The 138,443-nt window shown below is 43.2% G+C and overlaps 2 protein-coding genes across 8 annotated transcripts in view; both read left to right on the forward strand.

The window, feature by feature from the left end:
- Window positions 1-2,377, forward strand: part of LOC124027970 (protein bassoon-like) — a 170,991-nt gene extending 168,614 nt beyond the window's left edge. The window contains 1 exon segment of the mRNA XM_046340159.1: window positions 1-2,377. This exon segment is cut by the window's left edge and continues 1,063 nt beyond it. The gene's annotated coding sequence lies outside the window, so the exon portion shown is untranslated.
- Window positions 2,378-15,188: 12,811 nt separating this feature from the next.
- Window positions 15,189-121,682, forward strand: erc2 (ELKS/RAB6-interacting/CAST family member 2). 7 transcript variants are annotated; one of them, XM_046340160.1, is made up of 22 exons: window positions 15,189-15,287; window positions 25,351-26,187; window positions 67,546-67,707; window positions 68,001-68,267; window positions 70,876-70,962; window positions 73,445-73,600; window positions 75,355-75,522; window positions 79,306-79,473; window positions 83,530-83,667; window positions 85,181-85,321; window positions 86,571-86,711; window positions 92,404-92,439; window positions 95,160-95,380; window positions 98,092-98,244; window positions 108,072-108,083; window positions 115,071-115,203; window positions 115,284-115,444; window positions 115,735-115,906; window positions 116,319-116,939; window positions 118,294-118,364; window positions 118,717-118,916; window positions 119,318-121,682. In XM_046340160.1, the coding sequence occupies exons 2-20, from the start codon at window positions 25,510-25,512 to the stop codon at window positions 118,318-118,320; spliced, it is 3,642 nt and encodes a 1,213-aa protein (XP_046196116.1). In that variant the 5' UTR covers window positions 15,189-15,287; window positions 25,351-25,509; the 3' UTR covers window positions 118,321-118,364; window positions 118,717-118,916; window positions 119,318-121,682. The 7 variants fall into 7 exon arrangements, with proteins under 7 accessions (XP_046196116.1, XP_046196122.1, XP_046196119.1 ...); XM_046340166.1 differs by having other exon boundaries at window positions 115,735-115,882; XM_046340163.1 differs by having other exon boundaries at window positions 70,888-70,962.
- Window positions 121,683-138,443: the final 16,761 nt, after the last annotated feature.

Genomic DNA, 138,443 nt, shown 5'->3' on the forward strand with positions numbered 1-138,443 from the left:
TTCTTATCATTTTTGCCTGATATTATTCTGAAAAGAAGAGCCTTATTCGGTACATATTTTTTACTTGTATACCTCATATGTTTTGAAAAGTCCATGTCATACCTTTCTTAATTTCGTTTTGCACAACTATACTTTTGTATGTACATAAATCTATCAAGACCACTGATAATGTAAATTAATTATTAATTTGTGTTTTTATTCATTTATATTCATGTGACTTCTGTTTTATGTTTTTGTTTGGTAAATCTATTTATATTTGATGGTCTATTGTTTTCTTATTTATTATCTTAAATTTTTTAATAATCTTCTGGTTGATTTAAAGCAATAGCATGCATAAAATGATATACAGCACATTGGTGTTAATGTTGTTTAAATTCATGGATGGGAATATCTGAAACATGTTGATAAACATCAGCAATATGTCAGAGAGAGTTGCACAACTACACATACACACCTAAATCTCTATGTTTACACTTACTCACACAGAGACATACATGCAAACACACACACATGCAGGAGTGGCTGGAAGCAATCATAATTAATGTTCTATGCAATGATTCATTTTGAAACTGGAACAGACAAAAAACAAAGTTTAATACCATAATGACCGATGTTACTCACTAGAATCCAACAACATTGTGAACTGAAAGACATCAAAAACCGTTATGAACATATTTGTACTTTGCTAATTGTATTTATGGATCTGAATATTTAACTATTGAATGTAGACTTTTATTTTCATGGCATGTTTTATAGTACCCCATTACTCCCCATATGGGGGGGACTTGTTGCCAAAGGGTTGACTGTGTAGACTGTCAGTCATGAATGTCCATCTTAATGCTTGAAGCATGATTTGCTTGGCTTTGTCCGGCTGTTTGTATGCTCTCATTCAGTCCTGGTGTGTGTGTGGCTTGACCAGGGCCCCACTGTGCCATGGCATGTTCAGCTGTCCAGTCTGTGCTGCTTTACAAACCTGTGAGGCGGTTGGTCAGGAATTCTCATTATAAAATGTCATTCAGTGTGCGCATCGGCTGTCAGTATATAACCTGAAGGGTGGAGGAGTCATTTCAGGTATCTGATTGGTTGATCAGACTGTACAACAAATAGAATGGTTCCTTATGTCTCTGCATTAGGAATGGCATCATGTAGTAATAGATTATGAGGGAAACAACTTGATTTGCTTTGAAGCCACTAAAAGTTGCATACAAAGAACAACATCAAGGTATCATTAGTAGTTGGGGGAACAAATGGGAGAAATCCTAACCTCCACTTAGTCATGCATTGCATTTTAAGTCGAAGTTAGGATTCACCCTTAAATGAACAGTCTAGAACTCAATCAGTGGACCACTGAACCTTCCATATCCAAGGCTAGTCTAGAGGGAATCTAAAGGGTACCACAGTACTGTCAATCAGGTCAGAGAAACACAAGTCAATCATTCATCCAATCAGGGCATGTTATAATTAAAGCACAAGCCTGACTGGTATGTAAAGACAGAAATATAACACCAATAGAATTTGTGTTATTGATTTCAAGGAGATGTAAAACAAATGTGTTATCTCGCGGTAATAATATAAATGAGAGTGCAGGATGAATCCAAAGAGGGACCTTGGTATAGATAGCTGCGAGCTCACCATCTTTACGGAGACGTTGTGGTTGATAAGAGAAGCATGAGACCAGACAGCCTTCACTGACTGTAGCTGTCTAAATGGACAGACAGACACACAAACACACATTCTCACTGTAAATACAGATGGATTCTTCTGTACAGCGTTTGAGTTCATAGTATGGTCGTCTTGTGCATTCCCACACCGTACTTGCTGCCAACTTTTGTGCTTTTGTCTATAAAATAATATTTATTGTAATTAAAATATGATTATGAATATAATGATGAAATAAGCATAGTGTATCTGGCTGGCTCGTATTGACTGTTGGCAACATTGGAATAAACTTGTATTCAGATACATATTCGGTCTGTGTAGAGTTTCTATACATATTGTGTTTGTAAAACAAGGAGAAATACCTACATGGTAAAAGTTTATCCAGGTTGTCATTCTATTGTCATTCTATCGGGAGGTTTCAAAGTTGATGAGAAATTATCAATTTTTTAAAAAGAGATTGAAATAAGAGGAAAAAGCTAATTGAAAATGCAACAAAAAAAATCCATAAAAAGTCTAACTCAAGTCATTCACTGTTGTAAGTGCAATGGGCGAAACATCAGTTGTGTATCCATTGTGAAATCTTGTGTTCTATTCAGTGTATTCCTGTAAACAGATAGAGTAACATTTTGGTGCATCATGTCATGTAATGTGATTAATGAAAATATTGACCCTGCAATTTCTTTCCAATCAGGAAAAATAATAAAGAGAAAATCAAGAATCTCTCGTAGTTATTTATTTGTCATCCACTGTACTGTATTTCCTTGCTCTCTGCCTGCCTGACTGACTGTGTGAGGACAGGCGCCGGGAGACGAGAAGCAAGTACAGGGAGTGAACATTTAATAAACCAGAAACAAACAAAGGCAGCTTCTGGACACAACGATAATAATGCTGACACGGGGAACAAGCTGAGGAACAGACAGATATAGAAGGGGCAATCAACAATGTGAAGGAGTCCAGGTGAGTCCAATGAGTGCCGATGCGCGTAATTATGATGACAGGTGTGCGTAATGATGGGCAGCTTGGCACCCTTGAGTGCCAGAGAGGGAGCAGGTGTGACTGCCTGCCAGACTGACTGATTGCCTGACTGACTGCCTGAATGACTGACTGACTGCCTGAATGACTCCCTGACTGCCTACCTGACTGAAATGGTTGCCAACAACAACCACTCACTGTTCACCAGTGTCTTCAAAGAAAGAAACACAAAGCACTGCTAAGCTCTTTAGAGCATTAAATGAACATTGCAGTGGTTAAGAGCTATCCATAGTGCTGAATGATTTTAGGCTGCTGCTGCAGTGTGCTAACATGGCGGGAGGGTTGCGATGGGAGGGTATAGAGTATTACTGGAAACTTTCAAAGTTCCAGTAAACTAACAGAATTTTGGTAACTTTTACGTTATGTGAAGGGGGATTTTGTCAGATGACATCTAGTTGTCTTTTTGGTTACTTCAGATTACCACTGTCACGTTTAATCCCGCTCGAAGTCGCCAGTTGTGTCATCATTACTCACACCTGCCACCATAGTCACGCTATATCTGTCACTCCCTTTGGTTCTTTCCTCAGGCATTATTGGTTCTGTTTGTATGTTTCATGTCTGTACGCTACTTGTTCCATGCTTGTTTATTTATTAAATTCACTCCCTGTACTTGCTTCCCGATTATTAGCGTAAATGTTACAGAACAACGCCTCACCAAGGGGAAGCAACAGGGATCTTTTACATTTTTTTTTTACTGGTGACTTCAGTTCCATGTGCAGCTGCATCTCAGGCTTCCAGGCCACAAACAGCTGGCCACGCGCCACAACCGGCTGGCCAGGCTCCCCGCTCGGTGTCAGGGAGGGGGTACTGTCATACACCTGCCACCATCGTTTTACTCCAGTTGTGTCATCATTACACACACCTGCCACCATCATTATGCGCACCTGCGCCTCATGACAATCACCTGGACTCCACCATCTTCCTGATTAACTCCCCTATATCTGTCAATCCCCTTAGCATTATTGACTCTGGTTCTCTTTATATGTTTGTACACTACTTGTGTTTCTTGTTTTGTTCCATGTTTGTTTATTCATTAAATTCACTCCCTGTACTTGCTTCCTGATTATTAGTGTACTCTTTACAACCACAGGGTCTGTAATTATATCTGTCCCTCTGTGTATCCTTACCACATGTAGAATATATTAGATAATCAAATAAGATTATTTTAAAAAATAACATTGCAATGACAAAACTGTAACGTTATCCAAAATATATCCCATTAACTTAATGAATGCCATTAGTGTTTAAGAGGGTTTCAGCATGAAATATCCTTTATATATTTTTTGACAGACTTGTTTATTTTACTGTGTCAATGTCTATGTTGTAAAATTTGTGGTGCCAAACTGGTGGCAGTTGTGAAAAAAGTCAATAGTTGGAAGAGTTGCAGAGTTCAATGAAAATAATGCCATGTTGATTAGATGCTTTTCCCCCATTATTTTGTCTATTTTCTCTTAAACCATATTTTCCACAAGAAACAAATGGACAATATGGACACAGATATAAAAAGGAATACTATATATATGAATACACATTTTTGTTATGTTATTCAAATCTAAATGACCAACAATTCCGGTAAATTTGCTAAATTAAAGGTAGCTTTGCAACTCTACTTGGCTGTAAGTTCAATTGACTTTACAACAGCCTTCACTTGGTAGTTTCCATCTGCCTGTGCTTTAGGTGAACAGAGACAGAAGGATTAGGAGAGAGGCTCAGTGAGTTAAGAGAAATTCACAGATCCCAGACATTTTTAAGAGACTGTTCTGATAAGACAGGGCTTTACTCATAGAGGCTGTGTTGGCTTGTCACTATCTAGGCAGTACAGTCAAGACAGCCAGTGGAAAGATCTCTGTTTGTCTGCTGAGGATGGAGGTGTGTTCGATGTGTTTTCTTTCATTCTACAGTTCAAAAGCCAGTGTTGATAAACATTGTCATTTTGAAATGAAAGAAAGTCGGTTTCCAACTGTGGTTTCTCAACTGCAACTGAGCTACATTTTCCTGGTTACTGATTATTTTACAGTACAGTAAATCCAATACAAAACCTAAGTTTGGGTTGGATCAATTCTCCCTTAGCTCAAACAAACCTGTTTTCTGACTGTTAATGCCACAGGGCCCTGTGTTTGTGCAGCAACCATATCTAGGGAGAGAGCAAGTGTTCTTTTGTCTTTCACTAATCTAGTGATAGTTGTGAATACAACATACTGCTGATATCAGAGAAATGGAGATCAAGAGATAAAGCGCCTGCATTAGTCATGGCAATCTCTCATAATTTTATTTGACCTTTATTTAACTAGGCAAGTCAATGATGGCCTACTGGGGAACAGTGGGTTAACTGCCTTGTTCAGGGCCAGAACAACAGATCTTTACCTTGTCAGCTGGAGGATTCGATCTTGCAACCTTTCGGTTATTAGTCCAACACCCTAACCACTAGGCTACCTGCCGGCCCCAATTAATCTCTCATTCCATTGCTGCCTCCCGATTCCCCCATCTTCTTTCCTTCTAGGAAGCAATACCAGTTCGTTTCTATCCAGGAGAATAGTTGGCCATTCGCTTTGGTCACAAGTGTTCATGTTGTGTCAAATGTCTGTGCTGACATACGACTACATAGTCCTTCCAACTACACCTCAGGCTTTACCATCAACCAGAGGAACAACCTCACTTCTGTCCACGCGTGATGTTACTGAGTGAAATAAGGTAAGCATGTCCTATCCCTCCTTTTTATTCATCATTTAATCCTGTGCAATGTGGCCACTCTATAACAGTACAGAATATCAACATTAAGAACACATCATGCAGGGTCAACAACATCAAATCCAGTTGTAATTTGAACTATACTTTCCATTGAGTGTTGATAGTCAGGGTCATGTAGTTTGCATAAGTTCAATCAGGAAGGCTGGTCTGAATGGCTCGTCACAGTAAGCATATCACACCCCCTAGAGTGGATATTTTGAATATTGAATAGCTCCCCGTGAGTTAAGGCTAGAGATTGACATAACTTTATCTTGTAATGCTCAATCCTATTTCTCCGCCGATATAAAGTTTGCGCCTATTCCAATAACATGAGATTTGTGAAAGCATCCTTTTTCAACACATGAGAGCATCAGGACAGGAAAATTGTCATGAAATTGTCATGAAATTGTCTTTAAAACATGAAAAGTGTGAGCTACATTCTAATATGTCACCAATATTGAAAGGGGAGACTCTCTCAAACACGACAGTGTCGATTGTTTAGCTCTATGACATCCACAAGCTTTGTCTGAACTCTCTTTCGCGGACGTCCTCATTTCAAAGAGGTCTTCCACAAAACAGACTGTCCAGACTGAACCGTTGGAGCTACAAACTAATATGTCACCAATATCGAAAGGGTAGACTCTCAGGAACATGAATAATTATCTGCTCTAATTTGTCTAACGGTAACCAGTACTAGGCTGTAAAATATGGGGTAAAATGTGCTAAAAATAAAGTGGCCAAACAAAAAACAAATATTTTTCTTATATCTCTCAGATATAGGACAGACACCTTTTTCCTTATTGTACATTTTCTGACTGTCTGTTTATGAATGTGTTATTCAAAGCGTTTCTATGGGCTATAGCAGTAAAAACCTAATTCAATGTTTCATTAAATCATTTTTTTTCGATGCCAGCTGTAAGAGGTGCGTAACTGTCTGCAGGAAAGTCAGGCGCAGGAGAGCAGAAATGGGTAACTCCCGGAGCAGTTTAATGAGGAAATACAAACTGCACGCAGAACAACAAAATACGGGTTGAAATAACCCGTCGCAAACCAGTCTGAAGTTCACAAACACATTACAATAAACAATTCCACACACAGACTTAGGGGGAAAAAGGGTTATATGCACATCAAGTAATGAGGGAATGTAAACCATGTGTGCGTGAAAACAGGACAAAACAAATGGAAAATGAAAGGTGGATCAGCGATTGCTAGAATATTGGTGACGTCGACCGTCGAACACAGCCCGAAAAAGGAGAGGAACCGACTTCGACGGAAGTAGTGACACCAGCTGCCCAGCAACCTGTCATCCACATCTGGCTCTGATGAGCATTCCTCGGAGATGAGGCCATACATACCCCAAACTATTCAATCAAATTCCATGTTACATTTTGTCTCTGTTGTCATTCAGTTAAGCCTGTACTGGATTGAACTAGATTCTGTGAATCCAGGGACCGGGACCTCATCAAAACCACCTATAATGTGGTCATGGAGTCCTGCCCCTCTTTGAGTCAGACCTGTCTATTGGCGGTGACCTGCAACCCCGTCGTCCACATGGTCAGTTCCAAGGCAATCATCACAGTCTCTGTTCTGGACGTCAATGACATCGGTCTGAGTGGCAGCAGCCTCTTATAGTGTCTTCAGTACAGTCCTACTGTCCCCTGTGTCTCAACTGTTCTCTCTTCTCTACTATTTTCTTCTCTTCTCTTTCATACTCCTTTGTGTGTGTCCACTCCCCTCCTTTACCATTTTCCACAACACCATTTTGCCCAGCTACCATGCCCATCCCAGCTACTCTGAAGTGACTCAGGTGAATGAACATGACCCAGTCTACAGATCCTGCGTAGCTGTGGGTGTGAATGAAAACGCTGCGCTGGGAACTATGTTAACCACAATCACAAGCCACAGACCAAGACTGTCCCCGTCTGGTCGGTTACAGGATTACAAGTGGAGCCAGAAACAACCCAGTTCTATGTTGACCTCGATGTAGGTGAGCTCATTATGTAAAGTATTTTTTTGCATCTAAAATACACTGCTCAAAAAATAAAGGGAACACTTAAACAACACAATGTAACTCCAAGTCAATCACACTTCTGTGAAATCAAGCTGTCCACTTAGGAAGCAACACTGATTGACAATACATTTCACATGCTGTTGTGCAAATGGAATAGACAACAGGTGGAAATTCTAGGCAATTAGCAAGATACCCCCAAAAATTGAGTGGTTCTGCAGGTGGTGACCACAGACCACTTCTCAGTTCCTATGCTTCCTGGCTGATGTTTTGGTCACTTTTGAATGCTGGCGGTGCTTTCACTCTAGTGGTAGCATGAGACGGAGTCTACAACCCACACACGTGGCACAGGTAGTGCAGCTCATCCAGGATGGCACATCAACGCGAGATGTGGCAAGAAGGTTTGCTGTGTCTGTCAGCGTAGTGTCCAGAGCATGGAGGCGCTACCAGGAGTCAGACCAGTACATCAGGAGACGTGGAGGAGGCCGTAGGAGGGCAACAACCCAGCAGCAGGCCTGCAAAATGACCTCCAGCAGGCCACAAATGTGCATGTGTCTGCTCAAACAGTCAGAAACAGACTCCATGAGGGTGGTATGAGGGCCCGATGTCCACAGGTGGGGAATGTGCTTACAGCCCAACACCGTGCAGGACGTTTGGCAGTTGCCAGAGAACACCAAGATTGGTAAATTCACCACTGGCGCCCTGTGCCCTTCACAGATGAAAGCAGGTTCACACTGAGCACATGTGACAGACGTGACGAGTCTGGAGACGCCGTGGAGAACGTTCTGCTGCCTGCAACATCCTCCAGCATGACCGGTTTGGCGGTGGATCAGTCATGGTGTGGGGTGGCATTTCTTTGGGAGGGCTGCACAGCCCTCCATGTGCTCGACAGAGGTAGCCTGGCTGCCATTAGGTACCGAGATGAGATCCTCAGACCCCTTGTGAGACCATATGCTGGTGCGGTTGGCCCTGGGTTCCTCCTAATGCAAGACAATGCTAGACCTCATCTGGAGTGTGTCAGCAGTTCCTGCAAGAGGAAGGCATTGATGCTATGGACTGGCCCGCCCGTTCCCCAGACCTGAATCCAATTGAGCACATCTGGGACATCATGTCTCGCTCCATCCACCAACGCCACGTTGCACCACAGACTGTCCAGGAGTTGGCGGATGCTTTAGTCCAGGTCTGGGAGGAGATCCCTCAGGAGACCATCCGCCACCTCATCAGGAATATGCCCAGGTGTTGTAGGGAGGTCATACAAGCACGTGGAGGCCACACACACTACTGAGCCTCATTTTGACTTGTTTTAAGGACATTACATCAAAGTTGGATCAGCCTGTAGTGTGGTTTTCCACTTTAATTTTGAGTGTGACTTCAAATCCAGACCTCCATGGGTTGATACATTTTTGTATGATTTTGTTGTCAGCACATTCAACTATGTAAAGAAAAAAGTATTTAATAAGAATATTTCATTCATTCAGATCTAGGATGTGTTATTTTAGTGTTCCCTTTATTTTTTTGAGCAGTGTATAATCACCCACAACTCAAGGGTGAAAACAGGCTGCCTAAGTATGGTTCTCAATCAGGGACAACGATTGACAGCTGCCTCTGATTGAGAACCATACCAGGACAAACACAGAAATACCAAATCTTAGAAAAAATAACATAGACTACCCACCCAACTCATGCCCTGACCATACTAAAACAAAGACATAACAAAAGAACTAAGGTCAGAACGTGACAATAGATGACATAAAACACAATGGAAAAATATGTTTGAGTAGCTTAAATGATATGAGTCAGTTGATGGGTCATTTATAATGAAACCTTTCGATATTGCCAATCATGTCAATTACTATTTCAGTGAACCATCATATTTAAAAAAATTGTTTATCTAATAATGAAATACAAAAATGGCTGTTTTGAAATTGGTCAAGTTAGGGGGGGAGATGTGGAAAAACTATTGTTATCCATTAATAATGATAAGCCACCAGGTATAGACAACATTGATGGGAAACTATTGAGAATGGTTGCAGACTGTATTGCCACCCCTATTTGCTTTATCATCAAGCATAAATGAGTGTGTGTCCACAGGCATGGAAGGATGTTAACTACTGACTTTAAACATGGATAAAGACAAGGGCACTCAACTTGTACTGCACTGACTCAGATGACAGATGATTGGTTAAAATACATGGATAATAAGATGATAGTTGGATCTGTATTGTTAGATTTAAGTGCAGCCTTTGATGTTACTGATCGTAAATTGTTATTGAAGAAACTCACTTGCTATGGCTTTACATCACCTACCATCAAATGGTTGGAGAATGATTTATGCAATAGAACCCAGGGTTTGTTCTCTAACATCAGATACTGTATGTACAGTGTGGTGTCTCTCATGGCAGCTGCCTTGGGCTGTTACTCTTCTATATTTTTACAAATGATTTGCCACTGGTCTTACTGGAGTTGTGCATAAAGGGTGGTGTGATATTAATATGTGTAAACATACTGAATTGTAATTGGATGCATTTTACTGCCTATGATTGGTTAAGACCACCCAGGTGTTGAGGCTATGGTCAGTTAATCATGGTGTGAGACACGTTGAACATGACAGTTATATCTAGCTAATAAAGAGCTACGTTAAGAAATATCCTGTCGTAGTGCATTTTATTATTTTGTACAAAGCGTTCAAAACAAGACAGGTGTGACCATTGAAAACCTTGAGGAAGCTCAACTCCTATAACATCTGTATGACATTGGATGTACAATTATCATGGTCAAGTTATATTGACAAAGTTGTTGTAAATATAGGGAGGGGTGTGTCTGTTATAAAAGTATGTTCTGTGTTTTTGACACAAAAATCAACCGTATTAGTTGGTCAGGCCTTGTCCCTTCTTAATTACTGTGCAGCAAAGAAAAGTGTAGTAAAAAAAGAATTCAGCAAAGCTGCAGCTGGCTCAGAACAGAGCAGCACAGCTTGCCCTTAACTGCACATACAGAACTAACATCCACAACATGCATGACCATTTTTCCTGGTTTCCAGTGGTCTCTTTACAGTGCCCAAGTCCACAATAAATTCACAGCAACGCACAGATTTATACAAAGCCATGATCACATAGAACTCCCTTCCATTTCCAATTACTCAGCAAACAGTAACATTAAAAAAGATGAAACATTTCATGTACGGCAGCGACTGTAAGGGGAGACACAGACACCAACACACACATCATTGTTTTATTGTATTGTTTATATTTGTTTTTAGTTGTAATGTTTTTATATCGTTGTATTTCAAATGTGTGTGAATGTCCTTGTCTATCAGTGGATCAATGTTTTGTTACTTGTTATGTTTTGTGTTTTTTTTGTGGACCCCAGGAACAGTAGCTGCTGCTTCTGCAAAAGCTAATGGGAACCCAAATAAACAATTCAGACAGTGGGAGAGCACACCTCTTCAACAGTGAGATAGGGGATGACAACAGCTTGCTTCAGATGCAGAAGAGAAACCAGGAAGTTGAGTTTTCAGATGTGTGATTAGTTGAGTGTTTATCCCCTCATTATCACTGATTACTGAAAATAATTATAAGATCATTTCTACCCAAGAGAACCTGCTGAGAATTGCTCTGTGAAAAATGTATTCAGAATAACCTGTCATTGATGTTCTGGTGCGTGACCCAGTCAACAAGCAGAGGCCAACAGAGAGCAGATTGAATCAGCCACAGACTGTGAATCAGCCAGCAGCATTATGTCTAAATGAATTACAGTTACACTAACATTAGTAAGTAAAAAAGGAAGGGATGACAAATGAAAAAGGAGGGTGAAGAGAGAAATGAATGAATGCACACTCTGGTTTTGCTCTCCAACCTGCCAGTCACAGACCCCGGCCCTTCCAATGTGCATGGCATGCATGAGATTCTTCAAGACTGCATAATCAATACCCCCCTCCCTTCTCCACTTTCCTCCACACTTTCTTAAGAGGGAAGAGGGAAATGGGAATCATTGCTGTCTGGACTGCAAGAGGGATCAATGGCTCTCTGTAATGTGTTGATAGTTATCTCTGGCAAGAGAAAAATAACTGAATATTATCAGGGGTACACTGCAAAATCTCACTGTCTGCGTACCAAATTGAACACTTTTTCCTATATAGTGCCCTATGGTCCTGGTCAAAAGTAGTGCACTATATAGGGAATAGGGTGCCATCTGGGATGCACACACTGCATAGAGGGGAGCTAAAGAAAATTCTGACCTGACTATATAGAAACAGGACAATGAATTAATGAATGTGTAATTAATGAACAGGTATCTCTCCATGTGTGTGTACATGCATGTGTGTGTGCGCATTCCTGTGTGCATAATGGTTCTGATGATCTTCTCTCTTGAGCCTGTCACCCACATTCATCATCAGTGTTTGCAGCACAGTTGCGAGCATGTGCATGTCTATAACAGAGGGGTGGGCTGTACTGAGGGGAATTTTTTTTCTTTCAACATTAACATCACTCACATCCACAGAAGAGCCTGTAAGGTTTAGTGATGCTATTCTTCTCTGGGTGGAATGCACACCTCATAGTGATGTCATGATGTGTGATGTAAATGTAATCCACTCAGATCGATTTACAGTGTGCTGGGTCGCCGTGGCGATGGCCACTTAATTTACGAGTCAGAGCTGGCTGTTCACAGGAAGGAAGGAACCTGGGCTGCCATTACCATGACGATGGGAGAATCCATCATGTGATTAATGATTCCAAGGCACTGAAAGCAGGGCTCTAAGGCTCTTTGATTCTAAGAGAGAGAGTCGTTGGCTGATTCACTGGGTTATAGAACGGAGACCCCCACAGCCAGGTAACACACCCAACACCGACCCATAGAGGAACCACCTATTTCACCATTCTATAGCTACACCTCGTATACACACACGTTAACAACCACCTATGCCACATAAACAAACAACCAGATTGTATTGTGTGTTGATTGTGATTCATCGGTGTCATAATGGCACCAATGGTTCTGGTCAAAAGTAGTGCAAAGTAATGCACTATATAGGTAATACGGTGCCTCCTCAAGGAACCACACAAAAAACTATAGACCTGTGTCCCTACTTTCTTTTTCTTCCAAAACACTTGAGTGTGCTGTCTGATCAACTTTCTCGTTATCTCTCTCAAAATGATCTTCTTGAACCTAACCTAGCTTCAAGACGGGTCACTCAACCGAAACTGCTCTTCTTTGTGTCACAGCGGCTCTCTGCACTGCCAAAGCTGACTCTATCTCCTCTGTTCTAATCCTCCTAGATCTATCCACTGCCTTTGACACCGTGAACTTGGATTGCATCCTACCTGGCACGCCGCTCCTACCAGGTGATGTGGAGAGGATCTGTGTCTGCACCACATACTCTCACTACTGGTGTCCCCCTTGGCTCGGTTCTAGGCCCTCTCCTCTTCTTTCTATACACCAAGTCACTCGGCTCAGTTATATCCTCACATGGTCTCTCCTATAATTGCTGTGCGGATGACACTCAACTACTTTTCTTCTTTCCCCTTCTGACACCCAGTTGGTGACATGCATCTCTATGTGACTGGCAGATATCTTAACTTGGATGTAGACCCACCTCAAGCTCAACCTCGACAAGACAGAACTGCTGTTCCTCCCGGGGAAGGCGTGCCTGCTCAAAGACCTCGCCATCACGGTTGTCAACTGTACAGTGTCGCCCTCCCAGAGTGCAAAGAACCGTGACCCTGGACAACACTCTGTCATTCTATGCAAACATCAAAGCAGTGACGCTCCTGCAGGTTCATGAACTACAACGTCCGTAGAGTACGAACCTACCTCACACAGGAAGCTGCGCAGGTCCTAATCCAGACACTTGTCATCTCCCATCTGGACTATGGCAATTTGCTGTTGGCTGAACTCCCCGCTTGTGCCATCAAACCCCTGCAATTTATCCAGAACGCAGCAGCACACCTGGTTTTCAACCTTCCCAAGTTCTCTCATGTCACCTCGCTCCTCTGCACCCTCCACTAGCTTCCAGTTGAAGCTCGCATTCACTACAAGACCAGGGTACTTACTTATGGATGAGCAAGAGGAACTGCCCCTCTCTACCTTCAGGCTATGCTCAAACCCTACATCCCAACCCGAGCACTCCGTTCTGCCACCTCAGGTCTCTTGGCCGTCCCACCCCTACGGGAGGGCAGGTCCCGCTCAACCCAATCCCCCCAAATAATAATAAATAATAAAAGAACACTTAACCAGCACCACACATGTGAGATGTGGTTGTCCCACCTAGCTATCTGGAGATGTGGTTGTCCCACCTAGCTATCTGGAGATGTGGTTGTCCCACCTAGCTATCTGAAGATGTGGCTGTCCCTCCTAGCTATCTGGAGATGTGGTTGTCCCACTATCTGAAGATGTGGTTGTAGCTATCTGAAGAGGTGTGGTTGTCCCAGCTATCTGAAGCTATCTGGAGATGTGGTTTTCTGAAGGTGTGGTTGTCACTATCTGGAGAGCTATCTGAAGATGTGGTTGTCCCACCTAGCTATCTGAAGATGTGGTTGTCCCACCTAGCTATCTGAAGGTGTGGTTGTCCCACCTAGCTATCTGAAGGTGTGGTTTCTCACCTAGCTATCTGAAGGTGTGGTTGTCCCACCTAGCTATCTGAAGATGTGGTTGTCCCACCTAGCTATCTGAAGGTGTGGTTGTCCCACCTAGCTATCTGAAGGTGTGGTTGTCCCACCTAGCTATCTGAAGGTGTGGCTGTCCCACCTAGCTATCTGAAGGTGTGGTTGTCCCACCTAGCTATCTGGAGATGTGGTTGTCCCACCTAGCTATCTGAAGGTGTGGTTGTCCCACCTAGCTATCTGAAGGTGTGGTTGTCCCACCTAGCTATCTGAAGGTGTGGTTGTCCCACCTAGCTATCTGAAGGTGTGGTTGTCCCACCTAGCTATCTGAAGAGGAATGCACTAACTGTAAGTCATTCTGGATAAGATCGTCTGCTAAATGACCAAAATGAAAAATGTAAATACAATAAAAAGATAATCCTATCCGAACAATTCTATCTGCTTCAGGCATGGCTTGCTTTGAGAAGATTCCTGTTCTTCACTGCATCACTCTCTTCTGTTCTATTTTCTCTCCCAAATGGTCTCCCTGCTACAGTGGGTGGTAAACATCTGTCTTCATCCAAACTCCATCCATTCCCAGAACAACTGAAAAGTTTCCCCCCAAGGGACATGGGTTTATTCCATTCAAGAACAAAAGATTCTCCTACGTCCAGAGGCATGTTCCTGAAATGAGGATACTCCCGATACCTACACCTCCCCACTGTGCCCCACTATTCCCTATATAGTGCACTAAAAAAAGGTCATAAAATCAGCACACAAATGATAAGAGTTATAGGGGATGACAAGCCTGGATGAACTGTAATCTCTGGATAAACACAGTAGTTAATGGTGCATAATGGTGATTGATGGCACAGTGGCTGTGAAATTAGACTAGATAATATTGGGGATGGTGGGGGTTGGCAAACTACATCAGCCAGTTACCAAACAATTCCTCAACTAACTAAATAAGTTGTTAAACCTACACACCCCATATTATACCTGTGAGGATGGTGACCATAAAAAGCAGGGAGGTTAATGATTAAGTCTGATGAATTTGTGAGTTGAAAAATTAGATTTCTATATTGGAATTACACAGTCACGTTTTGATGGTTCAATACTCTGCTCTCTTTTGACTGTCCCTTTAAATCAGACTGTGCTGCTCTGTAGTAGGTAGCGAGAGAGAGCGCGTGTCCGCTGCCCAATGACAGCGCAGGATGTTTGACTGGTGTGAATGGAGTTGCTGTCTCTGAAAGGTGATGGAGAGGAATTAACTGTAGGAAAAGGTACATTTCTATTTGATATATTCAAGATCAATGCTGATATGTATGGTATACAGCAGTACTGACTTAGTAAATGTGTAAATAGTGAAGTTTTTTCGATGTGTGCGTAAAAAATCACTCCCAATCCTTTCGTTGGATGGTATTGTAGATGCATGCATGGGAAAAACGTACGGTAAAACGCAAGGTAATTTGTAGTCACTCTGTTTTTATCACGTATAGGCCCATTTCACTCATTCAATCCGGGTGAAAATCTCATTTGTTTTTGTCGGCTCATTTCGAGTAGAATCGGTGTCCAGGAAAAGTGAAAGAATTGCATATAAGTCTATTTAATTTGCAATATAAAGGATTTCGAGGGCGTTGGAATCGTATTTTATCTTAATAGGGCCCAGTGCTCTGTAATGTATACGGTTTTATACATCTAGTGGCTAATTGTCATACATTATCACATTGCATTTAGATAAAATGTATACAGTCCCGAGAAACACGAAATATCACATATTAAACACTGACAATTCGACATATTAAACGTCTGTAATGCCCCAGGGTTTCATTATGTCATATATGTCCTTATTAGAATAATTCAGGGTGAAGCATTTTACAGATGCTGTCATTATGAATTAGAAATATTTTTCAATATTGACACCAGGATCTTATTGATACTGTATATCATTTAGGATATTAGGCTACAAAACATTATCGTTTTATGTTCCAACAATTTTTAAAAAGCGATATGAGAAGAACCCTACAGCTACATGTCCCCCGTCAAACTAATGAGCCCCCTTCAGAAATCGACGTTTCATGTTTGCTAACTGACAAAGGTGACAGCCATTAGGAAAAACGTTTTTGTGCTATCTGATCCTCTCAACCAATAATGAAAGGCAAGGGGAGTGGTTTCAATTGTGGGGTTGGGTGTCTTGTCAATGGTAACGCTTGATGATGATCATTCGATATTATGTAGCCTACTTAGTGGACCATATACATAATTTGCCCCACCTAATTATTCTGCACAGTTGTAGCCTATGCAGCTGACCTCGTGCGGCACGTGTTGTGCCGATGTTGAGTAAATTTTAAATGATGTCCTGGTGTGAATGTTTGTATTCAAACTCTAGCCTAAGGTACAGTATGCATGATGGCTGAAACATTGACCATTTACATACATTTGTGACTGGAACAATGATGCCACATTGGCGTGTAATTATGTGATTTATAATGATATTTAGAGAGACACTGCTGTGGTCTTATGTGGATTTCGATGCCTTCATGGCAAGAGTAAAGGCCACCAAAATAAAGCTTTTCTAAGGTTGCGCGTGGTTGATGAAAGGAAAATGACATGGCCTTATAGAAGTGTAGACAGCCCCAAAACCAAAAGCAGCATTATTTATTTACACAGAAACACCCAGGGCCTATATGTGCGACCGATTCCGTGCCACATCTCTGAATCTCGGACGACAATTTATTCTGCACAGTCCTTCGCTTGTAGTTATTTTGGCCCTTGCAAACACAGCTGCTTACGCTTTTCTGCCACATAACACCTGCCTTTATTAGGCTAAGAGTATTATCTGCTAAATGGCATATATATATATATATATTATTAGGCTAAGAGTATTATAATCGTCTGGCTTGTTGATTGCATATGCAAATATATGCAATGTGTTTGACTCTTGGTTCAGCACCATGGACAGCACCGAAGTTAGCGCTAACGCTGTTTGTGGATTCAGCACTGATGTTGGGTCGATTCAGCATCACAACCCCGGACCGCTTTAATGGGAGAGGATTGTAGGCTCCTGTGTTGATGTGGCTTCACAGACAGAAGACATAGGCGTTTAGCTCAGTGGGATAGCAAAGTCTTGTTGCACCCAGGAGACCTGGGGTTTGAACCCAGCTGGCCACATGCAGTTCTTGATGCTTTTCCAACATTTCCACTACAGACTTCACAAACACTTTGTAGCCATTGGAAGCCAATTGAAGATAAGAATTGGCAGCCTCCTGATATGCATGCTGTATAACTTGTTTGAACTTAATTAGCTACAGCCTCTGAGGGACTGGCTGCTGAAAAAGCAACTTGTTTAGCTAATACAACTGCTTCAGTCCTCTCAGCTAATGTAGGCTGACATATTACACCATTTCCAATGGATTTAATTTGATTCGCTCTGCCATTTTGTATTTGTAACACTCGCATCCCATTTTAAAGCTTCTTGTTGCAGAAAACGTCTGTCATCGTGTTGTTGTAATTGCCTACTTATGTATTTTCTCACAGGTATTTCTTCAATATTTCTATCTTGTCCGCAAAATGCTTAGCCTGGACCCATATCTGTTTCTGCTGTCTTGCCAAGTCCTATGGTCATTGTAATTTCCAAACACCAGGCTGTAAAATACTTTCATTGCCTCCAATATCCTTGTGGGACTTCATAGACAGACAAACAGCCATATCACATCACTATCTGATTCTGAAAGGGAGAGGTGGTGCTATAGGCAAAGTCAGGTCTGGCTGTAGGGCAGGCACATAATGGTTCCGGTAAAGATAGTGGCCATCTTGTCCTCACCCTTACCCTGGCATGGAGGGAGGAGTGAATGGTACAGGTGACCAGACCATCTGTAGTCACTCTCACATTTCCTTTCTCCTTCCTCTATCCACCCACACTGGAATCAGAGCAATACTATTTTTTCTTGCCTTTTCAAACTTAAGTTAGCGTGATGTAAGAGGACTGCCAACCCAGGTGCTTTATCGCTGTACGCCCAGACAATGCAGTCACCATGGAAACCATGTCTTCTGAGAAGATGATGCAAGTGTGGCCCGGAAGGAAGGAAGAATACAGCCCAGTTATCATCACAGAGAGACAACACTATCTCTTAAAACAACACAGTTATTCTGATAATACATTTAGATTTGAGTAATTAAATGCAGACACACTTATCCAGAGGAACTTACAGTTCATCTTAAGTTCACAGTTCATCTTAAGATAGTTTGGTGGGACAACCACATCTCAGTCATCTCCGTCATAAGGGACCATGAAGAACAGCTACAACCAATTAAATGTTTGACTTGATAATAGAATCGTATTAGAAATAAATGGAAAGAAAGGAGGGAGGGAGGGAGGGAGGGAGGGAGGGAGGGAGGGAGGGAAAATGGAAAATGCTCTTAGACATATTGCACTTTTTTACACTGGAGCCTAACAAAATGAGTCTGGTCCCAGATATGTTTGTGCTCTTGCCAACTCCATTAAGTTGGCATGATAGCACAAAAAGACTGGCACTGGGACAAAAGTACAAATAAATACAATGTTAGATTGACACTGAAGAGCCTGAGTATAACACACAGCCTCCTAACATTAGGTAAAATGAGTGGTCTAACAATAACACATCTAAAATCTAAAAACATTGCATTACATAACACTTACATACAACCACAATGTGGCTCAAAGATGATTGGCTAGAGTCTGAGAGTGCTACTGGGAGTGGCTAAGTGTTGCAAAATTCCAGTAACTTTCCCAAAATTTCCAGAAACCCTGCATTTTTGGAAAACCAGAGAATTTTGGGAAAGTTGCTGGAAATGTGCGACACTAAAGTGTTTAGAAGACTACTGATGGTGCTAGAACCTGATGATGCTGCTTGATTGTTGTAAAATTGTATTTTAGGATACATCCCAAATGCCTAACCATTCCCATATAGGGCACCACCCCTGACCAGGGCTCTGGTCAAAAGTAGTGGACTACACAGGGAATAGGGTTCTACCCGGGACACAGATATTCTCATATTCAGTTGTAGAATCTGACTACATACAGACATAACTACCACTTTGGATACCTAAAACTTAATCAAATTCAAACATGTACACAAAATGTACATAATCATTACTTCCTCACAGAAGATCATCAAACTACACTGAAGAAAAATATAAACACAATATGCAATCATTTCAAAGGTTTTACCGAGTTACAGTTCATTTAAAGAAATCAGTCAATTAAAATACATTCATAAGGCCCTAATATAAGAATTTCACATGACTGGGAATACAGATATACACATACCTAATTTAAAAAATGGGCCTCACAAAGGGCCTCAGGATCTCATCACGGCATCTCTATGCGTTTAAATTGGCATTGATAAAATGCAATTGTGTTCGTTGTCCGTAGTTTATGCCTGCACATACCATAACCCACAGCCACCACTGGGCAGTCTGTTCACAACGTTGACATCAGCAAACCGCTGATCAACACGACGCCATACACCTGTTTTTTTTCAATATGCATACTACGGTGCTCCGCACTCTCATGCGCCAAATGCATTCTCCGAGGACGTTATTTTGAGTATGTTCTTGTCAGGACGAGTGTGGAGAACGGATAAAACATTGCATTTGAGAAGCACTTGCTTCTCCCCATTCACCAAACTTTCTTCCAGCTAAGACAATGGCAACAATAGAGACTAAACAAGATATACACAAAGCCAACATTTTGCTTCATAATTATCAGCTGGATTTATGCGAATCCTTGTAATCTAGGTAGGCAAACATAACCTAAAACGAATGTTATGCAAGGTACAGTAGATGTCAATTCTTCCTGGGTAGCTAGCTAACAATTCTTCGTGACTAGTCAGTTAGCCCTATTGACTTACTATGGATTTACCCATTTACTGAACCTTTACTGAACCTTTGTACATTTGTACAAACGGAACACGCATTCGAGATGTGCCCACTGTGCTCCGTTTCGCATATTTGGACTCATACTCCGACGGTCTCATGCTCCAATTTGAGTGCTCTGGAACACGATGGTATATGCATTTTGAGAAACACCCCTGGTCTGCGGTTGTGAGGACAGTTGGACATACTGTCAAATTCTCTAAAACAACATCGGAGGCAGTTTATGGTAGAGAAATTAACATTCAATTGTCTGGCAACAGCTCTGGTGGACATTCCTGCAGTCAGAATACCAATTTCACGCTCCCTCAAAACTTTAGACATATGTGTGATTTTGTGTGACAAAACTGCACATTTTAGAGTGGCATTTTATTTTCCCCAGCAGAAGGTGCACCTGTGTAATGATAATCCTGTTTAATCAGCTTCTTGATATGCCACACCTGTCAGGTGGATGGATTATCTTGGCAAAGAAGAAATGATAACTAACAGGGATCTGAACAAATTTGTGTACAACATTTGGGAGACCTTTTGAGCATATGGAACATTTCTACGATTTTTTTTTATTTCAGTTCATGAAACCTGAGACCAATACTTTACATGTTGCGTCTATATTTTGTTCAGTGTGAAACAAAAACAGTTGAATGGAATTGTAGAAATACTAAGTATAGAGAGGGAGATGTTTTGAGCCCATTTTACACATTCACACTCAGACCAACACACTGTAGTGTACACAGTATTACGCTACCCCCCCACCCACACACACACAGAACAGCCAAAAGACTAATTGCAATTACGTTGGTAAATCCTTCAGAGCTCAAATAAATGTATTGTTTCTGTACGAACAAGTTATCCCCACAGACAGACAGACAGCACCATCATCACTTAAAACAGCCCAGTTATCCCCACAGACAGACAGACAGCACCATCATCACTTAAAACAGCCCAGTTATCCCCATGACAGAGAAGCACCACCACCATCCCTTAAAACAGCCCAGTTATCCCCATGACAGAGAAGCACCACCACCATCCCTTAAAACAGCCCAGTTATCCCCATGACAGAGAAGCACCACCACCATCCCTTAAAACAGCCCAGTTATCCCCACAGACTGACAGAAGCACCACCATCATCACTTAAAACAGCCCAGTTATCCCCATGACAGAGAAGCACCACCACCATCCCTTAAAACAGCCCAGTTATCCCCATGACAGAGAAGCACCACCACCATCCCTTAAAACAGCCCAGTTTATCCCCATAAAACAGCCCAGTTATCCCCATGACAGAGAAGCACCACCACCATCCCTTAAAACAGCCCAGTTATCCCCATGACAGAGAAGCACCACCACCATCCCTTAAAACAGCCCAGTTATCCCCATGACAGAGAAGCACCACCACCATCCCTTAAAACAGCCCAGTTATCCCCATGACAGAGAAGCACCACCACCATCCCTTAAAACAGCCCAGTTATCCCCATGACAGACAGCACACCACCATCCCTTAAAACAGCCCAGTTATCCCCATGACAGAAGCACCACCATCATCCCTTAAAACAGCCCAGTTATCCCCATGCACCACCATCATCCCTTAAAACAGAGAAGCACCACCACCATCCCTTAAAACAGCCCAGTTATCCCCATGACAGAGAAGCACCACCACCATCCCTTAAAACAGCCCAGTTATCCCCATGAGAGAGAAGCACCACCACCATCCCTTAAAACAGCCCAGTTATCCCCATGACAGAGAAGCACCACCACCATCCCTTAAAACAGCCCAGTTATCCCCATGACAGAGAAGCACCACCACCATCCCTTAAAACAGCCCAGTTATCCCCATGACAGACAGCACCACCACCATCCCTTAAAACAGCCCAGTTATCCCCATGACAGACAGCACCACCATCATCCCTTAAAACAGCCCAGTTATCCCCATGACAGAGAAGCACCACCACCATCCCTTAAAACAGCCCAGTTATCCCCATGACAGAGAAGCACCACCACCATCCCTTAAAACAGCCCAGTTATCCCCATGACAGAGAAGCACCACCACCATCCCTTAAAACAGCCCAGTTATCCCCATGACAGAGAAGCACCACCACCATCCCTTAAAACAGCCCAGTTATCCCCATGACAGAGAAGCACCACCACCATCCCTTAAAACAGCCCAGTTATCCCCATGACAGAGAAGCACCACCACCATCCCTTAAAACAGCCCAGTTATCCCCATGACAGAGAAGCACCACCACCATCCCTTAAAACAGCCCAGTTATCCCCATGACAGACAGCACCACCACCATCCCTTAAAACAGCCCAGTTATCCCCATGACAGACAGCACCACCATCATCCCTTAAAACAGCCCAGTTATCCCCATGACAGAGAAGCACCACCACCATCCCTTAAAACAGCCCAGTTATCCCCATGACAGACAGCACCACCACCATCCCTTAAAACAGCCCAGTTATCCCCATGACAGAGAAGCACCACCACCATCCCTTAAAACAGCCATTCATCTTTGGGTTTCTCCTACCAGAACCCTATTTGCTTCCTGTACCTCCGGAGCCCTTTGATAACAATGAGGGAGCATTCCAAATGGCAACAATTCCCTGTATAGTGAACTACTTTTGACCAGGGCACATAGGGCTCTGGTCAAAAGTAGTGCACAATATAGGGAATACCATTTGGGACAAAGACCATATACTGGAGGCGGCAACCGCTCAGCTAAATGTGATGTCCAGAAACGTGGCTGCCATTTTGACGACTCTGGTGTATAATAACTCCACATGGAATTGAGCTCTGTGCATGCTAATGTGTGTCCAGCAAACACTAGCAGTAGCCTACAGTAGGAAGCATTACGTTCACACACCGCTCTGTACTCTGTTTTCTAGGTGGGAATTACAATGAATTTGAAACATAGATTTAAATGGCTGGATTAAATCCGTATCACCAAAGTATCGTGGAAGATCCGCCTAAAAATGTTTGAGCCGGCATATGCAGCGTTTACCGTGAACGCAGTCTCTGTGACCGTGGGAACATTGCCTTAAATTGTCAATCGTGCTATAAAGTGGATCTTCAGCGTTAGAGACTGAATAGAGCCCTTAGCTATACCATGACAGCACAGCTGTATAATGTAGGTCTATAGATGGACAATTACAATACATTTGTTTTACCCATTGATTATGTGCCATTAATACAACAGCAGAAGCTCCATTTGTCTTTATTTTTAGAACAAAAGATGAGGTACACTTGCAGGCATTCTGCCTTCCCCTGGTTTCTATTCATTAGTGCAAACCGTAGCAAAACAGTTTGCAACGGAAAATGAAAACCAGTGTTTATTATTCAACAAGATTAGGGTAGTCCCTCCCTGTTTCAGTCCATTTTCTTCCGTTTGGTGTCTAGTGAATGTGACCCTGGGGTGTGGAGGGATAAGAGTGATTACATACGGCTGAGTGCTCCAGAAGAGGACATGGAAGCGTGCGCAACTCTGGGGGATGTAGTCTCTAACTGATACCCAGTCACTCACTAAGGTGACTGCTTATTGACATGTATTATATATTACTATAAACTGAGTGGTTCGACCCCTGAATGCTGATTGGCTGAAAGCCATGGCATATCAGACCGTATACCATGGGCATGACAAAACATGTATTTTTACTGCTCTCATTATTTTGGTATCCAGGGTTTGTGATATATGGCCAATATACCACGGCTAATACCAATAAGGTATCTCAGGGTTTGTGATATATGGCCAATATACCACGGCTAAGACCTGTATCCTAGCACTCTGTGATGTGTCGAGCCGAAGAACAACCCTTAGCCGTGGTATATTGGCCATATACCACACCCCCTCAGGCCTTATTGCTTAATTATACCATGCCATTGTTGAGTACTTATTTCTGATTGGCATGAAGTGGGCATTCTATTCTAGAGTGTGCATTATTTCTCATATAACGCACAGTAGAATTCAATGCCTGCCTGTAGTTTATTCTTACATGTTCTATGTTTGAGTTGCTTTTGACAACAAAAGTCAAATTCATAACATTATTGGCATTGTTGAATTAGATTTTCATAATGGCAAGCTAGGACTGTTTGTTTGGTTACCACGGCAACTACTGTAGCTATCTAGTCAACTTGCTAGCTAGCTACTTCAGTGGATGTTGAACACATTTCTAGAGGCAAATGTGTTAAAGCTGCAACAAACACTCAAACTGGACAGTTTTATCTGAATCTCTTCATTCAAAGATTCAATCATTTACACTCTTACTGACAGTTGTGGCTGCTTTGCATGATGGGGCTCCCGAGTGGCGCAGCGGTCTATGGCACTGCATGTCAGTGCAAGAGGCGTCACTATAGTACCTGGTTTGAATCCAGGCTGTATCACATCTGGCCATGATTGGGAGTCCCGTAGGGGACAATTGGCTCAGCGTCGTCCAGATTTGGAGTAGGCTGTCATTGTAAATAAGAATATGTTCTTAACTGACTTTGCTAGTTAAATAAAGGTTACATTTAAAATAAAAATGTTTTGTTGTCTCTACCTTCTTGCCCTTTGTGCTGTTTGTGCCCAATAATGTTTGTACCATGTTTTGTGCTGCTACCGTGTTGTGCTACTGCCATGTTGTGTTGCTACCATGCTGTGTTGTCATGTGCTGCTGCCTTGCTATGTCGTTGTCTTTAGGTCTCTCTTATGTAGTGTTGTCTCCCTTGTCGTGATGTGTGTTTTGTCCTATATTTTTATATGAGAGGCCTTTTGGTAGGCCGTCATTGTAAATAAGAATTTGTTCTTAACTGACTTGCCTAGTTAAATAAAGGTTAAATAGCCATGGTATAAAAGGGATTATCAACTCGGGGCTCTATGCATTCTCTGGAAAATAATGCAACTCCACAGAAGGTCAGTTCCTTGAGGAACACACCTTCCACGTCGTTCATTATTTTCCATAGAACGCATAGCCCCTCTTTGAATATCATTTGACCCGGAGTGTTAGATGGGCATGGCACCTGGTTTTATGCCTTTATGATACTATAGTTGCTATACTATGTACTACTATGCACAGTAGGATAGGTGTTCTCTTCTTTCTGACTGGGTCAGCACTAATAGGACTGGGATGAGTGCCTGGGCCGGGGGAAACCAGGGTGATGCTGTGATTCCCAGTGGGTTCACTTAGAATTGGAATCCCTTCCTGTAAAATAAACCCACAGAGCCACAGGCTGGTGACTCACTCACCCAGCTGTCAATGTGAACAGGAGGAGAGCAGCTCTTTTCAACACCACACCCACCAAACCCTACAGGGGGGTTAGTGTGTGTGTGTGTGCGTGTGTGTAAGAGAGAGAGAGAGAGGAATGGTTTTTGTATATGCTTTTGAAGTTATTTTATTTTATCTAACACAAAATATGCAGCAGATTTCTTGTCATTATGATGACAAATTCTACTCCCATTTCCACAGATGTGTTGACGTTGAGGCCCTCCACCCACACAGGCATGCAGTGAGCCACCTGTGTGTCTCGCAGAGAGAGAGTACACTGTGATCGTTGCAGCGCGCCCCTGGTAAGGACCCTGTGGCGTGCGTCCGGCCAGCCCAGGCCACACCTCCCTCACCCAGGACATGTACGGCAGTGCCCGAGCAGTAGGCCACATCGAGAGCAGCCCTGCACGGTCCCCACGACTGCCTAGGTCCCCCAGGCTGGGTCACCGGAGGGCCAGTAGTGGGGGTGGGAGCAGTGGAGGGGGCAAGACGCTCTCCATGGAGAACATCCAGTCGCTGAACGCTGCCTACGCCACATCCGGGCCCATGTATCTGAGCGACCACGAGGGAGTGGGCTCCACCGCCACCTACCCCAAGGGCACCATGACGCTGGGGCGTGCCTCCAACCGGGCCATGTACGGGGGGCGTGTCACGGCCATGGGCAGCAGCCCCAACATTGCCACGGTGGGGCTGGGCCACCACACTGACCTGCTGTCCTACAGCGACCTAGGCTCCCTGTCCATGCTGCAGCACCACCACCACCACCAGGGGGTGCCGTCTGCCCTGCTGCGGCAGGCGGTACGGGGTGGTGGGGGGGAGTTGCTGGAGATGCAGGCCACACTCCGGGACATGCAGCGGGAGAATGACCTGCTGAAGAGAGAGCTGGACCTGAAGGACAGCAAGCTGGGCTCGTCCACCAACAGCATCAAGAGCTTCTGGAGCCCCGAGCTGAAGAAGGAGAGGATGATACGTAAGGAGGAGGCGGCGCGCACCTCCGTCCTCAAGGAGCAGATGAGGGTGACTCACGAGGAGAACCAGGTTAGAACACAACATACCTTCTCCCCTCCTCTCCCCTATGCTACTTCTTGGTAGTATACACTTGGTGGTGTGTAGTTGGAAGTGCACACTTGATAGTGTGTACTAGGATTAGTGTACACTTCTACAACTCAATCTCCCTTTGCATCTCACTCCGACATCTGTCCCCTCTCTCTATGTGTTTTTTCTGGATCTCTCTACCTTCTTGATGTCCAATAATTATCACACCATCATGTTTATTTAATACATGTGGAAACCTTTTTGGAAAGAGGTGTTGGTGGTCATAAATGTTTCATAACTCACTCATCCCCCCTTTAGAGGAGTCCTCAGAATGAATGGGAGGGATGGAGGTGGGGAGGGAGGTGGATACGCATGCAGTAAGAAGCTTCTAAAATAATCTCTCTAGATTTTACAGTATCTTACTGTGGTAAAATCATAATTAAGTACAACTTCTCAACTCTACGTTTCAGTGCAGCGCACCACACACTGTACAGTATATCAAATATTGTACTTTGTTAAAGCATCCTGGTTCTTCCTGGTTTGTTTTTCTGGAGGCTTTATCCAAATTGTACCCAAGAGATTGTTAGGCTGCAGTACGGCCACAGCTGATTTTAGGGATTTGGCCACAACAGTGGTGGCTGGTGGGTGGAGATATAGTAATATTAAATAGTAATATTGTAAGTCGCTCTGGATAAGAGCGTCTGCTAAATGACTTAAATGTAAATGTAAATATAGGAGGACTGGCTCATAATAATGGCTAGAATGTAGTGAATGGAATGGTATCCATGTGAATGGAATGGTTTCCATGTGTTTGTGGTGTTTGATATCTTTCCATTCATACCATTTCAGTCATTACAATGAGACATTCTTATACAGTCCGCACACCAGCCACCACTGAGCCACGGATGGATGATGTAAGGGCTATGTCCATAGCCAAATGTGATTTGATTGGTCTCTGTACCTTCCCCCTGTGTCTCTGTATGTTGGTTGTGACACTATCGAGTTCCAAACTGCCTCTGGAAGCAATGACAGCACAATAACTGTTTGTCGGGGCCTTCATGAAATGGATTTCCATGGCTGAGTAGCTGCACACAAGCCTAAGATCACCATGCAAAATTCCAAGCGTCGGCTGGCAGTTCGCCGCCATTGGATTCTGGAGCAGTGGAAACAGATTCTCTGGAGTGATGAATCACGCTTCACCCTCTGGCAGTCCGACAGACAATTCTGTGTTTGGCGGATGCCAGGAGAACACTACCTGCCCCAATGCATAGTGCCAACTGTAAAGTTTGGTGGAGGAGGAATAATGGTCTGTGGATGTTTTTCATGGTTCAGGCTCCTTAGTTACAGTGAAGGGAAATCTTAATGCTACAGCATACAATTACATTCTAGACAATTCTGTGCTTCCAACTTTGTGGCAACAGTTTGGGGAAGGCCCTTTCCTTTTTCAGCATGCACAAAGCGAGGTCCATACTGAAATGTTTTTTTGAGACCGGTGTGGAATAACTTGGCTGGCCTGCACAGAGCCCAGACCTCAATTCTATTGAACACCTTTGGGATGAATTGGAACGCCGACTGTGAGCCAGGCCTAATCGCCCAACATCAAAGCCTGACCTCAGTAATGCTCTTGTGGCTCAATGGAAGCAAGTACCCACAGCAATGTTCCAACATCTAGAGGAAAGCCTTTCCAGAAGAGTGGATGCTGTAATAGCAACAAACGCGTGACCAACTCCATATTAATATTCGACTTTTGGCCATGTAATGTATATCTAGCATCAAGGATGTCTTGTTTTCATACAGTGCATTGAGGGTGTGTGTGGTGACTTTGTCATTATCACATGAGAAGTAAAGTATATGAGTATACATGAGGGGATAAGACACGTATGATGTATAGATTTAGCTCATACAAGAGGCAGAGCCTACACACAGTGTATGAATTATAGATTTTGTGACATCTACAGTGACATCTACAATGTGTGTGTGTGTGTAGGTGGAGTAAATCCTCTCAATTTTTGTCTTCTCTGACACAGTGTTGCTCTTATTGCTGTGGATGATATCTCCCTCCCTGGAGACAGAGTTAGCCTACATTAATGAATTGCGTTTGGCTAAAAAAAAGCAGCTGTGTCTTGCCAATGTAATTGCTCACTTGTATCTTGATTCACAGGGTTACGGATGGGGCATTGTAAGGCAAACACATACTCACACACAGAACCCCCCCCCCCCCCCCACCCCCCCTCCAGTCCAGTCCAGTACAGTCCGATGGTTCTGGAGGGTGGAAGAATTCCTCGCCCAATAGACTTGTTGAGCTGCTGAGTGAAGAGAGTAAATTACATCCAGTCTGCTTTTAGCCCAGTCCGTCTATTCTAGCAGCCCACTATTAGCCAAAGTAAATATTATACATTATTTATATACTGAAAATACAGTGTGTTCTTTACATCATCGTTGTTGTCAGAGTCGATCTAAAAGATAGCGTCGGAGTCAGGCGCAGGACACAGATAAGAGTAACAATCACTGATTTACTCAATCCAAAACGTAACAAAATCCCTTTCCAAACAAGACAAAACAGGACTCAAACTAAAACACACCGGAATACACGAAAGACAATCACGCACAAAACAGAAAGGGAAACCAGAGGGTTAAATAAGGAACATAATCATGAGATGGGAACCAGGTGTGTAAACAGACAAAATAAAAGGAAAAATGAAACATGGATCGTTGGCAGCTAGAAAGCCGGTGATGTCGACCTGTAACGGATTTCCTCCTCTTCGCTGGAGGAGGAGTAAAGATCGGACCAAAGCGCAGCGTGGTAAGTGTTCAAACTGAATTGTTCCACCCACACAGACAGCATCGTGAAGAATGCGCAGCAGCGCCTCTTCAACCTCAGGAGGCTGAATAAATTCGGCTTGTCACCAAAAGCACTCACAAACTTCTACAGATGCACAATCGAGAGCACCCTGTCGGGCTGTATCACCGCCTGGTACGGCAACTGCTCCGCCCACAACCGTAAGGCTCTCCAGAGGGTAGTGAGGTCTGCACAACGCATCACCGGGGGCAAACTACCTGCCCTCCAGGACACCTACACCACCCGATGTCACAGGAAGGCCATAAAGATCATCAAGGACAACAACCACCGGAGCCACTGCCTGTTCACCCCACTATCATCCATTATTCATCTCATATGTATACGTATATACTGTACTCTATATCATCTACTGCATCCTTATGTAATACATGTATCACTAGCCACTTTAACTATGCCACTTTGCTTACATACTCATCTCATATGTATATCCTGCACTCAATACCATCTACTGTATCTTGCCTATGCCGCTCTGTACCATCACTCATTCATATATCTTTATGTACATATTCTTTATCCCCTTACACTTGTGTCTATAAGGTAGTAGTTTTGGAATTGTTAGCTAGATTACTTGTTGGTTATTACTGCATTGTCGGAACTAGAAGCACAAGCATTTCGCTACACTCGCACTAACATCTGCTAACCATGTGTATGTGACAAATAAAATTTGATTTGATGATTTTAAATAAAGAAAGCACTGAACACTGAATCAAAACAATAAACGATGACGTGAATTTACAAAACCGAAACAGTACCGTGTGGCCCAAACACTCACACGGAAACAAACACCCACAAACCAAAAGTGAAACCCAGGCTACCTAAGTATGATTCTCAATCAGAGACAACTAACAACGCCTGCCTCTGATTGAGAACCATACTAGGCCGAACACAAAAACCAACATAGAAAAACAAACAGACTGCCCACCCCAACTCACGCCCTGACCATACTAAAAAAAGAATAAAATAACAGAACTATGGTCAGAACATGACACGACCACCGAACGCCGCCCGAACAAGGAGAGGGAACAACTTCGGTGGAAGTCGTGAGTTGTAGCGGAGAAAACTCACTCATATGACTCAACGCACGATTCAAGCACACTCAAACGACTCACAATTAGCCTAGATCTGTTTGATTGAAATGGTAGTTTTCTACTAATGGTACCTTATCATCAAATCATGCAGCACCCTGTGGGTCTAAGCTGAGCTGAAGGTAATGATTACTGTAGATGCTATGACCACAGCATTATTTAACATCAACTCAGGGTCATTATTTAACATCAACTCAGGGTCATTATTTAACATCAACTCAGGGTCATTATTAACATCAACTCAGGGTCATTATTTAACATCAACTCAGGGTCATTATTTAACATCAACTCAGGGTCATTATTTAACATCAACTCAGGGTCATTATTTAACATCAACTCAGGGTCATTATTTAACATCAACTCAGGGTCATTATTTAACATCAACTCAGGGTCATTATTTAACATCAACTCAGGGTCATTATTTAACATCAACTCAGGGTCATTATTTAACATCAACTCAGGGTCATTATTTAACATCAACTCAGGGTCATTATTTAACATCAACTCAGGGTCATTATTTAACATCAACTCAGGGTCATTATTTAACATCAACTCAGGGTCATTATTTAACATCAACTCAGGGTCATTATTTAACATCAACTCAGGGTCATTATTTAACATCAACTCAGGGTCATTATTTAACATCAACTCAGGGTCATTATTTAACATCAACTCAGGGTCATTATTTAACATCAACTCAGGGTCATTATTTAACATCAACTCAGGGTCATTATTTAGCATCAGCTCAGGGTCATTATTTAACATCAACTCAGGGTCATTATTTAACATCAACGATAAACACTGCCATCCCAACTCATAATGGTGTATGTGTGTGTGTCTGTCCCTTTGTCTGTAACAACATGTGTTTCTGTTAATGCATGTGTGTGTGGTGCACGTGTGTGTGTAACAACGTGTGTGCAAATGTGTTGTTATAGCTGGGCCGGAGCTGCTGGAGCTCTGCTGCTGAGCCAGGCAGTCAGTAACTATCATCACAATCCCCAAAATGGAGGATATATCACTGCTGTGTTTATGCCCAGACACACCAGTGACACACAGTTTCCACAGATGAGATTGTTGGTTCCTGCTAAACTGCCATATTTCTCTGATCTGTAATCTTCTGTTAGTCGTCTCATCTCACACGTGAAGACACATGCACGCACGCACACACATACAGTGCCTTGCGAAAGTATTCGGCCCCCTTGAACTTTGCGACCTTTTGCCACATTTCAGGCTTCAAACATAAAGTTGTTTAAAATAAATAACTGTATTTTAAATAACTGTATTTTTAAATAACTGTATTTTTTTGTGAAGAATCAACAACAAGTGGGACACAATCATGAAGTGGAACGACATTTATTGGATATTTCAAACTTTTTTAACAAATCAAAAACTGAAAAATTGGGCGTGCAAAATTATTCAGCCCCCTTAAGTTAATACATTGTAGCGCCACCTTTTGCTGCGATTACAGCTGTAAGTCGCTTGGGGTATGTCTCTATCAGTTTTGCACATCGAGAGACTGAATTTTTTTCCCATTCCTCCTGGCAAAACAGCTCGAGCTCAGTGAGGTTGGATGGAGAGCATTTGTGAACAGCAGTTTTCAGTTCTTTCCACAGATTCTCGATTGGATTCAGGTCTGGACTTTGACTTGGCCATTCTAACACCTAGATATGTTTATTTTTGAACCATTCCATTGTAGATTTTGCTTTATGTTTTGGATCACTGTCTTGTTGGAAGACAAATCTCCTTCCCAGTCTCAGGTCTTTTGCAGACTCCATCAGGTTCTTCCAGAATGGTCCTGTATTTGGCTCCATCCATCTTCCCATCAATTTTAACCATCTTCCCTAACCCTGCTGAAGAAAAGCAGGCCCAAACCATGATGCTGCCACCACCATGTTTGACAGTGGGGATGGCGTGTTCAGGGTGATGGGCTGTGTTGCTTTTACGCCAAACATAACGTTTTGCATTGTTGCCAAAAAGTTAAATTTTGGTTTCATCTGACCAGAGCACCTTCTTCCACATGTTTGGTGTGTCTCCCAGGTGGCTTGTGGCAAACTCTAAACTACACTTTTTATGGATATCTTTAAGAAATGGCTTTCTTCTTGCCACTCTTCCATAAAGGCTAAATGGCATATATATATATATATATATAAAGGCCAGATTTGTGCAATATACGACTGATTGTTGTCCTATGGACAGTCTCCCACCTCAGCTGTAGATCTCTGCAGTTCATCCAGAGTGATCATGGGTCTCTTGGCTGCATCTCTGATCAGTCTTCTCCTTGTATGAGCTGAAAGTTTAGAGGGACGGCCAGGTCTTGGTAGATTTGCAGTGGTCTGATACTCCTTCCATTTCACTATTATCGCTTGCACAGTGGTCCTTGGGATGTTTAAAGCTTGGGAAATATTTTTGTATCCAAATCCGTCTTTAAACTTCTTCACAACAGTATCTCGGACCTGCCTGGTGTGTTCCTTGTTCTTCATGATGCTCCCTGCGCTTTTAACGGACCTCTGAGACTATCACAGTGCAGGTGCATTTATACGGAGACTTGATTACACACAGGTGGATTGTATTTATCATCATTAGTCATTTAGGTCAACATTGGATCATTCAGAGATCCTCACTGAACTTCTGGAGAGAGTTTGCTGCACTGAAAGTAAAGGGGCTGAATAATTTTGCACGCCCAATTTTTCAGTTTTTGATTTGTTAAAAAAGTTTGAAATATCCAATAAATGTCGTTCCACTTCATGATTGTGTCCCACTTGTTGTTGATTCTTCACAAAAAAATACAGTTTTATATCTTTATGTTTGAAGCCTGAAATGTGGCAAAAGTTCGCAAAGTTCAAGGGGGCACTGTATACATTCACACACACAGCCACACACACACACACACACACACACACACACACACACACACACATTTGTAGTGGCAGTGTTAGTCTCACCTCAGGGGAACAGTTCTCTTTCCTGACGGCAGTTCTGCATTATAATGGCCAGCAGGTCCTCAGCCTCAGTGCCTCAGATCCAACAAGGCTGTAACCAGCCTGTAGCCTCCTCCCAGGTTGTGAGAATGTGTGTTTGTGTATGTGTGTTTGTATGGAGCCCACTAATCTACTGTGTGGTTGTGGGATGGTTACAAATGTGTTGTTGTGCCCACTGTTCATGGGTGTGGTAGGCTTGTATTTATTTAATTGATTGATTTGTAGATTTTTTTGAATTTTTACCACGTTTTCTCCCCAATTTTGTGGTATCCAGTTGTTTTAGTAGCTACTATCTTGTCTCATCACTACAACTCCCGTACGGGCTCGGGAGAGACAAAGGTTGAAAGTCATGCGTCCCCCGATACACAACCCAACCAAGCCGCACTGCTTCTTAACACAGCGCACATCCAACCCGGAAGCCAGCCGCACCAATGTGTCGGAGGAAACACCATGCACCTGGCAACCTTGGTTAGCGCGCACTGTGCCCGGCCCGCCACAGGAGTCGCTGGTGCGCGATGAGACAAGGACATCCCTACCGGCTAAACCCTCCCTAACCCGGGTGACGGGTTAGGCCAATTGTGCGTCGCCCCGCGGACCTCCCGGTCACGGCCAGTTACGACAGAGCCTGGGCGCGAACCCAGAGTCTCTGGATGGCACAGCTGGCGCTGCGGTACAGCGCCCTTAACCACTGCGCCACCAGGGAGGCCGGCTTGTATTTATTTTAAACAAAGATTAACAGAATGTGTGGTAATCAAAGACGATTAGAGTATTGTGCAGTATAATATATCATTTAATAGTCATGGATGTGCAGTAATCATATGAATATGTATTATCCCAGACACCCTGGACCCACTCCAATGTGCATACCGCCCCAACAGATCTACAGATGATGCAATCTCTATTACACTCCACACTGCCCTCTCCCACCTGGATAAGAGGAGCACCTACGTGAGAATTCTGTTAATTGACTACAGCTCAGAGTTCAACACCATTGTGCCCTCCAAACTCATCACTAAACTAAGGACCCTGGGATTAAACACTCCTCCTGGATTGACAGACCGATATTCCTGTGACATCTAGTTTTAACCTGAGCTTTTAACATGACCGGTTTAAACCAGGGAGGATGGGAAGAGAGGAGGAGAGGAGAGGTGTAGAAAGGACATGAGAAGAGTGAGTTAGCTATGGGTGATATTTTGACGCTAAGGAAGAGGAAGAGGAAGAGAGAGAGGGAGAGAGAAAAGTGAGGAGATGAGAGGCCTCATTAGAGTGAGTAACATCTTGGCCCCATATCACAGACAGGGTTTAAGTCTAGATCAGAGAAGAGGAAGATGGATGGAGGAGTGAAAGGGATAAGTGGAGAGGAGGGGATGCATGGATAGGAGGGGATGAGTGGAGAGGAGAGGAGGGGATGAGTAGAGAAGAGAGGAGGGGATGAGTGGAAGGGGAGGGGATGAGTGGAGGTGAGAGGGGAGGAGATGCGGAGAGGGGATGAGTGAAGAGGAAGGGAGGGAAGGGGATGAGTGGAGAGGAGGGGATGAGTGGAGAGGAAGGAGGGGGAAAGACAGTTCAAGAAGGATGATTCATGAGAAGGAAGGAAATAATGGAAGAGAGAGAGCAAGGAAATATGAGAGATGAGTAGAGTAGAAATAAGGGTAGATTAGTCAAAGCATACCAAATCAGCTAGTGCTTCCTTGCCCGCCATCTATCCATTATGTACAGCAGAGGCATGAGACAGTTGGACTGAAAGGTAAATTCCTGGAGTCAGTGAGCAGGTCTGGGATTATCGATCCGGCTGGAGTAATGCTCTGCAGCGCTTGGCCTTCATAGAGCTCCTTGGTTTAACGAAGCGGAGTGGAGCTGTCAGAGTTTTCCAGATGGAAACTTTCCCCGGTGTCCGGTCTGATGCTCCTGGTCGGCTCCCAGGGAATGATCAGCCAGCCTTAGCCACAGCAAAAGAGTCACAATGCATTTCAGCCATTTGTGTGAATTTGTATTTGTCATCTCAGGTCAATATGACTGATTCTAGATTAGTTTTAGTCCGATGCTTTGAGCTGAACTGGAGCAGGGAAATGCCTTGTATTCCTCTGGTGAAGTTCATACTACTGTAGTAGTCAGTGGTATGAGTGAATAGTAATGTTGAAGCAGATGACTGTGTCTTTCACCTGAACCTCAAAGGCCTTCAGTGTGTGCGAGTGCGCGCGTTCATTCAGCATGACAATGTGTGTGTGTATGTGTGTGCGTGCATGTGTGTGCATTTGTGGTGGCTGAGAGTGTCTGTGTGTGTGTGTGTGTGTTCGTGTACATTCGTGGATATGTGTATGCGTGTGTGTGTGTGTGTGTGTGTGTGTGTGTGTGTGTGTGTGTGTGTGTGTGTGTGTGTGTGTGTGTGTGTGTGTGTGTGTGTGTGTGTGTGTGTGTGTGTGTGTGTGTGTGTGTGTGTGTGTGTGTGTGTGTGTGTACATTCGTGGATATGTGCATGTGTGTGTGTGTGTGTGTGTGTGTGTGTGTGTGTGTGTGTGTGTGTGTGTGTGTGTGTGTGTGTGTGTGTGTGTGTGTGTGTGTGTGTGTGTGTGTGTGTGTGTGTGTGTAATGAACATCTGTGGTGGAAGAAGGTGAGGACCAAAGCGCAGCGTGGTAAGTGTTCATGTTTTTTAATCAAGTAATGAACACCGAACAAAAACAATAAACGTGAAGTAATCAAACCGAAACAGTCTCGTGTGGCACAAACACTAACACGGAAAATAAACACCCACAACTCAAAAGTGAAACCAGGCTCCCAAAGTATGATTCTCAATCAGGGACAACGATTAACAGCTGCCTCTGATTGAGACCCATACCAGGCCGAACACAGAAAATCACAAATTATAGAAAAAAGAACATAGACAACCCACCCAACTCATGCCCTGACCATACTAAAACAAAGACATAATAAAAGAACTAAGGTCAGAACGTGACAGTGTGAGCTAGAGGTCTTCATGGGTCTGACAGACCTGAATTCTGATATCTGACCCGAGTCCCGAGCAGGTCCTGGTCCCATATTCAGATTTTTGTCTCAGATCTGGGTCTGGTCTGATATATTTTACATTTTTAATACGTTTGCAAAAATGTCTAAAAACCTGTTTTCACTCTGTTATTATGGGGTATTGTGTGTAGATTGATAAAGAAAAATAACAATTTAATCCATTTCAGAATAAGGCTGTAATGTAACAAAATGTGAAAAAGTCAAGAGGTCTGAATACTTTCCGAATGCAGTGTAATTGTCAAGGGTCTCGGGCATGTGCAATTAAAATGGATTTACCAACTGGACCTGGAATTGGACACGTCCTCTGTTAATTTAATGTGTGTGAATTGATGAGACCTGCACGAGCTTGTAATCTGTGTCAGTTTATTGCAAGTCGATAAAACAGGTAATTTACAGTGTCTTCAGAAAGTATTCATACTCCTTGACTTATTCCACATTTTATTGTTTTACAGCCTGAATTCAAAATGGATTAAATAAATAAAAAATCTCACCCATTGACACATAATAACCTATAATGACAAAGTGAAACATGTTTTTAGAAATGTAGCAAATTGATTGAATTGTAAATACATAAATATAGGTTAGAATCATCTTTGGAAACTGTGTGTCTTTATGGGTAAGTCTCTAAGAGCTTTGCACACCTGGAATATACAACATTTACACATTATTCTTTAAATAAATATTCAAGCTCTGTCAAGTTGGTTGTTGATCATTGTCTTTCAAGTCCTGCCATAGATTTTCAAGCCCATTTAGGTCAGAACTCTAACTAGGCCACTCAGGAACATTCAATGTCACCTTGGTTAGCAACGCCTTGTGTTTTAGGTTATTGTCCAGCTGAAATGTTAATTTGTGTCCAAGTGTCTGTTGGAAAGCAGACTGAACCAGGTTTTCCTCTAGGATTTTGCCTGTGCTTAGCTTTATTCCATTTCTTTTTATCCTAAAAAACTCCCTAGTCCTTGCTGATGACAAGCATATCCATAACATGATGCAGCCACCACCATTCTTGAACAGTGGTAATCAGTGATGTGTTGTGTTGGATTTGCCCCAAACACAAAACTTTCTATTCAGGACATAAAGTAAATTTCTTTGCCACATTTTAAAAATGTTACTTTAGTGCCTTACTGCAAACAGGATTCATGTTTTGGAATATTTTATATATCACAGGGTTCCTTCTTTTCACTCTGTCAATTAGTTTATTATTGTGAAGTAACTACAATTTTGTTTATCTATCCTCAGTTTTCTTCTATCACAGCCATTGCACCCTGTAACTGTTTTAAAGTCACCATCAGCCTCATGGTGAAATCCCTGAGTTTCCTTCCTCTCTGGCAACTGAGTTAGGAAGGAAGCCTGTATCTTTGTAGTGACTGGGTGTATTGATACACCACCCAAAGTGTAATTCATAACTTCACCCTTCTTCGCGAGGCTTTGGAAAACCTCCCTGGTCTTTGTGGTTCAATCTGTGTTTGAAATTCACTACTCGACTGAGGGACCTTCCAGATAATTGTATGTGTGGGGAACAGAGATGAGGTAGTCATTAAAAAAATCATGTTAAACACTATTACTGTGAGTGAGTCCATGCAACTTATTATGTGACTTGTTAGGCACATTTCTACTCCGGAACTTATTTAGGCTTACAATAACAAAGGGGTTTAATACTTATTGACTCAAAATATTTCAGCTTTTAATATTTTATTAGTTTGTTTAAAATAAATATAATTCCAGTTTGACATTTTGGGGAGTTGATTGTAGGCTAGTGACACAACACAACAAACTGTGGTAAAAGTCAAGAGTCATGAATACTTTTTGAAGGCACTGACTATCTGTTTTGCAGTAGTAGCTTATCTGGCAAATTTAAAGAAATGTATGCTGGTGTTGGGAACATGGCATCTTTCTCTCGGTCTCTCTAGGGTTTAGGACACAACTGTGGATCATTTAGCCAATATCACTCGTTTATTGATGGCGCTGGTTTATTTCTCTCTCTCTTTCTACTCTCGGATCTGAACGGGTCTCTCGGATCTCAACCAGCATAAGTATTTTTGGGTCTGTTTTTCCATAGGCCTTTTCGGAACGGGTCTGACTGTCCTCTGGTCCGTTCAGAATGGGTATCCATTTCATTATCAGATCCATCTCTAGTGGAAACCTGTGCCAGTGTGTTCCTCTTGTTTGTTGTTTTGATCCTCACTGTGTGTGTGAGTAACAGGTTGTGCTACCCTCTATGAAGGTGAGACCTGTCACTGACGCATGCAGCCCCCGTCAGCAAACGGATGACTGGCCTGCCCAGAAATGAAGAATGAATGATGATATGTCATGTAGCATCATGTATCTGCTATATCCAGGACATCTAGGCAACCATCCCCTCAATGTGAGTCCTTACTGTGATGTCTAACAGTCTCCTACAGTAGTGTTTCTCAATCCTGGCCCTGGCACTAACCCATCTCATTCAAATTAAAGACTTGGTGAGGAGTTCATTAGTTGAATCAGGTATGTTAGTGCTAGGGCATGAGGGTCCACAGGACCAGGACTGAGAAATACTGTAGACCTACATTATGGTCTAGTAGTCCATTATGTTCTGACCACTACTTTCCATAGTCATAAGTACTTCACAAGGCATGTGGTTTAGAACATGCACCAGACAGAGAGTGAGAGGGAGAGGGGCAAAGGCAAAGAGAGAGGCAGAGGCAGAGGGAGAGGGAGAGGAAGAGGAAGAGGGAGAGGCAGGGAGAGGAAGAGGTATAGGCAGAGGGAGAGGAATAGGAAGAGGGAGAGGCAGGGAGAGGAAGAGGTAAAGGAAGAGGCAGGGAGAGGTATAGGCAGAGGGAGAGGGAGAGGGAGAGGGAGAGGGAGAGGGAGAGGGGGAGGGAGGGAGAGGGAGAGGGAGGGGAGGGAGGGAGAGGGAGAGGGAGAGGGAGAGGGAGAGGGAGGGAGAGAGAGAGGAAGAGGAAGAGGCAGGGAGAGGAAGAGGAAGAGGGAGAGGCAGGGAGATGAAGAGGCAGAGGCAAAGAGAGAGGCATAGGCAGAGGGAGAGGGAGAGGAAGAGGTAAAGGAAGAGGCAGGGAGAGGGAGAGGTATAGGCAGAGGGAGAGGAAGAGGAAGAGGGAGAGGCAGGAAGAGGAAGAGGGAGAGGCAGGGAGAGGAAGAGGCAGAGGCACAGAGAGAGGCATAGGCAGAGGGAGAGGCAGGGAGAGGAAGAGGTAAAGGAAGAGGCAGGGAGAGGGAGAGGTATAGGCAGAGGGAGAGGAAGAGGTAAAGGAAGAGGCAGGGAGAGGGAGAGGTATAGGCAGAGGGAGATGAAGAGGTAAAGGAAGAGGCAGGGAGAGGGAGAGGTATAGGCAGAGGGAGAGGAAGAGGTAAAGGAAGAGGCAGGGAGAGGGAGAGGTATAGGCAGAGGGAGAGGAAGAGGTAAAGGAAGAGGCAGGGAGAGGGAGAGGTATAGGCAGAGGGAGAGGTATAGGCAGAGGGAGAGTTATAGGCAGAGGGAGAGGGAGAGGGAGAGAGGCAGAGGCAAAGAGAGAGGCATAGGCAGAGGGAGAGGAAGAGGAAGAGGGAGAGGCAGGGAGAGGAAGAGGCAGAGGCAAAGAGAGAGGCAGAGGCAAAGAGAGAGGAAGAGGAAGAGGCAAAGAGAGAGGAAGAGGAAGAGAGAGAATCAGAGGAAGAGGGAGTGGCACAGGCAGGGAGTGGAAGAGGGAGAGGGTGAAGATGAGGCAGAGGAAGAAAGAGAGGGAGAGGAAGAGGAAGAGGGATATGCAGGGAGAGGAAGAGGAAGAGAGAGACTGAGAGGAAGAGGAAGAGGAAGAGGGAGAGGTAGAGGAAGAGGCAGAGGTAAAGGTAGAGGAAGAGGCAGAGGCACATCTATATAGAATAAAGTAGACAAAAGCACAATATAGGAAGTGGACACCAGTGGTCAAATGATTGGTTCACTCAGTCGACATACTAGTGATGATTACCAATAGGAACTGTCAAATGTAGAAAGCAAAAAAGGGCTTGTAATTATTATTTTTATTTGATATATCTAGTGGCATGAGATTACTATGTTATGTATCAAGATTTTGATTCATGGCCCTGTGTCCAGATGACGCGTACATGTCCAAATATGGGTATCCGGCCAGGACATCCTGTTCCTGTTGTCACGTGTTAGAGCGTGTGTTATTTTATATCTATATTGCATCTATTCCTTTGAAGCTGTCATGCTGATTGATGTCTAGGGACCTGGTTGAACTGGGGGGTTCTGTGTTTGAACATTTTGAAAGAGTATGGCCCCACACCCCTGTTTATTGCCCTTAGTGTTGCTATCTATGAAGCAGGAATGTCCGGGGTATTGGCTGTGGCAGACGCATTATAAATAAAGTCCAGAACAAGGCATGCGACCCCAGAACAGTAAACAAGATTTTTTTAATTAACATGGATTTTGTGATCAGTGGCCAAGCTGTGATGACCGTAACAACGGAAGCAGGACGGTGGCTGAAACATAGAGAAAGGGCCAAGTATAATACCACAATATATGATGCGCCAAAAAAGCGGTTTCTAAGTGTGTATAGAACCCAGATACCGCCCGCAACTGCACTGAAAGATGAAGTGCTGATGTCTAATGGACAGCAATGGGGGTATCAGTTTGATTACCCGGCTTGTAGAGTGAACCTCTATACGGTAGCCAAAGGAGAAGAATATACTGACCAGACATTATGAGTGGACTATGGGGTTGAAGACTGGACGGTTTTTCGCAAGATTTTGTGTCCCGAATTGAGACTTATCACCAAGGGGTATAGCTTGTTCACAGGCTACGAGACCCGTTGGTAAGGTGCCCCTGACTCCTCAGGAAGAGTATTTCACAGGGTGAAAATACAAGAAAGAATGGACTTCCATATGGGTGCGTGGAGTTCTATATCAGCAACCAGCAAACCCGCAACCAAAACATTTGTGATGAAGGCCTGACTGTGGATTTTAGGTTGCGCATGCTTATTCCCTTTAAAAGTTGGGATTTAATGGAAGTGAAAATGTTAGATTTGTTGGACGCTCTGTTTGTACAGAGCCAACAGCCACAGAGCATAATATATACAAATCCCGAGGATTATGATTGAAAGGAGCCCCAAGAAGGTACATCGTCAGAGGACTGGTTCAAAAATAAAAGGAGGGTCCTTTAAACCTACAGTTCTTCATTTACGCATATACCATGGATATTCCTACCACATACCAGGACTCCGAAACGTCATGGAGGCCCGACCCTAAGGACTCTATGCCTCGCAGCCCAACATTCTACTCCCCCCTGGCAAGACCCACGACACCCCCAACATGTACACAGCCTGAGGACGTGTTTGATGGGGTGGTCAGTACTACTTTTGTGGACACCATCAAGGCCTCTGTAGCCACACTTCTAGACGTGGTGATTGGAGAGTATATATGAGAAAAATGCATCGATTGTGAGATCAATCACCCCAGCCAGCGCAGGCATCCCTGCCTATACGACTGATAGAGGAATTCTAAATTCCTTTATGTTTTATTGCCAAAACCAATTAAATTCGCACTCATTTCTAATTCATGATAAGTTGTAAGTTTATCATTTGCATGAATTAGCAAGAGACCAGTCTTAAAAACAAGTTCAGCATTTATTCTTGATGAGTACTGACCCAAAATACAAAGAACATTACATTTTAAAGAAAGAGCATATAAAATGACGTCATCAGTTTCACACCCTCTTCCATCCAACACAATAGCGTAGTATTCAGTTCTGGAGATCTTTTACTCCCCTCATAAAACTACATTCCAACCTGTCTAAAAGATATACTTCTCTCCACTAATGGAATCCAACCAAAAACATTCTTATCTGTCTGAAAAGCTATCTCATCTCGCCCCCTTAAACTCTGCAAGGTACAGACAATTAATTTGTTTTTACTTACATTTTCAGTAACAGCTTAACCAAGAGCCCGCACATTTTCATAACATAACATATAGTATCAGAATAAATGGTTTTAATTGAAATGTATACATTATTAATCATTTCATCTATAATTTCCTTCAACAACGACCCCCCAAGATACTACTTCTTCAACCATTTTGAGGCGCTGGTAAAAAGACTTTGGTCCTGCAGGTTTATACCATCGCTGGTCAGAGCCCTGGAGTCTATGGGTCTTGTGCCTTCTATTCCCAGAGTTTACGGGGTAGCCGAGGCTTTCCTACATGAACTGAAGGAGGCAATCTACATCCACGAGAAACTCAAAGAAATCTGACACACCCTGGTGGACGACAACAAATACAGGGAAGCTGTGGTGGCTGATGTGATGACTTTCTGGCTCAATAAACCCCAAGAGACTGAATGACATTTTTGTTATTTAGATGTAAAGCAATGGGTAACTATGTGTATACGATGTTAGAGAGAATAAATACATGTTTTCTTTTGAGAGAACTTACAAATGTTATGCATCAAATTATTGAAAATAAAGTGAACAATGTATCATTCTACACAACCCACAATTCCTGGACTAATATAGAGCGTGTGCTGAAAATGGAACAAATCATGAATCATGTACGACATGCGGGCGAGAGTCTACAATGGACACAATTGGTATCCTGTCTTGGGGATGATTCTGAAGAACGAGAAACAACGTTGTCTAAGAATTTACTTCATTTGTTTGAAACACCATTTAATTGTAACATGTATCATATTTGTTGTTTATATACTTATATAGCGGATGTGTGTGTTTTAAAAATTCAGCGACACAAGCCTGTTAATCTAAACCAAATATACAGGGTGTTGCATGCTGTGATCGTTGAGAAAACGGGGACATGTATCCTGCAACGAATTCTGAATTGTCTGTATACGTAATACATAATGTTTTCTTGAAAATCTAAATCCAAAAATCTAAATGAAATGTTGTCGTTATTTGAAGGTCGCTCATTAACGTTATTGTACCTCAGAGAGGCAAGCAGGATGGCGGAGCAGATGTTGAAAAACATTTATTAGAATCCCTCTAACCCCGGGTCTTATGGGGGTAAGGAACGTTTACAGAGAGCTATAGCCGAAGAAACAGGTAGCCGGCTAAGCGATACTAAAGTGAATGGGTGGTTATCAGAGCAGGATGCACACACTCTGCATAAACCCGTAAGAAAACCATTTCCAAGAAATGTAGTTTTTTCTACCCAACCCTTGTCCCAATTTCAGGTGGATCTATGTGACATGCAGGCCCTTGCAGATAAAAAAATTATGGAAATCGCTACATGCTAACGGTTATAGATATTTTCTCTAAAAAAGCTTTTGTAAGGGTCTTAAAAAATAAGAGCGGGCAGAGGTGACCCGGACCTTTGACTCTCTATCTGGAGGCCCCAAGAAAGTGCAGACTGATGGCGGATTTTTTTTTTTATAATACTTTTCAGAAACTCATGAAGAAGCACAATATAGTACATTTTGCTACAGGCTCGGATTTGAAAGCTTCAGTTGTTGAATGCTTTAACAGAACTCTGAAGGAGTGGATGTGGCGCTATTTTACAGCTCACAACACGCATCGATATATCGATATAGTTCAAGATTTAGTAATGGGGTACAACAACAGCTACCATAAGAGTATACGTATGAAACCCTCCGAGGTCTCTTCTGAAAACTCTTTTCAAGTCTTTAAAAATCTGTATGGTTTGTTCCCCCTTCGCTGTAATAAAAAAATACATGTTAAATTCATTGTGGGGGACTTGGTGCGTATATCCAAGTTAAGGGGTGTTTTCGACAAAAAAAATATGAGCAAGGCTACAGCGATGAGTTGTTCACGGTTAACGAATGTCTGCCGCGCATACCCCCGGTCTACAAATGAAAAGATTATGACGGGGAACTTCTAGAGGGGATCTTTTTATTAGAAGGAATTACAGAAGGTACAGTTGGGTAAAGACAAAGTCTTTAACGTGGAGGAGATTCTAGATCAAAAGAGAGAAAAGGGTAAAAAATGAGTGCTGGTCCGCTGGAAAAATTGGCCCCAAAAGATCAACAGTTGGGTATTAGAGCACGATGTGGTGGAGGCATCGGGGGTTAACTTAAACCCTCATGCATGATCAAATACACCATCATTCACGTGTACACAGCAGTGCATCATGGAACACAGCGCCTTCTACCTGACTCTCCCCAGTAATGCGTCTGCGCATATATATCGTAATAATCAGAGTTCGAATTACCGTAATTTCTGGACTATTAAGCGCACCTGAATATAAACCGCACCCACTGAATTAAAAAAATATATGTATTTTGTACATAAATAAGCCGCACATGTCTATAAGCCGCAGGTGCCTACCTGTACATTGAAACAAATGAACTTTACACAGCCTTTAAACGAAACAGGGCTTGTGACAAAAATAAATAGGCTTTTAACCGAAACACGGCTTGTAACGAAAATAAAAAAAATAGCAGTAAACAGTAGCCTACCAAGAAAGTCATTGGTCACTATCTTCCTCCTCCTATGCACTGAAACCACTGAAGTCATCTCCTTCGCTGCCCTCTTCAACACGCAGCAGTCCAGCCTTTCGAAACCCGTTGATGATCGTGGATTTTTTGACAATGCTCCACGCTGTCAGCAGCTCTATTTCCTTTTCCAACAGCCAGATCGATCGCCTTCAACTTAAAAGCTGCATCATATGCATTTCTCTGTGTCTTTGCCATGATGAGGGTGACGAAATTACTACCGTAATCAGAATGATGGGAAGTTTGAGCGCGCTCGATTTACGACACATTATGTGACGGTGCTCAGTTTTTTGGCGGCATGAATCTTGTGAAAGCGGGAAAAATCCATAAATTAGCCGTGTCATTGTATAAGCCGCGAGGTTCAAAGCGTAGGAAAAAAGTAGCGACTTATAGTCCGGATAGTCGGATCGTCTCCGAGTTGAATGAACTCCTAACACTGAACAATATGTAAATATTCCTGATCTACAACCCTATACATAAACGTGTACAAATCTCAGGAGATGCTGCCAGGGGAATAAAGACCGGTGGTAATTTAGCCTACATGTTGGGGATGGGTCCCAATAAATGGACGTATGTGAAAGATAAATTATTCCCATTCCCTGCGGATATACATGCAGGATTTTACAACATATTTGTGTATACCGACATCATATCGTATCAAAGGGTCGGAGACAGCTGTGTGCCACTCCTGAGAACAGTTCATATAGATGGAAAGGATGGGGACATAGGCACTGTCACCTACAACAAGCCACACTACGTACCTGTAAGCAAGAAATATATTGAAAACATTCTTGTTGAGCTTAAAACGGATCAGAACGAAAACATTGAATTTACTTATGGTAAAATGATTGTAAAAATCCACTTTAGACCTACCAAAACCTCTACTATATAATATTAGTATTATATATTTTATATACATAATACAAATGAATTAAAAAGGGTTATGGAACACCGACATCTCGACCCTAACCGGTATGTCTCATACTATGTTGATCAAGTGGGTAATGGGTTACCCGGCTATTATGGATCGCCCACCATGTACGGTTCGGGGATAGGAGGTATATTTCACAACCTCTTTAGGATGGTTTTACCGTTTATGAAGAGAGGCCTCAGCATAGCCAAACCGCATTTAAAATCAGCAGCAAAAAATATAGTAAGTGAGGTTGTAGCCAATGCTATGACCAGAAGGGCGTCACCTGATGCCGAGCATCAAGAAGGCTCGGGGCTGATGATGTTGTCTCGAAGACCAAAAAAGAGACCTCCGTGCATAAGGCGCAGGCTTGCGCCTAGAAAACGGAGGTTAACAGTTCAAAGAAACTCAATAAGTCAAAGACCGGGTAAAGTGAGGAGGTCTGGACCAAAAACGGTAAAAAGAATACTCGGAAGTATTTTCTAAAAGAACAAGCACCATGGCTCTTTTACACCGCATGTCCTCTGAAGCTATAAAGACAGAGCTCGATCTTTTCACGGCCCCCTTAACCCAACATTCAGTAGAGAGGTCCAGTTATGTGGAGATAGCCCCACTTTCTGCCATTACATACAACGGTCTCAGAGTTTTTCATACCAGGCCACGGTGACAACTATCTGGACCTCAACAACACCTTGGTGCATTGGCGTCTAAAAGTGACCAAAAGAGATGGTACTAATATTGCAAATGATGCCAAAGTGAGCCTCATTAATTACCCAGTTCTCCCAAGTGGATGTGACTTTGGGTGAACGTCTAATCAGTCAAAGCAGTGCCACATACCCATATAGGGCCATCATGGAGTGTTTACTCAACTACTCTGAAGACACTCTGAAGACACAGTTCAGCCCCGGGCTGTTTAGCAAGGATACTGCAGGAGTCTCTATGGAATCGACAGACCCATCCACCAGTGCAATCAAAGGACTGGAGGTACGCTCTCGCTACTGTGCCGAATCTCGAGAGTTTCATCTGCTAGGCTCTATACACTCTGACAAGAACGTTTACTCTTAAATGCGGTTGATTTAAGACTAAAATTAACCAGGGCCAAGGATGAGTTTTGCCTAATGTCTGCCCAGGACGGGGACTTTAGTTTAAAAGTGTTGGGGGCTACGCTTTTTATTAAAAAAGTGTCTGTATCTCCGGCAGTTTGTCTGGGTCATTCACAGGCTTTGATGAAAGGAAATGCCCTTTACCCTCTCCAAAGAATTACCATGAAAACCTTTAGCATACCTGTGGGCAGTAGAATCTGCAGTCAAGAAAACCTGTTTCTAGGCCCTTTACCACGATACATGGTTATAGGTTTGGTTGATCACGCCTCTAATACGGGCAGCTTAAATAAAAATCCATTTAATTTCCAACACTTCAATGCAGAGTATGTAGCTCTCTGTCAGGACGGACTTCCGGTCCCTGCTAAGGCTTTCCAACCGCAATTTAATAACAACATATCTGTGCGAGAATTTTACAATCTATTCCTGGCTACCGGGAGGCATCTAAAAGATCTCTCTTTACCTATTGACAGAAATGATTTAGCAGAGGGGTATGATTGTATGATTTCAATTTATCACCTGATGATGACACCTCAGGAAATCTGTCAGTGGTGTCCCAAGGTAACCTCAGGCTGGAAATGCGTTTCCGTACACCTTTAGCCTGTACCGTTAGCATGATTGTTTATGCATGCTCTGATTCAATCTTGGAAGTGAATACCCGAAGACAGGTCTTAGTGGATTATTATTAAGGATCGTTGAGCAAAGACATGAATACCCAAGAGTTGGGAGGGCTCATGAGCCGACTGATTGGAAAACAATTTTGTGAAGTGTGGGCTTGTGATGACTTACCTATTGAGAAATGGCCGGAGCGGCCTGCCATGTTTATTGTCAATACCCATCCTAAACACATGCCAGGTGAACATTGGCTAGCTGTGACATTAGAAGAGGAAGGAGGAAGAAAAATCTCAACTTTTTTTGATTCCTATGGCTTTCCCTCCAGTTTTTCACATTTCCCCAAATCTATTAAAGAATTTTTGACCAACGGCTCAAAGATCTACTACAGCATCAAACAAGTGCAAGATAACCTTTCCACTACATGCGGTCACCACTGTGTATTCTACCTATTCCAAAGAGCCCAGGGAGTTTCTTTTGAAGATGTTATGTCTCTTTATAAGGATGATTTAAGAAGTAATGATAACGTTGTAGCTTGTTTTGTTAGAAAATATCAAAAGTGTTCAAATGTGTGTCCTTTAAGACCGTGTAATCAAGGCGTATGCTCACGTCAAATGTCAAATGTTTAATTGCTTAATTTTTCAAATAAAATGTATTGAATTTAATCATAGTCATTCAAAAGTCATTCAAAAGTCTAACCACCCAGAGAGATCGGGATTAGGAAAAGGTCCGGAGGCGTTCAGGGAGGTAAATGAGTTATCATCATTCATTTCATAGGGAGGCGGGGTTGTTGGGGCATCTTTAGGGGTGCTGTATCTTGTTGAAGGTTTTTGTTTTAAAGAGTGAATCTGTTGACGAAGCTTATATTTGGGTACACCCGAGAGGGGAATGTTGAGGATGGCCAGGGCCTTAAGAAACTGAAGCCAACCTGGAGGTCTTCTGTCATCAGCAACCTTGTGGACCGATGTGGTACTTTTAAGCAAGTCAAGCATATGTGAACCCTTGACAACAGAGCCCTGAAGGATAAACTCTCCTTTGTCGTTCCAAGTAGCGGCCCCATTTGAGTCTTTTATCTTGTTCATAATGTATCTAACATTTTTCCTGTTACGTGCCGGAACATGGGTTAACCAGTCATGCATAACTTTATTTTCAATAGGCATTTGATCTTCAGATTGTAAGCTCACAGGTACAGGCATTACAGGGGCTTGGCTCTCGCTAGGCTCGTCATCTTTTAAAGGGTCCGGTAGGGAAATAGTTAAACGGCCGGTCTCTCTCTCCCCTTGTTTCACCAAGGCCAAATACCCTTGCAAGAGGTTTGTGTATTTTTGGACCTTATCATAGGGGTTCAATCGTTTTCGATACAAAATATCCTTCATGGCCGTATCCAAATCATTTTCCGCTGTTTGTCTGATATTTTCAGGACCCTGCACTTGTTTTTTAAGTCTATCCAACTCTTGTTGTGGCACCAGATACATTTTATTGGCCATCACACTCTGTGTTCAACCCCCACGTCTGGCAGCAATAAGGTTGGTGATGAACGGCACAGCTATAGTTAGTAAAGGTAGAATAAAACCGCCAGACTGTTGTATGCTATGTCTTTTCTTTTGAAGACTGACCCTTTTATTGGCAAAGAGTTTGATCGCGGTCTTTTGTCTCTTAAATTTTTTCAATTGGGTGAGGGTGAGTGGAATGCGTCCTTTGAGAAGATTCAAAGCAATCTCACATAGGGATAATATGAGATCTGAAGAACAGTGACCCAAGATGGCCTTCCGTTCATTAGATGTAGCCCCAACTAGGCTTCTCAAGAGGGGCAGGTTTCTTTTTAAACGCAGAGACATAGCGGTTACTTTTTAGGAATGTACGCAGCTGGCCACTCCCACAGGAACAGACCTGTTCGTAGCCTCAGGTGTTCGGGAGTATTTGCTTTTAAATCCACGATTAAATTAGAAAATGGTGCTTTGGTAGCCTCCTCATAGCTTTCCATAAAGTAGGATTTCCTTCCCGGGTACATCTGCTGAGCTAGAGTGTTAATTTGTAGTTTGTCTCTAGGAGTTTTGAACAAACCATGTAATTGGCGTTCAAACTGATGGTGTGGCTATTTTTACCTTGGTGAAAGACATTCTGCACCAAGTAAAGCACGGACAGGTTTCTATGATGAGTATATTGGGTAAAAGCTCGGGCAATTTCGGGATGTACCTGCAAATAGCATATCGTCCAAAACCAGCAGGTTGTTTTTATGAGGAGGGAGAAGTTCATCATCATACAGGGATTCAGGTATTCCTTCAACAAACTTGATTTTTATTGTCTTCAACAATTCATCATACAGAGGTTGATAACAAGAATAACACCACACAACATTATCAGGCTTTTGAGAAAACACATGTTCAGAATTCTCCAAAATACTTTTTACAAAACAAGTTTTACCACTATTAGATGGCCCTGCGATTAAGCCCGAAAATGGTGGGGGTCAAAACCTTCTACAGCAGTCATTACATCCTAAGCTTTAAGACACACTGCGGCTTGTAGCATAAGTCAGTAGCCAAAGGGCAATGTGGTCCAGTCAGGCAAAAGCAGTCTCTTGTCATAGACTACCCTGAATCTTTTAGTAAGTGGGGCATTCCTTAGATGGAAGCCCTTTTTATTCCTATCAATTTTTTTGTAGGAGCTCAAAATCTCCAAGTCACTATTCCTGTCATTTATGAACCCCTCAACCAAGCGTGTGATTGATTCCAGGTTTACATGCGGGGCATTTTCATAGTTTTGAGTCACGCCTTTGGCTTTCAACACCAAGTGATTCTTTTTAGTCCTAAAAGCATAGCTTTTGGGACCACAGGAGGACCATTCTGTGATATGGTCATCCTCTTTGAGTTCACTCGTTAAACCACCCAGATAGTTGCTGAGTGGGGGGCTCCAATCCCCCTGTTTGCTTACATAGACCATAGAGTCTGTGTCGTGGTAAAGAACCAGCCTCTGAAGCTGCTCCATGAGCGTGTACAGTTCAAGTCGGCCATAGGCCGTGGTAAATGCTGCAAGAAACACATTTACATTACCCGGGGGTAGAACCCACTTCTTGTTATGTCGCCATTGCACCAGGGCAATGTCTTGACTCAAGAATGAAAAATGTGAAATTTCGTATTGATCCGAAAAAACAAATTCCAAAAATGATTCGGGGTCGGTCTTTAATAATCGATGTTGTTAGCATATTACATCTCTGCGATAATTTCCCCCAAAGTGAGTTCAAGTACAATTTCGACACATTTTGTTTGGTTTTGTTGACCTCTATTCTGTCAGGGTCAAGAAGTATGCCTTCTCTGTCGTGATAGTTTGGATGTACCTGTCTTTGCTCTCTTGATCTGTGACCGATGCAGGATAGCCTGAAGCCATTTGCTTGCATCTCAAGAAGGTCTTGATGTACTCTTTAAAAAGAGTGTCTGATTTCCTGGAAAAGTTCCACACTTCAAAGATTTTGGCCACACGATACCCCATCTCTAAAGCCTTTGAGAATTCAACTGACCCAAACCCCTGTCAGGGCTCTTTCTTGATCTGAGTGATCACATGGGGTTTGCTGGTTGTTTTCACTGCAGGTGCGACAAAGGGGAAAGAAAACTTTTCCTTGAGGGCCCCTGTAAGGCAACACCGGTATAAACAAACCCCTAGGAGGGTAGACAATTGCTTTGATCAGACCAAAATAGTTTTGAGGTAAGTCAAAATCGCGATTAATAATTTCCGGATGCCCCATAAGATAGCAGGAGGAACTCATTACATGAGGATAAAGGGACGTAAAATCTACATATCTTATTGTCTCGTCGGGTTGCGCTACATACCGCAAGGTCAAAGCATTGGTGCGGCCTCCATACAAGGCCTGTCGGGGTTCCAGGGGTTCTGGTGTGTCATAGCTGGAAAGGAAGGCTTGAACATGAGGATCAGACGTTTTGAGGGCGGCCCATTCGTGCTCCCAGAAAACCTCCACTTTTAGCCCGTAAGTAGCCTGTAAAGATTCCAATTTGTCTTGAAACTCTTGGTACATTTCCCCAAAAGTATTTTGGGTTAGGACGCATAGGGCCTGGGGCACCAAGCAAGATTTACAACTGTGGAAGAAACAACCATTGTACTCATACACGGTCTCAACCCCGTCAATCTGGGTGTATCCATCTACATGGTAAGAGCCAAACGCCTTCTCCCCCCGATTCAAAGCATGTTGAATAAAAATGTTTTTATCCTGGGCCAAGTACTCCAACCATTGAATGGACCCACTAGAGTATGACTTGAATTGGCATCGGTAGTTGTCAGGCGAGGGAATTGCTATAGATGATGTAGGCAGAAAGTGTGTACGATAGGTTTTCATGCATGCCGATGCAATAGTTGTACAACTCCAGGGGTCAATGCCTGCATCTTTGATTACCTCTTCTCTGAATCTGAAGCACATCATTGTCACAGTATGATTCCATCTCTTTATGGAAATCAAAGGTGCCATGTCTTACTGTCTCGTACCACGTCATGAATCTCTCACGCTCTTTGGGAGACATTTGATCACACCCGTACATTTCTGGGCTGGGATATGATCCGATATAATGTAGATTCTGCTCAGATGTGAAGAAGTGGGGGAACCAGCCTTTCACAGAGTTTTCAAAACCCAAGGCCTCTGGCATTTGAGCCAATCTCATGGGTAAGAAGCTTAAACTGTCAATGTATCTCTGGTTGAAGGCTGGGTCTACAAAACACAAGATTTTACTACCTTGAGCTATGACACTGGGTGCCACGCCTTTGCTGTATCAAGGGGTTTAGAAAGAGCAGTGCACAATTGGGCCCCTCTGCCGACAACTTTTCACCCTTGAAAGTCATGGCAGATACGAAAATAGGTAAATGAACCCCCGATTGCTGATTTGTCTCCAAATCATAGAACACATTTCTCTGAATGTTCATCTTTAGCCAAGGGCTGAATATAATACTCATGTGGCACTTCTTGAACCACTTCAGCGTCTCTGCTTTTCAAAGGCCCTTTACAAATTGGGCAATGTATGATTCCACACACATGCGGTTTAGGGCTGTCTATTTTAAGGTTGTAATTGCAATGGCATTTTGGGCATTTCTTGTTAATGTCACAACTGCTTACAGATTTACAGGCCTTGGGGTGCCATGTTTACATTTTGTGTTTTTCGTAACAGTAGGTCGAACGACATGTGCGGTGGCAATCCGCACAGGGTGTCAAGTTTAAGGGTTGCATTGGGCAATTTGCATCCTGACATACTGAACAGTTATAACGGCACGAGTGCCCCCCCTTTCGGGTGTAGCCGGTATGGCAGGATGGACACACATATGGTGCCCCTAAAAACGCAGTGATGTTAGTAATGGCATAGTAATGTTCGTTTTGCACATAAAAGTACAGAATCTGAGGATGCGGTTGGGTGTGGTTTTGGAACTTCAAGAGAGCTGCATTAGTTCTACTGTGGTACAAAACCACAATCTTGATATTCAGAAAGTTTTCAAATTTGACTATGTCAGAGAAAGCCACAGCATCCTGTATACCAAGACCCACGGCCGTTTGGAGCTCTCTAGCCTTTTGCAATGCCGTCAGATCAGTACATCCAGGGTTAAGTAAATGCGCTAGGCCTATTGCAAAACATAGCTTATTACCTGGATTGGGAACGTATATGAGGTAGGCCCTTTTATTGCTGATGATTTCTGACTGCATTAGGCTATCAAGCTTCCTTCTCTGACCCCCACCACCCTGGGGTTGACGTATTATTTGCACTACAAGCTCGAGGGTCCGATCTGCTATGACGGCTAAATTTGACTGAACAAGGCGTTCTAGCAGTGCGATAAATTGTTCAAGATCTGCTTCGCCATTGGGTAAAATAAGTGATGCCGTGTTATGCAGGCTAACTCCACAAATTTCCAACTGTAAGACATCACGTGGTTCGCCATAATCTCTTGCCCTTTCTAACCGATCGTTCAGAGTGTCCAATATCATTACGTAAAACACGGCATAGTCAAGATTCTGATTCACCCATATGAAATTGAAAAACTGTCGCATCTCTGTATTGTTGAATTTATTTCGGTACACAACCCGGACACTTCTATCAATACCATCTCCCTCCTGATTTATTAGGCAATTTTCCAATTCCCCCAAAACATCGTGTTGCGTTTCAGACTCTACGGACATGGGCGTTAACGGTTGGGATGTCGATGGTGGTGTGTGGGGCTCTCGTTCATCCGATTAATTAGGGTTATGAGGGCTTCGGGAATCTGTGATAACAGGTTTTCATCGGGTGTCCCTGACTCGTTCATCCGATTAATTAGGGTTATGAGGGCTTCGGGAATCTGTGATAACAGGTTTTCATCGGGTGTCCCTGACTCGTTCATCCGATTAATTAGGGTTATGAGGGCTTCGGGAATCTGTGATAACAGGTTTTCATCGGGTGTCCCTGACTCGTTCATACGAGCTGTGCTAACATAGTGTTAAAGTATATGCTCCACTAGACTCGCTCCGCGTTCGTGTCCCTAACTAGAGAAAGTACGGAATGAGTTTACAGGGCCGTGGTGGGCATTTTGTATGTAACACCCTGTATATTTGGTTTAGAGAACAAAGGCAGTGAATTCAAACAACAGGAGGGGATGTCGAGACATTTTGTCTACAACCGGGGTGGGGGGCACCGGGCTCTGCTTAGAAATATCAATGTTTAACCCCGAGGGGTCGGCAGATATCTGGACATGCCGTATGCATGATAGTGCACACCTTGGTTTCAAACGATCCCCTACATACCTTCAAACGATCCCCTACAGAGAGAAAGGGCCTTGAGTGCAGATGCCTGGGCATTGTTGAACACACACTCCTCCCCTTTGTTTTTGAAACACACACTCCTGCTGGCCCGTCACACGCACACTCACGCACCCTGATTTTCCGTGTCTTTTTTCTTCACGACAGACCGGGTGATGATGTAAAATACATTTTCCTATCGTTAAAGGGTGAGATACTGTTTTAAATTCCTTTTATTTAATTCCAAAATATTTAGTACAAACTTTTTTAAGACATGTTAGAATTAATTACCCAATTTTACTAATATTTAAACATGCATCACGAGTGTTTTATGTAAAAACATTGGAGGCCTACAGTTGTACATCATTACAAACTTTAATAACCAGTAATGTTTATAACATACCATTGTAGGAAAGACTATAAAATAATATGTTGTTTTTTTAAAGACATTGCATTTCTCTGCGACAGACCAGGGCCCTTTCGTTGAAGGGTGAGATACATTTTTAAAACCAATGATTTAATTCAAAATATTTAGTACATACATTTTAACGCACATTATAATTCAACATTTTGACTATTTCTTACAGATAAAAGGGCTGGTTAGTCCTGACCATTTCCAATTCACCATCGCAAAGACGCTTGCCCGCCCCATCCAAGCTAGGGACGTTTTCACTCCAGGGAAAGATCCTCCTTCTGGCTTGTGAGTCCTGTGTTTGTCTCAATGATAACCTCGGCCATCCCCGTAATTGTTCACGATTTTGGAAAAGACTGTCCAGCTTATTCATAAGTGTTCTGAATATATGATAATCACGCCATTTAAAACTGAACACAGGCATAAAAAAGTTTACATTCTTGCATGCTTTGGAAAATACCTATGAACTGACAGATTTTGTCGCGTTTGCACTGTCAAATTGTTCACATGCTAAAATTGTCACTTTGGAGTCAGGGGTATACGCCATTGAAGCGATTCTTAGGGCCATCAGATCACTTCATCGGCAGACCAGTTCTTCCAGTGCATATCCGGGTAAACTTGAAGCGCTCAAGGCTTGTTCAATTTGGAACAGAGTGAGTCTTATCTTAAGCCATTCTCTCATCCTTAGCGCAGGAGAAAACTCCCGGGTTCTGCCCGATAAAGGGGTTTGGGGCCGCTGTCTGTGAATATCTTAACCGTAGATTCCTCAGGTTGGAATATCTAAGACATATGTCCCTCACTCGTACCCAAAACTCCTTTAAAACATTCTGGGGCCTCACGCAAAACATCCTCCAGGCTTTTGTCATTGGCTTCATGACATGAGCTGCCATAGCACCCCGAGAATTGGCCTATTCTGGGCTTTATTTAAAAAAATCTTGTTTACTGTTCTGGGGTCGCATGCCTTGTTCTGGACTTTATTTATAATGCGTCTGCCACAGCCAATACCCCGGACATTCCTGCTTCATAGATAGCAACCCTAAGGGCAATAAACAGGGGTGTGGGGCCATACTCTTTCAAAATGTTCAAACACAGAACCCCCCAGTTCAACCAGGTCCCTTGACATCAATCAGCATGACAGCTTCAAATGAATAAATATAATATAGATATAAAATAACACACCCTCTAACACGTGGCAACAGGAACAGGATGTCCTGGCCGGATGCCCATATTTGGACATGTACGCGTCATCTGGACACAGGGCCATAAATCAAAATTTTGACCCGTGCCGTCTACTTTATTCTCTCTCTTATATACTATGAATATTCATAGGTAAAAAAAATCTGACGTTCTGCCCCTGAAGGCAGTTATATACTACTGTTCCCCGGTAGGCCCTCATTGTATATAATAATTTGTTCTTATTAACTGAATTTCCTAGTTAATAAAAGTTAAATAAAAAATAAATACACTGCAGGGTTGATAAAACACACACACACACACACACACACACACACACACACACACACACACACACACACACACACACACACACACACACACACACACACACACACACACACACACACACACACACACACACACACACACACACACACACACACACACACACACACACACACACACAGGGTTGATAAAACACACTCACACACACACTGCACACCCTGACCATAGTTTGCTTTGTATGTTCCTGTCTCTGTGTTTGCACCAGATAGGGCTGTTTTGTTTTTTCACATTTCTTGTTTTGTTAGTTTATTCATGTATAGTGTCTTTAGAAATTAAACATGAATAACCACCACGCTGCATTTTGGTCCACCTCTCCTTCAAGTAAAGAAAACCGTTACAGCATCACCCACCACAACAGGACCAAGCGGCGTGGTAACGGGCAGCAGCAGGAGCAACGCGATAAAGATTTCTGGACTTGGGAAGAAATCCTCGACAGGAGAGGACCCTGGGCAAAACCAGGGGAGTGTCGCCATCCCAAGGTGCAGCAGGAGAAGCTGCAGCAGGAGCAGCACGAGGAGGAATGGACATGGGAGGATGAGTTAGATGGTAAAGGACCCTGGGCACAGGCTGGAGAATATCTCCGCCCCAAAGAAGAGCTGGAGGCTGGGAAGGCGGAGAGGCACTGGTATGAGGAGGCAGCACGGCGGCGTGGATGGAAGCCCGAGAGTCAGCCCCAAAAATGTATTGGGGGGTGGCACAAAGGAAGTGTGGCGAAGGAGGAGACCTGCGCCAACTTCCTGTGCTTACCGGGGGCTGGAGAGACCGGCAGGCACCGTGTTATGCTGTGAAGTGCACGGTTCCCCCAGTGCATAGCCCGGTGCGGTACATTCCAGCTCCGTGTATCGGCCGTGCTAGAGTGGGCATCGTGCCATGAAGTGCCATGAAGCCGGCTCTACGCATCTACGCATCTGGTCTCCAGTGTGTCTCCTTGGTCCGGCTTACATGGCACCAGCCTTGCGCATGTTGTTCCCGGTTCGCCTGCATAGCCCAATGCGGGCTATTCCACCTCGCCGCACTGGCAGGGCGACCGGGAGCATGCAACCAGGTAGGGTTGGGCAGGCTCGGTGCTCAAGAGCTCCTGTGCGCCTGCACGGTCCGGTCTATCCGTCACCACCTCCACGCACCAGCCCTCCGGTGGCAGCCCCCCGCACCAAGCTGTCTCTCCGGCTCATCCTTACAGGTGCTCCCGCCTGTCCAGCGCTGCCAGAGCCTTCCTCCTCTCCAGCGCTGTCGGAGTCTCCCGCCTCTCCAGCGCTGCCAGAGCCTTCCTCCTCTCCAGCGCAGCCAGAGTCTCCCGCCTGTTTGGCGCTGCTCGAGCTCCCGCCCCTCAGTCCAGAGGCGCTAGAGCCCCTCATTCCAGAGGCGCCAGAGCGGACAAGGTGGCGGACTAAGACTATGGTGAAGTGGGGGCCACGTCCAGCACCAGAGCCGCCACCGCGGACAGATGCCCACCCAGACCCTCCCCAATAGGTTCAGGTTTTGCGGCCGGAGTCCGCACCTTGGGGGGGGGGGGGGGGTACTGTCACACCCTGACCATAGTTTGCTTTGTATGTTCCTGTCTCTGTTTGAACCAGATAGGGCTGTTTTGTTTTTTTCCACATTTCTTGTTTTGTTAGTTTATTCATGTAGTGTCTTTAGAAATTAAACATGAATAACCACCATGCTGCATTTTGGTCCACCTCTCCTTCAAGTAAAGAAAACCGTTACACACACAGGGTTGATAAAACACACTCACACACACACAGGGTTGATAAAACACACTCACACACACAGGGTTTGATAAAACACACTCACACACACACAGGGTTGATAAAACACACTCACACACACTCAAGGGGATGCAGCAGCTACCACCTCTGCTCTCTGGGACACAGATGTCAGGGTGTTTGTGTTTATCTGCCCCTTTGGTGTGTGTGTACACTAAAATCAATCATTTAAACTGCACTGACAATTATGTGCAAGTTTATCCATTTTCATATGGGTGGCCCCAGCGGGAATCGAACCCAGAATTGTGCCATTGCAAGCTCCACACTCTACCAACTGAGTCACACTAGTGATATGTCTCCTCCCTGTCCCTTGCTCCTTGGGATATTTAAGGTGGTATAAGGGAGGACAGCCAATATTACCCCGTACCTCTCCTTGAACCAAGGAGATGGAGTCCGTGTGTTGTCTTTATCAGGCCTCACAAGCTCGCTTACAGACTTATAGGATCTGCAGTGAAACAGAAGCCCACTCTGGAGACTGACAGCCTCCCCCTCAACCTCCCCCCTTCCCAATATCTGCTGCAATATCTGTCACGACTGAAAGGGGAGGATGAGGGCAGAGATAGGGGGAGGATGATGGGGTAGGAGAGGAGGGGAGGATGGGGAGAGGAGAGGATGGGAGGATGAGGAGAGAAGGGGAGGATGAGGAGAAGATGGGGAAGAGAGGAGGGGGTGATGAGGAGAGGAGAGGAGGGTAGGGGAGGTTGGAAGAGGAGGGGAGGATGCGGAAGAGAGGAGGGGAGGATGGGGAGAGGAGATAAGGGGTGTATAGGGGAGGATGGGAAGGAGAGGAGAGGATATGAGGGGACGATGGGGAGGAGAGGAGAGGAGAGGAAGGGGGATGGGGAGAGGAGGGGAGGTTGGGGAGAAGAGAGGAGAGGAAGGGAGGATGGGGAGGAGGAGAGGATGGGGAGAGGACAGGAGGGGAGGATGGGGGGGAGGAGGAGAGGATGGGGAGAGGACAGGAGGGAGGATGGGGGAGGAGGATGGGGGGAGGAGGAGAGGGGAATTGGTATTATTGGACCGCTTCCTCCAATTCAGTTCCAACATGACTGAATATTGATCAGGAAGGAAGGGCGGGAGAGAGCAAGACAAAATGTAAATGTAAATGTAAATGTAAATGTAAGAGCACGGATCTCAATCCCATTGAGCACGTCTGGGACCTGTTGGATCGGAGGGTGAGGGCTAGGGCCATTCCCCCCCCCCAGAAATGTAAGAGAACTTGCAGGTTTCTTAGTGGAAGAGTGGGGTAACATCTCACAGCAAGAACTGGAAAATCTAGTGCAGTCCATGAGGAGGAGATGAACTGCAGTACTTAATGCAGCTGGTGGCCACACCAGATACCGACTGAAACTTTTGATTGTGACTCCCCTTTTGTTCAGGGACACATTATTCCAGTTCTGTTAGTCATATGGCTGTGGAACTTGTTCAGTTTATGTCTCAGTTGTTGCATCTTGTTATGTTCATACAAATATTTACACATGTTAAGTTTGCTGAAAATAAACGCAGTTAACAGTGAGAGGACGTTTCTTTTTTTTGCTGAGTTTAGAATTGTTCCTAAGAAGGGCCTGAGATCAAAGTCAATATTCAGACCACTAGGGGTCAATGATTTTAAATATGATATCCAGTAAGCCTCCCTCTGTAGTAGTAAGATGTTGATGTTACCTCCTCTCCTTGGTAGAACAACATGCTCAATGCCTGTGTATTTGAGGGAGGAGATGGGATGGTTTGCTTTAAGTGAGCTGCTACTGGATAGTCAGTGTTCTTACACCTGATTGAGCTGCGGTGTTCAGGAATGCATTGTTTTAATTGTCTTTTCGTTTGTCCTACGTAGGCATTCACACATATACAGGTGATGAGATAGATTACTCCCTTTGTCTTGCATTAGATGATATCTCTAACATGAATTTGTCAACCTGTATGTGGGTGTCTGCAGAAGGTTATTTTTGAAGTGCTATTGCACTGTGAGCATGAGCCACAATTGTAGTGCCCATTTGAAATGGGAGTCAAGAGTGTCTCAGTGGGATCAGGGGCAGGTCAGATCTCACTAATGCATTCATACATAATGTTACTGACCACACTAATGCATTCATACTGTACATACTGTTACTGACTACACTAATACATTCACACTGTACATAATGTTACTGACTACACTAATACATTCACACTGTACATAATGTTACTGACTACACTAATACATTCATACTGTACTTAATGTTACTGACTAAACTAATACATTCACACTGTACATAATGTTACTGACTACACTAATACATTCATACTGTACATAATGTTACTGACTACACTAATACATTCACACTGTACATAATGTTACTGACTACACTTATACATTCTTACTGTACATAATGTTACTGACTACACAAATACATTCATACATAATGTTACTGACTACACTAATGCATTCATACATAATGTTACTGACTACACTAATGCATTCATACATAATGTTACTGACTACACTAATACATTCACACTGTACATAATGTTACTGACTACACTTATACATTCTTACTGTACATAATGTAACTGACTACACAAATACATTCATACATAATGTTACTGACTACATTAATGCATTCATACATAATGTTACTGACTACACTAATGCATTCATACATAATGTTACTGACTACACTAATGCATTCATACTGTACATACTGTTACTGACTACACTAATACATTCACACTGTACATAAAGTTACTGACTACACTAATACATTCATACTGTACATAATGTTACTGACTAAACTAATACATTCACACTGTACATAATGTTACTGACTACACTAATACATTCACACTGTACTTAATGTTACTGACTACACTAATACATTCACACTGTACATAATGTTACTGACTACACTAATACATTCACACTGTACATAATGTTACTGACTACACTAATACATTCACACTGTACATAATGTTACTGACTACACTAATACATTCACACTGTACATAATGTTACTGACTACACTAATACATTCATACTGTACATAATGTTACTGACTACACTAATACATTCATACTTAATGTTACTGACTACAGTAATACATTTATACTGTACATAATGTTACTGGCTACACTTATACATTCATACTGTACATAAAGTTACTGACTACACTAATACATTCATACTGTACATAATGTTACTGACTAAACTAATACATTCATACTGTACATAATGTTACTGACTACACTAATACATTCATACTGTACATAAAGTTACTGACTACAGTAATACATTTATACTGTACATACTGTTACCGGCTACACTTATATATTCAAACTGTACATAATGTTACTGACTACACAAATACATTCATACATTTACATTTACATTTAAGTCATTTAGCAGACGCTCTTATCCAGAGCGACTTACAAATTGATAATGTTACTGACCACACTAATACATTCATACTGTACATAATGTTACTGACTACACTAATACATTCATACTTAATGTTACTGACTACAGTAATTCATTTATACTGTACATACTGTTACCGGCTACACTTATATATTCAAACTGTACACAATGTTATTGACTACACTAATACATTCATAATGGACACAATGCTACTGACTACACTAATACATTCATATGTAATGTTACTGGCTACACTTATACATTCATACTGTACATAATGTTACTGACTACACTAATACATTCATACGTAATGTTACTGACTACACTAATACATTCATACTGTACATAATGTTACTGACTACACTAATACATTCATACTGTACATAATGTTACTGACTACACTAATACATTCATACGTACATAATGTTACTGACTACACTAATACATTCATACTGTACATAATGTTACTGACTACACTAATACATTCATACGTGATGTTACTGACTAAACTAATACATTCATACATAATGTTACTGACTACACTAATACATTCATACGTGATGTTACTGACTAAACTAATACATTCATACATAATGTTACTGACTACACTAATACAGTCATACTGTACATAATGTTACTGACTACACTAATACATTCATACGTGATGTTACTGACTAAACTAATACATTCATACATAATGTTACTGACTACACTAATACATTCATACGTGATGTTACTGACTAAACTAATACATTCATACATAATGTTACTGCCTACACTAATACATTCATACCGTACATAATGTTACTGCCTACACTAATACATTCATACCGTACATAATGTTACTGCCTACACTAATACATTCATATTGTACATAATGTTACTGCCTACACTAATACATTCATACTGTACATAATGTTACTGCCTACACTAATACATTCATACTGTACATAATGTTACTGCCTACACTAATACATTCATACTGTACATAATGTTACTGACTACACTAATACATTCATAATGTACACACTGTTACAGACTACACTAATACATTCATACTGTACATAATGTTACTGACTACACTACACTAATACATTCATATTCCTGTACATAATGTTACTGACTACACTAATACATTCATACTGTACATACTGTTACAGACTACACTAATACATTCATACTGTACATAATGTTACTGACTACACTACACTAATACATTCATATTCATACCGTACATAATGTTACTGACTACACTAATACATTCATACTGTACATAATGTTACTGTTACAGACTACACTAATACATTCATACTGTACATAAATGTTACTGCAGACTACACTAATACATTCATACTGTACATAATGTTACTGCCTACACTAATACATTCATACTGTACATAATGACTACACTAATACATTCATAATGTACATACTGTTACAGACTACACTAATACATTCATACTGTACATAATGTTACTGACTACACTAATACATTCATAATGTACACACTGTTACAGACTACACTAATACATTCATACTGTACATAATGTTACTGACTACACTAATACATTCATACTGTACATAATGTTACTGACTACACTAATACATTCATACTGTACATACTGTTACTGACTACACGTATACATTCATACTGTACATACTGTTACAGACTACACTAATACATTCATACATAATGTTACTGACACACTAATACATTCATACTCTACATAATGTTACTGACTACACTAATACATTCATAATGTACACAATGCTACTGACTACACTAATACATTCATATGTAATGTTACTGACTACACTAATACATACATACTGTTGCAGACTACACCAATACATTCATACATAATGTTACTGACTACACTAATACATACATACTGTTGCAGACTACACCAATACATTCATACATAATGTTACTGACTACACTAATACATACATACTGTTACTGACTACACTAATACATACATACTGTTACTGACTACACTAATACATACATACTGTTACTGACTACACTTATACATTCATACATAGTGTTACTGACCACACTAATACATTCATACTGTACATAATGTTACTGACTACACTTATACATGCATACATAATGTTACTAACTAAACTTATACATTCATACATAGTGTTACTAGCTGGGAATAATATAAACATGTTACAACTATTGTCAGGATAAATGAATTTCCTCTCATTTAGTGTTACTTAGTTTACATACAGCATTTTGATGAATAAATTATGATTATTCAGCATATGACTTATGTGTAAACATACATCTTATTTATCGCTCCCTCAACATATTTACTTTTAATGTCTCCTTTTCAAACACCTCTTATTTAGTCTCACAGTATTAATGGCATTTTATCGACAATATGGAATCCATATTTTGTCTATTTTATGGTGTGTCTGCTGTGTGTGTATGTCCCTCTATATTTGAGAGAGAGAAAAAAGAGAGAGAGAGAGAGAGAGAGAGAGAGAGAGAGAGAGAGAGAGAGAGAGAGAGAGAGAGAGAGAGAGAGAGAGAGAGAGAGAGAGAGAGAGAGATAGGAAAAGAGGGCAAGAGAGGTGGAGTGAGTGTGAGAGAGCGAGATAGAGGCAACAGTGATTAAGTGTGAGGAAGGGAGCAGATTGCAGAAGACTGGTTGAGCATGTGTGAATGTGGTTTTGTGAGTATGACTAAAGATTTGACAGGTTTTAAATGGTTTCAGTGTATTGGCCCAAGAAGGCTGGGATGCTTACATGAGGGAGTGTTGCCCAACGCAGTGGAAATATGAGATACTGGCAGTCCATTCGAGACAGCCGGAGAGACTGCACCCTGCTAAAGGGACCACTACCCTCTGCTGGTTGGAAGAACATACTACCACAGCACAGGCTTAACACAAATAGGGCAGGGTTCTCCAAACAAGTTTACACAGCAATGTTTTTTTTCTTCAATTGTTGTACATGAAACACTGTAAAAACACTAGCAAATCAGCTCCAAGTGATTTTAATTTAAGAAACCGGTTCCAAAGTAGAGATATATATGAGATAGAGTAGAGATATATATGAAATAGAGTAGAGATATATATGAGATAGAGTAGAGATATATATGAGATAGAGTAGAGATATATATGAGATAGAGTAGAGATATATATGAGATAGAGTAGAGATATATATGAGATAGAGTAGAGATATATATGAGATAGAGTAGAGATATATATGAGATAGAGTAGAGATATATATGAGATAGAGTAGAGATATATATGAGATAGAGTAGAGATATATATGAGATAGAGTAGAGATATATATGTAATCGTGTACAGTGCATTTGGAAAGTATTCAGCACCCTTGACTTTTTCCACGTTTTGTAACTTTACAGCCTTATTCTAAAATGGATTACATGTTTTTCCCATTAATCTACACACAATACCCCATAATGACAAAGTGAAAACAGATTTTTAGAAATGTTTGCAAATTTATATTTAAAAAAAAACAGAAATACCTTATTTACATAAGTATTCAGACCCTTTGCTATGAGACTCAAAATTGAGCTCAGGTGCATCCTGTTTCCATTGATCATCATTGAGATGTTTCTACAACTTGATTGTCTCGAGGCACAGATCTGGGGAATGGTACCAAAACATTTCAGCAGCATTGAAGATCCCCAAGAACACAGTGGCCTCCATCATTCTTAATTGGAAGAAGTTTGAAACCAACAAGAGCTGGCCACGCGGCCAAACTGAGCCATCGGGGGAGAAAGGCCCCGATTATGTTCCAGCCCCCTGACCATCCACTCAAGAAAAAATTGGCACGCAGGTGAATCTAGTTGATTATCCCTGATATAAGGGGCTGTTTTCCGGACCCAGATTAAACCTAGTTCTGGACTTAAAAGTACATGAATTAATCTTGCTTTTTAATCCAGGACGAGGCTTAATCTCTGTCTGGGAAACCGTCCCCACAATACCACACCTATTAGATGTACCCAGTGTATGGTTACTAGTATGAATTTGTTCTGCCTTGTATCAATTAACATAGTGAAACTTAATGCCGAAATGTATTCACCATCAAATAAGCTCACAATTTCACTCTTTCCATTAAGGTTTCCATTATGTTTTAGAGTGATTATAGTATGTGTTTGTGTGAGTTTGTGAGGTTCCTAACTGTATCATTTACATCAGAATGGATAGTGACACATGATTTGAGGGCTGGATGGATGAATAAATAAATGGCTAAAATTCTGAAATGTTTCTCACACATTCTTCACACGTTCTCATGTTCTTCACAACGTTTTTGTCACGTTTCTCATGGGAGCTTTTACAGTAGCTCATATGTTCTCCACATGCGCTTCATGCTACCGAGTGTTCTGATGCTGTGTTCTCCGTGCACTGTGTTCTCTCTGTTGGTTCCGCCCGTGCTACTACAGCTGCTGGATGCCAGGAGGACCAAGGTTTGTCCCTATGTCTGCCACCGCTGCCCTGGCTGCCGTGTGTGTACAACATAGAGTCACCACCAGTGTGATGTCGTCGTGTCTCCTCAGTGACCACCAGAGACCCTCTGCCCCCCAACCAAACACACCCCTAGGTCATATCTGAAATGGCACCCTCTTCCCTATATAGTGCACTACTTTTGACCAGAGCTTGTGGGATCTGGCTAAAAGTAGTCCACTAAGGCCTATATTGTGAACAGAGCGCCATTTTGGACATACTCCTAATTTGACTCTTATACACACCCAAAAGGAGTGTGATGGGTTTAGCCTGTTTTGTTCCCTACACCCTACCCTCTGACCCTCTCCCTTCCCCTACACACTCTGTTTAACAGAGTGTTGTTTGTTCAGCTATTCCTTATTACCTCCAAGCACACCTGGTCCTCCTCGTATGTTCCCCCTATACAGACCAACATACTGTGAGTGTGGTTCTCATATAGGGGTGTGGCTGCTCCTCTGCACTGTGTGTGCATCGCTTGTGATGCTATAGTATATAGTGTTTTGTTCTGTATTTATCTGCCCCCTAAACTCCAACACCCAGGCTAGGTTCCAATGTCCATACTAGATACCACTGAGAATGCGTGGCCCAATCAGTGCACAGTGGTATGCTAGTGTGTACATTGGGAGAGTCACAGAGCCTCAGCCTCCTTTTCCCTTGTCCTAAACACACTACACACACGACAATCGATGTGTGACTCATTTAGTTATCAGGTACTGTACCCCTTTACTTTTCCTGTGTGCTTCCTGAAGCAGTGTGTGCAGTCTAATGGAGGAGCATTGCTTTTCCCTAACACACACACATGCATGCATGCACACACATACACACACGCACGCATACACACACGCACACATACACACACACATACACACGCGCACGTACGCACGCATACACACACACATACACACACCACCCTAACACACAGCATATGGATGGGCATGAACCCAGAATTCCGCTGAGTCTACTGCTGTCGGTTAGCCTCCATCTCTCAGTGGGAACATTGTTTACTGTGCTCTACATGGACCTCTGCTGCTCTCGACTCAGGCCGTATGGACAGCACCCGCCCTACAGTAATGATAGATAATTAGCAATAATGCTACAACAATCATACATGATAGCAGCACAGCACAACCTCCTTTGAAAGTGCAAGCTGTTGAACACAACCTTTAAACAATGAACACTTGACATGATCGTCAAACTATTATCGAAGGATCATGGTCCTACAAGTTCTTCGCTTTCCTACTCGAATAGGGTGCCATTTCGGTTGCACAATCGGTTTCTCCCAGCAACACACATTCAGTCATTCACTGGATGGCTTTGTTTAAATGTCTCTTTTAGTATTCCTGCTGTCAAAACTTTGAGAGACATTCCTAAAGATTAGATGACTGATATACAGTCCTGTAAATAGATAGCCATTTACAGTACTCACTACACACCCTAAAAATGGTAACAGAAGATGGAAAGCAACAGGCCGTATAGTTGATTATGAACAGTATATAAAACAGTTGTATTTTCTCTTACCTCTTCAACCCATACTTTCTCGTGTTGCCATACTTTGTGTGTGTGCGTGTGTCTTTCATGCCATAGCCAGGTAAGGCCTCCGTTTTTTCAGCTGTAACTTCTCCAGAGGGTGAATAGATTACAATGTGTGTTTGTGAGTTTCTCTGTGTGTGTTCTTCCTAATGCACATCTGCTTTCCACAGGGCCATCAACATGTTCCTTGTCCCCCCTCTCTATAACATGTTTTTTTGTGTGTGAGTTTGCATGTGTGCCTGAATATGTCCTTCCATGAGTACGTATTCAGTGACCCATCATTGTCTGGTCTGTAGTTTATTTGAATCCATCTTAGGCTAAGTGCTGTGATCCTACCAGATTGAGACTCCTTGGTGTGTGTGTGTGTGTGTGTGTGTGTGTGTGTGTGTGTGTGTGTGTGTGTGTGTGTGTGTGTGTGTGTGTGTGTGTGTGTGTGCGTGCGTGCGTGCGTGCGTGCGTGCGTGTGCGTGCGTGCGTGTGTGTGTGTGCGTGACCCCCACAGCACCTGCAGCTGACCATCCAGGCCCTGCAGGATGAGCTGAGGACCCAGAGGGATCTGAACCACCTGCTGCAGGAGAGTGGCGGCCGCTCTGGGGAACACTACACCAACATCGAGCTGACCGAGGAGAACTTTAGACGACTGCAGGCCGAGCACGACCGCCAGGCAAGGAATCTTAATAGTTAATAATTCACAATAGATGACTGATTAAATAAATGAGTTAGTTATTAGTTCCAGGTTATTATGACCAGGGTTGAACATTATGGTAACAACATTTCCAAATTCCCATTTACTTCTTATTACCTGGAAGAATTCTGTGAATATTCCAACCGGAGGTTTCTGGATTTTCTTCCAACTTGGACATTTTGGGAAAGTTCCCAGAATTGCGCTGCCCTAATGATGACATAATTTATACTTCCTTAATTTAAAATTCCATACAATTCCTTGCTTTCCTGCAGGCCAAAGAGCTCTTCCTCCTGAGGAAGACCTTGGAGGAGATGGAGCTGCGGATGGAGACCCAGAAGCAGACGCTGGGGGCCAGGGACGAGTCTATCAAGAAGCTGCTGGAAATGCTCCAGAGTAAGGGTCTGCCTGGGGGGCCAGGCAGGGTCAATGAGGAGGAGGAGCAGGAGAGGGCCAGGCGCATCGCTGAGGCCGAGGCACAGCTGGGACACCTGGAGGTCATCTTGGATCAGAAGGAGAAGGAGAACATCCACCTCCGAGAGGTACAAGAGTATATGGCTTGCGTCCCAAATAGCACCCTATTCTCTATGTAGTGCACTACTTTTGAACAGAGCCTGGTCAAAAATGTAGCGCACTATGTAGGGAATAGGGTGCCATTGGTGATGTGACTTATGTAGAATAACACATCAACCCCATTACCCATAGATAGACAGGCTAGAATAACACACCAACCCTGTTACCCATAGATAGACAGGCTAGAATAACACATCAACCCTGTTACCCATAGATAGACAGGCTAGAATAACACATCAACCCTGTTACCCATAGATAGACAGGCTAGAATAACACATCAACCCTGTTACCCATAGATAGACAGGCTAGAATAACACATCAACCCTGTTACCCATAGATAGACAGGCTAGAATAACACATCAACCCTGTTACCCATAGATAGACAGGCTAGAATAACACATCAACCCTGTTACCCATAGATAGACAGGCTAGAATAACACATCAACTCTGTTACCCATAGATAGACAGGCTAGAATAAGACATCAACTCTGTTACCCATAGATAGACAGGCTAGAATAACACATCAACCCTGTTACCCATAGATAGACAGGCTAGAATAACACATCAACCCTGTTACCTATAGATAGACAGGCTAGAATAAGACATCAACTCTGTTACCCATAGATAGACAGGCTAGAATAACACATCAACCCTGTTACCCATAGATAGACAGGCTAGAATAACACATCAACCCTGTTACCCATAGATAGACAGGCTAGAATAACACATCAACCCTGTTACCCATAGATAGACAGGCTAGAATAACACATCAACCCTGTTACCCATAGATAGACAGGCTAGAATAACACATCAATCCTGTTACCTATAGATAGACAGGCTAGAATAACACATCAACCCTGTTACCCATAGATAGACAGGCTAGAATAACACATCAACTCTGTTATCCATATATAGACAGGCTAGAATAACACATCAACCATGTTACCCATAGATAGACAGGCTAGAATAACACATCAACTCTGTTACCCATAGATAGACAGGCTAGAATAACACATCAACCCTGTTACCCATAGATAGACAGGCTAGAATAACACATAAACTCTGTTACCCATAGATAGACAGGCTAGAATAACACATCAACCCTGTTATCCATATATAGACAGGCTAGAATAACACATCAACCCTGTTACCCATAGATAGACAGGCTAGAATAACACATAAACTCTGTTACCCATGATAGACAGGCTAGAATAACACATAAACTCTGTTACCCATAGATAGACAGGCTAGAATAACACATCAACTCTGTTATCCATAGATAGACAGGCTAGAATAACACATCAACCATGTTACCCATAGATAGACAGGCTAGAATAACACATCAACCCTGTTACCCATAGATAGACAGGCTAGAATAACACATCAACCCTGTTACCCATAGATAGACAGGCTAGAATAACACATCAACCCTGTTACCCATAGATAGACAGGCTAGAATAACACATCAACCCTGTTACCCATAGATAGACAGGCTAGAATAACACATCAACTCTGTTACCCATAGATAGACAGGATAGAATAACACATCAACTCTGTTACCCATAGATAGACGGGCTAGAAATGTTTTAACAATTTCAAATACTTTGTGAAGCTTGCATTCAATTGCCCCTCCCTGTAGCACACAACAAGCATTATTGATGATTTAAGATGAAGTCGTCAACTCTGTTATGGTCAACCTTGTTGCTTTACTTGGCACTTAATAGGCACTTACTATAGTAATTGATTTATTTAACCTTTTGAAATGGCAAAACATGTTTTTTAGGAAGTTGACCGCATGCTCTTTATTACAGAATGTAAAAATTAGGTGAAATCCAAAAACATTTTCCATTAAGTTACATTACTCAAAAGGTATCTAATTGGTTGAACCACCCTGCTATCTGCCTACAGTAGACCCAGTAGATTCCACCTGGTTAGGGTAGCCTCTGTAGGCACTGGTCTCACTTGTGTTTGAGGTGTTACTGATTGTGCCCGAGTCATATTATTTATTCGGTGCTGGTTTTAAAGCAGACATTATTTGCCAATTTCCACATTTTTCTTCTAAGGTAAAGTGTATACGTATCAACACTAGAGGGCAATACTGTATGTCTTTCTATCTGTTTACTGTGCTCTGACTGAAGTGATAGGAACAGTGTTCAATCGGTGTAAGAGGAGGCTGGTGGGAGGAGCTTTAGGAGGATGGCTGGAATGAAATAAATGGAAAGGAGTCAAACATATGTAAATGGTCGTGCAAATAAACGTAACTTATTTCAATGCTGTCTCCAGAGTGTTTTGCTAAGTCATTACCCATTGAAAACACTGAACAGTTGTGTTGTGGTATTTGCTAAGATGCTTTTGGAGAGATTCAGAGCCCACATTTATAAAGAGTCTCAGAGTAGGTGTGCTGATCTGGGATCAGGTCCCCCTTATCCATGAAATCTTATTCATGATGATCTAAAAGGTTCAACTGAATCTAGATCAGCACTCCTATTCTGAGATGTTTAATAAATACGGGCCAACTGCACTATGTCTTAAGAGAGGCGACATTTGATGCTTGTCTTGTCCATTTCATATCAACTGGTGTTCTCCCAGGAACTGCACAGGAGAAACCAGATGCACCAGGACCCTGGCAAAACCAAAGCCCTCCAGACCATCATAGAGATGAAGGTAAGAACCATGGGGCATTATGGGTACTATTGTACATCATGCTACACCTGACTAGCACCATCACTGAGACCAACCATGTGGTCAGATGAAGTACGTAAACATTAGTTCTAAGAAGAACGGTTTTGCTTAGTTTGATTGCACTTTGATTCTAGTCTGTGGATAGCCTCGAAAGCCAAGGCTTTGTTCAACAAGACGATATTTGGAAGTATGGCCTTGTGAGACTAGTCTGTGTGGATGATGTTACAAAGGTACTTAACATGCAAAAGCTATGAAAAATATATTCAAAGCAGTAACTGAACCACTATAGAGCCCACCAGTCTACTGTAGCTGCAGAGCTGTGATATCGCCTCCTAAATATAAAGCATGAGCTCACAGCCCTCCAGCACGCCACTCTCTCACACACCACACCACATCAGATGGAGATGGATTGGGGCTGAGCAAAACCCCAACATCTCCTACCACTGTCATGTGACTCTCCAATTGCATGGTCACATGACATGCTGGCTCCTGGAGGCTCTGGATTTGCATACAGAGCCAAGCCCCGCCCCTTCCATTCTCGGTAGAGGAACTCCCCGCTCCTCTCCACTCTCTTCACAGCCATGTTGATGCTGATGTTAGCATGAGTAATGCTTTCTCTCTCTCTCTCTCTGACTCTCTCTCTCTCTCCTCTCTCTCTCTCACTCTCTACCTTACTCCTCAAACACTAAGGAGAGCATGCAGCCAGCTTGCTGGTTCCATGGAAACAGGTGTGGTTGTTTATGACACTGAGGCCAGAAAACAGGGGAAGGAGGGAGGGATGGAGGAAGGAAGGAAGGAAGGAAGGAAGAAAGGAAGGGAGGGAGGGAGGGAGAGAGAGAGAGAGAGAGAGAGAGAGAGAGAGAGAGAGAGAGAGAGAGAGAGAGAGAGAGAGAGAGAGAGAGAAATAGAGAGAGAGAGAGAGAGAGAGAGGGAGAGAGAGAGAGAGGGAGAGAGAGAGAGAGAGAGAGAGAGAGAGAGAGAGAGAATTACATCCTCAGCTTTATCAGCATGATCTACTGTAGCAGTGAAGTCAATTGGATGACATAGCTTCTCTGACCCATTGAGCTACGGTATGTTGTTGTCTATACTATGTTCTAATGTACTACTATGTTCTCTCTATGGTAGCTTGCATCTGACTGCAATTGTAGGATAGTGATGCATTGACGAGGCACATGGCCATGATAACAACTTTCACACTTTCACATTAACTCCTTAGATCAGGACCGTCTGTTGTTTTTTCCGTCATCCTATAGCGAGAGCATCTCATGCAGCCGGTGTTCCTAGTTCTCCACTGGGTTCTGGATGACCCCTGCTAAAGTTCTAGTTCAATTTCACAAGTTCAGAACCTGTCGAGGGAAGGACAGGTCGGGAGAGAGGGAGAAGAAAAGGGGTTCTTTCTCAGTGCTCTGCAGGAGGAGTGCATGGGAGACGGACCACGGCTACTCTATATTATTTATTTGAAAACCCTGCGAAGTCAAAGCTACACTCGGAGACGCAGTCGCAATCCAGAGACTGGCTCCTGCATTGATGTGCGAGCGACTACAGAGCAGTACGGACCTTCTTCCTGCTTCTTCTCCAGGCGTTTCTTTCTGGGCTTGACATTCTCCCAGGCTGGATGTGATGTGTGCTGCTCAGTATTTCCAAATGGTGATTAATCCACTGAGAGGCTGTGAGGGAGCTAAAGCTGGATCTGCAGCAGGCAGAGAAGGAGGAGGAAGCTTTCAATTTTTCTCCAGATACTGCAGCGGCTCTCCTTATTACTTCATAGAGCTCTTTCTCTCTTTATCTCTTAATCTCTGACTCTCTCTGACTGTCTCTCTCTCTCTTCCTCGCTGACTCTCTGACTCCGACTCTCTCTGACTGTCTCTCTCTCTCTTCCTCGCTGACTCTCTGACTCCGACTCTCTCTGACTGTCTCTCTCTCTCTTCCTCGCTGACTCTCTGACTCCGACTCTCTCTGACTGTCTCTCTCTCTCTTCCTCGCTGACTCTCTGACTCCGACTCTCTCTGACTGTCTCTCTCTCTCTTCCTCGCTGACTCTCTGACTCCGACTCTCTCTGACTGTCTCTCTCTCTCTTCCTCGCTGACTCTCTGACTCCGACTCTCTCTGACTGTCTCTCTCTCTCTCTTCCTCGCTGACTCTCTGACTCCGACTCTCTCTGACTGTCTCTCTCTCTCTCTCTTGCTGCCCTCTCTCTCTCTCTCTCTCTCTGCCCTCTCTCTCTCTGTCTCTCTCTCTCTGTCTCTCTCTCTCTGTCTTGCTGCCCTCTCTCTCTCTCCCTCTCTTTCAAGTGTTTTGTGTTTTGTACACTGGTCAACCTTTGGAAATGTTCTACCACTGGATTTTAAGTGTGGATGTAGTGTACAACTAGTGTGTGTTTCTGCATGTGTGTGTGTGTGTGTGTATGTATGTTGTCCAAGACACCAAGATAGAGTCTTACAGCTGGTGTGTGTGTGTTGACCAGGACACCAAGATAGCGTCTCTGGAGCGCAACATCAGGGACCTGGAGGATGAGATCCAGATACTGAAGGCTAACGGCTTGCTGAACACCGAGGACAGAGAGGAGGAGATCAAACAGATGGAGGTCTACAAGAACCACTCCAAGTTTATGAAGGCCAAGGTACACACACATATAGAGGAAAAAACACAAACTCACACATGCACACATACACACACATGCACCCGCACGCACACACACACACACAAACACATTTACTGTGTGTATGATGTGCCAAACACAATCACTCACAATCTTGGTTTTGCTGTGCAGGTTCAAAGTGAACAGAACAGAGCTGACTGTAAATAAACTAGCTTTAGTATTAAATTAACTGATTTCATCAGGGAAGTGCTTCGCTGGAAGCTATCTGACTGGGAGATGCTTACTTGTTGATTTGTTACTGACTGTACATTTAGCAGAGAGACAGCAGAGAGAGCGGAGGAAGACAATAAAGAACATCATTCTTTTGTTATTAAAATCTCTCTTTTCTGATCTGAAGCCTTGTCAATATGGTTGTATCCATCTAGCATGACTGATAGTAGAGTATTACCATTGGAACCAACTGCACCAAACTGCACCAAACTGCTTACGTTTAATTTTCTCATTAACTCATTAACTTCTTATCACTTGTTATTCAGTTGGTCCAGCTTTGATTTGCTCAGTCATATTATACAATCTGTCGTCAGTTGTCGTCAGTTGTCTCACAGTTTCTAAGCCTCCCTGTCTGCATGTCTGTCACATTGTCTGTCTGTCCGTCCATCCCTCCATCCCGCCAGCCTGCCTGTCTGTATGTCTGTCACATTGTCTGTATGTCCGTCGTTCCCTCCGTCCGCCAGCCTGCCTGTCTGTATGTCTGTCACATTGTCTGTCTGTCCATCCCTCCGTCCGCCAGCCTGCCTGTCAAACAGATGTGTTTGTCTTTCGAGCCCTCTATCTGTGGCATGTCATCTCGCCTCTCGCCTATCTGTAGAATTGTGTCTGTGTGTTTACATCCAACTCCACATGCATATTACCCGTTTGTGGCTGAAACCAGCGGGGGGGTTTGTTGACACCACCAATTTCGTGGTATCCAATTGTCGCTACAAGACTCCCTTACGGAGTTGTAGCGATGAAGGTCGAAAGCCATGCGTCCTCCGAAACACAGCCCAACCAAGCCGCACTGCTTCTTAACACAGTGCGCATCCAACCCGGAAGCCAGCTGCACCAATGTGTCTGGCTTCCGGGTTGGATGCGACCTGGTTAGCGATCTGGTTAGCGTGCACTGTGCCTGGCCCGCCACAGGAGACGCTAGTGTGCAATGAGATAAGGATATTCCTACCAAACCCTCCCTAACCCATTTAACATTACATTTAAGTCATTTAGCAGACGCTCTTATCCAGAGCGACTTACAAATTGGTGCATTCACCTTATGACATCCAGTGGAACAGTCACTTTACGCTAGGCCAGTTGTGCTTTGCCCCACGGACCTCACACCTCTCTGGTGCCATAATGGTGGCCCTAGACCACTGCGCCACCCGGGAGGCCCCTTGTTGTTGTTTTTTTTAACCCATTATTCATCAATCATAGATAGGGCTGATGTATACCTCATGAATAATGCAGGAGAGTCAATCCAAAATGCATCTTTAGTGAGAGGAGATCCTGGCTGAAAGGAACACAGTGGATAAACTGTCAGCCCATTTCAGTGAGAGGCTGTTCTGTCCAATGTCCACTGCACAAAACACACTCAGTACAGTCATACACAGACACCTAATACAAACACACACACACACATACAGGCACACACCTGCCATAATCATACTAGTTAGCTGTCAACTTCATACAATAGCTAGTTGTGATACTCCCTGTTCTGTGTGTATATGTGTGTCTCTCCTCCACAGATTGACCAGCTGAAGCAGGAGCTGTCCAAGAAGGAGTCTGAGCTGCTGGCCCTGCAGACCAAGCTAGAGACCCTGAACAACCAGAACTCAGACTGCAAACAGCATATAGAGGTTCTCAAAGAGTCCCTCACTGCTAAGGAGCAGCGTGCTGCCATACTGCAGACAGAGGTAGCTACACCGTACACAGACACCGTACACACACACACACACACACACACACACACACACACACACACACACACACACACACACACACACACACACACACACACACACACACACACACACACACACACACACACACACACACACACACACACACACACACACACACACACACACACACACACACACACACACACACACATATGCAGACAAGCACACACATGCACCGGCACGTGCGTGCACACACACACACACAAAAACACACACATGCCTATGTACACCCTTGGATGATGTAAAATATTTACGTTTAAATGATGTGTGCAGAATCTCGTTGGGGTCATTAATAAAATGTTTTTTTCCCCTGCATGTATTTTGGTCCTTGTCCTGTTTTGGTCCACATCTAAGGGCACATTATATCACTCTATCCTGGTCCTCTGCATCACACACTTACATACAGTTGAAGTCGGACGTTTACATACACCTTAGCCAAATACATTTTAACTCAGTTTTTCACAATTCCTGACATTTAATCCTTGTAAAAAATCCCTGTCTCAGGTCAGTTAGGATCACCACGTTATTTTAAGAATGTTAAATAGTAGAGAGAATGATTTATTTCAGCTTTCATTTCTTTCATCACATTCCCAGTGGGTCAGAAGTTTACATACACTCAATTCGTATTTGGTAGCATTGCCTTTTAATTGTTTAACTTGGGTCAAATGTTTCGGTAGCCTTCCACAAGCTTCCCACAATAAGTTGGGTGAATATTGTCCCATTCCTCCTGACAGAGCTGGTGTAACTGAGTCAGGTTTGTCGGCCTCCTTTCTCGCACACGCCTTTTCAGTTCTGCCCACACATTTTCTATGCGATTGAGGTCAGGGCTTTGTGATGGCCACTCCAATACCTTGACTTTGTTGTCCTTAAACCATTTTGCCACAACTTTGGAAGTACGCTTGGGGTCATTGTCCAATTGGAAGACCCATTTGCGACCAAGCTTTAACATCCTGACTGATGTCTTGAGATGTTGCTTAAATATGTCCACATAATTGTTAATTCCTCATGATGCAATCTATTTTGTGACGTGCACCAGTCCCTCCTGCAGCAAAGCTCCCCCACAACATGATGCTGCCACCCCGTGCTTCACGGTTGGAATGGTGTTCTTCGGCTTGCAAGCATCCCCCTTTTTCCTTCAAACATAATGATGGTGGTTATGGCCAAACAGTTCTATTTTTGTTTCATCAGACCAGGAAACATTTCTCCAAAAAGTACGATCTTTGTCCCCATGTGCAGTTGCAAACCGTAGTCTGGCTTTTTTATGGCGGTTTTGGAGCAGTGGCTTCTTCCTTGCTCAGAGGCCTTTCAGGTTATATCGATATAGGACTCGTTTTACTGTGGATATAGATACTTTTGTACCTGGTTCCTCCAGCATCTTCACAAGGTCCTTTCCTGTGGTTCTGGGATTGATTTGCACTTTTCGTACCAAAGTACGTTCATCTCTAGGAGACAGAACGCGTCTACTTCCTGAGCGGTGTGACTGTATGGTCCCATGGTGTTTATACTTTCGTACTATTGTTTGTACAGATGAACGTGGTACCTTTGGGCCTTTTGAAATTGCTCCCAAGGATGAACCAGACTTGTGGAGGTCTACATTTTTCTTTCTGAGGTCTTGGCTGATTTCTTTTGATTTTCACATGATGTCAAGCAAAGAGGCACTAAAATTGAAGGTAGGCTTGGAAATACATCCACAGGTACACCTCCAGATGACTCAGATGATGTCAATTAGCCTATCAGGAGCTTCTAAAGCCATGACATAATTTTGGGGAAATTTCCAAGCTGTTTAATGGCACAGTCAGCTTAGTGTATGTAAACGTCTGACCCACTGGAATTGTGATACAGTGAAATAATCTGTTTGTAAATGTCACGACTTCTGTCGAAGTCGGTTCCTCTCGTTGTTCGGGCGGTGTTCGACGGTCAACGTCACCGGTCTTCTAGCCATCGCCGATCCATTTTCATGTTCCATTTGTTTTGTCTTGTTTTCACACTCACCTGGATTCAATTCCCTAATTACATGTTGTGTATATTTTCCCTCTGTTTCCCATGTTCTTGTCGGGAATTGTTTATTGTAAGTTCTTGTGCTATGTTACTGGTGCCCTAGGAACATGAAAAATGGATTGGCGATGGTGTCACGTCCTGACCATGGAAAACCTGTATTTTCTATGGTAGAGTAGGTCAGGTGCGTCCTTTCCTGCTCCTCGCACTCTCCCTCAAGTGCGTCTTCCCAGTCAGGTACATCCTGTGCCTGCTCCTCGCACTCTCCCTCAAGTGTGCTTTCCCAGTCAGTTGCGTCCTGTTCCTGCTCCTCGGACTCTCCCTCAAGTGCGTCTTCCCAGTCAGATACGTCCTGTGCCTCCTCCCTGCACTTGCCCTGAAGTGCGTGTCACTAGTCCGGTGCCACCTGTACCGGCCCCACGCATCAGGCCTCCAGTGCGCCTCCCCATTCCAGTACGTGCTGTGCCTGCTCCTCTCGCTCGCTGTGAGGTGCGTGTCACCAGCCCGGTACCACCAGTGCCGGCCCCACTCATCAGGCTTCCGGCGACAGTTCCCAGTCCAGAGCTTCCGGCCACGTTTCACAGTCCGGAACCTCCAACAACGGTCCACAGTCTGGAACCTCCAACGACGGTCCACAGTCCGGAACCTCCTAAGACGGTCAATGGTCCAGAACTTCAAGGTCCATGGCTGGATCCGCAGGATGAGCAGGTACTTCGTCCCGCACCAGAGCCACACCCAATGCTGGCGGATGAGCGGGTACTTCGACCAGCACCAGAGCCACCACCGCCACTAGATACCCACCATTTTTATTTCAGGTTTAGCGGTCGGAGTACGCACCTTTGGGGAGGGGGGGGGTGTACTGTCACGTAGACAGTGGTAGAGTAGGTCAGGGTGTGACTAGGGTTTTTGTTCTAGTTAGTTATAGTTGTCTCTAATTGGGGATCATACTTAAGTAGCATTTTTTCCCACCTGGGGGTTATGGGATGTTGTTCATTTTTAGTTGCCTGCTAGCACTGCATTGTCGTCACGGTTTGTTTATTCTTTATTGTTTTGTATTTGCTTAAGTTTCACTTTATTCATTAAAAGTATGTGGAACTCTACGTACGCTGCGCCTTGGTCCATCTATACAAACAAACGTGACAGATGGCTAGAAGACTGGTGATGTCGACGGCTGAACACCGCCCGAACAAGGAAAGGAACCGACTTCGGCAGAAGTCGTGACAGTAAACAATTGTTGGAAAAATTACTTGTGTCAGGCACAAAGTAGATAGTCCTAACCGACTTGCCAAAACTATAGTCTGTTAACAAGAAATTTGTTGAGTGGTTGAAAATGACTCCAACCTAACTGATTGTAAGCTTCTGACTTCAACTGTATCACCTCCCCTCTTGTCCGATACACTTTAGTGGGGAATGAACATTGTATTGTAAATGCCAAGTATTTCAGAGAGGATTCTCCTTCGTCAATTAGACAATAATAATACCGTTGAACTTCGAGCTTTGCCCTTCAATGTTAAATGCCCTTCAGCCGGGTTACTATGAAAGCACTTTGTGACAACTTGACTTAAACACTTTTGCTCTTTGGGGAGCATTCACAAACTTCCTCCAGTGGGCTGGGTGTTGGGGTGGTTTTCACCTTGTGACCACTGCTAATGTCAAAAGGGCTTTATGAAATCCATTTGATTGAATTTGACTTCGGAACTGTGAAATTTTACCTTTGACCTGTGACCACTCCCCTCCCAGGTGGACGCCCTGCGCCTGCGCCTGGAGGAGAAGGAGTCCTTCCTGAACAAGAAGACCAAGCAGCTGCAGGACCTGACGGAAGAAAAGGGTACACTGGCCGGAGAGATTCGAGACATGAAGGACATGCTGGAGGTCAAGGAGAGGAAGATCAACGTCCTGCAGAAGAAGGTTAGATGCAGGGGGCAGCAGTCAGGGATTTAGGGTCATGGTTAAGGATCAGGGATTGGTTAAGGTAGACTGCGATTGTTCACTAGTTTGTTTAAATGGACGGCATCAGTGAACAACATTGTTTTCTCCAACCATTGCTTACAGTACTGGAAGTGGGGGAGCCTAGCTCTGCTTTTAGGCATAACATGCTTTTCAGTAGAAATACGTGTAATGGATAGCGACTCGGAGGGCCTCAGCTACTCGCCTAAGAGAAATCTGAGGGAAACATTTGATACATTTGACTCAGACAGGTTTACAAGAAAGATTTCCCCCGAAATGAGAAAAATCTTGAGAATCAGACAGGTTTGCTCTGGACACCATTTGTGAATTGATCTCCCCCATCTAGCTTTAGAGTTTGTTCTGTTAGGTGACCTAAACTGGGATATGCTTAACACCCCGGCAGTTCTACAATCTAAGCTAAATGCCCTCAATCTCACACAAATCTTCAAGGAGCCCACCAGGTACAACCCTAAATCCGTAATCATGGGCACCCTCATAGACATTATCCTGACCAACATGACCTCCAAATACACCTCTTCTGTTTTCAATCAGGATCTCAACGATCACTGCCTCATTGCCTGTGTCCTCTATGGGCCCACGGTCAAACGACCACCCCTCATCACTGTCAAACGCTCCCTAAAACACTTCTGTTAGCAGGGCTTTCTAATCGACCTGGCCCAGGTATACTGGAAGGATATTGACCTCATCCCGTCAGTCGAGGATGCCTGGTCATTCTTTAAAAGTAATTACCTCACCATCTTAGATAAGCATGCCCTGTTCAAAAAAATGCAGAACTAAGAACAGAGCCCTTGGTTCACTCCAGACCTGACTGCCCTTGACCAACACAAAAACATCCTGTGGCGGACTGCCATAGCATCAAATATTCCCCACGATATGCAACTGTTCAGGGAAGTCAGAAACCAATACACCCAGTCAGTCAGGAAAGCAAAGGCTAGATTTTTCAAACAGAAATTCACATCCTATAGCTCTAACTCCAAAACGTTTTGGGACATTGTAAAGTCCATGGAGAACAAGAGCACCTCCTCTGAGCTGCCCACTGCACTGAGGCTAGGTAACACGGTCACCACTGATAAATCCATGATAATTGTACATTTCAATAAGTATTTCTTAACGGCTGGCCATGCCTTCCTCCTGGCTACTCCAACCTGGACCCGTACAGATCAGCTGGGCTAGACAATCTGGACCCTCTCTTTCTGAAACTATCCAAAGCTATTGTTGCAACCCCTATTACCAGCCTGTTCAACCTCTCTTTCGTATCGTCCAAGATCCCTAAAGATTGGAAATCTGCCGCGGTCATCCCCCTCTTCAAAGGGGGTGACACCATAGACCCCAACTGTTACAGACCTACAGTTGGGCAAAAAAGTATTTAGTCAGCCACCAACTGTAAAAGTTCTCCCACTTAAAAAGATGAGAGAGGCCTGTAATTTTCATCATAGGTACACTTCAACTATGACAGAAAAATAGGATTTTTAATGAATTGATTTGCAAATTATGGTGGAAAATAAGTATTTGGTCAATAACAAAAGTTTCTCTCAATACTTTGTTATATACCCTTTGTTGGCAATGACAGAGGTCAAACATTTTCTGTAAGTCTTCACAAGGTTTTCAGACACTGTTGCTGGTATTTTGGCCCATTTTGGCCCAACTACAGAGTTGTAGTTGGTGTCAAATTGGTGGGCATGTTGTCCGGACATCTGGCAGTCTCTATGGGGGTACCACAGGGTTCAATTCTCGGGCCGACTCTTTTCTCTGTATATATCAACGATGTCGCTCTTGCTGCGGGCGATTCCCCGATCCACCTCTACGCAGACGCAGACACTGTGCTAACTAATCTCCAAACGAGCTTCAATGCCATACAACACTCCTTCCATGGCCTCCAACTGCTCTTAAACGCTAGTAAAACCAAATGCATGCTTTTCAACCGTTCGTTGCTCACACCCGCCCGCCCGACTAGCATCACCACCCTGGACGGTTCTGACCTAGAATATGTGGGCAACTATAAATACCTAGGTGTCTGGCTAGACTATAAACTCTCCTTCCAGACTCATATTAAACATCTCCAATCCAAAATCAAATCTAGAATCGGCTTTCTATTTCGCAACAAACCTTCCTCCATTCACGCCGCCAAACGTACCCTAGTCAACCTGACTAACCTACCGATCCTCGACTTCGGCGATGTCATCTACAAAATAGTTTCCAAGACTCTACTCAGCAAGCTGGATACAGTCTATCACAGTGCTATCTGTTTTGTTACCAAATCACCTTATACCACCCACCACTGCGACCTCTATGCTCTAGTCGGCAGGCCCTTGCTACATATTCGTCGCCAGACCCACTGGCTCCAGGTCATCCATAAGTCTATGCTAGGTAAAGCTCTGCCTTATCTCAGTTCACTGGTCACAATAACAACACCCACCCGTAGCACACGTTCCAGCAGGTATATCTCACTGATCATCCCCAAAGCCAACACCTAATTTGGCTGCCTTTCCTTCCAGTTCTCTGCTGCCAATGACTGGAACGAATTGCAAAAATCGCTGAAGTTGGAGACTTTTATTTCCCTCACCAACTTTAAACATCAACTTTCTGAGCAGCTAACCAATTGCTGCAGCTGTACATAGTCCATCTGTAAATGGCCCACCCAATCTACCTACCTCATCCCCATACTGTTTTTGTTTTATTTACTTTTCTGCTCTTTTGCACACCCGTATCTCTACTTGCACATCATCATCAACTCATTTATCACTCGAGTGTTAATCTGTGTGTTAATCTACATTGTAATTTTTCGCTCCTATGGTCTATTTATTGCCTTCCTCCTCATGCCTTTTGCACACACTGTATATAGACTTTATTTTTTTCTACTGTGTCATTGACTTGTTTATTGTGTTATTGGCTTGTTTATTGTTTACTCCATGTGTAACTCTGTGTTGTTGTCTGTGTCATACTGCTTTGCTTTATCATGGCCAGGTCGCATTTGAAAATAAGAACTTGTTCTCAACTAGCCTACCTGGTTAAATAAAGATGCAATTTAAAATAAAACAAGAAAGCTCTCCCCCGAAATGAGAAAAATCTTGAGAATTGTTACATAGAACCTATTTGAGAGCTTGCTGTATATCAGTGCAGGTTGTTTGGTTGGATCCCTGTCTCCCTGAGACCTGGGTTGCCTCCCCTATTGGCCCTCGTCGAAAGAAATGCACTGAATAGGGAATAGGGTGCTATTTAGGACACATGCTTGGGCTAGTTGGTCTCTGAGGATACAAATGGATGGTTGTAGCTCTGTCCATCAAGTGTCTCTGTGCTGTTCTCAGGTTAAAAGTGTGTCTACACATGCACAGAAAAGGAGGATACGAGGGAGTTTCTGCCACACTGCCTCTAGTGTGTTCTAAAAATATACACTGAGGGTTATTCTCTCACCCTGACCTTCTCTCTTTCTCCTCCCTCTCACGTTCTTTCTCTCTCTTTTTCTGCTGTGGCTATACTCTCTGTTAGTACAATGTGTCTCTGTATTTTTGATTGGTTTCTTTCTCAGATATCCCTCTTTCTCTTTTTTTCTCTCTGGCTAGACTATCTTGTTTTATTTCTTACTATCTTTGAAAAACATCTCACTGTGAAAATGGAGATACCGTATATAGCCATTTACATCTAAACTCTGTCTCTCTCTCTTTCCTCTCCCTCAATTACCAGCAAATCTAAAAGAGCTTTAAATTCAGACATCCCAAAGTATTTGATGTCTTTGGCTAAAATAATAAAGACTTCCTCTCACAGGCTTAAAACGTCCATCACAATCATTTTTCCCAAATGGCACTGTATTCCCTATATAGTACACTACTTTTGACTTTGCACTATATATCAAATACAGTGCCTTTTGGGACACAACCACAGTCCCATCCAGTCTTTTAGCCTGCGAACATCACTCACACTAACTAACTTTTAATGCAGTTTCTCTATCTACAGTTATTTTGACCCCATGCTAATTTTCTCTCTATCCCCCCCACCCAGATTGAGAATCTGCAGGAGCAGCTGTGTGATAAGGACAAGCAGTTGGGGAACCTGAAGGACAGGGTGAAGTCTCTGCAGACTGACTCCAGTAACACTGACACTGCCCTGGCCACCCTGGAGGAGGCACTCTCTGAGAAGGTACAGGACTTTGAAATATAGGGTCCAGAGTTTTACAGTAGGAGAACTTAGAACCAGAGCTCACAATTTCAGATCACATGACCTGGATATGCATTACTGAGTTAAGATGGAAATGTGAGCAACACACAATAGATCAATAACTTGCTTTCAGTGTTGTTTTGTGGCTCGTCTTTCCTCTGAAGAGAGACTGTATGTTTTCAAAAGTATTAAGGATTTTGATATAGATCGCTTTGTTATGGTATACATAATGTGTTGATGGTGGACATAATGTGTTGTGCTAGACATAATGTGTTGTGCTAGACATAATGTGTTGTGCTAGACATAATTTGTTGATGGTAGACCTTATGTGTTGTGCTAGACATAATATGTTGATGGTAGACATAATGTGTTGTGCTAGACATAATGTGTTGATGGTAGACATAATGTGTTGATAGTGGACATAATGTGTTGTGTTAGACATAATGTGTTGATGGTAGACTTCATGTGTTGTGCGAGACATAATGTGTTGATGGTAGACATAATGTGTTGATGGTAGACAATGTGTTGATGGTAGACATAATGTGTTGTGTTAGACATAATGTGTTGTGCTAGACATAATGTGTTGATGGTGGACATAATGTGTTGTGCTAGACATAATGTGTTGATGGTAGACATAATGTATTGTGTTAGACATAATGTGTTGATGGTAGACATAATGTGTTGTGCTGGGCATAATGTGTTGTGCTAGACATAATATGTTGATGGTAGACATAATGTGTTGATGGTAGACATAATGTGTTGATGGTCGACATAATGTGTTGTTCTAGACACAATGTGTTGTGCTAGACATAATGTGTTGATGGTGGACATAATGTGTTGTGCTAGACATAATGTGTTGTGCTAGACATAATGTGTTGATGGTGGACATAATATGTTGTGCTAGACATAATGTGTTGTGCTAAACATAATATGTTGATGGTAGACATAATGTGTTGATGGTAGACATAATGTGTTGATGGTGGACATAATGTGTTGTGCTAGACATAATGTGTTGTGCTTGACATAATGTGTTGATGGTAGACATAATGTGTTGATGGTGGGCATAATGTGTTGATGGTAGACATAATATGTTGATGGTGGGCATAATGTGTTGTGCTAGACATAATGTGTTGTGCTTGACATAATGTGTTGATGGTAGACATAATGTGTTGATGGTAGACATAATGTGTTGATGGTAGACATAATGTGTTGTGTTAGACATAATCTGTTGATGGTACACATAATGTGTTGATGGTGGATATAATGTGTTGATGGTGGACATAATGTGTTGATGGTGGACATAATGTGTTGTGCTAGACATAATGTGTTGATGGTGGACATAATGTGTTGATGGTAGACATAATGTGTTGATGGTAGACATAATGTGTTGATGGTGGACATAATGTGTTGATGGTGGACATAATGTGTTGATGGTGGACATAATGTGTTGATGGTGGACATAATGTGTTGATGTGTGTATGTGTGTCTCTCTCAGGAGCGGATAATAGAGAGACTGAAGGAGCAGAGAGCGAGGGAGGACAATGAGAGGATTGACGAGGTGGAGTCCTATAAGAAGGAGAACAAGGACCTCAAGGAGAAAGTCAACACCCTCCATATGGAATTAACAGAGAAGGAGGTCAGTGTTTGTGCGTGTGTGCGTGTGGGTGTGCGTGTGTATTTGTTCGTGTGAATATACAGTACATGTGTATTGCATGAACAATTGGCAGTGAACAGTGAGCAAAATAACTGTACCCTTTCAAATACATGGATAAATCAAATCAAATCAAATTTTATTTGTCACATACACATAGTTAGCAGATGTTAGTGCGAGTGTAGCAAAATGCTTGTGCTTCTAGTTCCGACAATGCAGTAATAACCAGCAAGTAATCTAGCTAACAATTCCAAAACTACTACCTTATAGACACAAGTGTAAGGGGATAAAGAATATGTACATAAAGATATATGAATGAGTGATGGTACAGAGCGGCATGGGCAAGATACAGTAGATGGTATTGAGTGCAGTATATACATATGAGATGAGTATGTAAACAAAGTGGCATAGTTAAAGTGGCTAGTGATACATGTATTACATAAGGATGCAGTAGATGATATAGAGTACAGTATATACGTATACATATGAGATGAATAATGTAGGGTATGTAAACATTATATTAGGTAGCATTGTTTAAAGTGGCTAGTGATATATCATTTCCCATCAATTCCCATTATTAAAGTGGCTGGAGTTGAGTCAGTGTGTTGGCAGCAGCCACTCAATGTTAGTGGTGGCTGTTTAACAGTCTGATGGCCTTGAGATAGAAGCTGTTTTTCAGTCTCTCGGTCCCAGCTTTGATGCACCTGTACTGACCTGTACCTCGCCTTCTGGATGATAGCGGGGTGAACAGGCAGTGGCTCGGGTGGTTGCTGTCCTTGATGATCTTTATGGCCTTCCTGTGACATCGGGTGGTGTAGGTGTCCTGGAGGGCAGGTAGTTTGCCCCCAGTGATGCGTTGTGCAGACCTCACTACCCTCCGGAGAGCCTTACGGTTGTGGGCGGAGCAGTTGCTGTACCAGGCGGTGATACAGCCCGACAGGATGCTCTCGATTGTGCATATGTAGCAGTTTGTGAGTGCTTTAGGTGACAAGCTGAATTTCTTCAGCCTCCTGAGGTTGAAGAGGCGCTGCTGCGCCTTCTTCACGATGCTGTCTGTGTGGGTGGACCAATTCAGTTTGTCTGTGATGTGTATGCCGAGGAACTTAAAAACTTAAAACACTGCTCCCTCTGGTAGCGTGACCCTGTTAGGACTGTTCAGTGTTTTTACTGTGCTGTGCCACCTGGTCTGGACTGGTCCTAACTGTCAGTGCTGTCCCCATCTGTCCACATGAAGTCCTGTCTCATTGACCTGAAGGAGCATGCCTCCTCCCTGGCCTCCTCCAGCCTGAAGAAAGAATCCAAGCTCAAGTCTCTGGAGATGGCCATCGAGCAGAAGAAAGAGGAGTGTAGCAAGTTGGAGACACAGTTACAGAAGGTAGGTGTCCTAGCACTGCACAACTTAAAAGTGTAAATTATAGTGGGGAATGCATGGCTGGGACTCAAAAATACAGCATAGTCCCAGAGGCCTTTGCGGTTTCATTCTGATGTCTATTATGTAAACTAGCAATGACCACCTGAACAACTCATTTGGGACGGCCTCAATGATTTAGTCTGTCAGTTAAAATCACTGTTAGAATCCCTGATAAAGGGATGGCAAGGATTTATAGTAACATTGTATGGTACAGAGCTTACTTACAGTGTTTGGTAACGGTGAGAAACCTACAGTGCATTGTGCACAGTTCAGCAAGTATTAGGTTAAATGGTTCAAGGAAACAAGTGGAAGAGATCCCTTTTATACCATGATAATGTCTTATATTAATCTGCTTACCTTCAGTTGCATTTTTACAATTCAGTCTAAACCTGCAGTATGTAGACAGTGTTATACCTGTATGGCTGATGAAGACTTTTACTTTCCCCTGCATCAAGTCCAGCTGGCATGGATAGTCACATTAAAAGGGAAGTTCAGTATTGCTTGTTTGCCCCTATCACTTCCGTTGCTTTTTAGCTAGCTGTGGCTAAAATTAGCTGAAGTTTTTAGTGGCTGTTTAAAGAAAACCAAACCATGTATTACAGATTATCCTGGCCCGTAGACTACTTTCAGTACGAGGAACCATCTTACATTAGGTTGGAAAATACTGAACTTTCCTTTAAACCACTGTCACAAGAATTTTCAATCCAAAAGATCATAACAATCACTATAACTTTGACCAATCCCCCCTAGGTTGTAAAGCTAGGGTTAATAAGAATTAGGCAAAGTCCCAGATTTCTGCAAAAGGTTGGTTCTTTATTCAGAGAATGTTCTGAAGTCAAAAATGCAAAAACAGTCATTTTATAACTCCTGCACTATGACTCTTAACACATTTTATACAATTATATGATTTCACGGTGGAATCCTTTAGTCATTACTTTAAACATATAAATGACCTTATCAATCAACCCTTTAACTAAATATTACACACTGATATTTCAACCTTTATTGGAATTATAAATGTCACACAAAAGCAAACAAAACCAATACATGTATTTACATCATATACGCATCAACGACTGTTCTAGGCCTATATCCAATAATAACTCTTCTTTTTATGATTTTGATTTAAATTAAATAAACAGTCTGTCTAAACATTGAAGATCGTCTCATCCAGCATGGGCTCCTCATGGTTGAAGGAATCAGTGGCATCTACTAGGCTTGGAGGCATGTAGTTGTCACCTCATCACTTGTTGCGTCATCGATCTCGCTAGAGTCCTGGTAATTAAACCTCTCACACTAGGAATCAAACAACAACCACTCAACACCAACACACTCATACAGGTGAAAGCAGCTCATAACACAGTAATTATTTAAAAAATCAATTTTCCAAACATACTGTCAAACCACCCAGTCAGTGAAGTATCCACCCCAGAGTTCTCCGATAACTTATTTGACTCATATTCTGTAAGTCACTCATCCTTGATGGTCAGTGTATTATATAGTTTATCTTTTACTTCTTATCAATGACAACGGAATCATATAATTAGTACAGGAAGGTGGTGGATCTGAATGTATCAGAAAGATTACCAAGACTATGATGCAGCTCAGAGTCCCTAATATTCCCAAAAACCGCCAACACTCTCCTGCCCTTAGTCAGTCTGCTAGGTACCACCCCATACTCACACTTCTAAGAGCACACACAGCAATTAAAGGTCGGAATAGGGGATCTTCGTTAAGGAGGTAACCCCCGAACCCTGTTGGTACTCGGTTCTTCCCCTAACTCTGTGTGTGATCAGCGGTGCTTGTATGTGTTCCTACCTTTTTGTAGTGGGTAACGTGGACCCAAGTGGCTCTCTCAGCTATTCTAATGGCAAAGGCGGTGGTTAATAGAACCTGGTATGAGCCTTCCCAGCGGGGCTGCTTCCAGTCTTTCCCCTCAGGGACTGGATCCACACCCAGTCTCCTGGTTGGATTGAGTGAATCACCTTCTTCTGTAATTCACCTGTTGGACACAAAATCTTGGACATACGGGTATGGTTAACTTCTTGACGCTACCCATCCCTTTAGCGGGATAATTGTCATCAACAACCCCTGAATTGCATAGTGCCCCATTCAAATAATATTACTAAAAATATTTATATTCATGAAATCACAAGCGCAATATAGCAAAACACAGTTTAGCCTTTTGTTAATCCACCTGTCTGGCCAGATTTGGAAAATATGCTTTACAGCTAAAGCAAGACAAGCGTTTGTGTAAGTTTATCGATTGCTCGACAAAACATTATGAATGCCTAGCATCAAGTAGGTTGGTCACGAAAATCAGAAAATCAATCAAATTAATCGTTTACCTTTGATGATCTTCGGATGTTTTCACTCATGAGACTCCCAGTTACACAATAAATGTTCCTTTTGTTCCATAAAGATTATTTTTATATCCAAAATACCTCAGTTTGTTTGGCGCGTTATGTTCAGAAATCCACAGGAAAGAGCGGTCAAGACAACGCAGACAAATTCCAAATAGTATCCGTAATGTCCACAGAAACATACATTTCAAATGTCATTTTTTATAATCATGTCAAATGTTTTTTATAATCAATCCTCAGGTTGTTTTTAAAATATATAATCGATAATATATCAACCGCAACTGTCCATTTCAGTAGGATAGGGAAAGGCAATGGCTGCCCAAACTCTGTTACGCCAAGCAAAATGCTGTTGGCACCCGGCCATACAATGACGCGATGTTATCTTTCTCGCTCATTTTTCAAAATAAAAGCCTGAAACTATGTTTAAAGACTGTCGACACCTTTAGGAAGCAATAGGAAAAGGAATCTGGTTGATATCCCTTTAAATAGTGCAAAGGCAGGCTATGGAACACAGAGTTTTCAAAATAGTGGCCACTTCCTGGTTTGATTTTCCTCAGGGTTCCGCCTGCAAAATCAGTTCTGTTATACTCACAGACAATATTTTGACAGTTTTGGAAACTTTAGATTGTTTTCTTTCCTAATCTGTCAATTATATGCATATTCTAGTTTCTGGGCCTGAGAAATAGGCCATTTCATATGGGTAAATTATTTAGCCTAAAACGAAAATCCTGCCCCCTTCACTCAAGAAGTTAATAGCTTTTAGTTTATTGACAATGTATTGAAAATACAGTAGATGTTTTTTTGATCAATTATTGAATTGGAATTTAAGTTTACATCCTGAATTGACTGCCTTTGATTGAACTTGAATCAAACCCTGGTGGATAATTTTAGAGCATTCTCTACTATTAGCATGTCTAATATACACAACCTCATCAGTCCCTGCCAACACACATCCTTTATTCAATGCTGCTGCTGCTACTATTAGCACATGCATATACAACGCTGTAGCAACATTGTGAAAACGTCCAATCCTCCATAAATTCTCTGTTTGTTATAACCCTCTTATCAACACAATCAAATAATTTGGTTTTGACCAATCACCTATAGTGATTGAATGTAAAACCCGGATCAGAGTTTTCTGCATTTAATTAACTTACTAACGGGATACTATTGGACCAGTTATGTCTGGTCGTCACTAGTTACCACAATAGCAAAGTAATAAACCCTGCCTATTTCTACCGTTTTGCTTCTTAATATATTTTAAACCGAGCCCTAACCTCAACCCTAAACTTAAACCCAATGCTAACCTTAAGCCTAACCCTAACCTTAAATACATTTTTGTTTTCATACATTTTTACAATATGTGAGCGACCGGCTTGATTCGGTATTATGTAACAAAATGTTTAATTATGTTTTTTACATTGAATAAAAGCAGAGACACAGAGCTACAAAATAGTATATCATACAATGCATTTGAGGAACAATGGGAAAGTAATTCTGTTTCGAATGAACTTGTAGCATCACTTTTGAGAAAATGGCCTTTGAATATTTTGGTACCTACTGGAGAGCTCTTCTTTGTCTTCACTCGTTCAGCATCATTCACACCCTCTTAAGCTTGAGCTCTACCATTTTCTTTAAGGCTACATCTGAGCGTTCTGTCCTAAAAATAGCAGTCAAGCACCCAAGCTAACTGGCTAACAGTTGTCGCAGTGAAATTCTATTAAAATTGACACTTGCATAGTGGAGTCTTTTGTTAAGACATGTAGCTAGCTAAACAATGAACCATAATCACAACTCATGATATTACCCCTAAGGAATCTGTAGGTAGCTAACCTGGTTCAATGTTAGCTAAAGGTAGACTATAACAAGCAAAGCAAATGGCTCTGAGATACGAATAATAAGATCATACACGTAATGTTAGCTAGCGAGCTAGCCAACTAATGTTAGCTAGCAAGCCAGCCAGCTAACGTTAGCTAGCTAGAAAACAGTACACTTTTAACTTCTTGCGACTAGCAAACCCGTATCCGGGAGCGTAATCATAGCCTCAAATGCATTAGCATAACGCAACTTTTCAAAACTCTGTCCTCCAGAAAGTGGAGAGCAACACTTATGCAGTTCTACTAAGCAATATATATATATTTTTAAAGCCACGTTAGACAGGATTACCTACACATACTAACCAGCTCAAATAGACAGAAGCGTACTATGTGGCAGACCAATCCGAACTCGTGTCCAGCCCACGGATTATCTCAGCCAATCATGTGGGAAGTGGGAAGGTTGCCGGTGTAACAGTATAGCTTCCGTCCCTCTCCTCGCCCCAACCTGGGCTCGAACCAGGGACCCTCTGCACAGAAGGGAACCACTACTTCAAGGTCTCAGAGCAAGTGACGTCACTGATTGAAACGCTATTAGCGCGCACCACCGCTAACTAGCTAGCCATTTCACATCTGTTACACCGGCTTTTCTGTGGCTAAACCAACTAGGCTCGTAATTTAACAATTTTATTTGTATTTACAGATGGCATACATGTTTGTTATTAAGGCACATGAAAGTTCATGTGTTCCAGAAGGCATTTTAAAGATGACATTTAAATGTCTCTCGTGTGAGGTAGTGACCCGGAACATACGCCTTGTTTCCTGAAACGGGTGACATACAGCCAATTTTGACTTTGTTGCTGTGGTAACTAGTGGAAATCGTTATGTCTGGATAACGTTCAGATAATGTTCCTACAACACCGTAGAACCCCTGAGATGGGGAGCAAAGATGTCCATCAGATCTCCTCCTTGTGTCTTTCTGTCCCATAACCACCCATTCTGTATACTCCTCACTCCTCACTCCTCATCCCCCTACTCCTTCTTCGGTTCCTGTCCAGTGGTCCTAGCTGTCTCAACCATAGAAATCCAATTACAAAATCAATTCAATGTTCAGTGATGGATGGAACGGCTTCCAAATTGGGTGTAATTTTATTTCTATGGTCTCAACATACTGTTCAACATGTACATTAAACATGTTCTCTATATTGACACTCCTTTAACATGTAACATGTAGGCTAACATGTAACATAATTTTTCTTAGCCTGGTCCCAGAACTGTTCGTGCTGTCTTGCCAACTCCTTTGGTCATTGTCTGTTTGGGATGAACAGATCTGGTACCAGGCTAGTCTGTTCTCCCCGGATCCTGCTGTTCCTACTCTCCTCTGGCTAACGGAGCTACATGCTAATGCTATCTTCCCCGATCTCACCCCTCCCCCTCCCTCCTCGTCTCCCCCCTTCACCACCTTCCTTTGCAATGTAGCAAGCAGAGCAGCTGTTCACTCAGATGAACAACCCTGTAAGTCCTTTGCTCCATCTGGAGCTCTCTGTGGTAGCACATATTGAAAGCATGAGGACACCCACCAAAAGCTACTCTAAAACCCTGGAACATGCTAGCTAGCTAGTGCGTAATCGTGTCATGGCCACATGGTCTCAGTCCCACTGTCCCTGGTATCTCTTTCAGATAATGTAGATGCATGTTGATCTTTACACTGTATAAGTATGATTTAGCTCTCCAACTGCACGCACATTAGCCTCTGTTCTGGGTGAACAGAGTGTGAAGTGAGCATTTAGCTTAGCATTTAGCTGAGCGTTTATCTTAGCATAGCTTTAATCTGTATGACCACACAGTTGCGGTTCTATTTATTTACATCTTGATAGCCTAACCTACTGTTGTTGCTCAACCATTGGTCTCTGTTAGAAAGAATTGTACAAAGACCTGTACAATGGTGATATAATGTGTTTTTTACTGTGGTCGAATGTTTCTTACAAAAAAGCTTCATAGCAAAAAAAGCTGAGTTAACTGAAAGTTATGGATAGTTTCTTCTTCTATAGTGTTCTCACATCCGGCATCATGACTGATAGTAAGATACCAAGATATCAGTCAGCTCTGTACCATTATTTTAACAAACTCAGAATTAATAATCAACACATTTTTTATCTAACTGTAGGCCTTGCATACCTGTATAGGGCCTATAGAGCTGTGTCCCAAACAGCAGCCTACTCCCTACATAGTGCGTTACTTTTGAGCAGGGCCCACAGGCAAGTCCTAGAGGTACACGCCACACACTTCTGAGACCTTTAGATTCCCCCCAAACTGTTGGTGCTCACTTTACTCCTCATGCTTGAAATATGTCACTGGTTGTCACTGCTGGATTGACCTAAATCTGTTCATGTGGAAAGCATTGCAAAGATTGTCTTCCCAGCTGTGTTGGTTTGCATGCTATGATTTGTCCTCCTTATTATCGCATGCTTTGTTTGCTCGTCACTGTTTGGCTCCCTTCACTGTCTCCATGTTAATAAGTGGTCAATAGAACAGAGGCCTAATATTAACCTTCTAACACTGGTAATGGTTGATGTGGCTCACTGTGGGGGTCTATATTTATCTAGTCATGCTCTGTGTTGTGTTGCTCTGTTGTGTTGGTCTGTTGTATTGGTCTGTTGTGTTGCTCTGTTGGGTCTATTGTGTTGCTTTGTTGTGTTGCTCTGTTGGGTCTGTTGTGTTGCTCTGTTGGGTCTGTTGTGTTGCTCTGTTGGGTCTATTGTGTTGCTTTGTTGTGTTGCTCTGTTGGGTCTGTTGTGTTGGTCTGTTGTATTGGTCTGTTGTGTTGCTCTGTTGGGTCTATTGTGTTGCTTTGTTGTGTTGCTCTGTTGGGTCTGTTGTGTTGCTCTGTTGGGTCTATTGTGTTGCTTTGTTGTGTTGCTCTGTTGGGTCTGTTGTGTTGCTCTGTTGGGTCTATTGTGTTGCTTTGTTGTGTTGCTCTGTTGGGTCTGTTGTGTTGGTCTGTTGTATTGGTCTGTTGTGTTGCTCTGTTGGGTCTATTGTGTTGCTTTGTTGTGTTGCTCTGTTGGGTCTGTTGTGTTGGGCCTGTTGTGTTGCTCTGTTGGGTCTGTTGTGTTGGGCCTGTTGTGTTGGTCTGTTGTGTTGGTCTGTTGTGTTGGTCTGTTGTGTTGGTCTGTTGTGTTGGTCTGTTGGTCTGTTGTGTTGGGCCTGTTGTGTTAGGTCCGTTGTGTTGGGACTGTTGTGTTGCTCTGTGACTGTCAGCGTTGTCGATGTGATGTCTCAGATGTGTTGTGTAATTCTGTGTGTTTGAAAGATGACTCAAGCTGTTCAGTTTTTACTTACTGGTGGTCAAAAGCCTTTCCTCTTTCAGTGACTTAGACACACTAGAAGTGATCAGGTGTGATTATCCAGAGAGACATGAGAGCAGAGATGAGGGATTCTACCAAGTGATTATAACAGGAAGGACAGGGCTCAGAGTAGGAGTGCTGATCTAGGATCAGTTTAATATTTTAGATCATAATGAATATGATTATATGGACAGGTGGACCTGATCCCAGATCAGCACTCCTACTGGGAGATGCTTTGTGGTTACATGCCCTGGTCCTGTCCTTCCTATACACACATGGCCTGTTTCCCCAACCTAGATTAATCCTGCTTCTAGACTAAAGGGAATTTATGCTAAATGTTGACTCTCTATTGAAAGTGCTCTTTTGACCAGGACTAGGCTTAATCTGTGTCTGGGAAACTGGCCCACAGTAAACTTTGGCTCCTAAAAATTTATTGTCATGAGGTCAGCAAGTCTGTAAAAAGCTACTCAGGAAAACTAACGATACTAAATGACAGATGTACAAATCTCAACTGTTCTATATCGCTTGTTTTTCAAGTTAGCATTAGCATATTGTATCAGGCACAAGCAGCCTTTAGTTCCAATCGCTATAGTACACTAGTCTCACAGAACTGAGCTAAATAACAGCCTCAGTCAGAGCTAATGAGCCATAGCAGTACTGATGTCCCCTGTTCACTATGCTTTATTTATACATTACAGAGAGAGGGAAAGAGGGAGAGAGGAGAGTGAGAAGTTCATAAAAGACACTGACTGTTGAGCTGGTCTGTTCTGGGTTCTCTCCCCTTTCTCCTATTTGTGAGAGTTTGTGTGTGTGTGCATGTCTGTGCGTGTGTTCCATTCGTATGTGCGTGTGTGTGTTTTTTTTCTTTTTCTCTCCATGACCATGCAGAAGGCCCATGAGGTCCAGCAGCAGCAGGTGGGAGTGGGCTCCAGGGGGAACCCAGAGTATGTGGAGCGGGAGCAGCGAGTCAAGGTCCTAGAGAAGGAGGTTTCCTACTATAAGGAGGAGTCTGGCAAGGCCCAGGCCGAGGTGGATAGGCTACTAGCCATCCTCCGAGAGGTGGAGACTGAGAAGAACGACAGGGATAAGAAGATCGCCGAGCTGGAAAGGTAACTGGGCTATACTACCCTTAGCTTTACATTTCTATGGTACTCAGCGGAAGTGCTTTATATTTATAGATATATCAAGTATATACAGTGCCTTTGGAAAGTATTCAGACCCCTTGAATTTCTTTGTTATTCTAAACTTGATTACATCACTAAACTTGATTTTCACTCACCAATCTACACACAATACCCCATAATGACAAAGCAAAAACAGGTTTTTATAAATGTTTGCTCATTTCTAAAAATAAAAAAAATAAAAAATAACATTTACTTAAGTATTCAGACCCCTTACTCAGTACTTTGTTGAAGCATCTTTGGCAGCTATTACAGCCTGGAGTTTTTTGGGGTATGATGCTACAAGCTTGGCACACCTGTATTTGGAGAGTTTCTCCCATTCTTCTCTGCAGATCCTCTCAAGCTCTGTCAGGTTGATGGGGATTGTTGCTGAACAGCTATTTTCAGATCTCTCCAGTGATGTTAGATTGTGTTCAAGTCCGGGCTCAGGCTGGGCTACTCAACGACATTCAGAGATTTGTCCCGAAGCCACTCCTGAGTTGTCTTGGTTGTGTGCTTAGGATTGTTGTCCTGTTGGAAGGTGAACCTTCGTCCCCGTCTAAGGTCCTGAATGCTCTAGAGCAGGTTTTTATCAAGGATCTCTCTGTACTTTTCTCCATTCATCTTTTACTCGATCCGGACTAGTCTCCCAGTCCCAGCTGCTGAAAAACATCCCCACAGCATGATGCTGTCACCACCATGCTTCACAATAGGCATGGTGCCAGGTTTCCTCCAGACGTGACTCTTGGCATTCAGGCTACAGAGTTCTATCTTGGCATGGTTTGAGAGTCTTTAGGTTCCTTTTGGCAAACTCCAAGAGGCTGTCATGTGTCTCATGACCTTCTGGAAGGTTATCCCATCACCACCGAGGACATCTAGAGCTCTGTCAGAGTGACCATCAGGTTCTTGGTCACCTCCCTGACCAAGGCCCATCTCCCCTGATTGCTTAGTTTGGACAGGTGGCCAAACTGTCTCGCAGCTCTACGGACAAGTCCTACGACCTCATGGATTGGTATTTTTCTCTGATATACAGTCAACTGTGCGACCTTATATAGACAGGTGTGTGACTTTTCAAATCATAACCAATCAGTTGAATTTACCACAGGTGGACTCCAATCAAGTTGTAGAAACATCTCGAGGATGATCAATGGAAACAGGAAGCACCTGAGCTCAATTTCGAGTCTCATAGCAAAGGGTCTGAGTATTTATAACATATTTCTGTTTTTTATTAATACATTTGAAATAAATTCTAAAAACCTGTTTTTGCTTTGTCATTATGGGGTGTTGTGTGTAGATTGCTGAGGAGTTGTATTTATTTAATACATTTTAGATTTAGGCTGTAATGTAACAAAATGTGTAAAAAGTAAAGGGGTTTGAATACTTTCTGAAGGCACTGTAGGTCTTATAATAGATAAATATATATATTGATGTTGATTAGTTGGAGGTGTGGCTTAAGCATGGAAGTGCTATGGATAGAGAAACAGACAGAATTATAGATAAAGATTAGCATATTTATTGAACTGATTATCAGACTAACACTATATACCTGGGTTAACGTCTAAGGCAATACTATTACTTTGTCACAGCTAACTGGGTGTGTGAGGTAAGAATCAGGTGAAGAGAGCAGAGAGTTCCAAAGGGAAAAGTGCACTTTAATCTGGCACCAACATACAATGCCCAAAACCCCGGGGGCGCGAAAATACTGACCAACCCAACACACAGGGTACACGGTCAGCAGCACTAACACACCCAACGACACAACATGTAACACAAAATTAATCGCGCACAAAACAAGGGCGGGTTTACTAGGCTTAAATAAGGAAGCACATCAGGAAAACACAATTAGACACAGGTGCAACTAATAAGACAAAACAAACAGAAAAAGGAAAAGGGATCGGTGGCAGCTAGTAGGCCGGTGACGATGACCGCCGAGCACCGCCCGAACAGGCAGGGGAGCCACCTTCGGTGGGAGTCGTGACATACTTACTGTTGAAAGTCTTATTTAATTACTACAAATCACTTGATTGAGTCACAGTATGAATGGAGGTTTGAATAGTTTTTTAGTGAGCAAGCAAGGCTATGGGTGAAACCCCTACAATGTGCAGTGAAGGTGAAAGCTCATTGGATTTGTATGACAAGGCACTGGATGTGCAGGGTCCTCTCCAAAAGGCCCTGTGGTGACTGCTTTATTGCTATGCTATTTATTGCTATTCCTGTAACTCTGTGCAAGTTAGCTTAATTGTGCTCTTGTGTAGTTAATCTACTTCGGTCTTTGTTGATATGTGGATGTCACGTCATCCTGTAAATCTTGGACTGTACTGTGCTGCTCTGGTGCCCCCCCCCCCGGGTATTATGCTGGCTGATAGTGAAAATCTACATCATACCTATAGAGTATTGATGAATAGAACATTTCATCTTTAGACTTTGAATTGGCCATTTTAGTGTAAAATATTGCAGAAAAGGGTCTGTCCAGGTAGGTCAAACTGTATGTGCTCGCCACATGAGCATCCCCTAGCAGTAATACGGTTCCATTGCATTTCAGTGTGTCATTCTCATTCTTCTTCCATATCCCTCTCTGTCTCTCCCCTCTCTCTCTCTCTCTCCAACACTTTCCCCTCACCCTCCTTCTCACGCTTCTCCTCCTACTCCCCCTGTCACAGCCCCCCACACCTTGCCCCTGTCCCTCGCCCTGGTTTCGGCCCTGGCCCCGTTCCTCGTCACGGTCCCGGTGGTAGAGCTCCCCCTGACCCGCTCCCACCTGTGTCCGCTGCCCCCCAGCAGATTGGGGGCATGGTGTGGGACTTCTTGGGAAAGTGAGTGCTCTGTCCCTGGCACTTCAGCAAGGCTGCCCTCGTGGTTTACGTCTGCGACTGCACCTGCATATGGTCTCGCCTTTTAATTGATTCGGTGTGATTTGGAAGCCCATCGGCCCATCCGTGTTATGTAAAGATCACTAGATCTGTTGTGCAACCTCTACAGCAGTAGTCTTGCAAAAGCCTGCGCCAGTAGTCATGTTGTATATGCATCTTTGTGCACGTGTGTCTGCGCATGTCTTCATCCTGCTTCTCCACCCATGCCTGCACATACTTTATGACTCAATCTAATATATTTTTCCTTTACCTTTATTTAACTAGGCAAGTCAGTTAAGAACAAATTCTTATTTTCAATGACGGCCTAGGAACAGTGGGTTAAATGTCTTGTCCAGGGGCAGAACAACAGATTTTTATCTTGTAAGCTCTGGGATTCGACCTTTCGGTTACTAGTACTACACTCTAACCACTAGGCTACCTGCCACCTAAACAAGGAGCCAGGTAAACAAACTATATCAAAAAACGAATCTGTAGTAGCATGTATGAATCAATACTTTCATATTTGTATTAATACTGAACTTCTACTGTATTCATATGATTTCACATATGAAAGCCATAAGGATGTCATATATTTCTCATATACAGTATGTCAGTTTCAACACATACAGTGCTTTCGGAAAGCATTCAGACCCCTGGACTTTTTCCTAATTTTGTTACGTTACAGCCTTATTCTAAAATGGATTTGTTTTCTTTTTTTCTCATCAATCTACACACAATACCCCATAATGACAGTTTTTTGCAAATGTATTAAAAATCTGAAATACTGTATTTACATAAGTATTCAGATCCTTTGCTATGAGACTCGAAATTGAGCTCAGGTGCATCCTGTTTCCATTGTTTCCATTGATCGTCCTTGAGACGTTTCTACAACTTGATTGGAGTCCACCTGTTGTAAATTCAATTGATTGGGAATGATTTGAAGAGGCACACACCTATCTATATAAGGCCCCAAAGTTGACAGTAGATGCCAGAGCGAAGGAATTGTTCGTAGAGCTCTGAGACTGGATTGTGTCGAGGCACATATCTGGGGAAGGGTACCAAACAATTTCTGCAGCATTGAAGGACCCCAAGAACACAGTGGCCTCCATCGTTCTTAAATGGAAGACATTTGGAACCACCAAGACTCTTCCTAGAGCTGATCTCCTGGCCAAACTGAGCAATTAAGAAAGAGGGGACTTGTTCACGGAGGTGACCAAGGAACCAATGGTCACTCTGACAGAGCTCCAGAGTTCCTCTGAGGAAATGGGAGAACCTTCTGGAAAGGCAACCTTCTCTGCAGCACTCCACCAATCAGGTCTTTATGGTAGAGTAGCCAGATGGAAGCCACTCCTCAGTAAAACGCACATAACATCATCCCTACGGTGAAGCATGGTGGTGGCAGCATCATGCTGTGGGGATGTTTTTTAGTGGCACAGCCTGGGAGACTAGTCAGGATCGAGGGAAAGATGAACAGAGCAAAGTACAGAGAGATCCTTGATGAAAACATCATTCATCTCTGGAGAGACCTGAAAATGACTGCAATGACGTTCCCCATCCAACCTAACAGAGCTTGAGAAGATCTGCAGAGAAGAAAGGGAGGCTACAATCGCTGCCAAAGGGCCTTCAACATAGTACTGAGTAAAGGGTATGAACACCCTGTGATATTTCTGTTTTATATTTTGATGCTTTTGAAAAAAAATCTAAAAACCTGTTTTTGATTTGTCATTATGGGATATTGTGTGTAGATTGATGAGGGGAAAAACGAATTCATCCATTTTAGAATAAGGCTGTAACTTAAAACAAAATGTGAAAAAAAGTCAGGAGGTCTGAATACTTTTCGGTTGCACTGTATATACTGAATCATATGTATTTCTTTTCATTTCCTGGATGATATTTAATTTGACAGTCTGTATGCCCTCTTCCCTCCCTTTACCATGAACTCACTCTCATTACAACATAGAACACAGTACAGCTCCCATGTACCTTACACATAGACAATAACCAGACACTGATTCCACACACACATGTACACACAAACGCGCATGTACACACACACACACACACACACACACACACACACACACACACACACACACACACACACACACACACACACACACACACACACACACACACACACACACACACACACACACACACACACACACACACACACACACACACACACACACACACACTTTTTGTCTGTGACCTTTTGTGTTTTGGCTGTTTTGTGTAGCTTCTGTACACTCTTAGAAAATTGGTTCCATAATAGATGTCCCCCTAGGAGAATCCTTTTTGGTTCCTGGGGAAAGGGTTCTGCATGGAACCCAATAGGGTCCTACCTGGAACCAAATGTCATGCGGGTGAAAGAGGACCCAAAAGCGACTTAACAGAAACAGAGTTTATTTAAGTCCAAACAGGGAATAACAGAAATCCTCTAGTCTGTAGAGGGGAAATAACTGGAGAAGCGGCCACAGACTGCAGGTCGCTTCGGGTAGGCGCAGGCCGTAGTTGACAGAGACACCTGCTCACACGCAGCATCTGATGAAGGCAAAAAACACGACAGGACAGGGCGATACACAATCATAGCAAAAACACGACAGGACAGGGCGAAACGCAATCACAGCATGGTGAATACTAAACAAGGAACCGACGGGACAGGAACGGAACACAAAGGAATAAATAGGGACTCTAATCAGGGGAAAGGATCGGGAACAGGTGTGGGAAGACTAAATGATGATTAGGGGAATAGGAACAGCTGGGAGCAGGAACGGAACGACAGAGAGAAGAGAGAGCGAGAGAGTGAGAGGGGAGGGGGAGAGAGAGGGATAGAAAGAGGGAAAGAACCCAATAAGACCAGCAGAGGGAAACGAACAGAATGGGGAGCACAGGGACAAGACATGATAATAAATGACAAACATGACAGTACCCCCCCACTCACCGAGCGCCTCCTGGCGCACTCGAGGAGGAATCCTGGCGGCAACGGAGGAAATCATCGATGAGTGAACGGTCCAGCACGTCCCGAGACGGAACCCAACTCCTCTCCTCAGGACCGTAACCCTCCCAATCCACTAAGTATTGGTGACCCCGTCCCGAGAACGCATGTCCATGATCTTATGTACCTTGTAAATAGGTGCGCTCTCGACAAGGACGGGAGGGGGGAGGGAAGACGAACGGGGTGCGAAGAAAGGGCTTAACACAGGAGACATGGAAGACAGGATGTTACGAAGATGTCGCGGAAATTCGCACACAGGATTGACGACCTGGGAGACACGGAACGGACCAATGAACCGCGGAGTCAACTTACGAGAAGCTGTCGTAAGAGGAAGGTTGCGAGTGGAAAGCCACACTCTCTGGCCGCAACAATACCTTGGACTCTTAATCCTGCGTTTATTGGCGGCTCTCACAGTCTTCCCCGCAGACAAAGGCAGACCGGTAATGAAGCCTAAGGCGATGTGAGACCATGGTCGAGAAGGAATGGGGAGCGGTCTGAGACGACCGGCAGGAGGAGAGTTACCCGACTTAGTCTGCGCGCAGTCCGAACAAGCAGCCACGAAAACGGCGCGTGTCACGCTCCTGAGTCGGCCACCAAAAGCGCTGGCGAATAGACGCAAGAGTGCCTCGAACACCGGGATGACCAGCTAACTTGGCAGAGTGAGCCCACTGAAGAACAGCCAGACGAGTGGAAACAGGAACGAAAAGGAGGTTACTAGGACAAGCGCGCGGCACGCCAGTGTGCGTGAGTGCTTGCTTAACCTGTCTTTCAATTCCCCAGACTGTTAACCCGACAACACGCCCATAAGGAAGAATCCCCTCGGGATCAGTAGAAGCCACAGAAGAACTAAACAGACGGGATAAGGCATCAGGCTTGGTGTTCTTGCTACCCGGACGGTAAGAAATCACAAACTCGAAACGAGCGAAAAACAACGCCCAACGAGCTTGACGGGCATTAAGTCGTTTGGCAGAACGGATGTACTCAAGGTTCTTATGGTCTGTCCAAACGACAAAGGAACGGTCGCCCCCTCCAACCACTGTCGCCATTCGCCTAGGGCTAAGCGGATGGCGAGCAGTTCACGGTTACCCACATCATAGTTGCGCTCAGATGGCGACAGGCGATGAGAAAAATAAGCGCACGGATGAACCTTATCGTCAGACTGGAAGCGCTGGGATAGAATGGCTCCCACGCCTACCTCTGAAGGTCAACCTCGACAATGAATTGTCTAGTGACGTCAGGAGTAACGAGGATAGGAGCGGACGTAAAACGTTCTTTTAGAAGATCAAAAGCTCCTGGGCGGAACCGGACCACTTAAAACACGTCTTGACAGAAGTAAGAGCTGTGAGAGGGGCAGCAACTTGACCGAAATTACGAATGAAACGCCGATAGAAATTAGCGAAACCTAAAAAGCGCTGTAACTCGACACGTGACCTTGGAACGGGCCAATCACTGACAGCTTGGACCTTAGCGGAATCCATCTGAATGCCTTCAGCGGAAATAACGGAACCGAGAAAAGTAACGGAGGAGACATGAAAAGAGCACTTCTCAGCCTTTACGTAGAGACAATTCTCTAAAAGGCGCTGTAGAACACGTCGAACGTGCTGAACATGAATCTCGAGTGACGGAGAAAAAATCAGGATATCGTCAAGATAGACAAAAACAAAGATGTTCAGCATGTCTCTCAGAACATCATTAACTAATGCCTGAAAAACAGCTGGCGCATTGGCGAGACCGAACGGCAGAACCCGGTACTCAAAATGCCCTAACGGAGTGTTAAACGCCGTTTTCCACTCGTCCCCCTCTCTGATGCGCACGAGATGGTAAGCGTTACGAAGGTCCAACTTAGTAAAGCACCTGGCTCCCTGCAGAATCTCGAAGGCTGATGACATAAGGGGAAGCGGATAACGATTCTTAACCGTTATGTCATTCAGCCCTCGATAATCCACGCAGGGCGCAGAGTACCGTCCTTCTTCTTAACAAAAAGAACCCCGCCCCGGCCGGAGAAGAAGAAGGCACTATGGTACCGGCGTCAAGAGACACAGACAAATAATCCTCGAGAGACTTACGTTCGGGAGCCGACAGAGAGTATAGTCTACCTCGAGGAGGAGTGGTCCCTGGAAGGAGATCAATACTACAATCCACCGGTGAGGAGGAAGGGAGTTGGCTCTCGACTGAAGACCGTGCGCAGATCATGATATTCCTCCGGCACTCCTGTCAAATCGCCAGGTTCCTCCTGAGAAGTAGGGAGAGAAGAAACGGGAGGGATGGCAGACATTAAACACTTCACATGACAAGAAACGTTCCAGGATAGGATAGAATTACTAGACCAATTAATAGAAGGATTATGACATACTAGCCAGGGATGACCCAAAACAACAGGTGTAAACGGTGAACGGAAAATCAAAAGAAATAGTCTCACTGTGGTTACAGATACTGTGAGAGTTAAAGGTAGTGTCTCAAATTTGATACTGGGAAGATGACTACCATCTAAGGCAAACATGGGCGTAGGCTTGTCTAACGGTCTGAAAGGAATGTTATGTTTCCGAACCCATGCTTCGTCCATGAAACAACCCTCAGCCCCAGAGTCAATCAAGGCACTGCATGTAGCACCGAACCGGTCCAGCGTAGATGGACCGACATAGTAGTACAAGATCTAGATGAAGAGGACTTCACCAGTAGCCCTCCGCTTACTGATGGGCTCTGGCCTCTTACTGGACATGAATTAACAAAATGTCCAGCAACTCCAATAGAGGCACAGGCGGTTGGTGATCCTCCGTTCCCTCTCCTTAGTCGAGATGCGAATCCCTCCCAGCTGCATGGGCTCAGTCTCAAAGCCAGAGGAGGGAGATGGTTGCGATGCGGAGCAGGGAAACACCGTTGATGCGAGCTCTCTTCCACGAGCCCGGTGACGAAGATCTACCCGTCGTTCTATGCGGATGGCGAGAGCAATCAAAGAGTCCACATCTGAAGGAACCTCCCGGGAGAGAATCTCATCCTTAACCACTGCGTGGAGTCCCTCCAGAAAACGAGCGAGCAGCGCCGGCTCGTTCCACTCACTAGAGGCAGCAAGAGTGCGAAACTCAATAGAATAATCCGTTATGGACCGTTCACCTTGGCATAAGGAAGCCAGGGCCCTAGAAGCCTCCCTACCAAAAACTGAACGGTCAAAAAGAATCATCTCCTCTTTAAAGTTCTGGAACTTGTTAGAGCAATCAGCCCTTGCCTCCCAGATAGCTGTGCCCCATTCTCGAGCCCGGCCAGTAAGGAGTGAAATGACGTAAGCAACCCGAGCTCTCTCTCTAGAGTATGTGTTGGGTTGGAGAGAGAACACAATCTCACACTGCGTGAGAAAGGAGCGGCACTCAGTGGGCTGCCCGGAGTAGCAAGGTGGGTTATTAACCCTAGGTTCTGGAGGCTCGGCAGGCCAGGAAGTAACAGGTGGCACGAGACGTAGACTCTGGAACTGTCCAGAGAGGTCGGAAACCTGAGCGGCCAGGTTCTCCACGGCATGGCGAGCAGCAGACAATTCCTGCTCGTGTCTGCGAGCATGGCTCCTTGGATCTTGACAGTGTAAACAGCGTCTGAAGTCGCTGGGTCCATTCCTTGGTCGGTTCCTTCTGTCATGCGGGTGAAAGAGGACCCAGCGACTTAACAGAAACAGAGTTTATTTAAGTCCAAACAGGGAATAACAGAAATCCTCTAGTCTGTAGAGGGAAATAACTGGAGAAGCGGCCACAGACTGCAGGTCGCCCGGGTAGGCGCAGGCCGTAGTTGACAGAGACACCTGCTCACACGCAGCATCTGATGAAGGCAAAAACACGACAGGACAGGGCGATACACAATCATAGCAAAAACACGACAGGACAGGGCGAAACGCAATCACAGCATGGTGAATACTAAACAAGGAACCGACGGGACAGGAACGGAACACAAAGGAATAAATAGGGACTCTAATCAGGGGAAAGGATCGGGAACAGGTGTGGGAAGACTAAATGATGATTAGGGGAATAGGAACAGCTGGGAGCAGGAACGGAACGACAGAGAGAAGAGAGAGCGAGAGAGTGAGAGGGGGAGGGGGAGAGAGAGGGATAGAAAGAGGGAAAGAACCCAATAAGACCAGCAGAGGGAAACGAACAGAATGGGGAGCACAGGGACAAGACATGATAATAAATGACAAACATGACACCAAAAGGGTTCTACTTGGAAACAAAAACAGTTCTTCAAAGGGTTCTCCTACAGTCATGGTCAAAGGTTTTGAGAATGACACAAATGTAATTTTTCACAAAGTTTGCTGCTTCAGTGTCTTTAGATATTTTTTGTCAGATGTTACTATGGAATACTGAAGTATAATTACAAGCATTTCATAAGTGTCAAAGGCTTTTATTGACAATTACATGAGGTTGGTACAGAGTCAATACCTCTGCAATCCGCCCTGGCATGCTGGTCAATTCACTTCTGGGCCACAAATTGACTGATGGCAGCCCATTCTTGCATAATCAATGCTTGGAGTTTGTCAGAATTTGTGTTTTTATTTGTCCACCCGTCTCTTGAGGATTGACCAAACGTTCTCAATGGGATTAAGTTAGGTCTGGGGAGTTTCCTGGCCATGTATCCAAAATATCGATGTTTTGTACCCCAAGTCACTTAGTTATCACTTTTGCCTTATGGCAAGGTGCTCCATCATGCTGGAAAAGGCACTGTTCATCACCAAACTGTTCCTGGATGGTTGGGAGAAGTTGCTCTCTGAGGATGTGTTGGTACCATTCTTTATTCATTCGTGTTCTTAGGCAAAATTGTGAGTGAGCCCACTCCCTTGGCTGAGAAGCAACCCCACACAGGAATGGTCTCAGGATGCTTTACTGTTGGCATGACACAGGACTGATGGTAGCGCTCACCTTGTCTCTTCCGGACAATATTTTTTCCAGATGCCCCAAACAATCGGAAAGGGGATTCATCAGAGAAAATGACTTTACCCCAGTCCTCAGCAGTCCAATCCTTGTACCTTTTGCAGAATATCATGCACTCACACCTGCCTGCTGCCATTCCTGAGCAAGCTTTGTACTGGTGGTGCCCCGATCCCGCAGCTGAATCAACTTTAGGAGATGGTCCTGGCACTTGCTGGACTTTCTTGTGCACCCTGAAGCCTTCTTCACAACAATTGAACCGCTCTCCTTGAAGTTCCTGATGATCCGATAACTGGTTGATTTAGGTACAATCTTACTGGCAGCAATATGAAGTGTGTGAAGCCCTTTTTGTGCAAAGCAATGATGACAGCACGTGTTTCCTTTCAGGTAACCATGTTTGACAGAGGAAGAACAATGATTCCAAGCACCACCCTCCTTTTGAAGCTTCCAGTCTGTTATTCAAACTCAATCAGCATGACAGAGTGATCTTCAGCCTTGTCCTCGTCAACACTCACACCTGTGTTAACGAGAGAATAACTGACATGTCAGCTGGTCCTTTTGTGGCAGGGCTGAAATTCAGTGGAAATGTTTTTTTGGGATTCAGTTAATTTACATGGCAAAGAGGGACTTTGCAATTAATTGCAATTAATCTGATCACTCTTAATAACATTTTGGAGTTTAATATGCAAATTGCCATCATAGAAACTGAGGCAGCAGACTTTGTGAAAATTAATATTTGTGTCATTCTCAACTTTTGGCCACGACTCTATTGGAATAGCCAAAGAACCATTTCAAGTTCTAGATAGTACCTTTTTTTTAAGAGAGTAGGAAGGTCCTGTCTTTAGTCCTTCTACTTCTGTGGGCACGCTGCTTCCCCTGATCATTCCTGACCCCCATCTGCCCACCTCCACCCCAAACTCTCCCTCAGAACCAACCCATTCGATGTTCCGATACCTCCACCTCTCACCCTCCCCCAGGACCACCCTCACCCTTTTCTGTTTTGATACCTCCACCCCTCCCCCAGAACCATCATCACCCTTGTCTGTTCTGATACCTTCATCCCTAACCCTCCTCCAGAACCATCCTCACCCTTCACTGCTTCGATACCTCCACCCTACTACTAACAGTGATTCCTATATTTCTCTACACTGACCTCCGCCCTGATCTCCCTGCCCTCTCCACTTCCCTGTCTAGCTTGCTGTGCCCAATGTAAAGGCTAGCTCTCAGCCTAGTAGTCTTGTCTGCATGACTAGAGCTGCTGTGCTCCAGGTCAACAATGTTCTGCTCAGTGAGTGAGCTGTTTAGTAGGTAGGGTCTGTATGTACTGTACCCCCCCAGATGTTTGGTTGGTCCCCCTCTTTCTGGCTGTCTGCCATGGCTCCCTTGACTGGTTCCCTTGCTGCCTTGCCCACTTGGTCTCCTCTTCTCCTTGCTGTTTAGCTATACTAGCTCTCTTGTCCCTCCCCTCCTCCTAGCCTAACCTCACTCACCCCCCCTCTCTCTATCACAGCTAGTGTCTTCTGTCCCCTTTTCTGACTGACTGCATGCCCGCCCCGCACTCACAGGCTGTGCAGCCAGCAGCTAATACAGGGCTCTAACCTGGCTGTCAGAGGAGAAGGTGTATCCTGTGCATCCCGTGTTAGCTATGTCTGTGTTTTCCAGTGACTGTTTCTCATTGGTGCTGATGATGATCTCTCCCTGTCTGTCTCTGACTGTGTACACTTTATTCTGGTTATGGGTCCTCTGTTGTCCTTCTTTTCTGTTATGATACTAATGTTACATTTCTTTACTCTTCTCCTGTCTCCTGTTTCTGTCTGCTGTTTCCTCTTGTCCTGCCATCCCTCCTTACACCTCCTCCTCCTCCTGTTCCTCCTCTTCTCCACCTGCAGCCTAGCTCCCAGGTAAGTAGTGAACCTCCATTAGAACCCCCCCCCCCCCCCCACCACCGGCCCCATCCGTACACCTGAGAGGTGCGACTTCCCCCCTACTATTCTAACTCTGGTGCCTAAACCTGTGAGTCATTTCAGAGATCTCTGAACATACTGTATTAACATGGACTTGTCTTTATCTCATATCTCCTGAATGTTGTTCATTGTTTTTGCATTCAAATTTCCGTGTCAATTACAGTACCTGTATGTCTAATCTGAGTGTATATTAGTACAATCGGAAAGTATTCAGACCCCTTGACTTTTTCCACATTTTTTTACGTTAAGGCCTTGTTCTTAAATGGATCAAATATTCCCCCCCCCTCATTAATCTACACACAATAACCCATAATGACAAAGCAAAACATTTTTTTAAATGTTTGCAAGTTATCATTTACACATTTCCATAAGTATTCAGATCCTTACTCTAGTACTTTGTTGAAGCACCTCTGGCAGTGATTAACGACTCAATTCTTCTTGGGTATGATGCTACAAGCTTGGCACACCTGTATTTGGGGAGTTTTCTCACAAACTCTTTTGCAGATCCTCTCAAGCTCTCTCAGGTTGGATGGGGAGCGTCGCTGCACAGCTATTTTCAGGTCTCTCCAGAGATGTTAGATTGGGTTCAAGTCCAGGCTCTGGCTGGACCACTCAACGACATTCAGAGACTTGTCCCTAAACCATTCCTGCATTGTCTTGGGTGTTTACTCAGGGTCGTTGTCCTGTTGGAAGGTGAACCATCGCCCCAGTCTGAGGTCCTGAGCGCTCTCAAGCAGGTTTTCATCAAGGATCTCTCTGTATTTTGCTCTATTTATCTTTCCCTTGATCCTGACTAGTCTCCCAGTCCCTGCCTCTGAAAAACTTCCACACAACATGCAGGCACCACCATGCTTCACCGTAGGGATGGTGCCAGGTTTCCTCCAGACGTGATGCTTGACATTCAGGCCAAAGATAATCTTGTTTCTCATGGTCTGAGAGTCCTTTAGGTGCCTCTTGGAAAACTGCAAGCGGGCTGCAGAGATGGTTATCCTTCTGGAACGTACTCCCATTTCCACAGAGGAATTAGAGCTCTGTCAGAGTGACCATCGGGTTCTTGGTTACCTCCCTGACCAAGGCCCATCTCCCCGGATTGCTCAGTTTGGCCGGGCGACCAGCTGGTTCCAAATGTCTTCCATTTAAGAAGGATCTAGGCCACTGTGTTCTTGGGGTCCTTCAATGCTGCAGAAATGGTTTGGTACCCTTCCCCAGATCTGTGCCTTGATACAATCCTGTCTCAGAGCTCCACAGACAATTCCTTTGACCTCATGGCTTGGTTTTTGCTCTGACATGCACTGTCAACTGTGGGACCTTATATAGACAGGTGTGTGACTTTCCAAATCATGTCCAATCAATTGAATTTAGCACAAGTGGACTCCAATCAGGTTGTAGAAACATCTCAAGGATGATCAATGGAAACAGGAAGCACCTGAGCTCAATTTCGAGTCTCATAGCAAAGGGTCTGAATACTTATGTAAATAAACTATTTATGTTTTCTTAAAACCTGTTTTCGCTTTGTCATTTTGGGGTGTTGTGTTATGATTGATGAGGGGAAAAAAAGGCTGTAATGTACTAAAATGTGGAAAAAGTCAAGGGTGCTGAATAATTTCCAAATGCACTGTATATACTAAACAAAAATATAAATTGAACATGCAAGAATTTCAAAATGTTACTGAGTTACAGTTCATATAAGGAAATCAGTCAATTTAAATACATTCATTAGGCCATAATCTATGGATTTCACATGACTGGGAATACACATGTGCATCTGTTGGTCACAGATACCTTTAAAAAAGGTAGGTGCATGGATCAGAAAACCAGTCAGTATCTGGTGTCACAACCATTTGCTTCATACAGCATGACGCATCTCCTTCGCATAGAGTTGATTGGGTTGTTCATTGTGGCCTGTGGAATGTTGTCCCACTCCTCTTCAATGGCTGTGAACTGAAACACGCTGTCGTACACGTCAATCCAGAGCATTGCAAACATGCTCAGTGGCTGATGTATCTGGTGAGTATGCAGGCCATGGAAGAACTGAGACATTTTCAGCTTCCAGAATTGTGTACAGATGAATGGCACAACAATGGGCCTCAGGATCTTGTCACAGTATCTCTGTGCATTCAATTGCCATTGATGAAATGCAATTGTGTTCATTGTCTGTAGCTTATGCCTGCCCATAATATAACCCTACTACCACCATAGGTCACTCTGTTCACAATGTTGACATCAGCAAACCGCTCATCCACGTGATGTTGTCTGCCATCTGCCCGGTAAAGTCGAAGCTGGGATTCATCCGTGAAGAGCACACTTCTCCAGCATGCCAGTGGCCATCGATGGTGAGCATTTTGCCCACTGAAGTCGGTTACGATGCAGAACTGCAGTCAGGTCAAGACCCTTGTGAGGATGACAAGCATTACAGATGAGCTTCCCTGAGACGGTTTCTGACAGTTGGTGCAGAAATTCTTCGGTTGTGCAAACCCACAGTTTCATCAGCTATCCGGGTAGCTGGTCTCAGACGATCCCGCAGGTGAAGAAGCCGGATGTAGAGGTCCGGTGCTGGCGTGGTTGCACGTGGTCTGTGGTTGTGAGGCCGGTTGGATATACTACAAAATTCTCTGAAATTACATTGGAGGAGGTTTGTGGTAGACAAAGAAACATTTCATTCTCTGGCAACAGCTCTGGTGGACATTCCTGCAGTCAGCATGCCAATTGCAAGCTCCCTCAAAACTTGAGTCATCTGTGGCATTGTTATATGACAAAATGCACTTTTTAGAGTTGGCTTTTATTGTCCCCAGCACAAGGTGCACCTGTGTAATGATAATGCTGTTCAATCAATATGCCACACTTGTCTGGAGGATGAATTATCTTGGTGAAGGAGAAATGCTCACCAACAGGGATGTAAATTTATTGTGGACAAAACTTGAGAGAAATATGTTTTTTGTGCATGTGGAAAATCTTTTATTTCAGCTCATGAAACATGGGAAAAACACTTTACATCTTGTATATCATTTGTTCAGTGTGTGTACATATATATATATATTTGTGTTCATTTTTATTGTGTTTTGTTGTGTCCATCTGCATGTGTTTTTAATGAGTCTAACAGTCATCATTGTATTACTCACATACAGTTGAAATCGGAAGTTTACATACACCTTAGCCAAATACATTTTAACTCAGTTTTTCACAATTCCTAACATTTAATCCAAGTATAAATTCCCTGTTTTAGGTCAGTTGGGATCACCACTTTATTTTTAGAATGTGAAATGTCAAAATAATTGTTGAGAGAATGATTTATTTCAGCTTTTATTTCTTTCATCACATTCCCAGTGGGTCAGAAGTGTACATACATTCAATTAGTATTTGGTAGCAATTGCCTTTAAATTGTTTAACGTGGGTCAAAGGTTTTGAGTAGCCTTCCACAAGCTTCCCACAATAAGTTGGGTGAATTTTGGCCAATTCCTCCTGACAGAGCTGGTGTAACTGAGTCAGGTTTGTAGGCCTCCTTTCTCGCACACACCTTTTCATTTCTTACCACACATTTTCTATGGGATTGAGGTCAGGGCTTTGTGATTGCCACTCCAATACCTTGACTTTGTTGTCCTTAAGCTATTTTGCCATAACTTTGGAAGTATGCTCGGGGTCATTGTCCATTTGGAAGACCCATTTGCGACCAAGCTTTAACATCCTGATGTCTTGAGATGTTGCCTCCCCCTTATTCCTCCATCACAATGGTCATTATGGCCAAACAGTTCTATTTTTGTTTCATCAGACCAGAGGACATTTCTCCAAAAAGTACGATCTTTGTCCCCATGTGCAGTTGCAAACTGTAGTCTGGCTTTTTTATGTCGGTTTTGGAGCAGTGGCTTCTTCCTTGCTCAGTGGCCTTTCAGGTTATGTCGATATAGGACTCATTTTACTGTGGGTATAGATACTTTTGTACCTGTTTCTTCCAGCATCTTCACAAGGTCCTTTGCTGTTGTTCTGGGATTGATTTGCACTTTTCGCACCAAAGTACGTTCATTTCTAGGAGACAGAACACGTCTCCTTCCTGAGCAGTATTACGGCTGTGTGGTCCCATGGTGTTTATACATGCGTACTATTGTTTGTACAGAAGAAAGATGTACCTTCAGGCATTTGGAAATTGCTCCCAAGGAAGAACCAGACTTGTGGAGGTCTACAATATTTTTCTGAGGTCTTGGCTGATATCTTTGATTTTCCCATGATGTCAAGCAAAGAGGCACTGAGTTTGAAGGTAGGCCTTGAAATACATCCACAGGTACACCTCCGATTGACTCAAATTATGCCAATTAGCCCATCAGAAGCTTCTAAAGCCATGACATCATTTTCTGGAATTTTCCAAGCTGTTTAATGGCACAGTCAACTTAGTGTATGTAAACTTCTGACCCACTGGAATTGTGATACAGTGAATTATAAGTAAAATAATCTGCCTGTAAACATTTGTTGGAAAAATTACTTGTCAAGTATAAAGTAGATGTCCTAACCGACTTGCCAAAACTATAGTTTGTTAATAAGCAGTTTGTGGAGTGGTTGAAAAACAAGTTTTAATGACTCCAACCTAAGTGTATGTAAACCTCCGACTTCAACTGTATATGTGTGCAGGGTTGGGGAGTAATGGATTACAAACAAATATATACTTTAATATGTTACATTATCAGAAAGAATATTATCATCAGACTTCAGATACTTTTGAAAAACTAGGTGATTTTTTCTAGGAATGCTTTTTAATTCATAAAGGAAGTTTGCGAGAAAAAAATGACACCTTTCTGTTTACTCACAACATTCAAATCAGCATTGAAAAAAGGCTCACGTTTAAGTTTGTTCCACCTGAGCGAGTCTGACCACTATGATGACACACTAAACGTATTTACTTGATCGCGGTAAAAGAGCAGGAATAGGCGTTTAAAGGCTACAGTCCAAGCAACGTTTTCCAATGGTGCGACTGCTGTCAAAGGCATTCAAGGATAATCTAATTTGAATAAAGGCATGGAGGTAAGGATGACAGCAGTGGTGTAGTGTCACGATCGTCGTATGGAGTAGACCAAAGCGCAGCGTGGTTAGAATACATACAACTTTTAATAAACTAAACAAACTATACGAAATAACAAAACAAACGTGAATCTATGATACAAAAGTGCAAACACAGGCAACTAGACAGACAATAACCCACGAAATACCCAAAGCAGATGGCTGCCTAAATATGGTTTCCAATCAGAGACAACGATAAACACCTGCCTCTAATTGAGAACCAATCTAGGCAACCATAGACCTACATAAACACCTAGAATGTAAACAACCCCATAAATCTACAAAAGCCCTAGACAGTGCTAAAACCCTAGAAAAGACAAAAACACACATACCACCCTCGTCACACCCTGACCTAACCAAAATATATAAAGAAAACAAAGAATACTCAGGTCAGGGCGTGACATGTAGTCTATGGCGATACGGATATCACTTATTATTGACATCTACATAGCGAATTCAAGTGAATCACACTGCTGCTCTCTCATTTAGCTTTATGCACCTTACGGATTGCATTTGTAGTGGCTGGCTGTTCACAAATGTACATGTGTATTTTAACCCAATAGTGGTTGAACTAAAGAAGTTTAAGCTGACTACCAATTATTATTTTTGCAACCAGTGGACATCCAGTGAAAAATGTGCTCTTGCAACAGCTGCATAGTGCAGATCCAGGGCCTGCTTAATGCAGTGGCTTACAGGAGCTGAAGCCCCGGGCCCAAGCCCGTAGGGGGCCCTAGAGGCAGAGAAAAATGGAAATGTGTATATATATATATATATATATATATATATATATATATATATATATATATATATATATATATTTTTTTTTTTTTACTGCAACCGCCAACCACAGGAGCCAGCTCTCTATGAGTGTAGACAGCCTGCTGCCGCTCTGCTAATCATCAGATGGGGGGAGGAGAGAAGTTAATGTGCCGCTCTTGGTTGGGTAAATGATTCAGGGCTAATTACATGCATTTCTACACATTTTACCTCAACTTATGCCATGTAAATGATATCTGAGTGAGAGTGACTAACAAAATCAATGGTTGGCCCCTGGGTACATACGCTGTGTGCCCAGTCGGTAGTCAGCCATGATTAATACAAGTTTAGATAATTGGCTTGACTAAATTACACATCTAATAATTGTTAGCTGATATGGCTAGTTGAGTGACAGTCATTGATTGACATAACAAGTGAAAAACTGCTGATGCACAACCACATTTCTAAATTGCACCTTGGGTATTCTACTATTCTTACTCTGAACAGTAAGCTGAGACCCCAACTGAGATCTCCTAAAATGTTTCATCGTATATACTGTATTCACAGATTTCTAAGTCATATTCTTGAAGATCAAAGGATATTACATCAATTGGAATGACTGTAAATCTGACACTTTTTACAGTGTAGCCTAATCGTATCTGTTGTAAAAAGCAATCGGTTAGAAGAAGCCTACGTAACCAACCCATAAAGTAAAATCCAACGTCCATTAATAGCCAGCTATGTAAATTATAATATTGATTTATCCTGCAATAGATTTCATTCAATTGGTAAAATATATTTTTGTCTTCTTCTAATGCCTCTTAAAGGGAAAGTAATCTCAAAGTAACTTTCACATTACTGATTACAATTTTGAACAGGTAACTAGTAACTGTAACAGATTACATTTAGAAAGTAACCTACCCAACCCTGTATGTGTGGTATGTGAGTTCTTTGTGTCTATATTTACTTATAAAGTACAGTAGACAAAGTATTAGTAATGCCTTAGTAATGCCTCAAGGGGACGTATGAACCATTGATACCAGTTGTTCGGCTAGTGGTGTGGTAAGACGGTGACTAGTATGATAGAGGGTTGAACTCTGACATAATCTGTGGTTCTCCATACAGGCAGACCAAGGAGCAGGTTACTAAGAAGGGGGGTCCCAACCTCAAACTGGGCCCCCAGGGGGAAAAGAAGCCTGGTCAGATAATGGGGGACCCTCGAAAAGACAACACCATGGACCTTGGTCAGCATCTGAAGGTCTGTTTATAAAGTGTGTGTGTGTGCGTGTGAGACATAGAAAATACAGTATGTCTGTAATTCCTGTGTGTGTGTGTCAGTTGGAGGAGATGATGAACACCCTAGAGAGAACTAGACAGGAGCTGGATGCCACCAAGCAGCGCCTCTCGTCTACCCAGCAGTCCCTGCAGGAGAGGGACGGTCACCTGACCAACATGAGACAGGAGCGCAGGAAACAGCTGGAGGAGATCCTGGAGATGAAGTAAGTCATGGGATGTCGTACATCAGCAGAGCAATGAAACATGTTCATATTCATGTTCATATTCTGTTTAACAATGGTAATCAAAAGAACTGCAGTGAAATGATTCAAATAGGTCAAGGATATAAAGAAAAACTGGCTTGGTCGTGTGAATGCTCAAACGCTATGTCAATACTTTTTTGTTTCACGTAAATAGTGAGAAATGGTAAATTATGTTATCTTCATATGTGGGAAAGATGCATGTTTTGTCTCAGCTGTGCTGACTGGTATCTTTTTCTCTTGTTTGTCTATAGACAACAGGCCCTGCTGGCAGCCATCAGTGAGAAGGATGCTAACATCGCTCTGCTAGAGCTGTCTGCCTCTGGGAAGAAGAAGACCCAGGAAGAGGTTCTGGCTCTGAAGAGAGAGAAGGACAGATTGATGAACCAGCTAAAACAGCAGGTCAGGACTGGTGACACAACTCAGGTAGACATTTTATTCAACCTTTACTCAGGGTCTATTCCATTTCAATTAAGTCAATTGTGTTGGTAAACTGAAATGGCAATTCCATTTCTTTCTCATTGAAAAGTATTTAGAAATATTTAATTGGAATTGGAATTTCAGTTTACTTGCTGAATTGACTGAATTTGAATGGAATTGACTCCAACCCTGCCTTTATTTACACAGGTTTGTCTCATTGAGATCCAAAAAGTCTATTTTGCAGGAAGGACCTGCTCACAATAGCAGCAGTTGTTCCGTTATAAGCTTATTTCTGCTACTCAGTTGCTATTCTCTCTTTGCTAACTCAATCAACTCCTTCCATTCATAATGACAAACTCAGTGTTTGGGTCTCTCGTGTTAAATTGTAGAACTTACATGTTTGTGTTTTGTTCCACAGACACAGAGCAGGATGAAGCTGATGGCAGACAGCTATGAAGATGACCACTACCACCCCCATCCTCCCTTCCATTCCCTACCCCAGCAACCCCACCTGGGTCTCCAGCCTCAGTCCCCCCAGCCCCAATACCAGCACCCGCCACATCCCCAGCAGCAGCACGCCCCGTACCCCCATGCCCCGCACCCCCAGCCCCCACCCCAACAACACCCTCACCCCCAGCAGCCTCAACAGCAGTACGCCCCTCATCCCCAACAGCACCCGCAGGGGCACCCCCAACAGCCCCAACACCAACCACGGCCCCAGCACCCGCTGCAAGTCCAGCAGCCACACCCACAACAACAACACCCCCACCCAGGACAGCATCCTCACGGGCCTCCGCCACAGCAGCAGCACCCCCACCCCCAACAGCACCCACAGCCACACCTTCACGGCCCCCTGCAGCAAGCCCCCCACCCCCATCACCCACACCCCCAACACCCTCAGCAGCATCCCCATCACCCCATACCCCATGCCCCGCAACAGCAAGGCGGCCACCCCCGCCACCCGCCCCCACACCACCGTGGAGGACCAGGGCCTGCCAGAGGACCGCCCCATGCCGGCCACCGCCCCTCCCACGACCAGGTCACATGTCTCCCTTTCTTGTGTTTACAATCAGGGGATGGATTTATAAAGCATCTCAGACCAGCAGTGCTGATCTAGGATCAGGTCCCCCCTGTCCATATAATCATATGATCTAAAAGGCAAAACTGATATGTTTTATGATTATGGGCCCAGAACATTGATTGTAAGGCTTTAACTCTTTGTAGCTACTAAAGCACATAATTGACTTTTTCCAAACCACATTCTCGTATTTACTCAGAATGAATTGCATTGCCATTATGTTTTTGCAATTACAGATGTTAAAAAAACAAACATTAAAACGTTACCCCCTTTTCTCCCCAATTTCGTGGTATCCAATTGTTAGTAGTTACTATCTTGTCTCATTGCTACAACTCCCGTATGGGCTCGGGAGAGACGAAGGTCAAAAGCCATGCGTCCTCCGAAACACGCAACCAAGCTGCACTGATTCTTAACACAGCGCGCATCCAACCCGATAGCCAGCCGCACCAATGTGTCGGAGGAAACACCGTGCACCTGGCGACCTGGTTAGCGTGCACTGCACCCGGCACGCCACAGGAGTCGCTAGTGTGGGATGAGACAAGGATATCCCTACCGACCAAACTCTCCCTAACCCGGACGACGCTAGGCCAATTGTGCATCGCCCCACGGACCTCCCGGTCGCGGCCGGCTGCAACAGAGCCTGGGTGCGAAACCAGAGTCTCTGGTGGCACAGCTAGCACTGCGATGCAGTGCCCTAGACCACTGCGCCACCCGGGAGGCATTACAGATGTTTTTGCGAACACTATTAGACAAAAAGCAGGCTGTCCCTCTGTTTCCTATCCTTGTTGTGGTGTGGTGGTCTAATGGCTAGACTGTTGCATTGTGCATTTAAATCTATGTTTAGATGAACTCTAAGGCTGTGTACCCTATTCCCTATAGTGCATTACTGTTGACCAGGGCCCTATGACCGCTCTACTGTAGGGCCTTCCTGGTGTGAGGTCAAAATAGACCCAATGTTTATTCTCAGCTTTGTTCAACATTCATGCCTGGATCAAGTTGACCACTGTTAACCCATTCAACCAATACTGTCTGTAAATATTACAGAATGGGCCTGGGATGCAATGCAGATTGGATTGAAAAGCAAAAACCAGACTTACAATGCCTTTATGCCTTTGCTCTTCTCTATATAAATCCTATATACAGTGTAACATTATCATGACTCTTAATATAGTGCTTTCAATCATTTCTCTCCTGCATATTTACCTACTCATGACATGCTGTCATATAATAACCTTTGACCTATGCTAACTCTTGATAACCCTTTCTTCACTTCCTGCTAACCTTTTCTGCCGGCCTATAACACTCTAACCAATAGGATGACGAGGAGGGCATTTGGGCATAATCGTGCCAACGATGACAACCAAAGCTCTGATGTTGTTCTGAGGGGTGAGATGTTTTGAAACACTGCTTTTTCATACCTTTTCGCTTTCACTTCCTGTTTTCTCTTCAGTTCTGTTCCAAATCTCTGTGTGCTGTGGATTTATTTGTTTAGCTGACTGACTCTTCCCCTCCCTCCCTCCCTCCCTCCCTCCCTCCCTCCCTCCCTCCCTCCCTCCCTCCCTCCCTCCCTCCCTCCCTCCCTCCCTCCCTCCCTCCCTCCCTCCCTCCCAAACCTGCCTGCCTGCCTCCCTCGCCACATCTCTCTCTCTCTCTCTCTCTCTCTCTCTCTCTCTCTCTCTCTCTCTCTCTCTCTCTCTCTCTCTCTCTCTCTCTCTCTCTCTCTCTCTCTGGATCCTAGATGATTCAGTCACTATTGGAGGAGCACAGCCATGCCATGATGCTGAAACACATTGACTACCTGACCAAACATTTTTTACCGCCTCACAATCCACACTTCAAAATGGGGCCTTTATTTTTACTGAGGATGAGGAAGATGATGAAGAAGAGGAGGGATGAATCAGGTGGGAAGGCCAGACGAGGAGACTGATGGTTGAGCAGGTAAAACGTATTTCTAGATTCAGTAACACTTGATTTGGAGGGTCCCCTTTAGTGGTAACTTTTGGAAAGAATCCCCTAGGTTTCCAGAAATCCCGGTTGGAAGATTCCTGGATTTCCTGATTATTCCCTCCTAATTCCAGGAATAATCCAACTGGGATATCAGGAAAATCTGGGAATGTTGGGAAAGATACCTGAATCTTGCAATCCTTGTCCCCTTATTGAAGGTCTGTACAGCACTTTGAGATATCAGCTGATGTAAGAAGGACTATAGATATATATAGAAGGGCTATGTATATATTGATTGATAGATATAGAATAAAGCACTGTGAATTATTGTTTAGTGTTCATTCGACAATCACTGTAAATGGACAGGAACGACTCCATTATGTGTATTTTTACAGATGACTGAGGAGCCATCATGTGAAGAGCACTCTACAGACATTGGAGAAACTGGCCAGATCTTTGAGAGTGACTCTGTGGAGGATGAGTGGCCCTACACAGACACAGAGGTGCTTTCTGTGATGTTAGACTGGGTTGGACAGATTGGGTCCCCCTCAGACAGACAGACAGACAGATGAGCTGTCTGGTCTCATCTCCGTGGTCCTGCTCACACAGCCAAACTCACACAGCCACTCTGGCCCAGTTGTCAAGCTGCTCAGCTCACCTGTTGCCCCCCATTCTCACCAACCTGCGCCTAATTGGTTCACTCTCCTAACTCCACCTTGCTTACCTGAGGTGCCTTGTTTACCTCATTTGCCCCGCCCTGTTCATCCCCGGCTGGCTCTGAATGGCTCCCCTATCTGTCAGTCTCCTCCCTACTTACTGACAGTCTTCACAGTGCTTATTTTACTCATATGTCGTTTTTTTGTAGTTTTCTCTTTTTCCAGAGATAGCCTGTCTCTTCCCACATATTTTATGAAGTGCCATACAGTTACAGCTTTAGTTTACTTTTAAATTGTTGTGCTACTTATTTTTTATCTTCTAATGACCTTTTGTTGAGTGTGTTTCATCTGCAGTACTTGACTATGGCTATGAGTGTTTTGTGTTAAGTGCATCAGAACAAGGAAGAGGAACCAATAGGCAGCCACTAGAGCTATTATCTAACCAATAGGCAGCCGCTATAGCTCTCATCGGACCAATAGGCAGCCACTACAGCGCTTATCTGACCAATGGGCAGCCACTACAGCTCTTATCTGACCAATGGGCACCCACTAAAGCTCCTATCAGACCAATAGGCACCAACTATAGCTCTTATCTGACCAATGGGCAGCCCTGGCCTTGCCTGTAGTACTGAAGGTTTACTTGTGCCGTTAATGTGCAGTCTGGCATGGCCTTATGGGTAGGGCCCTGTACCAGGGGTTTGCTGGGCCTTTGGGCTTGGGGCTTACAACTGTGTATCTATCCTGTTACCTCAGTTGATGTCACAGTTAAAACTCAAATCTATGCAGATGTCAGAACTAATAATGCAGCTTTTATTCAGTCATGAGTCAAGGGCACCAATCAAAAAGCATTTAGATGTCTTAAACCAGTACCAATCAGAATTGTATTTTCAGAACATACACCAATCAGATTACATGACGGTTTGTTTCTCAGCATCATATGCACCTATGCACCTTCTCCCCCCCTGTTTAGGGATACTTCTAATGGTGCTTTTAGATCACTGGTGCTCACAACATGATGTTCAACCATAGACACAGCCAACAGACACAGCCATTAGATGTTGTGCAATCATGTCACTAAATAGGGATGTTGATCCCATAACCTGGCTTGCTTATGAACTGTAGAAGACTGTATTGTACATAGGATCAGCTGAAGAGATTTTATATGTGTAATGGCATCCATGGACACCCAGGTGTATGAGACTTCCTGCCATACCTTTATAGCCCTCTCTCCGGCTCATCGTCTCCCTACTCCCTCCTCTTCTTCATGACCTCTTTTCTCATCCTCTCTTCTTCTCTTTCAGCAGTCATAGTCTAACCCAAACCCAAGCCTAGTGACTCGTTTATGTTCTTCTCAACAAAGTGGCCTTGTGCCTCGTTCATATTATATACATATTATAGATATATATAGAAAGAGATCTAAAGTCTACATGTCTATGTGGTCAGAATATTGTGCCAGGAAAAAAAATAATGAGGATAAAAATACATGTTTTTTTTTTTTGTTCAAACTGGCCTAAGGATTTAAAAAAAAAACGTATTTAGTGTGTGGAGTAACGTTTGTGACTTTCCTCTGTTTTGTACATTACAAGAGAAAAAAGAGCACTCAACATTCCCTGTATGAAAACAGACTGGCTCTCACTAAGGAAAGTCTAGCCTTGAGACACAGTCCAAAGGCAAGAAGACTATTTCATTCTCATTTAGAAGAGCTCTTACATTCCTGCTACAGCGTGAGAAATATTTTTTGAGACACACACACACAATCACTATAGTATCAGTGAGATTACTTTTTAAACTTGCACTTGGCAGTGAGGACTATCACTACCATTGTTAAAGTGGAGGGTTGGAGTGACTCCGTCATTACAGATGCGTTATCCAGTCTCAGTGTTGTGTGTTTGTTTGTTGTCAATGTCATTGTCCCAGTGTATCAAGATGTGGTGATAAACATGACAGTTGGGTGTGTAGAGAACAACAAAAACCCATCTACTGGCAAAACCCTCCCCCTCCATCACTGCCACCACTAACCCCCCTCCATCACTACCACCACTAACCCCCATCCATCACTACCACCACTAACCCCCCTCCATCACTAATACCACTAACCCCCGTCCATCACTACCACCACTAACCCCCATCCATCACTACCACCACTAACCCCCTCCACTACCATCACTAATACCATCAACCCCCGTCCATCACTACCACAACTAACCCCCCCCATCACTACCACCACTAACCCCCTCCACCACTGCCACCCAACCATCACTACTACCACCACTAACCACTAACTCCCCTCAACCACTACCCCCTAACCATCACTACCACTAACCCCTCCATCACTAAACTAACCCCCTCCTCCATCACTATGACCACTAACCCCCCCCTCCATCACTACCACCACTAACCATCCCTCCATCATCACTACTACCACCAACCCCCAACCATCACTACCACCACTAAACCTCCCCAACCATCACTAACTACCACTAACCACCCCTCCATCACTGACCACTAACCCCCCTCCATCACTACCACCACTAACCCCTCCATCCACCACTAACCATCACTAATACCACTAACCCCCTCCATCACTACCACCACTAACCCCCATCCATCCTCCATCACTACTACCACTAACCCCCCTCCATGATGTGTGTGTGTCCTCGTCCTCCAACGGATACTATACAAAAAGTGATCCACTTACCAAAGTCACCTCTGTATCCATTTGTCTGTCAGCTTCAACATTCAGACAGGACACGAATCTCACAACTCATCCTCTCATTGCCCAAGAATGACAAGTTCCGATGAAATCAAATTGAAAGAAAGATGTTGTGTGGTTTTATGTTTGTGTTTACAATGTCAGAGATTGGTATAAATGGAAAAGCACATGGACAGAGGAGTTAAAAACCTCTCACTTTACCATCAGGCTTTGTTGAAGATGGGAATGTTAAGACAATATGTGGAAATATTCAAAAAATAAAAACGAATGGCACCTTTGATATTGCTGGATTCTACATTAGCATTGAAACATGACCAGCAGTCAGGAAGTCCAATAATATAGTCTAAATGAATGGAATGACAGTAAAGCAGTTATGCTATGTATTCAATGAGTAGTTAGCTGAAATTCATTACAGTTGTGTTTATTTTTCACTTTGATGGCAAACTTTCTGTGTTGCTATCATTCACTCCCAGTCATTCCGAATGCGGAAGCAGGTCCCTTGTTGAGTATTGGTGCAAAGAGTTATGGGATATTAGAATCTTCTTGTCTTAACCTGGATATTTTGAACGTAGCCATCAGGGGGAACGGATTCAGAATCCCCCATGATCAGGTTCTTTACTAGTGAATAGATAAAGTATGGGTTCTCCTACCATGATAAGTGACTGTACAGCACTTGGTAAATACAACATGGTAGAAAACGTTGAACACTTCATTTGTGCCCATGCATGCAGATGTTTACATGATGTGCCAACAGAGCGATAGTCTGGGGATCATTTCCTGTCTTCTATGCAGAGATCTTAATGTGCAGTCATCCGTGGCCTATCGGTTAACATACTCCAGGGTTGTGTTCATTAGGGCATGCAAGGTTTTAAAAGGATTTGCAACGCAAAATGAAGGATGAGTGTTTCTTATTAGGGTGGCAGGTAGCCTAGTGGTTAGTGCATTGGACTAGTAACCGAAAGGTTGCAAGATTGAATCCCCGAGCTGACGAGATAAAAATCTGTCATTCTGCCCCTGAACAAGGCAGTAAACCCACTGTTCGTAGGCCATCATTGAAAATAAGATTTTTTTCTTAACTGACTTGCCTAGTTAAACAAATGTAAACAAAAGAAGAATGAAATTGGACAAGTCCAGGTAGTCCTTCCCTGTTTCACTAGATTTTTCTTCCGTTTGGTGGCTAATGAACATGACCCAGGAGTTAAAGACAGCAGACTTCACCAATAGCGATCAAGAGAGTAAAAGGCCTTCTGATTTGAAAAGGGGTACGAGAAGCCTAATTACAGGCAGACAGATTCACCTTCTTTGTCTTGTACAAGTGGCATTTGATTTATGGTATGATGTTGAAAATGCAAACCATTGGATCAAACAAAACACTGTGACCAATGCCTGAAACATTTTTGTTGTCTTTTGTGTTTTTACTTTTGTAGATTTAAAGCTGGAATCCTTAATGGTGAAACTGCCAGGTCTGTTTGGGATTTTACAACAACAAAGAAGTTACTGCAACACTGTTTGTTTCTCTCTGACATCACTGCACGCGGGATAGAACAGCAGCATATCAACCTTTGTTTTTTACCCTGACGAGTGACGCTCCCCACCTCTTCTTTGTTAACAAAACAAAAACAATAATGGCAGTGGAGCTGTTTTCCCATATTGTGGATTCCATCTTTAAGTTAGACTTTTTTTTCAGTTCGTCTTATTGAATATGTCATTTTGGGACTGTACTATGTGTATAAGTAAATGTTTTCTGTACAGTAAGGATTTAGGAACAAGTTAAATGTGTATCCAGCATGTTGAATGATTACTTGTGTGAACCTGGGCTTATTTCCCATGGTGCTCCAGTCATCATACATGAAGTGCATCTGCATGGTGACGGTGTGATGTTGTGTTTGAGAGTGGTGTGTCTCCTCACTTGTCCTGTCCACCTAGTAGGCAGCCTGTGCAGTGTTATGAAAGAGGAAGCATGTTTTTGGGGGTGTTGCGGGAGTAAATCTGTGAGAAAGATTGTGTGTGTGTGTGTTTGTGTGTGTGTATGTGTGAGAGAAATTATGAAGTGTGTGTGTGAGAGAGAGAGAAATTATAAAGTGTCTGTATGTGTGTATGTGTGTGAGGGTTTGTACGTGTCTGTGTACTGTATGTTTCTGATTGTTCGCACATGCGAGCGAGAGAGAGAGAAAGAGAGAGAGAGAAAGAGAGAGAGAGAGAGAGAGAGAGAGAGAGAGAGAGAGAGAGAGAGAGAGAGAGAGAGAGAGAGAGAGAGAGAGAGAGAGAGAGAGAGAGAGAGAGGTTCAGCATGGATACTGTGTGTCATGTTTGGTGTTTTTAGGAGGCTGTCTCCAGTGCCCCAGACATTTCTATTGTATGTGCTGTATCAGAATATTACTATTGAGTGTTGGCCAGCTTGTTTATATACATTCAATAAAGGTGACTTTCTTTCTGACTTGTGTGTGGGCTGGTCTCTTAGAACAGATAGTTTTAAACCCGCTCATGTGGTTTTCCCTTTGTAACCGAACACTTCTCTATGTTGACTGTTTGACACAGTTCATCAGTCTGCCCCCCAGACACAGATAGTCTCTGTAAAATGGAGTTGATCAACCACAATGCTGGTCTCCTGTTTTCAGTCGTATTCTTCCACTGTAAGTGTTATATTTCATATATTCTCTAACAACACAACTTTATGTTACATCCTATGTATAGTTGGCTTCAAGATACACCAGCCTGTGTAATGGAAGTCATTATGTACTGTGTGATTGAGTTGTTACTGCTCATGAACAGTCTCCATTTTACTAATGTACTGTATCTTTATGAATGCAATGTGAATGTAAAGAGAGGACACAAGCAATTTATTTCCCCATTGAAATAGCCAAAAGCCTTATATAACATTTCATTAGTTCCCAGTAAGTTCCAAATGTATTCATAACACAGGCACAATTCCAGTATTTATCAATAATTCCTGCTACTTCCTTCTTAAATTCACTAGTAAAGTCTTGTTCATTTTCCAGTAACCTTTACTAACTTTTGTGTTGACAAACCATGCATATTTATCTTTATTGAGATCCCTTTGTGGTCTGTTAAAATGGATGGTTCAATCAAGACTGTATCAATCTTGTCAGCCATATCTTTAGATATCAGCCATATCTTCAGATGTCAGCCATATCTTCAGATGTCAGCCAGATCTTCAGATGTCAGCCATATCTTTAGATATCAGCCATATCTTCAGATGTCAGCCAGATCTTCAGATGCCAGCCATATCTTCAGATGTCAGCCATATCTTCAGATGTCAGCCAGATCTTCAGATGTCAGCCAGATCTTCAGATGCCAGCCATATCTTCAGATGTCAGCCATATCTTCAGATGTCAGCCATATCTTCAGATGTCAGCCATATCTTTAGATATCGGCCATATCTTCAGATATCAGCCATATCTTCAGATATCAGCCATATCTTCAGATGTCAGCCATATCTTCAGATGTCAGCCATATCTTCAGATATCAGCCATATCTTTAGATATCAGCCATATCTTCAGATATCAGCCATATCTTCAGATATCAACCATATCTTCAGATATCAGCCATATCTTCAGATATCAGCCATATCTTCAGATGTCAGCCATATCTTCAGATATCAGCCATATCATATCTTCAGATTCAGATATCAGCCATATCTTCAGATATCAGCCATATCTTCAGATATCAGCCATATCAGCCATATCTTCAGATGTCAGCCATATCTTCAGATATCAGCCATATCTTCAGATCAGCCATATCTTCAGATGTCAGCCATATCTTCAGATCAGCCATATCTTCAGATATCAGCCATATCTTTAGATATCAGCCATATCTTCAGATATCAGCCATATCTTCAGATATCAACCATATCTTCAGATATCAGCCATATCTTCAGATATCAGCCATATCTTCAGATGTCAGCCAGATCTTCAGATATCAGCCATATCTTCAGATATCAGCCATATCTTCAGATGTCAGCCATATCTTTAGATATCAGCCATATCTTCAGATGTCAGCCATATCTTCAGATGTCAGCCATATCTTCAGATGTCAGCCATATCTTCAGATATCAGCCATATCTTCAGATGTCAGCCATATCTTCAGATGTCAGCCATATCTTCAGATGTCAGCCATATCTTCAGATATCAGCCATATCTTCAGATGCCAGCCATATCTTCAGATGTCAGCCATATCTTCAGATGTCAGCCATATCTTCAGATGTCAGCCATATCTTCAGATGTCAGCCATATCTTCAGATATCAGCCATATCTTCAGATGTCAGCCATATCTTCAGATGTCAGCCATATCTTCAGATGTCAGCCAGATCTTCAGATGTCAGCCATATCTTCAGATGTCAGCCATATCTTCAGATGTCAGCCATATCTTCAGATGTCAGCCATATCTTCAGATGTCAGCCAGAAATCAATACGGGATTGTATAGATAAATCTTTGGTACTCCATGTAAACATCATCTTATCTGGGTTCTTATGTCTCCAAATATCTAGAACACCTAACCTTAGACATATATTCCTTATCTCACAAACAGAATTTCTATCCTTAGGAGGCCATCTATCCAGATTATCATGTAATACTGTATTGAAATCTCCAAAATAAAAGTCGGCACTCTTACCCTTACAATACAAAAATAAAGATTGCCTTTTTAAAATATTACGGATTTCCCTGGCATTAATAGAAAAAACTGAAATTGACATTTACTACCACAGTGACTATATGAAGAATATTAAACTTGTATACATTCACATTAATCGGGTTCTCACAAAAAGAAAAGTTCTTACTACTTGCAAATAAAAACAGTCCTTTGCACCACGCAAGTGGTTGACCTAAATTATATATATATTATATATATATTTTTTTCAATTGCAAATAACATTGTACCATAGATTTGGTACAACGAATAGCCATCAAGCTAATATTAAGTGTCAGTGTGAATTTCCCTGCCATAAAAAAAATATATATAAAAAAAGTTTGGCTCACACAAACAATGCTCTTTCCTCAAGAAATATAAAGTTTTATCAGATGCAAATAAAACTCAGTCCTGCACAACTCACTTGATGAATCCAGCAGTCAACAAGCTAGGCGTCAGCGTGAATTTCCCTTCCATTAACAAAAGCATTGGCTCCCGCAAAGAATGTCAAATGCTGTCAGATCCTCCTTGAACCTCTGGTTGTTCTTCTTTAAATAGTCATTTTTCTTTGCACTTTTCCATGTCATATCCCTCGCTGTCCTGGAGATGAATCTTATGATCACTGGTCGTAGTGGCTCGTTGTTTTCCCCATCTCAGCCTACCCAGGCGGTGTACTACATCCAGAGAACCTGCAACAACACTCACTCATCTTCCGGGACTATTGCCCTTGCTTTGATGTTTTCGGCAGATTTTTCTGCTATTCCATAAATTTGAAGATTCCGTCCCCAACTACACCGGTCATTCTCGTTTACCTTTGACTTCAATGCAGTGAGTTTCTTCTCCTGCTTTGCAACCTGAATTTTCAATGTTGCGTTCTGCTGCTTCAGAGTTTTTACTTCCTCAGCAATGAAATCAATCGATTTCTTCAGGTTAACGATACTGATAGTGTTCTTTTTCACCAAATCCATGATGTCATCTGCACTCTCTTTGATTTTAGCCGTGAAGTTGCGGACGATGTTGTCCTGTAGCTGGCTCATTGATGGTTCACTTCTCAGCTTCTTTGGAAGTTGCTCCTTGGTTGGGGTATTCGGGTATGAATAACATTCACCCCCCTTTTTTACACTGCAAGCATATGAGTGAGTTTCAACAATGCCTATTTTCTCCTTGGAAGTTTCAACATCCATTATCTCAGCAACAGTTTGGTCATGTCCTGATTCCATGCTACTAGCTATTAAGACGTTAGCAGGCTAACTTATCTCCACAAGCTGAAACTTTTCGATAGCTAGCTTGTTCGTTGGAAATTGTCTAAAATATATTTCAATGGTTTGATTAATTACAAAATTATTCAAAATAGTTAGATATCATTTTTTGTGAAAAATCAAATTGCAACTGCAGTCTAAAACTATAAACTTTGTGAGAAAACCCTAAAATGGTTCCTCAGCTAGAAATGTTACACCCTCTCATTCCGCCATCTTGAGCGCCCCCCCCCCCCCCCCCCCCCCACACACACACACACACACACACTGCTCATGATAGTATAACTGATCTTTAATAAGCTTACGTATCGGCCTCACGGCCTTCGTCAGAGCTTTTGTGAGTTTAAACTTAGCACCCTTATGTAGACCTGGCCCCACTCACACCTTTCCACGAATGGGGAAGTGCTACCAAATATAACAATATGCATTTAAAAAATATTCAAATAAAGTGAGTAAATAAGACATATTAAATACACCTGTAAAACCACAATGAGGACATAGACCTACCGAGCACGTTTTCATTCATCATTGGGTATATCGTATGAAAAACATCAGAGTAATCTTAAATAGGGGGGGGGGGGCTGGCAGCCCTAGCTCACTATTTGGGAGACAGAGATACTAATGAATATCCACCAACAAACTTTATTTTAGAGCTGAATATGTTTTGGCATATAACTATTTCAGGTTTGATGATGAATACTACCTCCAAACGAATACAACATCAATGGGCTACACATTAGCTCTGAGCTATGCTAACCTTTATGTGGGTCTTTTTGAAGAACGTTTTGTTAATAATAAAAACAAAAATACATTTTTGAATAAAGTTCCGAAGTGGTATCGATATATTGATAACATTCTTTTGCATATGGGAAGGAACGGAAATAGAGCTGTCTGACTTTATAGCACTACTCAATGACATTGACCCCAATCTTAAATTCACTATTGAATGTGACACTCAACATGTTCATTACCTCGATATGTGGATTGAGAAATCAAATGTAACACTGTTTACAACTCTGTATAGAAAAGAAACTGACAGAAATACTCTCTGACAGTGGAACAGCTTCCATCCTGAGTCATTAAAAAGAGGACTTCCAAGAAGCCAGTTTTTCAGGCTGCGCGGTATATGCCACTCCACGGAGGATTATCTAGAAAAAGCAGCGGAGATGCGCATGAGGTTTCTAAGAAGAGGCTATTCACCACAATGTGTGGATGAAGCTCTTCATTTGGCATTGGGAAAAACACAAGATGAACTGTTACAAAAAAGACCCGCTAAAGCTACAGAACACTCCTTAAGGTTCACAACCACATATACTTTGAACTCACGAAAAGTGGGAGATGCGGTCAAGAAACACTGGCATATTTTATAGAAATCCACCACTTTTTGAGTATAGGAGAGGTCGCAATTTACGTGATAAATTGGTTCAAGCCAATTGCCAGACACAAAAGAAAATCAGCCAGGATCTTTTACGCCCTCTGCCAAATGGTAACTATAAATGCAGAGGATGCGCACAGTGCAAAAATGTGATGAAGTGTGAATATTTCTGCCACCCACAAACAGGAAAACGGTTCCAAATAAATGACATTATTATGTGTTCCACCACCCATGTTATTTACATTATATCATGTCCATGTGGGCTGTGCTGTGTAGGTAAAACCTCTCGTTCTCTCAAACAAAATTCAAATCTGGAGAAATGACAGTGATTATCCAGTCGCAGTACATTTGAATGACCTAAAGCATGACATTTCTACCTTTAGATTTTGTGGCATAGAGAAAGTTAAGATATCAGACATGCGAGGTGACATTAATAATACTGAGTAAAAGAGAATGTTTTGGGATTTTCACCCTCCAGACATTATTTCCTGAAGGTCTTAAGGTTGAAATGCCTATGTATGTTATGTTGTGAATTTGAACATGAATTGTGCCCATATTTAAGATTATTCTGATGTTTTTCGTACGATATACCCAATGATGAATGAAAACTTGCTTTGTGGTTTTACAGGCGTGTCTTGATTCTAGCCATCCCGGATCCGGGACCGTGAATACAGCCTCAAGCTCATTAGCATAACGCAACGTTAACTATTCATGAAAATCTCAAATGAAATTAAATAAATATATTAGCTCTCAAGCTTAGCCTTTTGTTAACAATTTGTTAAAAATCAGATTTTCAAAATATGCTTTTGAACCATAGCTAAACAAGCATTTGTGTAAGAGTATTGATAGCCTAGCATAGCATTAAGCCTGGCATTCAGCATGCAACAAGAAAATAATTCCAATAAAATAATTTACCTTTGAAGAACTTCAGATGTTTTCAATGAGGAGACTCTGTTAGATAGCAATTGTTCAGTTTTTCCAAAAAGATTATTTGTGTAGACAAATCGCTCCGTTTTGTTCACCATGTTCGGATAAGAAAAAACATGAAAATTAAGTCATTACAACGCAAACTTTTTTCCAAATTAACTCCATAATATCGACAGAAACATGGCAAACGTTGTTTAGAATCAATCCTCAAGGTGTTTTTCACATATCTATCGATGATAAATTATTCGTGGCAGTTTGGTTTCTCCTCTGAAGAAATGGAACGCGCATGGACCTGGAGATTACGCAATCATTTTGATGCAGGACACCGGGAGGACACCTGGTAAATGTAGTCTCTTATGGTCAATCTTCCAATGATATGCCTACAAATACGTCACAATGCTGCAGACACCTTGGGGAAACGACAGAAAGTGCAGGCTCATTCCTGGCGCATTCACAGCCATATAAGGAGACATTGGAACACTGCGCCTTCAGAATCTGGGGCATTTCCTGTATGAAATTTCATCTTGGTTTCGCCTGTAGCATTAGTTCTGGGGCACTCACAGATAATATCTTTGGAGTTTTGGAAACGTCAGAGTTTTTTCTTTCCAAAGCTGTCAATTACATGCATAGTCGAGCATCTTTACGTGACAAAATATCTTGTTTAAAATGGGAACGTTTTTTATCCAAAAATTAAAAGAGCGCCCCCTATCTCGAAGAAGTTAATACGTCTTATTTACACACATATTTATTTAATGCATATTGTTATATTTGGTAGCACTTGTTTGTTTTTCCTTTGCCTCCAACCCCTTTCGATGGTTGGAACGGATGTGGGCCAAGATAAAGCAAAGCAGTTTGACACATACAACAACACAGAGTTACACATGGAATAAACAAAACATACAGTCAATAATACATTAGAAAAAAAGTATTTGTACAGTGTGTGCAAATGAAGTAAGATAAGGGAGGCAAGGCAATAAATAGGCCATGGTGGCGAAGTAATTACAATATAGCAATTAAACACTGGAGTGATAGATGTGCAAGTAGAGATACTGGGGTGCAAAAGAGCAAGATAAATAAATAAATTCAATATGAGGATGTGGTAGTTGGATGCGCTATTTGCAGATGGGCTATGTACAGGTGCAGTGATCTGTGAGCTGCTCTGACAGCTGGTGCTTAAAGCTAGTGAGGGAGATATGAGTCCAGCTTCAGTGATTTTTGCAGTTCGTTCCAGTCATTGGCAGCAGAGAACTGGAAGGAAAGGTGGCCAAAGGAGGAATTGGCTTTGGGGGTGACCAGTGAGATACACCTGCTGGAGCGCGTGCTACGGGTGGGTGCTGCTATGGTGACCAGGGAGCTGAGATAAGGAGGGGCTTTAAGGGTGCTCATTTTATTTAAACTCACAAAAGCTCTGACTTAGGCCGTGAGGCCGATACGTAAGCTTTTTAAAGATCAGTGATACTATCGCGAGCAGTGTGCGGTTTCCTTTTTACTTCACATACATGCAAATTAAAATATAAAATAAATCGTGTGTGTATGCATTCATGTGTGTATTAGTGCGTGCCAGAGGAGGCTGGTGGGAGGAGCTATATGATGGGCTCATTGTAATGTCTGGAATGGAATGATTGGAATGGTGCCGTATGTGGTTTCCAAATGTTTTATGTTTTTGATACCATTCCATTTATTCCATTCCAGCCACTACAAGGAGCCCGTCCTCCTATATCTGCTCCCACCAGCTTCCTCTGGCACGCACACACACATACACACACATATTTCATTTTAAATGTTTTGTTTAACCATATTTCATGCCATATTTCATCTTTGTGATTTATGTTATCTTTCATTTTAAATTTGTATTGATAATGCTTTAAAAAAAACTGTTTGTCCGAGGAAGTTTCCTTTCTATACCATTAATGTGAGCAAAAACAATTGGACTAATAGGTGTTAATGTCAATGATGACACCATTTCCTATAGACATGTACCCGCCAACAGGGTATGGTAATAAGTCCTTGATATCTACAGGAAAGAGTGCTGAAAAAGAGAGAGAGAGAGAGAGAGAGACAGAGAGATATATGTGTGTTAGAGAGATAGAATGAAAGAGAGAGAGGTTTGTGTTTAGCATGGATAATGTGTGTCATGTTTGGTATTTCTTAAACCTAATTTAGGAATCTCCAGTGCCAAAGACGTTTCTATTGTATGTCGTGTATCAGAGTTTTACTATTGAGTGTTGGCCAACTTGTTTATATCCATTCAATGAAGGTGACTTTCTTTCTGACTTGTGCGTCAGTGTTACTGATCCTAAACACTGTCAACAGACACTCACCGGAACTCAGCTGGTGAAGTGTGAAGTTTAAGGTTCACCTGCTGAGGTATTTGTATTAATTATGGATCCCCATCAGTTCCGCCAAGCCAGCAGCAACTCTTGCTGATTTTCGAACACATGAAGGAACATTTGGGGCGGCAGGGTAGCCTAGTGGTTAGAGCGTTGGACTAGTAACTGAAAGGTTGCAAGTTCAAATCCTGAGCTACCCCTGAACAGCCAGTTAACCCGCTGTTCCTAGGCCGTCATTGAAAATAAGAATAAGAATTGCAAAATAAACCCCAAAAAATGAAACAGTACATAATATAACATTATTACACCATTACATACAGTATCTACAACACAAAATGTATAATACAACACTATTAAAAGTGTGTGTGCCAGCGGCGTGAGTATTGAAGATTGAAGAGATGGCAAATAGGAGTGGCAAAATAGTCCACTGACATCCTCAGCAATTTTCCATCCAAGTTCTTCAGACCCAGGTTGGCTTGTCATTGTTGATATATAGCAGTTATTTTTCACCTCTTCCACGCTCACTTTTTTGGTCAATTTGGTCATGACAACAAACTTTGTTGTTGTCATGTCATGCCTAAGTTTGTTAATCTTGCCAATGAAAAAAACATTAAAGCAGTTGTCAATATCAGTGGGTTTTATCAATCTGATTCAATGAAGGATGGAGTCGAGTTCGCCTTTTTGTACAACATTTTATTTAAGGTATTTTTTTGTTGAATTGTGTTAGGACTGTTGAACTCTGTTAACCTTTCCATGTATGGAGATGGCAAAGTGTTTTGTCATTCTTTACATAACTTATCTTTGTTTCCTTATACAGTTTGTTGCTTCTCATTGCACACAACAGACCAGAAAATATGATTTACACTACCGTTTAAAGGTTTGGGGTCACTTAGAAATGTTGTTTTTGAAAGAAAAGCTAATTTTTTGTCCATTAAAATAACATCAAATTGATCAGAAATACAGTGTAGACGTTGTTAATGTTGTAAATGACTATTGTAGCTGGAAATGGCTGATTTGTAATGGAATATCTTCATAGGCCTACAGAGGCCCATTATCAGCAACCATGACTCCTGTGTTCCAATGCCATGTTGTGTTAGCTAATCCAAGTTTATCATTGTCAAGAGAATTATGTTCTCAATGTTCATAACCCAATTCAATTATACTACTCAGTCTGTGACCTAGAATTTGTAAGATCCTGGTCGAATGAAACAGACGGAGGCCCAGCTAAAATAGTCAAAAAGGTTTATTCACGGGAACGTTCAAAAGTCAAGAATTACAAAGACATCCATTTTATAGCTGCGCACATACTTCCACACAAACAGTAGATATCCTACGCACATACATACACACTAACATTAGCACACAATGTCCTGCTACCCAGCCGACAGAGATTAGGGAGACCTTGAGCCGTATTCCCAAATCTCGAATATCTAGTTTTGCTCAGACAGTCTGTCTTTAAAATACTATAAAGACAAAACATTAGCTATATTGATTTACCCTAATTCTGACTAGAACTACACATTTATTGATTGTAATTTTATGCATTCTAATCAATAACATACAATTATATGAGATCCATATATGAGATCCAAGATGATCCAAGATGGCGTAGCAGTAAGTCGTCCTGTCGTATCGTGTCCCTTGTATATATCGTTTCTTTTTCGTTTTTACATATTTTTCTTCACATATCTTTAAAAACATTTTGCTAAACCTAAGCTTCCAAATACTCACCCAATGTAGCTACTTTTTCCAAAAGTATTTATATTTACTTCGGAACCGGAACCCCTCAACTGAAGCTATCCAGCTAACCACCAGCTATGCTAGCGGTCTTCAGCTAACCGGTCATCAGCTAACCTTTAGCTCGGAAAGCTCTTGCCAGTTCGAACAACGCGACGCTAACCAGAGCATAACGGACCTATTTATTTTTTATCCCGGATTCCCACCGCAAACGGAACATTTTTCAGTTGGATCTTCACAAATAGCTATCTAGCTAAACCGCAACCCAGGATGATTACTCCTGGCTAGCGTTTCCACCCACTTAGCTTGAAGCTAGCCCGGCCAGAGCACCTGTGCTTACCACCGTAGCATACTCCTGGGCTACAATACCCGGGCCCACGACCGGTCTATCGATGTCACCGCATGAAGAGGAATAAACAGACTCACCCCATCGCGATGCCCCCCAAAGGCTAACTCTCTAGCCCTTGCTATCTCCTTGCTTGCTAATTCGGCCTGCTAACTGCTAGCTTGTTTAGCCCTGGTCCGCTAACTGCTACCTTGTTTACCCCGGCCTGCTAACTGTTAGCTTGTTAGCACAGGCCTGCTAGCCGTCTGCATCGCCGTGTCCCAAAAACTCACTGGACCCATATGTACCTTCTTTCTCTTTCCGATTTTTAATTTGTTTATACCTTCCGGAAACCTGCCTCACCCAATGTGATACGGAATCGCTATTATTTTTAGAACACACTCAAGAACCTCCAGAAGCTAACCAGCTAACTAGCTACAAGATATTTAGTCATTGTTAGTTTTTTAACCTGGATAACACTCGCCAGTCCAGCTTCCCTGCCCCATCCACCGCTGCCCCCTGATCACTTGGCTACATAGCTGATGCACGCTGGACTGTCCATTAATCACGGTACTCCATTCTGCTTGTTTGTTTTATCTGTCGGCCCCGTTGCCTAGTCAACGCCATTTTACCTGCTGTTGTTGTGCTAGCTGATTAGCTGTTGTTGTCTCACCTACTGTTTTAGCTAGCTTTCCCAATTCAACACCTGTGATTACTGTATGCCTCGCTGTATGTCTCTCTCAAATGTCAATATGCCTTGTATACTGTTGCTCAGGTTAGTTATCATTGTTTTAGTTCACAATGGAGCCCCTAGTTTCACTCTTCATACCCCTGATACCTCCTTTGTCCCACCTCCCACACATGCGGTGACCTCACCCATTATACAACCAGCATGTCCAGAGATACAACCTCTCTCATCATCACCCAGTGCCTGGGCTTACCTCCGCTGTACCCGCATCCCACCATACCCCTGTATGCGCATTATGCCCTGAATATATTCTACCATGCCCAGAAACCTGCTCCTCTTATTCTCTGTCCCCAACGCTCTAGGCGACCAGTTTTGATAGCCTTTAGCCGCACCCTCATACTACTCCTTCTCTGTTCCGCGGGTGATGTGGAGGTAAACCCAGGCCCTGCATGTCCCCAGGCACCCTCATTTGTTGACTTCTGTGATCGAAAAAGCCTTGGTTTCATGCATGTCAACATCAGAAGCCTCCTCCCTAAGTTTGTTTTACTCTCTGCTTTAGCACACTATGCTAACCCTGATGTCCTTGCCGTGTCTGAATCCTGGCTCAGGAAGGCCACCAAAAATTCAGAGATTTCCATACCCAACTAAAACATCTTCCGTCAAGATAGAACTGCCAAAGGGGGAGGAGTTGCAGTTTACTGCAGAGATAGCCTGCAAAGTAATGTCATACTTTCCAGGTCCATACCCAAACAGTTCCAACTACTATTTTTGAAAATTACCCTCTCCAGAAATAAGCCTTTCACTGTTGCCGCCTGCTACCGACCACCCTCAGCTCCCAGCTGTGCCCTGGACACCATTTGTGAATTGATCGCCCCCCATCTAGCTTCAGAGTTTGTTCTGTTAGGTGACCTAAACTGGGATATGCTTAACACCCCAGTAGTCCTACGATCTAAGCTAGATGCCCTCAATCTCACACAAATCATCAAGGAACCCACCAGGTACAACCCTAACTCTGTAAGCAAGGGCACCCTCATAGACGTCATCCTGACCAACTGGCCCTCCAAATACACCTCTGCTGTCTTCAACCAGGATCTCAGCGATCACTGCCTCATTGCCTGTATCCGCTACGGAGCCGCAGTCAAACGACCACCCCTCATCACTGTCAAACGCTCCCTAAAACACTTCTGTGAGCAGGCCTTTCTAATCGACCTGGCCCGGGTATCTTGGAAGGACATTGACCTCATCCCGTCAGTTGAGGATGCCTGGTCATTCTTTAAAAGTAACTTCCTCACCATTTTAGATAAGCATGCTCCGTTCAAAAAATGCAGAACTAAGAACAGATACAGCCCTTGGTTCACTCCAGACCTGACTGCCCTCGACCAGCACAAAAATATCCTGTGGCGGACTGCAATAGCATCGAATAGCCCCCGCGATATGCAACTGTTCAGGGAAGTCAGGAACCAGGCAAGGCAGGAAAGGAAAGCTAAGGCCAGCTTCTTCAGGCAGAAGTTTGCATCCTGTAGCTCCAACTCCAAAAAGTTCTGGGACACTGTGAAGTCCATGGAGAACAAGAGGACCTCCTCCCAGCTGCCCACTGCACTGAGGCTAGGTAACACGGTCACCACCGATAAATCCATGATTATCGAAAACTTCAACAAGCATTTCTCAACGGCTGGCCATGCCTTCCGCCTGGCTACTCCAACCTCGGCCAATCCCCAAGGATTGGAAAGCTGCCTCAGTCATCCCCCTCTTCAAAGGGGGAGACACCCTGGACCCAAACTGTTACATACCTTTATCCATCCTGCCCTGCCTATCTAAGGTCTTCGAAAGCCAAGTCAACAAACAGGTCACTGACCATCTCGAATTCCACCGTACCTTCTCCGGTGTGCAATCTGGTTTCCGAGCCGGTCACGGGTGCACCTCAGCCACACTCAAGGTACTAAACGATATCATAACCGCCATCGATAAAAGACAGTACTGTGCAGCTGTCTTCATCGACCTTGCCAAGGTTTTCGACTCTGTCAATCACCATATTCTTATCGGCAGACTCAGTAGCCTCGGTTTTTCGGATGACTGCCTTGCCTGGTTCACCAATTACTTTGCAGACAGAGTACAGTGTGTCAAATCGGAGGGCATGCTATCCGGTCCTCTGGCAGTCTCTATGGGGGTGCCACAGGGTTCAATTCTCGGGCCGACTCTTTTCTCTGTATATATCAATGATGTTCCTTCCTGCGGGCAATTCCCTGATCCACCTCTACGCAGACGACACTATTCTATATACTTTCGGCCCGTCATTGGACACTGTGCTATCTAACCTCCAAACGAGCTTCAATGCCATACAACACTCCTTCCGTGGCCTCCAACTGCTCTTAAAAGCTAGTAAAACTAAATGCATGCTTTTCAACCGATCGCTGCCTGCACCCGCATGCCCGACTAGCATCACCACCCTGGATGGTTCCGACCTTGAATATGTGGACATCTATAAGTACCTAGGTGTCTGGCTAGACTGCAAACTCTCCTTCCAGACTCATAAACATCTCCAATCGAAAATCAAATTAAGAGTCGGCTTTCTATTCCGCAACAAAGCCTCCTTCACTCACGCCGCCAAGCTTACCCTAGTAAAACTGACTATCCTACCGATCCTCGACTTCGGCAATGTCATCTACAAAATTGCTTCCAACACTACTCAGCAAACTGGATGCAGTTTATCACAGTGCCATCCGTTTTGTCACTAAAGCACCTTATACCACCCACCACTGCGACTTGTATGCTCTAGTCGGCTGGCCCTCGCTACATATTCGTCGCCAGACCCACTGGCTCCAGGTCATCTACAAGTCCATGCTAGGTAAAGCTCTGCCTTATCTCA

The sequence above is a fragment of the Oncorhynchus gorbuscha genome, linkage group LG03 (genome assembly GCF_021184085.1).
Source record: "Oncorhynchus gorbuscha isolate QuinsamMale2020 ecotype Even-year linkage group LG03, OgorEven_v1.0, whole genome shotgun sequence".
NCBI lineage: Eukaryota > Metazoa > Chordata > Actinopteri > Salmoniformes > Salmonidae > Oncorhynchus > Oncorhynchus gorbuscha.

Coding starts and splice junctions, on each gene's coding strand:
- erc2 (XM_046340160.1), top strand. CDS start 25,510: ATGTACGGCAGTGCCCGAGCAGTAGGCCACATCGAGAGCAGCCCTGCA. Junction 115,445..115,734: donor GAGGAGATCCTGGAGATGAA/GTAAGTCATGGG, acceptor GTTTGTCTATAG/ACAACAGGCCCTGCTGGCAG. Junction 116,940..118,293: donor ACCGCCCCTCCCACGACCAG/GTCACATGTCTC, acceptor TCTAACCAATAG/GATGACGAGGAGGGCATTTG.